The sequence below is a fragment of the Phodopus roborovskii genome, unplaced genomic scaffold (genome assembly GCF_943737965.1).
Source record: "Phodopus roborovskii unplaced genomic scaffold, PHOROB, whole genome shotgun sequence".
Taxonomy (NCBI): Eukaryota; Metazoa; Chordata; class Mammalia; order Rodentia; family Cricetidae; genus Phodopus; species Phodopus roborovskii.
Window position 1 is genome coordinate 19,903,211 of NW_026126448.1, and position 136,278 is coordinate 20,039,488.

Here is a 136,278-nt window from a genome sequence, read left to right on the forward strand (position 1 = left end):
GGAGCACCCAAGATGGATCCTGGCACCTTAAGAGGACACAAGGCACCCACCTAAGAGCATGAGACTAGTCAGGTGTGGTGGTACATGCATTTAGTCCCAGCTCTCGGGAAGCCAGGTGTACAGAGATTTACCATTTCTAAGCCACAAAGCCCTCCACCAAGGTTTCTCAATGGGCTTCCTGGGAGTCGCCAGCTTTGCTGGGGGTTTCCAACCCATCGACTGTCCTACCAGACTTAGTTACTTATACCCAACAACTACAGGAGCCCACCAGAACAGTAGCCCACAGGCTCTTTTTCAATGATAGAAGCAGAACTAATAAAGACTCGGGCTAAGCTCAGGGCCTGTGAATTAGTGTATCCTCACCCCTCACACAAAAAAGGACATGGGCTGTGTTTTGGGGGTCAAGTTTACAAAAGCCATCATGACAGAATGTCAAGAGAGGGGGCTCTGCCATTGGACACTGAGAAGGTGTCCTCAGGCAAATGTCTCTCCTGTGTGAGCCTTAGCTTCCTTGCCTGTGTAATGGGCACATTAAATTGTTTCTGATAAACAGGAGTGTTGGGACGATTAAGTGAGTTTGTATCTCGGATCTTCTAAGCCAGGAGCTGAGCAGGAAAGCATGTCTGGGATGACTTTAGTGTCATCCTTTTGCTAAGGACACACACTGGGCTTTGCTTGGGTGACCTGGGGTGACAAGCCTAAGGAAGTGGGAAGAATGCCAACACCTAGCTGCTCATCTAACAGCTCTGCTTGCCCTGCCCCAGGGAGCAACGGAAAATCACCAGACACAGGACACTGGCAGGAGAAGCATTTATAACCAAGGGAAGCAGATGTCCCCCAACAGGTCCTGCAGGGTCATCTGGCTTGGCCAGGGGCAGGAGCCTCTCTCTTGACTTAATCTTTGTCCCTGGGTCCAAAGTGCTGGCAACCAGCCCACCGGCATCACAGAACCAAGTCTGCCCTAGGAGTCAGGGCTTCATCACCACCTTCTGCCTGAAACACCCCCTTCCAGTAACACGCCTCTGCGCTCCTGCTGCATCCCCATCTCGGCCTCTCCCATGCCTGTTTTAGCTTCCTTGATTTAGTGTCCATGGATGCTGTCTGTTTAGCTCCTGACCATCCAAACCTCCACTTTCCCTGAGACTGCAACTGTGATGGCCTGGGACGGGAACCCAGGGCCTCCTAGCACACTAGGCATGCACTCTTCCAGTTGAAACTACATCCCTAGGCCTGTGTCTGGTCTTCTTCTGGCTGATTCATTGTCTATCTTTTCTCCACTAGAACAGCAGCTCCCAGAGGGCAGGGACTATATGTCTGTCACTGCTTTGGTCCCAGCATCTGGAGGTGTGCTCCAGGGAAACTCAGGGAAAGCGGCCGACGGGAGAGTCCCACCTCCTAGCAGTGCAGATATTGTACTGTGATGTCCAGTTCACAGATGAGAAAACAGGCTGAGCACAGAGACTCAGTGGGATCTGAACCCATTCACTTGCCTCTGAAGAAAGGAACTATGTTTCCTGCTGTTGGCGCTGCCCCAGGGAAATCTGGAGTTCTATATGACGGGATGATGGCATCAGCGGCCCCATGCTTTCAGCACTACTGAACCTGGCTGTGGTGGTGCACGGCTATAATCACAGAACTTCCACTTTGGAGGGTTAGGAGGAAAGTCAGGACATCCTGTACATGGGGAGTCAGAGGACTAAGAGAAATGCTGCCTCAAAAAAACCTTAAGAAGAACTCATTTCTTTTATGTTTTTAATGTTGTTGGTGTTACAATTTTAACTCAATTATTTACTTATTTTATTATTTTGTGTATAGGTGTTTTGCCTGCGTGTATGTGTGGTGATATCTTGCTTATACTCTAACAAATAAAGCTTGCCTGAAGAACAGAGGGCAGGGCTAGCCAATAGTTAAGCATTGAGGTCTGAAGGTCCGTACAGTCAGACAGGAAGTGCTATGGCTGGGCGGAGAGAGGAAGTGATGAGGCGGGAGGGAAGAGACAGGAGCTCAGTCTCTTTTCCACTGGGAAGTTAGTGAGGTAAGGTGGCTGTGGTTTGCTCCTTTATTTCTCTGATCTTCCAGCATTTTCCCCTATATCTGACTCTGGGCTTATTATTGAGACCTATTAGAACTTGTGCTACATGTACATCTGTGCATCGTGTGCATACCTGGTGCCTGTAGAGGCCAAAGAGGGCATCCAATCTCCTGGATCTAGAATTACAAACAATTGTGAGCCACCATGCAGATGCTGGGATTTGAACCGGGTCCTCTGGAAGAACAGTCAATGCTCTGAACTGCTGAGCCATCTCAAAAACCTCTTTTTCTTTCTTTTTCCTTTTTAAACGCATGCTACCCACATGCAAAAAAAAAAAAAAAAGTAATAAAAATATACTTAAATTTTATCCTAGCACTTGGGAGGCAGAGGCAGGCGCATCTCTGAGTTTGAGACCAGCCTAGTCTGCAAGAGCTAGTTCCAGAACAGGCTCCAAAGCTACACAGGGAAACCCTTTCTCGAAAAACCAAAGTGAGTGTGTGTGTATACATATATACATATGTATATATTTATATATTTTTTTTAACTTCCATGTTTGTATGTATTGTGCCTGTTTGGATTTATGCATACCATGTGTGTACAGCAGCCCATGGATGCCTGAAGAGGGAGCCAGATCTCTTGGAACTGAATGAACTTATAGGAAGTTGCCAATCCCCATGTGGGTGCTGGGGACCTGAGTCCTCTACTAGAATAGTAGGCACTCCTAATCACTGAGCCATCTCTCCATCCTCTAAATAAATGTAATTGTTAATTTCTTAAATTAACAAAGTAAATATTCTACCATAGTCCTCCATGTTTCAAAGCTTTGCGCTTGGTGGCAGAGTTGCTTCTGTGGAGGAAGGGGACATACACTTCCTTTACAGCGGTTGTTTTGGGTTCTATTGTGGTACAAGGTCTCACTGTGCAGTCCTGGCTGACCTGGAATTCACAGAGATCTCCCAATACGGGAGCAGGGGCATAAGTTCAGCTGAGGTTTTTGTGCTATTTTTAAGATTTTTAGAAAAGGGGGATATGGGTATGGGGCTAGAGAGACAGCCCAGTGTTTATAAAAACACTGGCTGCTTTTCCCGAGGGCTTGGGTTTGATTCCCAGCCCCCGCACAGTGGCTCGCAATCATCTGTGACTGCAGTTTCAGAAGGTTCGATGGTCTTCTGAGCTCTGACGGCACCAACCATGTGAGTCGTGCAGACACTGTATATACAGGGCAAAAATCCATGTGCATTAAAAATAAAATCTTTAAAAAAAATAAGAAATCGGTGTGCATGTATCTCTGTGTGTGTGCTCACACATGTGTATAGGTGCCTGCAGAGGCCAGGAGAACATGTCAGAATCCCTGGGGCTAGAGCTATAGGGTGCTGGGAGCTGCCAAATTGGGTGCTAAGAACCAATTTTGTGTCCTCTGGAAAAGCAGCAAGAGTTTTTTGTTTGTTTGTTTGTTTGTTTTTTCCTATTTTTTTTTGTTTTGTTTGTTTTAGACAGGGGTTCTCTGTGCAGCCCTGGCTGCCCTGGAACTCTCTCTCTCTGTAGATCAGGCTGCCTCAAACTCAGAGATCCACCTGCCTCAGCCTCCTCAGTAACGGAATTAAAGGCATGCGCCATCACGGCTCAGCTCAGCAAGGGTTCTTAACTACTGAGCCACCAGCAGTGGCTGAGTAGGACTTCTGACCTCCTAGGACTTTGAAGCTGAAATTCTTTCTTGTCACTCATCATAGAGTCTAGGAAGGCTGTGGGGGACAAGCTGCTTCTTCACACACCCTTCCAGGCCTGAGACAAAGCCGCTGATTTCTGCAGCTGTGCTGGAAGCTATAAATCAGTAAAACACAGGCAGCCACCCCACTCTACCCACAGCCCCCCACTGGAAATGGGGTGCAACAGCCTGCACGTTGGTAACTTGCTAATTTAAGCCAGGCTTTCTGTTCTACCCTGCGATTAGTCTCCTTCCTGTACTGTGAAGATATTCTGGGTAGCCAATTTGATTTCAAAGTCCCAGGATCCTGAGTTTAATCAGGCTTTGCCCCTGCCTCTCAAAGTCCAGACATCTGGCAGGGGTGTGTGTGTAGGGGATGAGCCCTTGGGTCACAGCTGGTAGAGACTCATTCTTGCAATCCCAGCTGGGATAGGGGAGGCCTAAATTTTTGCTTGTCTTATCTTTCTCCATCTATCTGAATCTCTGACACCACACTTGTACCCAGTGACTTTCTAGTGTTTGCTTTATCCCTTCAGTGACAGGAAGCTTCTTACAGGACAGCAGTTCATCCTTAAAGACCTCTGATGGGGTGGGAGTGGGGGATCGGTACAGAAACAGTGGGAGGGGTGTGCAACCACACCTATTCAAAATATTCATGGGCATGCCATCTATGTTGCCATGGTGGTGGGAGAAATAAGGGGTTGGAGAGATGGCTCAGTGGTTAAGAAATCCTTGTTGCTGGGTGTTGGTGGCCAAGCTTTTAATCTCAGCACTTGGGAGGCAGAGGTAGGTAGATCTCTGTGAGTTCCAGGCCAGCCTGGTCTAGAGAGTTAGTTCCAGGACAGGCTCCAAAGCAATACAGAGAAACCGTGTCTGGAAACAAAACAAACAAAAAAAGAAACCCATGTTGCTCTTCCAGGGGACCCAAATTGAGTTCCCACATTCCACCCACATCAAGCAGCTAGCTCACTGTAACTCTGGCTCCAGGGGGATCTGGCACCCTCTTTGGGCCTCTTTGGGCGCGCGCACACACACACACACACACACACACACACACACACACACACACACACCACACACACCACACCTGCATACTGCATACACACACCAGAAATTTTATATATATAAACAAGAAGAGCCCAACTGGCCCCTCTCTGGGGAACAGATAACTCAGCATTTAAGAGCACTTGTTCCTGCAGGTCCCAGGTTCAATTCTCACCATCTGTAACTGCGGTCTCAGATAATATGATGGATGCCCTCTCCTGGCCTCCATGGGCACCAGGCATGGATGTGGTACACATAGAAACATGCAAGCAAAAAACTCACATAAAATTAACTAAACAAATCTAATTTTAAAAATGAAAGAAATTATAATGATGGGACCAGAAAGATGGCTCCAAGGTTAAAAGCCTTTGCTGGTGTTGCAGAGGACCCAGGTTCGGTTCCCAGCACACACGCTCACACCCACACAGGGAGGTTCACAACCATCCATTAGCTCCAATTCCAAGAGATTTGACACCCTCTTCTGATCGCCTTGGACACCAGGCATGCACACGGTGCCTACACATTCATGAAGACAAATACTTATACCCATAATATAAAATAAATAGATCTTTAAAAAATAAAAATAATAGCTGGGTGGTGGTGCATGCCTTTAATCCCAGAAATTGAGAGGAAGAGACAGGTGGAGCTCAGTGAGTTTGAGGCCACCCTGGTCTACAGGGTGAGTTCCAGAACAGCCAGAGCTACACAGAGAAACCCTATCTCAAAAGAAAAAAAAAGAAAGAAAGAAAGAAAAGAAAAACCAAAAAACAACAAAAACAAAAAACCCCATGGACTTTTTGAAGATTTTTTTTTGTTGTTTTTATCTTTTGTGTATGAGTTTGGTTTTAGTTTGTTTGTGGGTTTTTGTTTATTTGTTTTTGTTTTTCTTTGCCAGCTAGTTTATCTGTGCACCATACTCATGCAGTGCCCCCAGACACCAGAAGATGGAGTCAATCGAATCCCTTGGAACTGGAGTTACAGACAGTTATGAGCCACCATGTGGAGGCTGGGAATTGAACCTGGGTCCTCTGTCAGAGCAGCCAGTGCTCTTAACCACTTAGCCATCTCTCCAGCTCCCACCAGCTTTTTAAAAACTGTTTTGCTAGCTTAGAAGGCCAGTGTGGGCCACAGAATAAAACCCCTCTATTACCTTCACACACAGAATCTTACAAAATCCATATACTGCCCAGAGGTGCTGTTGCATACCTTTGATCCCAGCACTTAGGAGACAGAAGCAGGTGAATATCTTTGAGTTTGAGGCCAGCCTGGTCTATAGAGGGGGTTCCAGGTCTACAGAGGGGGTTCCATGACAGCCACCCCTACACAGGTAAACCCTGTCTCGAAAAACCAAAAACAAATTAATTTTGTAAAAAACTCCACATATCTGGATCCTGATTTCTCTATGTGATTCTAATTTCACAAAGACAAGTACATGTGTTTATGTATGTGTCTTTGTGTTCATGTCTCTGTATATGTGTGGGTTTATGTGTCTGTGTGTATTCATCTGTGTGTGTGTTCATCTTTGTGTGTGTGTGTGTGTGTGTGTGTGTGTGTGTGTGTACAGAAGCAGAGATGGGAAAAATACATATAAATGACTAAGCTTTTCTCTGCAATAGGATTATGGGTAATATCAACCTCTGCTGGAACATCTCCTTAGGTCCTGAAGTAACTATCTAGTTATCTTTATTATAAGAGAAAGCTTCTAATATTGACTTGATAAACTTGCCCTGTAGCATCCACCCAGAGCTCCACTGATGCTTAATAAGGTCAACCGGGTGAATGAGAGGTGAGCCTTACCCCTCCTACACACAGCCAGACTTAACGGAAATTGCTTCTGAGACCCTTACTAAACACCTGGTGCTGGTCCATGCCCCGTGATCTCCTCACATCCATCCTTCGAGGGTCTACCATCCTCCCATTCCACAGAGCACAACACTGAGGCACAGGGAGATTGAAGTAAGTATTGTATAAGCTTACTCTCTTAGAAAATATCAGTCAGCCCTGATATTTGGGCTTGCAGCTTCTGGTATCACCCACTGAGGCCTCAGATTTGCACAACCCTAACCTCCATTCTCCATGCATCTCAAGATGCATGGCAGAGTGGATAAGGATGGTTTAGGGGCTCAGAAAGGCCTAAGTCTATGCTGGGTGTGTTTGTCTGTGACCCCAGCACTTGGTGGGGTAGAGACAGGAATATGAGAAGTTCTAGTTCATCCTCAGCGACACAGCAAGTTGGGACCAGCCTTGGCTATAGGAGACCCTGACGTAGAAAAAGGTTGAACTTGTGACTCAACTATACTCCTTTGCAGTGGGAGGCATCTGCTGCCTCTGCACCCATGTCCTGGGCTATGAATGAGAATAGAAAGTCCCACTACAGAATTGTGGTGCAGGCTGGAGAATCCCTGGAACCCAGGAGAAGGCTCAGGAGAGATTTCGGTGTCCTTGGTGACTCCTCCCACTCACTCCGCTGGGTCTATGAGTCACACACACTCCCCGGGGAAATGATCCTAAGACCTAGGAAATGGCAGATTGTGGGCAAGCCCTCGCTGCTGCTCACTCTGCCCTCTCCCTTTTTGGTTTCACCCAAAGTCATCAGTGCAGTTCCTGCCTTCCTGTCAGGTCTAGGAGGCTTGAGTTGCAGGGAAAGGCCATGGAGGCTGGAGGCAGGGGTTTTGGTTACCTGAACAGGGTCGCAAGGTCCCTCCCATTGCCTGGCACCAGCTTCTCCTTCCCCCACTCACTCTCTGCCCACCTAGTCTGCTCTGTTACCAGACATAGCCTCTTGACCACCATTCTTCACAGATGTCCCCCGCCCTAGACACCCTCTGACTTCCCAGTATGGTCGGCCTTATCATGGGGCCAAGAACCTGTCCAGACTCCGATCCCACATCCAGACTAGCAGCCAGAGGCGCAGCACACAATCAATCTGTCCCTAACACAGCCACCCTGGCCTATCTCCAAGATTCTCCTCTAGTTCTCACTCCTCCCCATCTCCCTCTACCCCCCATCAATTCCTTCTATTGCCCAGGGTCTATGAAACCCCTCCACCATCTGTACCTTCTTGGGCATTCTAGAAGGCAGAGGCTAAGTTGATAGACTCATCACTCATCACTGAGCACTACTGAAGCTCAGGACATAGCAGATGCTCCCAACAACCCAGGGAGAAGGGCACCACTGTTGAGGCTTCTTATGCCGTTGTCCTGCAGCCTCTTATCTTCTGACCACCCAGACCCCAGATGAAAGTCCCTGCCCCTTACCAGACCTCATTGTCCCTGTGCCCCAACCCGCCTCATCATAGAGCCAACTGCAGCTCCTGCTTCCCCACTCAGTCCAGGCATCATCTCCTCTGGCTAAATCAAGTCCCTGCCCTGAATCCCACAGCCCTGGGAAGCTGCATCTGATCCTGATGCAGCATCTAACATTGGCACTCGGGAGTATGAATGTTAAGAACTAGAGGCCACCTGAGGCTTGGGCTCAGAGTCTGGGCATCAAAAGCTCTGATGGCCAGGTGTGGTGGTGCACACCTTTAATTCCAGTACTTGCGAGGCCAAGGCAGGTGGGTCTTTATGAGATGACTTGAAAGCTAGCCTAGTTCTCCATAGTGGATTTCAGACCTGCCAAAGCTGTATCAAAAACAAAAACCTAAGACTGGACAGGTGTAGCAATGAGTAACAACAGCAATTTTAATTGTTGGTTGACTAAATGTGCATTCTTGCAGGGCAGGGCCCAACATGGAAACTATAGACAATTAATCCGCAGCAGCTGGCCACCTGCAGAAGCTGCTGATGCTGGCTAATCCCAGCTCCCAACACACTGAAGGTCTAGTGCACTCCAGGTGCCTGGTATTAGGCCATTCCCTGAATCACTCTGTTCAACCTTCCCAACAGCCTATTGTAATCACCATACTTTTTCAAATGAGGTAAGTGAGGCTCAGGTAAGTTGAGCCTTCTGGCCACAGCCACTTCAGTCGGGCACATTGAAGATGGTAGAAACTAGGCACCACAACACAGCCATGGCCTTTGCCTCCCCACTGCCTCATCTTTCTGGAGTGTCTTCTGGCTGGGAGTAGAAGATCTGAACCCCTGAGACAAACAGCACATGCTGAATCTCTCTAAACAAGACAGGGCTTAGTGCTCCTGTCCCAAAGGCTGAGACCTCTTCCCAGCAGCCCCGGGGATCCTTGGCAGAAGACAGAGGGGACCACTCAAACCTTTCATTTGCATACTGCGAAGCCTGCTATGAACCCTTCCTTACCTCAGTGTGAGAGAGAAGAAAAAAAAAAGCTTTACTGACATCACTGTGCCCCCAGGTACAGTGAGTTAGAGACATTTCACTGTGTTAACTTAGGCAGTATTTAGTGGTGCACGTAGGTAGGCAAGCACTCTCCCATTTAACTCTACCTCAAGCCGGTTATCCTAGACTGGCGTCCAGTTCTCTAAGCCACCAAAATTGACTTCTGGCTTCTGAGCCTTCTGCTTCCATACCCCCCGGGGGCTGCAATCGGCCATGGACCACCATGCCCAGCTTATGGTGAGTCAGGGATTGAACCCAAGGTTTCATGAATGTTACACAAGCTCTATCAACGAGCTACATCCTGTGTCTCTTTAGACTTGTTCTTCCCACTCCCCACCCCATCTTGCTAAATTCTCAAGTTGGCCTCAAACTCACTCTGTAGCCTAGACCTCAAGAAGGGTAGCCTATCCTGAATCATAGCCAGAGTTCCTGACCACTGGGGAAGGGAAGAGAACCTATGGCCAGTCCCCGGGAAACATGGGGCTCTCTATGAGCGAACACACAGTGGAAAGACAGGAGAACTAGCCATCCCGGATGTCTCCCTCACCTAGGAGCTGAGAGGTTTGACAAGAAACAATGCAAATACGGTCTCATACAGAATCACGAACTGATGGTTTGGGACAAGCCACAGCAACCACAAAAGATGACAACCAAATGTATTTGTGGCATGTTCCTGCGGCATGGAGCTGGTCCCTGCTGTATGCTCTGAAGACCCAAGGCATGGTGTAGAACACCTCAGCCCACCTCTATGAGGTTTCAGAGGACCAAACACACACACTTCTGTCAAACTGCTGGCTCTCAAAGTGTGACAGACAAAGTGCTGCCAAACTGCCTGATGCAGAAGCAGAGGAATGTCAAGGATAATTAACTGTAATGTAGTTAGGCTAGTGCAAGCACAGACACACACACACAGACAGATACACAGACACACACACACACACAGAGAGAGAGAGAGAGAGAGAGAGAGAGAGAGAGAGAGAGAGAGAGAGAGAGAGAGGAGAGAGAGAGGGAGGACTTGGCCTCTACGCGGGACATACAGGAGCTGGGAGAGTCGGGGTTAGGGATCCAGGTCTGCAAAAACGTAGTGTCCACACTGACCCTGGGACCAAACCCCGAGGCGCCCTCGGCCGACTCACCGGACGATGCCAAACATGACAAGCACGTTGCCCAGCAGCCCCACAGCGCACACAGCCGAGTAGAGCGCGGTGATGGCGATGGCCAGGGCGAGGGATGAGGCGCTCCGGGCGCCCGGCGGCCCCGACCCGTTGGCGCTCGCGCTGGGAAAGGCGCTAGGAAAGGCGTCCGAGGCGTTGGCGAGAAGCGGGGACTGCAGCTCCGCGCGGGCAGAGGGCACTGGCTCCATGGCGCCGCCGCGTCCGTCTCCACCGTGCGCCCTGGGCGCAGGGACCCAGAGAGTGGCGCGCGGACAGTGGAGGCCACGGCCCCGACGTCGCAGGCTGCAGCGCTCGCTCCCGCCTCCTCCGCCCAGCCGGCCGCACGCTGCGCTCGCCCAAGCCCCGGGAGCCCGGAGCCGCCGCGTGCACCACGTGGCTCGGAGGCGGCCGCCAGTCTGAGCCCGCGATCGGGGGCGGGCGCTGCACCACCGGTTCGGGGTTGGGCCGGAGAGGCCTCCGGTGCGCTCCCTCGCTGGGCTCCTCCAGCTCCAGGCGCCCCCAGTCCGGCCTGGCCTCCCGCCCCACCCCGGTGCCACTTTGGAGTCAGAAGAACCTGAATGCGAATCCCGCCTCCCGCCTCTGCACGGACGAGGGGAGTAACCTTGAGAGAGTCGCTTACGCGCTCTCAAGTTCATTCTGTGTATCTGCAAGATGAAGAAAATCTCCCTTCCGCCTTTATAGGGTTTGAGGAGATGAAGATGAAGGAGTAAAGAACTCAGAATTCTCTCCTGCGACTGTTCTGTGTGCTCTATTCCTTGCCATGTCTTCTCCCTCAAGTGGTTCCTGAACAAAGAGGCAAAAACAGAACTGTCCGGTTCCCCCAAAAGATCGTAATTAAATTTGGTCATAAAATCAGGGGGAGACGCTGGAAATGGAGGACCCACCTAAGTCTGTAAGGACTTGCACAGTAGATGGCAGATGTAAAGCCATCAGGGTCCCTGTCATCTCACCACATCAAGCTGAAAAGGTCACAACTATGAGGACAGTTGGGTGTGTGTTGCTAGAAACACAACTCTCCTGTCTTGGATCTGTGCTCTGAGCTAGCAGGCTGCTTCATCTGTAAGTGAGAGCTTAAGGGAGGGAACCAGAGATCTACCAACACCCATAAGCAGCCATGCTTTTCTCCATCCCATTCATTAGCTCCACAGATCCTCTGAGGGTGCCTAACGTAAGAGGCAGGCACTTGGGTGGCCACAATCAGACGAAGGCCCGGCTCCCAAGGGCTTACAGCTCAAAGGGTGAGTGGTACATCAATTCTAAAGGTCACACGTAATGTAGTCCCGGTTGAGGAAGGGGGTGGGGCTATGACCTGGAGTCTGGAAAGGTTTCCTAAGGAAATGACAGCTGAGGTGAGGTGTGAATTTAGGAGTGAGGGAGACTAATTTAGGGAAGAAATCAGGAAGTGCATTCCAGAAAAAGGAAACATATACGAAGGTCCTACAGTCAAAAGGGCCGAAGACATGGAGGGGCTACAGCAGATGGTGAGCATAAGAGGGAATGGAGCTCCGTGATGGACAGGGTATTTTTTCTTTTTCATTTCTTTTTTATGTTGCATATCGATCCCAGATGGACAGGATCTTAAAGACCCCTGTGCTCAGTTTGTTTGTTTGTTGCCCTCGATTTGGGAAGAGGGAATCTTAATTGAGAAAATGTCCCATAAGATTTGCCTGTAGACAAGTCTGTGGCCATTTTCTTTATCACTGATTGATGTGGGGGTGGCAATGCCACCCCTGAGCAGCCAGCCACTCCCGGGCTGTTAAGGAAGCAGGTTGAGACAGCCAGTGAGCAGTGTTCCCCCAGGGGCTCCTGCTCCAGTTCCTGCCTTGGGGGCCTTAGAGGATGGGCTGTGATGTGGAAGTGGAAGCCCAATGACCTCCCCACCCCCCCCCACTCCACCTCACCTCCCCACCCCCCACCCCACTCCCACAGTTGCTTTTGGTCCTGGTGTTTTATCACAGCGATCAAATCCTAAGACAAGCAACCCAGGAAGGGTTGGACAGGTGACTCAAAGGTTAAGAGCACTTGCTGCTCCTGCAGAGGACTGGAATTCAGTTCCCAGCATCCACGTGAACAGTCTGTACTCTAGTTCTAGGGTTTTGTTTGTTTGTTTAGATTTATTTATTATGATTACAGTGTTCTGCCTGCATGTCTACAGGCCAGAAGAGGGCACCAGATCTCATTATAGATGGCTGTGAGCCACCATGTGGTTGCTGGGAGTTGAACTCAGGACCTCTGGAAGAGCAACCATCTCCAGCCTGTGTTCCAGGGTTTCTGACCCTCCCCTCTTCTGGCCTCCATGGACATTCCATACACATGGTGCACATACATTCCTGCAGCAAAACTTCAACAAACAAAAAAGCTCTGCCTGTGTGGTGGCCCACGCCTTTAATCCCAGCACTCGGGAGGCAGAGGCAGGTGGATCTCTATAAACTCAAGGCCAGCCAGGTCTACATAGCCAGTTCCAGCTAGGGTTGAATAGTGAGACCCTGTCTTAAAAACAAGACCACCTTAAGGACCATTTGTGCTGTTGGAAGACCAAATGAGGGGGTGGGGTCATTTAACTGACTCTTCCCACACTCATTCTCCAGATCCTGAGCCATCCTTTTCCTCAAGGTTCCCAGCCATTCCAAAACATCCTCACTACCAAACTGTTGCATGCCTGGGAACTCTATTTCTAGTCAGATAGAGAGGACAAGGACAGACCAAAGAAATGATCTATCCAAGTATAGTTTGGTTATTTGCTTTAGCTACTTACAGGAGCTTGGGTGCCGGGTTACCTATTGAAGTGGGAAAGCCTAGGGCAGTTTCATCACCAAGAAAAGTGCCCCCACTCATGGATGACAACTTAAGGAAACCCCCTGACACAACTCTCAGGCATCTACAACATTTAAGAGTCTCCATTCCCCAGCAACACTTTGCTGTTTATTTGACCTGAGCCAAGAAGCTCAGAGTCTGTTGTAAGTTTTCTGGGCTTCCTAAATTTGTATTTCTTGTGAGTTTCATGAGCCTGCCCACACATGCCCTCCAAAGAGACATTTTTTGTTTTGTTTTTTGAGACCTGTTTCTCTGTGTAATAGTCTTGGCTGTCCTGGAACTCACTCTGTAGACCAGGCTGGTCTCAAACTCGTAGAGATCTGCCTGCCTCTGCCTCCCAAGTGCTTGGATTAAAGGTGTACACTACCATTGTCCAGCTTTTTTTTTTTAAAGATAGAGTCCCACTGTACAGCTCAGAGACTCACAGTGTAGACTATGTTAGCTTCAAACCAGTGGTAATCCTCCTGACTGTGTCTCCCAAGTGCTGGAATTACAGGTGTGTGCCACTATGCCTGGCAGTCAAGGGGATGCTTGAAAGATGAAATGGCTACACACACAACCTGTGGCGGTTTGTTGTGGACTATTATTTTAACTATGTAAAGATGTATTATATTTGTTTATGTTGCAGAATATTACTTTAACTATGTAAAGGTGTCACCGGGTGGTAGTGGCTCACACCTTTAGTCCCAGCACTAGGGAGGCAGAGGCAGTTTGATCTCTGTGAGTTTGAGGCCAGTCTGGTCTACAAAGGGAGTTCAGGACAGCCAGAGCTGCACAGTGAAACTCTGTGGTGAAACACAAAAACAAACAAACAAAAAATGGCTCAAAGAGGCTCATGAGGGAGTAGCACTACTTAGGACTAGGAGGTGTGGCCTTGTTAAAGGAAGTGTGTCAGTCTGAGGTTTAAAAACCTAAGCCAAGCACAGTAGCTCTCTCTCTTCTCACTGTCTGCAATCTCCCCTAGCACCAAATCTGCCTGCATGCCATCCTGCTCCCTGCCATGATGATAACGGACTAAACCTCGTAAATGCTTTCTTTTATAAGAGTTGCCATGGGGGCTGGAGAGATAGCTCAGAGATTAAGAGCACTTGACTGCTCTTCCAGAGGTCCTGAGTTCAATTCCCAGCAACCACATGGTGACTCACAAGCATCAGTAATGAGATTTGGTGCCCTCTTTTGGCCTGCAGGCATACATGCTCGTAGAAAACAGTATACATAATAATTAAAAAAAGAAAAAAGATTCTTTAAAAAAAAAAAAAAACCAGCACTCGGGAGGCAGAGGCAGGTGGATCTTTGTGAGTTCGAGTCCAGCCTGGTCTACAGAGCTAGTGCCAGGACAGGCTCCAAAGCAATATAGAGAAACCCTGTCTCAAAAAAACAAAAACAAAAATAATAATAATAATAATAATAAAGAGTCGCCATGGTCACAGCGTCTCTTCACAGCATAGAACAGTACTGAAACACAACACGGTCATTACTATGCTCCAAGCTCTAGGGTGAGTACCTCATCCAGGCATCACCACTTAACAATGGAAGTCTTATTATTATCCCATTTTACAGATGAACACTGAGGTTTGACACTAAATTATCTCATATGGTAGCTATTGCTATATGATATTTTCACCATCTTGACCAAGTCTGATTGATTCCCAAAACCAGGAAAGGGATGGTCCTATTGGGGCACTCAAGAAATGTCATTTGAAATGAAGATCCCCAGGTGGATTGGAGGAAGACCACATTGGAACTTCTCAGTTCTGTGCTCTTGCTTAGTAATGCCCTGGCTTCTGAGAGAAGGTTGGCAGGGAAAGTTCCCTCACTCATCCCCCCATGAGCCATTTGTCAAGGCATTTATTCCTTCCCAGTACAGAGCCAGGGGCTGGAGAGATGGCTCAACAGTCAAAAGCAGTATTGCTCTTGCAAAAGAGCCAAATTTAGTTCCAGCATCCATACTGGGAAGGCTCACAACAGCCTGTAGCTCAGCCTCAGAAAGATCAGACACTGAAGTGCTCTTTCTATATCTCATACATATATACAGAGAGAGAGAGAGAGAGAGAGAGAGAGAGAGAGAGAGAGAGAGACCTGAAAGACATTTTTTTTGTTGTTGTTTTGTTTTGGGTTTTTTGTTTTTTTTTTTTTTTTTTTTTTTTTTCCGAGACAGGGTTTCTCTGTATTGTTTTGGAGGCTGTCCTGGAATTAGCTCTGTAGACCAGGCTGGCCTCGAACTCAGAGATCCACTTGCCTCTGCCTCCCGAGTGCTGGGATTAAAGGTGTGCACCACCACCGCCTGAAAAAGAAGTATTTTTTGGCCACTCTCCTCTTCATTCTCTGCATAGGCAGCATGCTTACTTCCATACACACTCAGCATGCATACTTTCATATATATTCAGCAGCCATCTCTATCCCCACCCCCATGAGCTAAAGAACACCTCCCACCCCTTCATGAGGCACACAGATACGCACGCAGGCAAACACATAAAATTTAAAAAGTGACTGGGAGGTGGTGGTGCACGCCTTTAATCCTAGCACTCTGGAGGCAGAGGCAGGAGGGTCTCCATGAGTTCGGACAGTCAGAACTGTAAAACAGAGAAACCTTGCCTTGAAAAACAAAAATAAGACAAAACAAAGTGAAGTGGAATCTGGGGAGACGGCTCAGTAGATGACTAGATGACGTGCTTGCAAGAGAGGAAGACCTTCAAAACCCAAAAAAGACATTGGAAAAGAGCGGACTACAGGAGATGAAAGAGGGCTGGGAAGATGGGTAAGCAAGCAAGAGCGTGCACTGCTTTAGTTTCTAGCAGCTGTATTATTAGGTGGCTGAGAACCACCTGTAACCCAGTTCCAGGTGATCTGACGCCCTCTTCTGGCCTCCACCGGCACCTGCACTCATGTTCACAGACACACATGCACATCATTTCAAATGTGAAAAAAAAAATAACAATAAAGTAAAAACAAAGAGAAGTCTCATGCTTGTTGTCTGTTGGAGGCCTTGCTCCAGATGGGTTCGATGACCTGGGATGGATATGTGAAGTTGGTGCCAAGAAGGAATTGTAACTACCTATTGTCGTTCAAACATGTGGCCCTGGATGACTTGAGCTATCATTATTTACACAATATCCGTGGTTTGCATGAACAGTTTTACAACCAGTTTTTACTTCCTAAGTTTCTAAAAATGGTGAAAAAAATTACCAGTTCCTTCCTTGCCTCTTTCCCCCTCCACCTCCCAAATCTTTCACTGGTAGTCACTGCGTTCTTCATATCTCTACCATTAGAAGCCTAAGCACACTTACAGGTAGAACAATGTGCCCAGTTGTCAGCACATGTGGTTACAGCCTCATGCAGGATGAGAGACAGTTTTGTTCCTTGTGGTTAACATTTACATCTGATAGGGTCTGCGTTCTCATGGTCAACTCACCAGCCAAAGCTGGATTAATCCATTCTACATTTTGTACTAACTCTATCTCCTCTGGAGCTATACCAGGTTTTCCCATTTATCCTATAGGCAATGTAACTTGGAAGCTTACTCTTAATAGTTGGCACTGCTTGTCTCTTGTCTTTATGTCCATCTCTCTTCTTAGGGTATTGGCACAGTTATTAGAAATGAGGGAACTGTGGGTTTCTATGATTCTGCTTCATTCTCTGTTCCTTGAATGTTTCCATTAACTCCTGATATCATCTACTGAATAGCATTTCTTTAAAGCTCTAATGGTTAAAAATCATTCTTTCCAGAACAATTATGCAAATGTGTAACGTTAAACTCCCTGACCTACTGTGACTCTTTCAGACCAGCAGTATGGCTAGCAGACTAAAAGCAAGGAGAGCAGGTAGTACATACGCTCCTGGGGGTCATGCCCACTGTCCACAGGTCCTTGCCAAGTGGGTCAGGGCCTCCAAGGCCTTGCCACAAAGAGAGCCATTTATGCTATTCTCAGTCATTGTTCCCTGAAGAAGTCACAGGACTCCTTTCAGTAGTCACAAACACATACAGTCCTGGCTCCTGTGCGTGGAGAACTTGCATTAACCAAGTTCATTGTGAGTGGTGTCACTCTGCCCTCAAGCAGTCCTGTAGTCACCACCATCTGCTACTATTACTCCACTAGGCGGAGGTTATGTCTCCTTCCTGCCCAAGCCAGCTTTTTACATAGTTCTTGCTCCTGTTCAGTGACATAACACCTGCCTGGCAAGCATGAGGTCTTGAGTTCAGTCCCTTGTACCAAAAGAAGGAAAGGAAGAGTGATTCCCCACCCCACCCACCCCCACACACCATCTCCAGGTTTTCCTGAGTGGCCCTGAGGACTTTGGCATTATTAGGTTGGCTGGATTAGGAACCTTAGCTCAGGTCTTGGCAGAGGTGCCAGGTGTGAGTGACCCAACACCTAGTCTCCTGTCTCCCAGAAAACAGTCTGGAAAGTTCCCCAGATTTGCCACCTGCCAACCCTCTTTCCCCAATACACAGGAAAAATCAGGAAATCCATTTTTTTTGGGGGGGGAGGGAGAGATGTCTTGCTATGTAGCCCAGGCTGGCCTTGAACTCACAATACCACTACCTCAGTCTCCTAAATGCTGGGAATGTAGGCACGAATGCCATACCTGTCTTCATCTCCACCTTTGCTACAAACAGTACAGAGCAGACCAAGCCCTCCATATCTAACTAGAGAATTTGGTCTGGGCTTGGGCTTTAACCCTATCTCTGACTTCAGGAGCAAAAACTGGATGGGAAATCCGGGGCCACCCCGGGGCATCAGAAGGCGTCAGCCACAGAGGAGCAACAGAAATCACAGGAGGAGTCAGAACAGAAAGGAGACTCCCTAGGGAAGCTATTAGCAATTTAGTACGTGGGAATGTGGCTCCCACCTGCCAGAAAGACGATCTGCCTGATGGAAAATACAGCAGCTGGCTTGCCTCTTGGCAGCTCCCCTGGGCTGCCTTTCAGTCCGGCTCCATCTGTGAGGGAGGGAAGAGGAGCGCAAAGATAACCATAAAACAATAACCACTTTCATTTGCAAAGTACTTTTGGCTCCACAGAGCACTTGCAAATTAGCGGCTGCAGCTTCTCTTGATGCCATCCCTGACACTGAGGTCAGAACTCCTTATTTTATCTTATAGCCAGAAAGATAGACATCTCAGAACCTGGGTAAGATCCTGAGGGCATCCAACACTTGAGAGAAAGAATTAGGATCAGCACCCACCACCCGGTTGCTGATGGTAGGATTTGAGACTCGGGTATGAATATGACCAAAATCGTAGCATGCAGGTATGAAATTCTCAAGGCATTAGTTTAAAAATATATATTAAAAACAAAACTGAGACTCATCCCTTCTTTGTTGCTGTGCTGGGAATTGAATACAGCGCCCCTAGCCTAGTGCACACGCACTCTACCAACAAGTCACTTTTTTTTTCTTCTTGGTTTTTCCAGACAGGGTTTCTCTGTGTCTTTGGAGGCTGGCCTCAAACTCACAAAGGTTTGCCTGCCTCTGCCTTCTGAGTGCTGGGATTAAAGGTGTGTGCCACCACCGCCTGGCCCACGTCACTCTTTCAACCCCTAAGACCAATTCTTTTTTCTTTAAATCTTATTACTATTATTTTATGTTTAGGGATGTTTTGCCTGCATAAATTCCTGTGCACCACATGTGTGCCTAGTGCCTAATGGAGGCCAGAAGAGGTCATCAGGTCCCCTGGAGCTTGAGCAACAGACAATTGTGGCCTACTCACTATGTGGGTGCTGAGAATTGAACCCAGGTCCTTTGGGAGAATAGCCTGTGCTCTTAACCACTAAGCCATCTCTGTTCTGGCTGCATGTATGCCTGCATGCCAGAAGAAGACACCAAGATCTCATTGAGGATGGTTGTGAGCCATCATGTGGTTTCTGGGAATTGAACTCAGGACCTCTAGAAGAGCTGCCAGTGAGTGCTCTTAACCGCTGAGCCATCTCCAGCCCTTAAACATTTGTTTTAATTATATCGTGTGTGTGTGTGTGTGTGTGTGTGTGTGTGTGTGTGTGTGTTTATGTATGGTACATGTGTTTGCCAGGTCAGAGGACAACTTGTGGGAGAGTTAGTTCTCTCTTTCCACCGTGTGAGACCCAGGGTTCAAACTCAGGCTTAGTGGCCTCTACCTGTCCAGCCATCTGGCTGGGCCTGGACATCTCAGAGGCAGACACATCACTGAAAGTCACCCCAGCATGAGTGACGACAGACAGCCAGATCGCTGGACCTCTGCATGATTACAGGCAAATCATCAGGTCAGAGAGCGCCTCCCGGGCTGCTCTGCTTTCCTCAGTTTCCCCCAGCAGTCCTTCCTGCTTATAGAACCTTGGAGAAGGAAGGAGCCTATGTGTAGTGTGGCACTATGTGGAGGTGAGAAGACTTGCAAGAGGCGGTTCCTTTGTCCCTTATGTGACTCTCAGGGACCAGACCCTGATCGTTATACTTGGCAGCCAGTGCCTCTACAAGGAGCAAGCTTCCTGCTGTTGGCTCAGTTGTTTGGCGCAGAGGTTATAAGGCTTGCAAGAAAAGGACAGACTGGGAGTCGGTCACATCCAGACATGGTAGCCCTGTGACTCACGGGGCCTCTAGGGGTTGAAGCCTTGGTGCCATGAGGAGCCCTGAGCTTGAGCCCAGCGACCCAGGCTGCTCTGTGTGGGGAGAAGAGCCTTCTCTAGATTACTCCGTTGAAACGGTGTCCTATTGGGAGTCCCCCTACCAGCCTCCCGGGCTGCAGGCAAACAATCTGAGTGTGAAGGTAAACATGCTTTGAAAGCCTCCATCTGGCTCTGGCTTTTTAGCCAAGCCCTCGTTTTTCTCCTACAGAAATCAATTCTCTCCCTTTCCAGGTCCTTTCTTTGTTGATCCACATTGACTTCCCTACCCTCTCTGCCTCATTTGGAGATGCCTGCCTTCCCCTCAGGAACCCTGAGGGTGAGCCACTCCCCTTTCTTTCCTTCTATCCGGAGCATAGGATGTGGCCAACCTCTGGATGTCCACGCTCTAACACACAAGGTAGGCAGAAAGTGTGGGCTGCTGACCTTATCAGCCAGGTCATCCCCAAGACACTCTTCTTCGCTTCTTCCTCAGCCCCTCAGGGCCCGAAGCAAACACCAGGGAGCTAGATGACACCCCAAGTTAAGTGCCTGCCTTTGGTCGGTCTCTTCCAGTCCCTGCAAAGGGCCAGTCTGGCAGTGAGCCAGGTGGTGTGCCACAATAACCACAGTACTAGGGACCCTGGGATCCGAATGACAGCCTCGGAAGCAAGCTCAGGCACCATCCAGCCCCACATTCCTTCGGCCTACAGAAAAAGAGGCCGAGGGGAGGTCCACAGTGTTAGAGGGACACGGTACATTGGGAATTAGCAGAATACAGAAAGCAGATCCCCTGAGTCCAATAGCATTTTGCCTCACACGGGGTGGAGTGACCGCAGACAATTGCTGTCCTTACCAAAGTAGCAGGCAGTCTGCGAAGGGCTTGATCCTCACTCAGGGAGGAGGAACCCTAGACCCACAACTTCAGACTGCTTTTCGTTCTGCGGCATCACACAGGAGTGAAAAGCTCTCAATAAACACAAGAATGCTTGTGTGTGGGGGGGGGGAGGGGTGTCCAGCCCTTATGTGCTGCATACAATGGTTGAACTAGGGGCTTGACCCCATGTCACGTGATCCCCACACGAGCCGGATTAGAACTCAGATCTCTAGTTCCATGGATCCTCTTGGCTAAGACATAAACCATTTCGTGAAATGTTGAGTAACCCGGGCCTCAGTTTTCTCGCGTGGGGAACGACAGCATTTGGACCCCAGCTCCTGAGACCCACCTGTAAGGCCTTAGGAGGGATCCTGAGAAGAGGCTGTGCGATGCTGGGAGCCAGCATCAGTGGGAGAATTTTTGTTTTCCCTGTTTGCTTCCAAACAGCTCGCCCCCAGGTTTACGCGGAGAGGAGCCCAGGAAGGTGCCATGGCAACCGCAGCGACTCCAGGGAGCTGAAACTGCCTGACTTGGCCAGACTGACAAAGCATGTCACCCACAGCCTGCCCTCTTGTAAGAATGTCAGGATAGATACCAGGCTGGTTCAGGCGATGAGAAGCAGACTGTCAGGGAATGTTGAGCAAATTACTTTCTCTGAGCCCTGAGGATGCTCCCCACCCTCCTCACTCAGCGCAGAAAATAGGGACAAGAGAAAATACCCGATATTATGTTTACTGGAATCTAAACTCTGAACATTTAGATGACCAAACGCTAATGAGTTTGAAAATGGTTTCTGGAGTGCCACGCTCCACAGTGTGAGAGGTTCTTGCCACGTAGGAAGGATTTTTACAATCCTCAGGTGTGCAAAGCTCTTATATGCATAGAGTAACTGGCCCCAGCATTTCCTATAAAAACAGTATATTAAACACCATGGGGAGCAGAGCAGTGAACCATACATGAATCTATGTAGCCTGGAAGACACAATGGTGGCAGTCTGGTTAGGAGACCCATTGGGAAAATTGCTGGGACTTCAGAGACAGAGGCAGACCACGGACTGAGCCAAACAGTTGTGGGGAGACTTGCCTGGGGAAGAGCCAAGTGAGCAGGGATTGATTCCTATGCCACAGCTGTACCCCCACCCCCATGCAGTCGCCTCTGGGAAGGCACACACTTCCTGGATTTCAGTTATTTATGGCTATTGTCAACTGGGACTCTGGTTACACAAACCAGAAATCCGTCCAGCTAATTTAAACAAAGGGGATGTGCTTATTGTAAGGGAGCAGGGATGTTTATGAATCCCCAGCATGGATCAGACCCTGAGCCAAGAAGAATGCGAAAAATGTCCAAGGGACAGGCCCTCTGCTACCCACCTGACCAGCCTGGTCTACAGAGTGAGTTCCAGAACAGCCAGGGCTGTTACACAGAGAAACCTTGTCTTAAAAATAAAAAAAATAAGGAGATAAGTTTAGGTCTGTTAGGTCTAGGATTGAGTTACTGGTGCTTCCAGGACAAGAGTGAGCCTTGAGCCACCAGGTGGGCACCTGGGTGGGTAAAGCTGAGAGGTGGGCACTTCCTGGCCTGGGCTTCAGCACTTGGTAGGGGCTGGAGCCGGTGGGCTAGGGCAAGAACTCGGGCTTCTGGGTTCATCCTTGCTTCTGTGCGCAGCTGAGTACCAGTCACTGTGTCCTCACGGCCGGGGCTACCTGGTGCCCAGCGGAGACCTGAGCGCCCGAAGAGACGTGGATGAATGCCAGCTCTTCCAGGACCAGGTGTGCAAGAGCGGAGTATGTGTGAACACCGCCCCAGGCTACTCTTGCTATTGCAGCAACGGCTTCTACTATCATTCACAGCGTCTGGAGTGCATTGATAACGACGAATGCGCCGACGAGGAGCCAGCTTGTGAAAACGGTCGCTGCTTCAACACAGTGGGCTCCTACCACTGCACCTGCGAGCCCCCGCTGGTGCTGGACGGCTCCCGGCGCCGCTGCGTCTCCAACGAGAGCCAGAGCCTCGATGACAATCTGGGAGTGTGCTGGCAGGAAGTGGGACCTGATCTTGTTTGCAGTCGCCCGCGTCTAGACCGGCAGGCCACCTACACAGAGTGCTGCTGTCTCTACGGTGAAGCCTGGGGTATGGACTGTGCTCTCTGCCCCGCCCAGGACTCAGATGATTTCGAGGCCCTTTGCAATGTGCTGCGCCCCCCTGCATACAGGCCACCGCGCCCAGGGGGCTTTGGACTCCCCTACGAATACGGCCCAGATATAGGCCCACCTTACCAGAGTCTCCCTTATGGGCCAGACCTGTATGCACCACCTGTGCTACCCTATGACCCCTACCCACCCCCTCCTGGACCCTTTGCCCGCTGGGAGGCCCCTTATGGTGCCCCGCCCTTCGACATGCCAGACTTTGAGGATGACGGTGGCCCCTATGGTGAGCCTGAGGCTCCTGTTCCACCCAGCCGTGGCACTGGCTGGCCATATCGGTCCAGAGACACCCGTGGTTCCTTCCCTGAGCCCGAGGAGTCCTCTGAGCGTGGAGGCTATACAGGAGCCTTGGCTGAGCCTTATGAAGGCCTGGAAGCTGAAGAGTGCGGGATCCTGGACGGCTGTGCCCACGGCCGCTGTGTACGGGTTCCCGAAGGCTTCACCTGCGACTGTTTCGATGGCTACCGCCTGGACATCACCCGCATGTCCTGTGTCGACATCAACGAATGTGATGAGGCTGAGGCAACCTCCCCACTCTGTGTCAATGCATGCTGCGTCAATACCGATGGCTCCTTCCGCTGTGTCTGCCGTCCAGGATTTGCACCTATGCATCAGCCACATCACTGCGCACCTGCGCGACCTCGGGCCTGAGCACATGAACCTGGCATACCATTACGCCTGCGCACTGGGAGCTTCCAGAGCGCGCCTGTCTCCCTCTAGTCTGCAAGTGTGCAAGCATGTCAGGCAGTCTGCACTTAGGATGGGCAGACACAGAGGGGTGCCTTTCACTGCCCCTGTCATTCCCAGCCCCGCCCACCGGCGCCTCGGGCCTGGCGTGGTCCAGCCCTGGGTCCCCGTCACATTCCTTGCCCTTTTGTAAGATTGTCAATTAAAACACCTATTTTGTAAAAAATAAATAAATAAATAAATAAAAAATAAACAAACAAAACATTATTATTACTACAAATAACTGGGCTTCACTGTTACATTTTCAGACATCTCCTCACATTTCCCATTCCCTTCCTCACCCCCTCTCTCCCAAGTAGTGTCCTGCCTTCATGTCTTACTTATACTTTTTCTCTTTTCATTTATTTTAAATTTTACTTTTATGTGTGTGTGTGTGAGAGAGAGAGCATGGGTGCATGTGTGCATGCTTGTGCACTGGCAGAGGCAAGAAGAGGACATGGGATTCTCGAGTACTAGAGTACCAACCAATTTGCACCCTTGGCTCCTATTTGTGTTCTATTTTCGATCTGCAGCCATGCAAATGTAAGAGAAAATGCCCAATTTTTACCTCCTTATCTCCTTGTTCCCCTTCCTTTCTCCTAATGTCCCTCCTTCCTGACAGATAGTGGGAATCCCCACTGAGCAGGAGCAAGTGAGGAAGACAGACCTTATCACACTCTTAAGACCCAGGTCTCTCTCTCTCTCTCTCTCTCTCACACACACACACACAAATAACAAATGGAAAAAGAAAAAATATATAAATAAGACATAAGGCAGGAGGACTACTTGGAGGAGAGGGGATGAGGGAGGAAGGGGGAATGTGAGGAAAACACCATGATATGTTCTGGGAGCCCTGAGAGAATGAAATGTTGACCAGAACACCACCACTAAGCAGCAAGCAGGTTCCTTAATAAAAGCAACTGTGTGTGAAATGTTTGCTTATTTCTTTCTTTGTTTTTTGAGACAGGGTTTCTCTGTGTAGCCTTAGCTGTCCTAGAACTCACTCCATAGATCAGGCTGACCTTGGACTCAGAGATCCACCTGCCTCTGCCTCCTGAGTGCTGTGATTAACAGCTTGTGCCTCCACCGCCTGGCAGACTTGTTAACTTTTTATAATTTTATGCAACTGTCTAAATAATTTACAACGAGGAGGGGGGAGATCCAACAAAGTTCTTTTCCTCTTTTAAAGAAACAAATGCCTAAATCTTCACATGGCAGCGTCCTGTAGGAGGGCTGAGATGCAGGTCCCTGCTCACCAGGAGCAGATGGCACAGGGGCTGAGCAGAGGGGCTGGGCTGCTGTCCTTCCTGCATTTGGAAGCGTGACTCACTTCAGACTTCTCCCAAGGAGATGCACAGACTGCTCATCTCTCCCCTCTGTTTCTGCAGTGAGAGAGAAACAGACTGGCCAGTCCTCCTCCCTCCACAAGGCTAACTCCATGCTCAAGCTCAGCTGCCTGGGACTGCTCTCAAGGCCTGGCCTGGGCTCCTCTCACTGCCATCCCCCATTAGTGTTTGCTGACTCTGGCTCCTCGGTACAGGGAGGACAGAGAAGCCTCCCTCTTGGACTTGACAGCCAGACCTTGCCACTCCCCCTCACTGCGTCCACAGCCACCTCTCAGTGACATTTCTTGCACTTGCCTTGCATAACCAGAGCGCAGGTAGCTGTGTGGTCCAAGAGAGGCATTTTTCCTGCACAGGTAGCTGCTCACTGTAGAGGATGCTGGCAACTTCTCCTTTCTTCCTCCTCCTCTTCTTGTCTTCTTTTATTTATTTATTTTTATTTTATGTACATTGGTATTTTGCCTGTGTGCATGTCTGTGTGAGGGTGTCAGTTCCCCTAGGACTGGAGTTACAGTCAGTTGCAAGCAGCCATGTGCTGGGAATTGAACCCAGGTCCTCTGGAAGAACAGCCAGTGCTCTTAACTGCTGAGCCATCCCTTCATCCCAAGGTGCTTCTTTTTAAAAGTCAACTATTCATACGCTTTACCACTTCAGGCAGCTTTTTTTAAAAATAGCGCTCTTCCTATCTGCATTAGTCTGTTTTCTGTCTGTTTTCTGTTGCCAATAACACAGGAGCAGACTGGATGAGTTTTAGCAAAAATGTTTATTTTGCCTCACAGTTCTGAATGTGTGAGATTGAAAGGCTGCACTTGGTGGTGGCCTTCTTCCTCGAAGGCCTTATTAATATCATCTTTACATCTGTGCTTGCTCTCCAGTTTGAGCACATGTGCTGGCATGGAAGTCATAAGACCACCTCAGGTGTTGGTTCGAGACAAGGTCATTGGATTGTCCCCCACTGCCGATGCGATGGCTCCTCATGATGCTGCTTCGAGCTTCGGAGAGATTTTAGGGAATCAGGCAGTGCAAGGCATTATGTAAAAGGAGACAGGGTGTGTGTGTCTGTCTGCTTGTCTGTGTGTCTGATCATCAGGATCAATCACAGGCTCCACCCCCATATATAATCCCACGCATCTCCCAAAGCCGCAGCTCTAACGCCCACGTTCATATTCGATTTTTACTCCCACACAATGGGGATTAATTTTCAGCTCCTGAATCCTCAAGGGACATACTCAAACCATATCCAGACCCCAGTACATCCCAGATACAGTGTAGCCAATCAGAAATATGAAGTCGAAGCAGGACTCCAGGGCTGGGGCCAGAGTTTTCAGTGACCCAGAGGTGACAGGCGGTTCTCTCTGGTTCTTTCCCAGTTACTAATTTCTAAATTTAGTCTCCACAGGTACTTATGAATAAAGGAGAAAAACACAGTGTATGTCAGGTGTGGTACCCTGGCTTCAGGCATTGCCTGGCAGTCTGGGAATGTATCCCTGGAAGATGGTATAGGCTGTATTCACAGGATCTTCAGGAGCTAGCTACAGGCTGAGCTAGAATTCTCCTAGAGATGCAGGACCCAAGGGGACAAAAGACTGGCTCAGCATCTTTGCTTTGTGGCTCCCCAGAGCAGAGGTGTCATGTTGAGCACTGTGGTACCTTGGGGGGGGGGGTCAGGCACAGGGTCACAAAACCATTCCCCATGAGCACCTCAGGCTCCTGCCTGCTCTGTGTATCCTCCATCCCAGACCCAGAGGTTCTCCAGCAGAGTCCTACAAAAAGCTCAGGAGGAGATGCCAAAGATGCTGAAATAGGATGATGTCCTCCAAGTTGCCAGCTGAGGAATTTAAAGTCTGCCGTAAGGTGGGAGGCAATGAGCTATCACTCAGTAGTTGGGGGTACTTGCATTTCGAGGCAAAAAAAAAAAAAAAAAAAAAAAAAAAATTCAGTCAGCCAGTGAATATGAAATAGAACAGAGCATAGAACACCACTGCACTGTAAACCAACCAATAAAGGGGCTGAGTCAAGAATGGCGTCTCAGAAGAGATGTGACTCCCACAGGGTTAACTTAAAGACCCCGAGATCATAGACAGGGAACAGAGCATTACTGGCTGTAGGTCCTTGTCAAACCTTCTTCCGCCTGGAGCCTCCTCCTTCACGTTTTAAAACAGCATTTAAATTTTTTCAGTGAGGAGGTGGTGGCCCATGGCTTTAATCCCTGTATTTGGGAGGCAGAAGCAGGCAGATCTCTGAGTTTGAGACCAGCCTGGTCGACAGAGAGAGTTCCAGGACAGCCAGGTCTGTTATACAGAGAAACACTGTCTTGAAAAAGTAAATAAATAAAATAAAAATGTAATGGGGAACCTGCATAAGACTGAACTATAGGTGACAGTGGTGTGACTGGGACAATCTATGAGGTCACTGGCAGTGGGTCCAAGACCTAACACTAATTCACAAACTGACTTAGTGGAGCCCATTCTATTTGGAGATATACCTTGCCCAGCCTAGACACAGGTATGTGGGAGTGGAGAGGAGCCTTGGTCCTGCCTTAACTAGATGATGGGACAGACTTAGTAGCTTCCTATGGGAGGTCTTACCCTCTCCATGGAACAGATGGAAAGAGGGGGGGGGGGTAGGAGAGAAGGAGGGAGGGGTAACTGGGATTGGAATGTAAAAACTAAATTAATAAAAAAGAAAAGATGTTATGTGTGTGACTGTTTCATATATATGTGTGTATGTGTGTATGTATGTATGTGTGTATGTATGTATGTGTGTATGCCTGGTGCCCAGAGGCCAGAAGAGGGCATTGGAAGCCCTAGAACTGGAGTTACAAACAGTTGTGAGCTGCCATGCGGGTGCTGGGAATTGAACCAGGGTCCTCTGGAAGAGCAGCCCGTGCTCTTAATCACTGAGCCATCTCTCCAGTTTCCTCCTTCACATCTAATGTCCCTTCAGAGCTAAGCTTCGGTGTCAGGCTGAAGGACAGGCTCCAGGAGATGTCCGATGCTGAGTCCAGCTCTGAGGAAGGACGACCATGGCAGAGGCTGGGAGTCAAGGGGAAAGGGAAGTAACAAGCTACAGGGGGGACGGGGAGAGCTTGTCCTTGACACCTTGGTCTCATCCCTCTGGGACTCTGTTTTTTGTTACCCACACTTGCAAATGGACTGTAGCCAGATGATACTAACAGCTTCCTCTGTGGATGACCCAGCCACCAGAGTCATTTCTCCTTCTCTTCAGTTCCTCGGGAGCAGGTGACACTGTTGCAAAAACATCAGCTCCCAAGAAGGCACAGTACAGGGGCACACAACTATAATCCCATAACCAAGGCCTGAGACAAGAGGGTGTCAAGATTGAGGTTAGCCTGTGCTACAGAGCTCCTGGCCAGTCCCTGGAGCTCTCACAGAAACATGTCATTACTGAAGAGGGCCCAGCCCTCCCCCCTCTGGCCTGCCAGAAGCATGGAGCCACCACCCACAGCACAGGCCGCTCAACCTGCTGGGAGAGGGGAACGGTGGGCTGTGACATTGCCCAAGAGCTGCAAGTTCAAGAGTAGGGACAGGTGAGCCTCTGGGGGGCTGGAACCATGGGCAGGGAGGGGTGTGGGGGCCTGGAGCTCTTCCACATCCTGCCCTTGGACACCCTGACAAGTCACAAGATCACCCTGACTCTGGGCAACAGTAGGCCATCAGAGAGGAGTCTTGGCAACGGTCCAGTATTTATGGTGCTTTAGAAACCAGAAACCTTGAACCAGACCAATGACTTGAAATGATTATTTGCGTATAAAACTGTTTAGGCAATAATTTTGTGTGTGTGTGTGTGTGTGTGTGTGTGTGTGTGTGTGTGTGTGTGTATACTGTGTGACACACTGCAGTTTGCAATGCCACTTTGTATATTTGACTAACAAATATGCAATGGAGAGGTGGGGAAGGTGGAGGAGCGGAGTGGCGAGCGGCAGTGGGGAGGGGTACAACCAGAGATGCGACAGTGCCAGGTTTGAAGGAACTGTCATGGATGCGGGAATACGTACGTCACTGCCGAGTAGGGCTGGCAGGGTGGCGTGCCCCCAAACATGCTGCCCAGTCATACAATCATCTTGGCTCTGAGCAACAACAGGATGTCCAAGATGGAGAATGGTTCTTTTCTGGACTGGGATTCCTCTAAAGACCTCCAGGGTCCCCCAGAGGCCATGTTGGTATCTGTGATCTGTGCTACACCTGGAGGACATGCTGCCACCCAAGGCCATGTCGATGCCCATGCTGACATTAACATGGAGGCCATGTTAATGTCCATGGCCTGTACTGCTGCTGAGGGCCATGATGGTGTCTGTGGTCTGCTGTGGCCAGAGGCCATGTGGATATCCTTGATCCATGTTACCACCAAAGGTCATGTGGATATGCGTGGTCTGTGCTGCCACCAGAGACCATGTGAATGTCCATTGTCTGAGCTGCCACCTGAAGCCATGTTGCTGTCCTTGGGCCCTATTTCCGCAGGAGGCCATATTGATGTCTGTGACCTGTACTGCCACCAAGAGCCATGATGTGGTCTGTTCTGTGGCCAGGGGCCATGTGGGTGTCCATGGTCTGTGTTCCCACAGAATGCTAGGTTGTTGTCGGAGGCCATGTTGTGTCATGGCCCACGTTGCCACTGAAGGCCAAGTAGATGTCCATGACCAGTACTGCTGCCAGAAACCTCATGGAAGTTCGTGGTCCATGCTGCCACTGGCTGTAAAGAGCAAGGAAGCTTCTTTTGCAGTGGTATTGGTGACTGCAAACTCACAATTGAGAATGAGAGACACGGAAGTCTTCTGTAACACCCTCTCTCAAAAGAAACAGTCTAGATAGGAAGCCATTGAAGAGAACTCTTAGAAATTATGATAGAGATCCTGAAGTGTAGCTCTTCATGGTTGATGGCTTCTGGTGGGGGTGGGGTGGGAAGTTTTCTTTAAAGGGCTGGACATTGGGAGCTTGACCATGCTCCAGTGAGTATATGAGCAACACAGACTGGACTAGGTATTTATTTTTTTTCTCTGGAGAGATCACAAGGAAAGTGGGTGGACCTGGGAAGACTGGGAAGGGAATCCAGATGCATTATGTGAAACTCCCAAATAATCAATAAAAATATTATGATGGGAAAGAATTAGCTTAGGGGCTGGAGAAATGCTCAGAGGTTAGGAAGATGTAATGTGCTGGGTAGCGGTTGAAGGGTGGAAAAGGCAGTTCAGGAACACCTGAATAAAAAAACAGCAAGAATTTATTTAGGGAGCACTCACACACTGGTCTGTAGAGCACCGTCACAGTTTTCAGCCCTTGGAGGCACAGGATGCTGGAAGCAGGATGATCAGCCCATCACCCCAAGAGAGATCATGCTTGACCTCTCCCCTTCCTTGTAAGGGATCATCACATCTGCACAACCAACTCACTTCCTAAGACTCTCAAACTATTGGCAGAAACCAATTTCCACTACAGGTGGTGGCACATGCCTTTAATCCCAGCACATGGGAGGCAGAGGCAGGTGGATATTTGTAAATTCAAGGCCAGCTTGATCTACAGAGTGAGTTCTAGGACAGCCTAGGTTACACAGAGAAACCTAGTCTTGAAAAAACCTGGGGTGGGGGGTGGTGAACAGAACTGTGGGCACTGGAGTTTGGATTCCAGCACCCATGAAACATGCCTATGACTTCAGCCAAACTGAGTACAAACAGAAGAATCAATGGGGACTGCTGGCTTCCAGACTAGGAGAGGAAAGTTGAGCCCCAGGTTCAGGGAAACCCTTGCCTCACGGGAATAGGCAATAGTAGAAGAGGACACCTGGCACCCTCTTATGGACTCTATGTAAGTCCACATACACACAAACACATCTGCACATATACTCACATTGGCAGGAAAATAGACAGACAGACAGACAGACAGACGAAGTTTCAAGGGCTAGTTTGATGACTCAATGGCTGTTCTTCCACAGGTCCTGGGTTCAATTTCCAGCACTCACAGAACAGCTTACAACTGTCTGTAACTGCAGTCCCATGAGATCTGATGCCTTCTTCTGTTGCATGTGTGTACATGCAGACAAAACACCCATATATGTAAACAAATAAATCTAAAACAAAATCTTGATCATGCTCAAACCTAACTGTAACATGGGTAATTTGGGGGTGGGAGCAGGGCTCAGTGGTAAAGCACTTACTTAGCACACACAAGGACCCTAGGTTTCATCCCTAGTATCAGAGGAAATAAAATTAAGACTGTAGAGGTGGCTCAGTGGTTAAGAGCACTGGCTGTTCTTCCAGAGGACCCAGGTTCAAATCCTAGCATCTAGATTGTAGGATAGATGCCCTCTTCTGGTCTCTGCAGGCTTCTGCATGCACAGTACATGTACATATAAAATTCAGTAATAAAAACAAATCTTTAAAAAAATATAAAGTAAAAGCCGGGTGTTGGTGGTGCACACCTTTAATCCAGCACTCAGGAGGCAGAGGCAGGTGGATCTTTGTGAATTCAAGTCCAGCCTGGTCTACAGCGCTAGTTCCAGAACAGCCTCCAAAGCAATACAGAGAAACAAACACCCTACAGTATGGGGGGCTTAGAGAAGCCTGTTTTTCAGACCTAATTCTGATTTTCTCTTTGACTTTGTGATCTCTATGACAACCTCCCTTCTCAGCCTAAGTTCCTTAGGGGAATCTTTCCTGTTGCAGTTGGTAGCCCTGATGGATGCCTTGCTTCCCTCCGACAATGCAGTCCTGTGAGGTACTGTGATCACAGGTGCTCTGAGAGCCGCATGGCCCAGCAGAAGAGTGACTTATCACTCCACTCTACATCTCCCCGTTGGTGTCACCTCCCACAGAAAAGGTCCAGCAAAACAGCCCGCAATCACATTAGCTGAAGGGGATGAAGGACCAGGGAGCCAGCAGTAAGGCCCCAAAATAGAACACTCATGTTACACTTGATAATCACCTCACTCACCACGACTCCTGCAATTATGTAATCCCAAAGTTGTTGGCTTTTTTCTTGCATTGTAAACAGACAGCAAACTCTCTCCAAAGCGATTTACTGATAATTCCTGACTCCATGACTGGACGTTTAAATACTGTCTTTAGCTCTTTTGTCTCCAATTCTCCCCTGCAGTTCCATCACCCACTATGGGTCTGTCCTATTGCTTTTGAACTAGAAGAAATCTTCCCTTTCTAGAAGCTTCTCTAGCATTTTTTTTTCTGACATAATTTCCAAACAGTAAATTGCATACATACTGAACAAACTTTTTTTTTCTTCCAAATGGCAGGGATTGATACTGGTTAATGAATAAAGCACTGTTGGCCAATAGGAAAGTAAGATAGGCAGGACTAGGAAAAGAAGGAAAGAGGATGTAGTAAGTGGTCAGCATGGAGAGAAGGTAGAGAACAGAACCGCCAGCCCCCGCTCTCCGGTAAAACCACGTGGAAATACATAGAAATGGGTTAATAATTAAGACAGAGCTAGCTGATAAGAAACTAGTACCTGGCCAACAACATTATACCAAGTACAGAGTCTCCGTGTGATAATTGGGACTGTCGCGGCGGCGGCGGCGGGACAAGACCAGCGGCGGGTGGAAAAACCGTACTCCTTACAGGTAGATAGATACCTTTCTCATGCCTTGCATGTGCCCAGGTGTCCTCTCTCAGATCTAGACCCCAGAAAAGTCCCTCTGCCTCACCCCCCACTCAGTGTCTGGCTGGAATCACTCTTCTCCCTCATCACCATACATTGTTTTTGTCAGTTCTAGAACTTCATAAGAAACTTCATAAGAACTTCATAAGTGTACAGTGTCCCAGTGCTCAGGCACTGGGATAGGATTGCCTGTCTCAGCTTGGATCACTGGGGCCCATTGTTCCCAAGTTCTGTGAGATACTAGGTCTCCGAGAAATAAGGTGAAATAAGGTGGAAATTGATGGAGCAGGACACCCAGTGTGAACATCACTCAAGCACTCACAGAGTGCACACAACATAAGCACATACCAGTGTGCACATCACTCAAGCATGCACACACACACACACACACACACACACACACACACACAAGTGCACTAGGGCACACATAAATTCTCCACTGCAGAATTTTTCTTCACTTTTTTTTTTTTTTTTTTTTGAGACAGGTTTTCTCTTTGAAACAATCCTGGCTATCCTGGAACTCACTCTGTAGACCAGGCTGGCCTCAAACTCACAAAGATATATCTCTGCCTCCTGAGTGCTGGGATTAAAAGTGTGTGCCATGACTGCCTGGCTTTTTCTCCACTTTTATCTGCCAACAAATTCAGGCTAAAATAGGCATTCTTGCCAATTCCCCCAGTTTCTCATGAGTCTGCTCCCTCTACCTAGAAATTCCCCCAATCAGATAAAACCTCCCAATTTCCAGGCCCCTTTTAACCACTATGGTATATATCTCCAGCTTGTTTCTAAGTCCAGTTCCAAGGTCACCTCTACAAACCTTCCCCAAATGCCAATCAGAACCTTCCTTTTTTCAGCTCTTCTAGAAAGCTATCTCCCTCTGGGTTGCAGTCTTCCTGACAGATCTGGGTCTCAAATTGACCCTTGATCCTTGACTACCTGACCTCCATCCCTGAACTCCATGGTGAAAGAGAGAACCTGCCCAAAAATTGCATCTCTGCACTCACAGATACAGAGAACACACGCAGCAAGATGACAATAATAAAACAAAAATGGCTGGACAGTGGTGGCACAAGATTTTAATCTGAGCACTCGAGGCAGAGGTAGGCAGATCTCTCTGAATTTGAGGACAGCCAGAGATACACAGAGAAACCTTGTCTCTAAAAACAAGCAAAATAATAATGATGACGATGACAACAACAACAATAATGAAATAAAGAAAGCTACTGCATTTCAGGTTGCAAAGCCTGGGCTGAGAGGCCAAATCAGAAATGCTACCTTTGTGCCACCTACTGGCTTTCTGGAGTATGACAGTTTTCGGTTTCTGAGTGGTTTCAGGAAACTCAAATCTTTTCATTTTTTTTTTTTTTCTTTTCTTTCTTTTTTTCTCTTTTGTGTGTGTATGTGTTAGCTTGAGGAGCTGTCCAGCATTGTTTTTTCCTTAATTTTATTACATTAATATTGTGTGTGCATGAGAGAGATCGAAAGACAGAGATGAGGGTGGCTCATGTGCCACAGCACACAGGAGACCACCTCTGTGGAGTAAGTTCCTTCCTTGCACTTTTATGTGGATTCCGTGAATTTAACCCTGGTCATCAGGCTTGCAATGTCAGGCTGCAAGCACACTTAGCCAAACTGCTGGCCCTACTTTGATTTGTGAGACAGTCTCTCACTGGAGCCTGGGGCTCAGCAGTTTGGCTAAGCTGATCAGCAAGGTCACGCCACCTGCCTTTGCTTCCCCAACACTGGATTTCACCATGCCTGGTCTTTCACGTAGGTGCTGAAATTCCTTCCTGCTCAGAGCCTCATGCTTGCACAGTATGATGGCTAATGTTGATTGTCCACTTGATGACATTAGCATCATTTCAACTACAGACCTCTGTGCGAGCCCATGGGGGACTCCCTTGATTAGGGTGATTGAGGGGAAAACCAGCACATTGTAGATGGCACCGCTGCTGGAGCTGGGACTCAGGACTATCTATAAAAGGAGAAGCACTCATCACTCTGCTTCCTGCCTGTGCACGTGGTGCTGTAACCAGCCAGGTGTCTCAAGTTCCCACCACCCAGATCTCCCCACCAACAAGGACGGTACCATAAACCACCATAAACCCATCCTCACACTGCTTTTGTGAGGTGTTTCAGCCCAGCTGTAGGGGAAAGTAAGACTTTCACTGGAAGAGCTACCCTGGATTCCTTTCCTTGGCTTTTTGAAACAGAGTTTCTCTCATGCTGCCTGTATCAACTTTGAAAGAGATACATAACTGAGGATATCTTTGAACTCTGACCCTCAGGCCTCTACAAGTCCTGGGAGGGAGGTGGAAAAAGGGGCTGGTTTTTTTTTTTTTTTTTTTTTCTGTTTTTGTTTTTTTTGTTTTTAAAAGACAGGATTTCTCTAGCTTTGGAGCCTGTCCTGGAACTCACTTTGTAGACCAGGCTGGCCTTGAACTCACAGAGATTTGCCTGTCTCTGCCTTGCAAATGTTTGGATTAAAAGTATGTTCCACTACTGCCCAGCTAAGGGGACAAAAAGGGAGCAAATCTTTTTTATTTTTTATTTTACATGTCGATCCCAGTTCCCTTTCCCTTCCTCCCTCCTTCCCTCCCTCTTACCCTCTCTGCCCCCCTTCTATCCCCCCACCCCAATTCTATATGTAGTGCAATGCCATCCAGGTGGGGTAATGTAGATCTGTCAGGTCATTTGAAGTAGGGACTAGGACTTCTCTTCTGTCTCTAGGTTAAGGTAGTATTTCCCCATAAGGGGGCAAATCTTAAAGCTTGTGGCCACCATTTAAAGTTTGGCCTTTACTGAGATGGGGACCAGGAGGTGTGAACTAAGGGACATCCTCTAATGTCTGAATTCAAAGGAATCTTCTGCTGCTGTGTGGAGGAGGGACTACAGCAAGCAAAAAGAGCTATGGACACTTGATGTGGGATGTCCTTCTGTATGCTATGAATGTGTTGCTTTTATTGGTTAATGATTTTATTGGTCAGTGGCCAGGTAGAACAGAGCCAGTTGGAAAATCCAAAAAGAGATACGGAGAGAAAAAAGGTGCAGTCAGGGAGATGCCATGGAGCCATTGCAGAAGCAAGATATGAAATAACAAGCCTAGCTTTGTGGTAAAATATAGATTAATAAAAATGGGCTAATTCAACTATGAGATCTAGTCAGTAATATTCCCAGGCCATTGACCAAACAATTATAATTCATATTAAGCCTCTGAGTGTTTGTTAGGGAACTGAAAAATGGGAGAAAACCCTCCATTTACATATACTAGGTGAAAGGCTACTGAAAAGGCATGTTAGGGCCAGGCATTGGTGACCCATGCCTTTAATCCTAGCATTTGGGAGGCAGAGGCAGGCAGATCTCTGAGAGTTTGAGGCCAGCCTGGTCTATAGAGCTAGTTCAAGGACAGGCTCCAAAATAATAGAGAAAACCCCCCACACACAAAAAAGCATGTTTGGACTGTTTATATCCATGTACCATGTGCATGCATTATCGTCCATGGCGGCCAGAAGAGGGCATCAGATCCCCTGGAACTGGAGTTATGTAGTGGATGCTAGGAATAGAGTGTAGGTCCTCTGGAAGAACAGTCAGAGCTCTTAAACATAATCATCTCTCCAGCCCTCTCTGTAAGGCAAGTTTTTAAAAAGTCCCATCTACAGGGTCTGGAGAGATGGCTCAGAGGTTAAGAGTAGTGACTTGTTAAGAGTTGGTTTTTCCCTGCCTGTCTGGTCCCAGTGCCGCGCCAGCCACAAAGAACACAAAGATGCTGTATTAGATATAAAGCTGTTGGCCTGTTACTAGTATTTCTTATTGGCTAGCTCTGTCTTAAATATTAACCCATTTCTATTGACCTATATTTCCACGTGGTCTCATTTTACCAGAGAGGGGGCCCTGCGTTCTACTCTCTACATCCTCCATGTTGATTCTTCTCCCTGTTCTTTCTCTCTCGTCTCCTAGTCCCACCTATCTTGTTTTCCTATTGGCCAACAGTGCTTTATTCATTAACCAGTAAGAGGAACATATTTATAGAATGACATCTCCCATCAGTGACTTCTCTTCCAGAGGTCCTGAGTTCAGTTCCAGCAACCACATTGTGGCTCACAACCATCTATAATGAGATCTGGTATCCTTTCCTGGCTTTTAGATATACATGGAGGCAGAATGTTGTATTCATAATAAATAAATAAATCTTAAAAAAAAAAAAAAAAAAAAAAAGGTCCCATCCACACCTCTACAAAGCTGGAACCCAGCTTTTTACAGGTGCTGGGGACTCGAACTCAGATCCTCACACTGACACATAAAACAATTCACTAAGCAATGTCTCAGCCCTTAAAACTAATTTAAAGTTCTACAAAAAGAGCTTTCAGGAGCCATTTCCTTTTCCAATGATGAAATGTGTCCAGGACCACTTAGCACAGCGAGGATGGAGCAGAACACCGGAGGAGCTGTGAAGGATGAAAACAAGAAACCACACTGCAAATCCAACTGGTAGGCCCACCCCACCCCAAAGTACTGGGGATCCAGTCCACTGACTGAGAGGTGGGTTGTCCAGGCTGACCTTTGAACCTGTGATCTGGCTGCCTCCACCTTCCAAGCAGCTGGGGTCCAGACCTATACCGTTTTGTGATCTTTTTCAGCAGGCATCATTCTCTCCCAAACTGTAAACTCAGTGCATTTCTTACTTTTTTGCCCCATTGCCCAGCAAGAGAACCTGAGGTGCACTTTAAAATACTGACTGAATGACTCCATACAGGAAGAAAAAACAGTTGACGGCAAAATAGGGAATTTCCTGAGAGTGCTGCTTGTTAACCAGCAACTCGCTAGCAAGGTGGAGCTTTCCAACCGTCAGCATTGTTGAGAAGGCTGAAAAAGCGTTTGAGAATGCCATCTTTGTGGGCGCAAGCAAGAGACAGCTCGGCAGGTAAAGGGGTCTGTTAAGACTGATGACCTCAGGTCGATCCAGGAACCAGCATGGTAGGAACAAGAAACCAACTCCCACAGAGTAACCTATACCCCCCCCACACACACTTAATAAGTAAATAGAAGAGATAAAAGGCATCTTTGCCTTGCAAACAAGATGAGTCATTTGGCTAGGAAGAGACTGGGCAAGCGCAGATGCAGCGCAGGGACACAACTCACAGGCTAGAGGTAAAATGGACAAGAGCAGCGACAGAGTGCAGTCGACAGAGCACGAGGAAACTGGATCAGCAGGGAGGCGGGTACCAGAACACCTCGAGAGTTCCAGAATCATTCCAGAGCCGCCTGGGTGGAATCCCCACCTCCCTTAGCCTAGCCCAGGGCGCTCTAGCATCACCAGCCTTCCCATGCAGACCCAGCAGCAGTTGTTCTAAAAAGCCTCAGGATTAAGGAATTTCGTAGCGTGTGGATCGCAGCCTGTGGTGACTCAACTCTCAGTGCAGGGGAAAAACTTCGAATGGACTCATCTGATCCGAGGCCTAAGGACCTTTTATATACTGTCCTCTTCAGTACATTTCTTGCCATTTTTGAAGAACCAAAGCACGCACTCTGAGAACCAAGAAGGAACAGAAAATTGGTGCATTGCCATTTTCCATGGAAGGAACAGAAACAACTTTCCACATATGGTGCTATGGTGCTTAAGATTAAAAAAAAAAAAAAAAAAAATCAGGATGAAAACCAATCCATGCTTCCTGAACCCCATCAAGAATAAGGCCAAATAAAAGTACCCTCCAAACCAAAGACCCATTCACACAGCAAGGAAGAGCAGAAGTGAAGTGTTGTGTCTCCAATAGGTTTAGTAATTCTCTATCTAGATCAACATGTTCAAAAAGAAAAAGGACTGGAGAGATGGCTGCTCTTCCAGAGGACCTGAGTTCAATTCCCACCCACGTCGTGACTCACAACCATCTAAAGTGGGATCTGATGCCATCTTCTGGCAGAAAGGTGTACATGCAGGTAGAGCACACATACATGTAATCTAAAAAAGAAACCTTAAAAAAGGCTAGGCGGTAGTGGCTCACGCATTTAATTCCCGCACTCAGGGAAGAGGCAGGTGGATCTGAGTTTGAGGCCTATCTGATCTATAGAGAAACCCTGTCTTAAAGGTGTGTGTGTGGGGGGGGGGGGGTCATAAGCCATTGCTTTAGAAAAAAAATCCCACCAAACAAACAAACAAAAAATCTACCATGGGTAGTCTGAACAATTTCCGATAAATGGAACCGGAATTCCTGGGGGAAATGGAGCAAGGTCAGGGAAAAGGACTAGCCTGAAATGTCTTCTACTATATAAAGAAAAAGAACCACAGTCCTGGCGGTGGTGGTGCTCGCCTTTAATCCCAGCACTCAGCAGAGACAGGCAGATCTCTGAGTTCCAGGACAGCCAGAACTGTTACACAGAGAAACTCTGTCTCAAAAAACAAACAAAAAAGAAAAAGATCCACAAATATCACACAAGATACTTGGATTGGATCAACACATTCATAAACACACACACAGGTAGCTAGGAATATGGCTCAGTGGGAGAGCTACAGTAGTTTGAAGTCCTGGTTTAATCCCCAATACTGGAGTCAAAACAAATACTCTGGAGCCAACCCGTTTATGTTCATTACAGCTGGGATAGTTTTTTAAAAATAACTTTCTATTTTATGTGCATTAGTGGTTTGCCTGCATATATGTCTGTGTGAGGGTATCAGATCTTGGAGCTAGACAATTATGAGCTGCCAAGTGGGTGCTGGGAATAGAACCCAGGTCCTCTGGAACAGCAGCCAGTGCTCTTAACTGTTGAGCCATCTCTCCAGTCCCCAGCTAGGCCAATAAAGCCAACAATATAAACTAAATAGGTACTAATCCATAATGATATAACCAAATAAATAAATGACAGTCACACCACAGCCTTCTTACTGATTATAATTAATAAATGAAGGAATGGAAGTTTTGAATTAACATTTGGCCAAATTCACAGCAGTCCGATGCAGTCAGTAGCAATCCATATATGTCAAAATTAGGGTTAGAGAACATAGGCTCAAGTATCACACACCTTGCAAGTTACTCAAAAGGCAAAACAATGTACAGTACATAAGTCTGCAGACATTACTTTACCCAAGCATGATCCATGTTTCTCATTGGTCTTCCCAGTATCAGGGTAAAGATACAATGCACAGAAAGACAACATGAATATGTGACTCTCTCGAGGAATTACCTCATCTAATAATGCAAGGTAACAGGTACACAACCTAAAGGTCATTCATTCTGTAACTGGCTAGCACTCTCAAAAGTGTCAATTCTGAAAAGTGATGACTAAAGCCAGGTGTGGTGGCGCCTATCTGTGGAATCCCAGCTATTATTGGGGAAGCAAGGCAGGATTACAAATTCAGGGTCAGGCTGCACAATTGCAGCCAAATATCTCAGGATAAATAAGAAGGGCCAGAGAACTAAGGATGTGGCAGGATACTTAACACACATAAGGTACTCATTCAACTCCCAACACTGTGGAGAAAGCCAAGGACTTAAGAACATCCAAGGCTACAAAGTAACAGCAACAAAATGCATTGTGGGATTCTAGATAGCACCAGAAAAAGACAACAGGCACAATTCAAGTTAGGACTGTAGATTAGTTAATAGTGCTTTATGAAAATTAACTGGATGGGTAACTTTATTGTGGTTATGCAGAATATTAACATTTAGAGGAAAGCTGAGTAAATAAAACTTATTTTTGAAAAACTGAATTTAAAAAATGGGATATACTGGGTGTAGACAGCAATCAATTATAGATAAAATTCAATGAGTAGATTTGTAATTTGTGCATTTTACTTATATTCAAAATTTGAAATTCCCTGAACTCTTGACACTGGTATAAGATTGTTTTCCCTCATTTCTACAAAGGGAAGTAAAATAAAACAGCTATCAAAAACTGTGACAATCACAGATGACAATATAGTCAGTGAAAATCTGTCTTTAGTAAGAGAACTACTTTTTAGACCAGTCTCTTCAGACGTTGGGAAGCAGCACTGTCCCCTCCCAAGGGGCTAGTGCTAGCCTGAACTTCCTATGTAACGATCTTCCTGCCCTCACCATCAGTGCTGGGTTTACAGGTATTACCTGTGTTAGAAATCAACCCCAGGGTTCTGTGCATGTTAGACAAGTACTCCACCAACTCAGCTTCATCTCCATCCTGAGTCTAACATTTTAGATGAGAAAAAAGGTCAATGTGAGGTTTTGGGCAATTTTTTTAAATACACAAAAGTTCTAATCCTTTCAACATCCAGTAATCTTGAGCCTCTCAGTACTCAGGAAAATTATAGATGAGCCACCTTCTTGGTAGCTCCAGTTCCTTTGAGTTTGCTCCCAAAGCCAGACACTTTGTATGTGTTATGAAGAGACTGGGAAGCAACCTCTTAAACCACTGAAGGGTTTATTAAAAAAAAAAAAAAAAAAAAGCATCTTGACAAGGCCAGCCTCATCTAAAAAGCGCAAGTTCCAGGACAGTCATAGAGAAGCCATGTCTGGAAAAACAAAACAAACATATCCTGAGTAATCTCGTGACCAATTTAAATTTAAATAAAGGGAAAACACAGGTAAAACTGCTTTTCTCACAATATTTTCCCACTTGAGGCCAAATTACTAAACAAAGTGACCTATGAGAACCCTGTAACTCATGTCTCAATGGATCTGACTCCCTTACACAGGCATACATGCAGGCCAAACACCAATGTACATTAAAAACAAAAAAAGTTAAATGTGAAAAATGTATATATTCAAACTAATGAAAACACTGAGAACTCCAATTTTGGGGAAATATATTTATAATAAAGTCTGATAGGAAAAAACATTAGATTTTACTGTGCCTTTTGATACACAGTGCTGGCTACAATGTTCAACATCAACCCCGAGGGTCTAGGAAGCATCTACTAACTGAGCTATATCCCAGCATTACTGAGTTCCCTGACTTAGCAGCTGGGATGTGTGGAACAAGGCATACCAAAGTACACTATCCACAGCATTCAACTCCAGAATCCTCTTAAGAGTTTTTGCACATTTAACTCTCTAAAATTGGGACATCTTAAGGGCAAAATTTTCTAAAGCAGAGAAGTTTGTTAAACCTTAAGGAATAAACAAATTCCATTGTGGTCAAAGTATACAAAGAACAAACCATTGGAATTTCACTTTTGAGACCCAAATCCTTGGGAAATGCTGTCTAAATTAGTCATATATTGGGATTACACATTTATATCCTTGGATACTGGGTGCTACCTCTTTTTGCAGGAGTAAAGTTCCTCTGGAATTAGCATAGTACCTGGCACATAATAAAACACAAATACTATTGAGTGGTTCAGTAATGCTTGAGTTTTCTATATGAAGAACCAGAAACAATGAAGTATGAATACTGTCACAACCTGGTTTAAGTAAGGTTTCCAGTCCTTAGGTACAAACAAGTCCAAACTGTCCTTTTTAATACAAACTTTTTTGATGACAGGGTCTCATGTAGTCCAACTGGCCTCAAACTTGCAACATGGTGAGGACAAGCTGGCCTTATCCATCCTAAGCCCACCTCCTAAATGCCTGAGTACAGGAATGCACCACCACAACAGGGGCTTTATCACAAACTCTCTAAAACGAGTCACTATTTCACTCTCAAAACTCCTTACCAAATCTTTTCCCAAAATATAGCAGACAAATAATACTAAATGGTACTAAAGTGATGCTCAACAGGATCTCACGTTTATTGAGAAGTGATTAATGGTAAAAAGAAAGGCAATGCCCTTTCCTCATTGGCTGAACAAGAAACTGAAGAAACATTCACTACATGTTTTACAATATTTTCTCTTCCAAAATGCATTTCTGAAAACAAGTTTTTATCACTGTTCTTAGCTTTGAAATCAAATTAATCCTGACTTAATCAGTATAATGTACAAGAACAGAACATTTCTTAGGACTCCTAGTACTTTACTTTGAGTAACAAAGGGTCAGAGAAAATGAATCACCCTTACAGACACAACCTTGGGTAACACTGTTATTAAACTCTCCTAGACAAAAATTCTTCATAAAAATTTTCTTCCAGTTCGGAAAGGAAAAATCAAATTCCCACTTTCTGGGGTGGACACCCAAAATCTGCGCAACTCAAGTGTTCTCCAAGTGCAAATGTCAAAATGGGAAGAGGAAAGGGTTTAAAAATTAGAGAAAATTGTATGCACTTACGGACTTAAAAATCCGAAAAATATAGTAAAAAGACAAAAAAAAAAAAATGCTCTGAATCACAACCAAAGCCAAAATAAAAGGGGCATTTTTTTTTTTTTTTTTTTTTTACCTAAACTACCTAGAGGGAACTTTTGTTTAGGTTTTCCTTTTTTTTTTTTTTCCTTTTTTTTTTTTTTTTTTTTCATTTTCCAGTTTAGTCCTATGTCTTCTGTGAAATTTCAATACTTAAACTGCAAGTTTGCAATCGTCTCTGAAGTCAATGAAATTAAGAAAAAAGTCCTAATTTTCTTGAAGGTCACTGTGTCCTCTTAGGATAAGCAGATGCAACCGTTGCTGCAGTCTGTGCAGAACCGCTTTTTATTTCCCACGACCTTGACGTTCCTGGGAAGGTAAGAAAAAAGTTGAAATAGTTAGCTAAAACCTATCTAAATTAAAGTAATAATAAACAAACTCAAAACTACATTTAAAAAAAAAAAAAAAAAAAGGCCTAGCCAGCAGTAGTGGCACACAACTTTGACCCCAATACAGGGTAGGAGAATCTCTGAACTCCAGGTCAGCCTTGTCTATAGAGTGAATTCTAGAACAGGCAGGCGTATGGAGAGAGACTGTCTAAAAATACAAAAGCAACAAAAAGTACACAGGTCCCACTGACCTCATAACTATGGTCTGATGTTAGTATGAATTTTCCAAAAAGAATATCAACCCCCCCCCCACATTTGGACTTCCATGTACTATTAATAATCTCCATATTTCACTCCAAGGATTATAATTTACTTCTGAGGCTTACTTGGTTGTTGTTTTAAAATAGTCACAACCCAAGCTGGTCCCAACTTGGAATCCTGTCTTAGCCCTCAGTATATTGGTACTACAAATAGGCACACTACATCAAGCCATTATCCCCATCATAAACTAAACTTCAAAGAAGTTACTTACCTGTCCAATACTATCCACCCAAGATGAACCAATGACTATGCAGCTATCTTACCAAACCCCTTACTACAATATATCAATCTTTGAGAAAAACTAGACAATTTTAATTACCATCACTCAGGAGGCAAAGAGGGGATTCCTGGGCAAGCTGGCTAGCTGGACTAGAACTGGAAAGTTCCAGGTTTATCAAGAGATCCTACCTCAGTAAATAAAAGTGGAGATCAATTGAGGAAGAAACCATGTCACCTTTGGCCCTCTACATCTGTGTGATACCTTATGTACTTGTATGGAAATGTCACAAGGAAGACGCTATACTTACCATAGCAGTAAACCTAATTAACCCATATATTCCAATCTTTGTAACTCAGATGCTATTCAAAGGGAAAAGAAGTTTCATCCAATGTAAAAGAAACTTAAGTTTTAATATTCCTAGAACTTTTCTACTAAACTCTCCTAAAATTTCAAGATAGTCTGAATGAAAATGGCCTCCATAGGCTTATGTTTGAATACTTGATTCCCCAGTTGGTAGAACTGTTGGGAAGGATGAGAAAGGAGGTGTAGCCTCCTTCCCTAGAGGGGGAAGGTTCTGAGATTTCATTCCCAATGTCTGTCTGTCTGCTTCCAAATTCCCCTTCCCCACCCCACCCCCCAGACAAAGTTTCTCTAGCTTTGGCACTTGCTCTGTAGATCAGACTGGCCTTGAACTCAGAGAGATCTGCCTGTCTCTACCTCCCAAATGCTATGATTAAAGGCATGCACCAACCAGCTGGCCTGCCTACCTTAGGTCCTCTGAAAAAAGTCCAGCAATTTCTCTTAACTGCTGAGCCACCTCTCTAACACATGGGTTTTATGTACTCCAAGGTGACTAGAAATTACAGTCAATCCTCTTGCTTGGTCTCCCAAGTGCTGAGATCACAGGTATGCACTATCACACCTAATAAAAATAGCAAATAAAATGGAAACCCTGGCAGGGAACAGCTTACATAATGTTCCAAATAACGACATGAACCTGGGGATTCAATCTCTAGTCATCTTGGCTTGCCTGGCAAACATTTTACCCTCCACTGAGCTATTTTCCCCAGCCCTGTGCTTATCTTTTATGGTACCATTTACTCTGCTTTCTCAAAATTACCATTCAATGCACCTTCATTAACTATCACACAATGTAATAAATCTCTTTAAATTTATTCCCCTTATGTTGCAAAATACTCCTTTATACTGTTTGAAGATGTATCACTGTGATTGGTTTAATAAAAAGCTGAATAGCTAATACCTAGGCAGGAAGAGGTTAGACAGGACCTATATAGGGGCAGAGAGGACTTGGAGAGGAAGAGGTTTGTGAGCCAGCCTCAGAGAAAGCAGAATGAGCAGTTCAGAAAGACAAGGTAATGAGCCATATGACAGAATGTACAACTATAGCTAACACCTATTCATACTACTTCGGCCCCCTCCTCACTTTCAATCAGATTACAGAACTGGAGATTGGGCTGTGGTTAAGAGCTTGTATAGCACCCACAAGGCCTTGAATTCAATTCCCAGCATTGAAAAACAAAACTGGAGCCAAGCAGTGGTGGTACACAACTTTAGTACCAGCACGTGGGAGGCAGAGGCAGGCGGATCTCTGTGAGTTCAAGACCAGCATGGTCTACAGGTAAGAGTTCCAGGACAGGCTCCAAAGCTACAGAGAAACTCTTGTCTGGAAAAAACAAACAACAAAAACTGGCTACAAAATTAATAAAACTCTGCTCATAAGAATACTTGAAAGCCACTTTGTGGCAGTGTTCAATTCACTCTATGAAATCTCAAACTGGCAAAAATTTCCTTTGCCTTATCCTCCTAAAAGGCTGGGGTTAGCAGATTGGTCCACCACACTTGCTTCTAGTTTAATATCCTTTCTTTAAAATATCTGCTGGGTGGAGATGGCACATGCCTTTAATCTCAGCACTTGGAGGGAGAGGCAGGGGGATCTCTGAAATTGAGGTCAGTGTGGTCTGCAGAGACAGTTTTAGGAGAGCCAAGACTACACAAAGAAACTGTCCTAATAGATTAGATGTTTGACAGATAGACAGACAGACAGATCCTTTCCAAAGCTGTATAATGTGCTTTCTGTACAAGCAGGAAGACCTGAATCCAGATCCTAAGTCTCATGTAAAAGCCAATTAGGATAGTGAACATCAATGATTCTAGAGCAGGGAGAGGAAAATTAGGACAGAGACAAGCAAACCCCAGAGTTCTCACTAGCCAGCAGTTAAGCTCCAGGTCCAATGAGAAATGCAGTCTCAAAAACATGCTGGAGAACAAAGGAAGACACCTGACAATGTGCCACATACAAGCAAGCCCACCCGCACATACCCATACAAAATATTCTCCTTCATTTTTTTTTTTACTTATTTTTATTATATTGTGGGAATGTGCTTTCTGTATTCTATGCTATCTGTGTACTATGTGCATGTCTTGTGCCTTCAGAGACCAGAAGAAGGCATCAGGTTCCCTGAAACTGTTATTATAGATGGTTGTGAGCTGCCATGTGGGTGCTGGGAACTGAACCTGGGTCCTCTGAAGAGCAGCCAGTGCTCTTAATCTCTGAGCCATTTTTCCAGCCCCTCCTCCTCTCACCATTCAGTTTTCATTTTATTTCAAGTATGTGTGTGCACACGCTGTACACATATGCCAAGTGTCCATGGAGTTCAAGAGGACATTGGATGATCTCCCAGAATTGGAATTAACAGGCAACCAGTTGTGAACAGCCTGGCATACATGCTAGTAACCAAACTCCAGTCCTTTGCAAGAGGAGCAAGCGCTAAGCCATCTATTTAGCCCCAGTTAATTTTTAAAGATAGTGTTGGTGACACAGGCTGTGAGATTTTCAACCTCATAGACAGTATGCCACCTTGCCCAATTACATACCATTTACTTATTCTCTCTTCCTCTACTTCTACCTTTCTTTTTGTGATAGTGGAGACTTTTCACATGCTAGGTAAGTTTTACCTCTAATCTATACTCCTCAGCGTTCTCTCCACTTCTAAGTGTTCATAAAACTTAACGGAATCATACTCACATACACTGTATTAATGTTAAAAATGTGATTCTACATCCCCAAATCAATGTGACTAGTTCTGGAGTAATCAATTTGTACTCTTCAGTGCTGCTGCTAATGAATTAGCCTTAACAGTACTGGAACGGACTAGTCTATTGGAATGACCAGATTACTTCTGAGCCCCTCCTCCTTTCCAGGCTAAGGAGCACGTCTCTATCAGTTCTCCAGCTTAAAGTAGGGCTGATGAGTTTTGTGAAAAATATCCTCTATCTTCTCATACCCTCCTCAGTTTTTCTAGATGCAGAACAGTCATTCAACTGGCTGAAGTTCTGGAAACACCAGAATGAACTAAACACATTAATAATTTTTATTTATAGTATGGTGGCTCAATTTATAATCCCAGCATTCTGAGCACATGACAGGAAAAATACTATGAATTCAAGGCTAGCTTGAGCTAAAAAACATAGCCAGTACACAAACACACACAACCCCCCCCCCACTTTCCTATCTAATCTTTTCCAAAAATAGTTATTTAGTAACCTAACATTTAATTGAAGCAAGCCTAAAAGCCCAAATTCTGTTCAGGCCTTGAATTTGACAATTTCTTATGTGAGAACAAAACGTGAGATAAAGTAGGGTATTTTTAAGTAAAACTAAACTAAAAGTAAAAATTTAAATTGTTTGCCAAGATTGACTATTCTCAGAATTACTACTTGGATCTCCACTATCAAAGAGCTACATATTAAGTGCAACAATTTCACAACTAATTTCATCAGCTAAGGCATAGTAGAGCACAAGTCTATACATATAATTCCAGTAGTTGCAAAATAAAGACAGGATCATGTTCAAGGTCACCTTCAAACTATAAAGTGAATTAAAGGGCAAGCTGAGCTAGAATAAACCTATGAACATTTCACATTTTAAAGTTACAGACTAGGGAACTAGCTCAATTTTTAAGTTTAAAACTTACAACTGGGGCCAGGAGGTAGTGGCACACACCTTTAATTCTGGCACTGGGATCTCTGTTGAGTTCAAAGCCAGCCTGGTCTACTGAGCAAATTCTAGGACAGTCTCTAAAGTTACAGAGAAACCCCATCTCAAAAAGAAAAACAAAAACGTACAAATGGAGAAGAGGAACAGGACACTGGGGAGATAGATCAGCAGTTAAGATCATTTGTATTCTTCAGAGGATTCAAGTTTGGTTCTTACCCATCCCCCGATGGCTTACAACTATAATTCCATCTTCAAATAACTGCCTCAAACTCCTAAACTCAAGTCTACCTGCATCTCAACTGTGCAAGTAACAGTGACTACGGGTATGTACCACTGTACATGGCTCTTCATTTATAATTCTGTAATACCTAAAATGCGTATAGTAGAATTTAAATAACTCTGGAGGTAAAACATAAATATAGATACTGCTTTAAAACCTTTCAAATAACTCAAAATTTATATTGGGCGTATAATCCCTGCACAACTACCAAAAAAAAAAAAAAGTTTCGAAAATGAAAACCAGGGCCAGGTATGGTGGCAGGCACACCCTTAATCCCAGGGCAGGAGAGACAGAATCAGGCATGATCTGGCAGGTCTGGTCTACACAGTGAATTCCAAGACAACCAGGAATACATCATCAGAACCTGTCTCAAAAAGAAAAAGGGATAGAGATGGGGTCAGTAGACAAGAGCACTGACTACTCTTCCAGAGGACCTGGATTCAACATATGACAACTCACAACCATCTATAGCTCCAGTTCCTGCACACCCTTGCTGTACAGACACACGTTTAGGCAACACTCATACACACACACACACTCCAAGGGGACCCCATGAGATGGCTCAGCAAGTGAGGAGCCTTTCTTCAGAAACTTGAGGAATGTTGGGAGAAGTGGCACACACCTTTAACCCCAGCACGTAGGAGACAGAGGCAGGTGTACTTCTCTGAGTTTAAGTCCAGCCTTAGAGAAAAACAAAACTAAAACAAAGTCTGACAACCCAATTTAATCTCCAGAACCTATGTAAAAGTGCAGGAAGAGCCAACTTCACAAAGCTATTCTGTGACCTGGATGTGTGCCGAGGCATAATACTCCAAACATACACACTATTTTTTTAAAATAAATAAATAAATAGAAGAATGCCTTAAATCAGTATTTATAGTTATTGGGGAGGGTTTATACCATGATGCTTTCTCCACATCTACCCAGTGCCCCACCTCCCTTTGCTGGATCATAAACCTTAAGTAAAGTAACTTTTGACATAAATGACTGAATTATCCAAGAACTTATCTAGTCTCTAACTCTGCCAATGAGGTGATGTAACCTTATATTATGTGACAACTAAAAGGGAGTAGACTACAACCTTCTACTCAGTCTTATGACACCTCAGAACCATTTGCATTCTTAATCCTGATGCCTATCATTAAATCACCACCCTTGAAAGGCTCATCAAATAGACTCTAATTTAGGGGATCAGGCACCTTTTCTGACCTCAGATTCCTACATGCATGTGGTACATTCAGGCTTACATATACATAAAAATTATGTTATTTTTTATTTTATTTTTGTGTCATGTCCCCTGGAACTAGAAGTAAAAGATGACTGTGAGCCATCATATGGTTGCTGGGAACTGAACCCAGGTTATCTGCAACAAGTACTCTTAAACCTTTAAGCCATCTTTCCAGCTCCACAACTCAGAGATCCATCTGCCTCTGCCTCCAGAGTGCTGGAATCAAGGATGTACTTCACTACCACCTAGCTACAGGTGATCTCTGGGAGTTTAAAGGCAGCAATATGCAGAGAGTTCTGGGACACCAGGGCTACAGAGACCCTGTCTCCAAAATAAATTCACATCAAGTCAAATCTTATGAGTCTATCTTCATTACACAAAGGGTTGAACCAACATTTTCTATGTAGTAGGCAGTCTCTGTAAGACCCACCAGAGGACTGGATGTAACTATGCTGATAGTGCTTGTTTGCACTTGTATGTTCAAGCTCCAACACCACATAAAATCAGGTACACCCACAAAGTAGAGGCAGGATAATCACAAGTTCAAGGCCAAATAAAGTTGAAAAGAGCAGTTTCCTCAATTTCTAACGCTCAACTGCGTGAGGTAGTCTTTTTTTTTTTATTTAAATATAGATGGTCACTACAAAGCCCTACTTGCCCTAAAAGCCACTATGAAACCACTATGAAACCCAAGCAGGCCTCAGGGGTCTACCTGCTATTTTTTTCCCCCTCCTTCATCTTCCCATTATCTTTCCCTACTTGTCCGCACATGCAATTAAGTGTTCCATAAAACGTTTAGTGATGATAGTCTTAGCTGGTTTTGCTAGTCTCTCTGCCCTTGATCACATACTGTAACATCAATACTAAAAAAAGTTATGGGGGGGGGGGGCTGGAGAGATAGCTCAGAGGTTAAGAGCACTGGCTGTGCTTTCAGAGGACCTGAGTTCAACTCCTAGTAACCACATGGTGGCTCACAACCATCTATAATGAGATCTGGTATACTCTTCTGCCATGCAGACATACATACAGGCAGAACACTGAATACATAATAAACAAATCTAAAACAAGTTATTTGTGTGCATATAATGAATGTGTAGTAACACATGCATATTTTTAGTGTTTTATGAGTACAGTGTACAGCCGAGTTATTGCAGGTATACTTGTCGGTGCCAGAGGTAGACATCAAGTATCTTCCTCCAACATATGCCACCTTTTTTTATTAGTTTTGTTTTTTTAATTATGTGTATCTGTGCAAAAGTGAGTGCAGGTGCCCTCAGACACCAGAGACACCAACCTCCCCTGGAGCTGAAGTTACAGGCACTGTCAGCTACCCAGAACTGAACTCAGATCCTCTGCCAAGTGCAGTACCCGCTCTTAACTGCTGGACACTCTCTGAAGTGGTTTTTTGTTTGTTTTTTGTTCCATCTTAAAAAAAAAAATCAAATAAAAACATGAATTCTAGGGACTGAACTCAGGCTGTCAGGCTGACACAGCAAGTACTTTACCCAGTGAGCCATATTGCTGGTCCAGTGTCAGCATTTTAATATACACTGTTCTATAACATTTCAGATGCTCTTGTTCTAATTATCCACCAAGTCCCCTGGAGCTTGTTTACTCAGCAGAGTGGAAAGTAATGTGAAGAAGATACTTGCACTACCTCTGTTGGAGCTATAACTGTGTCCAGAAGGGGGCGGCAACAACTTTACTGTGAAGCTCTGGTGAAAGAGCCACCAGAACTGCTACACTCAGTACTTTTCTTCTTGGCTCATTTGCCAGTCAATAGTGAAATCAGAAAAGCAGTAAGAGATCACCTTTGCTTGCCTGCCTTCCCTGGTTTTTTCTTCTTTGAAGAGCCTCAATTGGTCAACAAGTGCTCAACAGGTAAAGTACCTGCCACCATGAGATCAGAGAACTACAGCAGACTTCCCTAAACTACACATGCACACACACAACAGTCCTTTATCACACTATCCCTTGAACTAAGTAAGACATTCAATGAGAATTCAACACAATGCTTCAAAAGTTGTAGCCACAGTTACAACATTCCAGAAATCTAGGCTTCTTAGGCTCGTATCTCTCTCCCCCCCCCCTCTCCCCCCCTCTCTCCCTCTCTCTCTCTCTCTCTCACACACACACACACACACACACACACACACACAACAGAGAAGCTGAACCTGCAGAATTTTCACCTTTAGATCAACAATACCATGTAGCCCAATCTAGCCCCAGAGGCAACATTTGAACTCCTGTTTCTCCTGCCTCTGCCCTTCAGTGCTGGGATCAGAAATATGGGCCACTCAGTTCATGCTGTGCTGGGAGAAGAAACCAAGATTTTGTGCCTGAACAAGCAATCAACCAACACAGCTAACTACATTTCCAGACAATAGAAATAAAGAACTGACTCCCAAGTTGTATTCTGACTTCCTTGCACATATTAAGTATAAAAACACACCCACATTTAGAACTGCATGTCCATTCAGTAAGTCTGAGGCGGTAACTTCAAATGTTGAAGGGGAAATAAATAGACACCAACAATAAGTATGGTTTTTTTGGTTTGTTTGTGTGTAGCTCTGACTGTCCTGGAAGTCACTATCAGGCCGGCCTCAAACTCAAGGGATGCACTTGTCTCTGCTTCCTGAGTGCTATGAGTAAAAGCAGGCATGGTTATTTCTATCCTAATCACTTAGTAAAAAAAATATAGAACCTGAGTGCAATGGCTCACATCTGTAACCCTGAGAGGCAAAGAAAGTACAGTTTGAGCCTAGTCTGTGCTACAGTCAGGCTGTCTCAAAGAATAAAATCAGTCAACAAGTTTGTAACATTACAAAGCCACTAAAGTGATGTCACAGTACCTGGTGTGGTATACAAGTAAGTAAAGCACTCTCAGTGCTAAAAAGATGTTATGAACCAGGCCAGCTCAGTGGGTGAAAGCAAGCCTGAAGACATACATGGAGGAAAGATCAACCCTGACCTCCAAAAAGTTGCTCTCACCTCCACTTTCCGGCATGGGTGTGTGCTTGTTCTCTCTTACAATTAAATGATGTTTTAGATACAAAGTTAAAAAAAAAGTTACAAACCAGGACATAGCTGGCCTGTAAGCCCAGCATTCTGGAGGCACAGGCAAGAGGATCAGGAGTTCAAGGCCAGCTGGGCTAGAGGTGGAAAGGGGCAGTGAGAAACCAAGAAGACACAAAATATCACTAAAATTTACTGTCAAGCCAGACAGATGCAATGTTTGAAGATTTCAGGGTACTAAATTATATCAGGTTAAAGAATGATTCACTAATAAAAGTTGGCAATAATGGCTGTCTCTACTTCAGTGTGGTCTGCCAGGATACATGTCTGATCATGGACCTTCAGAACAGCTATGATATCATCCTCAGAAGAAGTTTTAAGTGCTTCCTAGTTACTTCCAACTTACTGCATTACCACTCCTCCATGCCACAGTCTTCTGCCATCTTGTAATTAACACAAAGCACCTACAGCAGTACCTTGATAAACTATACATCCCATTCTCACAATGTTCTTGAAATTACAGATTATCGTCAGTTATACAAGGACAGTAGGAATTCTGAGTGAATTGGAAACAGAGCTACCATCAAGCCTTCCTGAATTCGGAGTCTCTTCCCACAGAACATTAAAATACAACGGGACACAAATATAATCAAAGTTCTAAGTTGCATCTGGTGTTTTGTTCACCAGCCTAAAAACAATAAACAATAAGGAGACTTATTCATCTAAGTCTTTATTCCTGGTTTTGGAAATGAACCATTACCTTTTTATTTAAAGGGAGATGGTGCTAGGGATAGAACCCAAGGTCTGGTGCATGTTCCCCAAACAATCTACTGCCAAAGTTACACCCTAACCCTAGACACTATTTAACAACTTTCATTATTATTCATTCTAGGAAACCAGTAAAAGACCAGTCAATTCCAAGATAAGAAGCTTACATCTAATTATACAAAGTTCATTATCAGATGTGCTGTAACTTAGTCTGCCTAAAGTCCTGGGTTCAATGCCAAGCAATGTATAAATGGGTCATGGTGACAGTAGTAGTAGCTATACCAGCAATGGAAGGTGGAGACAGGAGGATCAGAAATTCTAGCTCAAATATGTAACCCAGGAGACCTAATTTGATTCCTAGAACCCACATAAAGGTGGCAGGTGAGAACCAACTGTACATCTGTAAAGCTGATGCAGGAGGATCACAAGTTCAAGGCCAACCAAGGCTACATATTTATTGGGGCAAGAGAAATGACTCGGCAGTTAAGAACACTTGTTCTTACAGAGGATCAGGGTTCAATTCCCAGCACCTACATGGCAGATCACAACCATCCATACACTGTAGTACACAGACATACAAAAGTGCAAAACAAAGTAAATCTAAAAATTTAGGGGAAAAAAAAAAAACCTAAAATATTTTTAATTAGCTTCACCACTAACCACTAGGAGTAATGGTACATATCTTTATCTTTAATCCCAGCAGAGACAAATAGATCTCTGAGTTCAAGGCCAGCCTGATCTACACTGTAAGTTCCAGATCATGGAAACTATAGTCTCACAAAGTCAAACAACCAAAAATAAAATTAGTTTCAGAGATTCTAAGTCATGCTCAGTTAATGAATTTTGAGGCCTAAACTACCAGATCCTTTCTCCAAATTCAATTCACTCACTGAACCACTCCAGTGGGGTTCAAACACCCTTGAAGTCAATAGGGGGCTGGAAAAATAACTCAGCAGTTAAGAGCACTGACTCTTCCAGAGACACAATTCCTAGCATCCACATGGCAGCTCACAAATGTCTGTAACTCCAGTTCCAGGGACCCAACATCCATGACAAAACACCAATGCATATAAGAAGGCCAAGTCAGGGAACCGAGCTGAAGAAATATGGCACTAACCCATTAAAAAAAGAAGTCCATGTAGACTCAGGGGCTTAGATCAAAGACAGATTGATTCCCTAGCATGCTTAAGGTCCTTGTTCCTTCCAGAGCACTGCTTTAAAATAAAACAAAAATTCCAGTCCAAGGAGAGAAAGCTGGAGAGAGGTATCAGTGATGAGGAGCACTGGCTGCTCTTCCAGAGGCCTTGAGTTCAATTCTCAGCAACCACATGGTGGCTCACAACCATCAGTAGTGGGATATGATGCCCTCTTCTGGCATAAAGTTGACAGAGCACATATGCATATACATATATACATACATACATATATACATACATACATAAAATAGATAAATAAAATTTTTGGGGGGAGAGAGGGGTTTGAGACAGGGTTTCTCTATGTAGCTTTGGAGCCTGTCCTGGAATTCACTCTGTAGACCAGGCTAGCCTCAAACTCAGAGATCTGCCTGCTTCTGCTAGGATTAAAGGATAGGACGAAAGACAGGGATTAAAGACATGTAGTGCTGCTCCTGCCACCACCACCAGGCAATAAATCTTTAAAAGTAAAATATGTCCACCCCGGGTTCTATCACCAGCAGAACAAAAGTTAAGCCAACATAAATCAATAGTAAACTCCAGTTTCATGGGATCTGAAACCTCTACTGGTTTCAGTGTGTATGGGGCCTGCATGTAGAACACAAAGAGATATGCAGGCAAAACACCTGTATGCATAAAATAGAAGTTAATAAACTCTAAATAACAAACAAGGTGGAAACATGGTTCAATAGTTAAGGCCACTTGCTGCTCCTACAACCACCTGTAACTCCAACTCCAGGGTACCCAATATCCTCTTCTGGTCTCTGCAGGTATACATGTGCAAGTCTATATACATACAAATAAAAGTAAATCTTAATAAAACAAACACCTCCACTGTGGTCCTAAAATTTACATATACCTAATATCCTCAGAGCAAGCACTGTATATTTCAAATCACTCTAATTTGGATCCACTTTCTATCACATTACTCAGCTTGACACAGGAAAAAAAAAAATCACAAGAAAGTAACTAAATAATAAAATGTTAAAACCAAGCAACAGCTTTTCTAATGTTCAGTGTTTTGCTTTTTTTTAAAAGATGTTTTATATTTATAAATGCTTACACAAATGTGGTACACTTGCATGCCTGTTGGTTTCCCTGGAACAGGGGTTATGGGTGTTTGTGAGCCACCATGTAGGTAATAGAAATTGAACCCAGGTCCTCTGCAAGAACAGCAAGTACTCTTAACTGTTCAGCTGTTTCTTCAACCCCTTTAATGCTGTTTTCAGTTTTACATAACAAAGTTTTATGCATAACTTTCCTATGGCTGGGGATGTGGTGCAGTGACGGGAGGGCTTGCCTAGCATAGCCTTGGTTCAATTTCTATCATGGAAAAGAAAAAAAAAACACTACAGAGTAAAACAAAGTTGTAACAATGTCAACTGTCAGAAGCAGACAGATTTCAGGGGTGGTAACACACAGATCTTGAAAAGAACATGAAACTACCAAAGGCAAAGACAATTCCAAACACAGTTCATACTTTTCTGTATGTTACACCTTCCATCCTTTCCTTTCTCATTATAGCATCACTTCAATTATCCCTTTGGTATTTTTACAATTACCTCTATCAGTTAAGTTCAAACTGTATTGTTTCTGCTCTCCACTAATGTTCATATTCCTTCACACTAGAGTTCAAAAGACCAATTATATTCCCATAAAGCCTTAATGCTGCTAAATGACACCATTATTTACAGCGCTTTTATTAACCATTCATTCATTGCAATACTTTTCTTATCCTCTCTAATGCCTCATCCCCGAAGTCTGAATGAGCTGGTTACCTTTTTAACACTTTCTTCTTCCTCTTGGCGTTTCTCATAGTGTGAGAAGTCATCAAAAATGGAAGTGGTGTGCTTGTAGCTGGCTATGATTTTCAACACCTGCTTAGCCTTTTCCAGAGGCACTTCCTGAGTGTCCCTAGAGTTGGTCACTGGTTTATTCTCGTTGTTCTCTAGACGAATGTGTCGCAGTTGGCTATTAGGAACGTCCTTCACAAAAATCCATCTGACATCAAAACGACCCTTCCATTTGTCCTGGGACCACACACCTGCACAAGTGTTGTAGTCCACAGCAGATTTCATCTCTGCAACTCCACAGAAGTGTCCACTGCCGTTGACACTGAAAAGTAAGTAAACGGGACCTTTCCCGTTCATGGAACGATACGCAGCATCCAGTCTCTTGTTACCATGCTCTGTGCTGCACCAGATATTGTACTTAATGGAACGGTGGATATCGTCCTCAGAGTAGCTCTTAATGATGAAAACCCGGCCATGTTTCAGATTCCAGTCGAAATCTTTAGGGTTATAGTTATTAATGGACCGAAGCTTCTCCAATACTGGGTGAGGCTCTGAAGGAGTTGATCCAGAACCTGCCTGAGACTGTCCTACTCCATTACCATCCACCCCATTATGACCGAACCCACTGCCACGGTTCCGAGGTGCTACCCAGCGAGTTGGCTGAGCTGCCTGTTGCTGCACTGAGAGCTGGGCAGGCTGTGGTGGAGGCGGAGGCAATGGCTGTGTCTGTTGCCCTACTGATGTCTGAGCCACTGGTGGGCTATTATTGGCCTGCTGTCCTACAGTCTGAGGTGACCCCTGGGTTGGCTGACCTATATTTTGAACCAAAGCCTGTGAAGGAGCTTTTGCCACAGGACCCTTGTTATCCCAAGTTCCAATATCCATGTTATGCTTTATTGGGGGTGGTGGAAGACTGGATCCTGCAATGCCATTCTTGGTCTTCAGTTTCGGTTGTTGTTTTGCAGGCTTGCTAGCAATATCAGCCCAAGATGCTGGTTTTGGAGGTGCAATAGTAGCTGGAGGCAAACTGCTAGAAGCCACAATATTACTAGTGATGGACCCACTACCAACAGCGGAGCCTACAACTTTGGGAACACTGCTTGCAACTTCTGTGCTACCCAGTTTCAGTGCTGCCATCCCTTGGTCTATAGTATTCATGCCAGGAGCTTTATTGAGGGTCTCATTGGCAAAAGCTGACTGTCCATCAATCATGGCTCCACCTAAGGAGCTGGGTGCATAAGCATAACTGTTATTATATCCAGAGCTTTGAGTAGATTGTCCCTGAGAACTGTTGTTTCCCCATGCTGAGAAGTCGATCCCACTGGGAAAAAAATTAAAACCATGCTGACCAAGAAATGGAGTGCTACCTAGGGCTCCTGGTTGCCCAAACATTGCATCTGGTAGGAAGTGGGGCTCTCCGTTGCTCAGCTGTCCATAAGAAGTTAGATAGGGCATGGCTGTGTCACCTCCAGTAGACCAAGCAGCTTCACCCAAAGAATAGGAAAAGCCAATGGAGGGGCTGTAGTAACTGGGTAAGTAGGAGTCTGACATGGCAGTATATGCATTATTCTGTGGAAGAAAAGGCAAATACATCAAAACTACACATATAAAATAATATAAATAATAGGACATTTCCTTCCACAATCACAGCTCAAGTGTTTGAGCCATCCCTACAAAATGGAGTTGCCCATTCACTTTTCTATAAACTTGCTGACATTTTCAAACTATACAAAATGTTGACGTGTTTAAACTTTTTTTTGATTGCTGGTTTTTATGTGCTATGTATCCCAGCCGGCCTCAAACTTAAAGTACTCTTCCTGCCTCAGATTCCAAGTGTTGCGATCAAAGGCATGTCCCACAATACCTAAAGGTCCTGTGTAAACATGTAAAGTCAAGCTGATACAGTAAATATAGATCTTTTTGTTGGTGTTTATTTTTGAGACAGTAGCTTTGACTGTCCTAGAACTTGCTATACAGACCAATCTGGTCTAGAACTCAGTGTGCTGGGATTAAAGTTGTGTACCACTGGGGCTGGACAGATGGCTCAACAGTTAAGAGCATTTGCAGCAATTCCAAAGATCCAGGTTTGGTTCCCAGCACACACACACACAACAGCTAACAACCATCTGTTCCTCAGTCCCAAGACACCTGTGAGCAAGCAATGCACCCAAACACACACACAAAAAGGAATGTCCCATCAATCTTGGCCAGTTGTTACTTTTAGACATTTTAGACAGGTCCTCACTATGCAGCTCTGTCTGGCATAAACAAAGCTGCCCTTGAACTTCCAGAGATAGCTGCCTGTCTCCCAACTTCTAGAATTAAAGGGTCTTACTCTATATCCTATAGAGTATGTCTAACAAGAAAAAAAAAGGGGGGGGGGCTGGAAAGACAGCTCAATGGCTAAAAGCACTTAGGTTCAGTTCCTAGCACTCAAGTGGTGGTTTAAAACCATCTTTAACTCCAGTTCCAGGGGACTCTTGATGACCTCTTTGCAAGCACCAGGTACACTCTCACTTCATACACATACACACAGAAAAAACATTCAACACAGAAAATTAGTAAGTTCTAAAAAAGAAGGTCAAAAGATGGCTCAGCAGTTGTTGAGTGGTGGTGGCACACACTTTTAACCCCAGCAGGCAGATCTGTGAATTCAGGCCAGCCTGGTGTACAGAGCTAATTTCAGGACAGGCTCCAAAGTTATAGAGAAACCCTGTCTTGAAAAACCAGAAACAACTTTACAATAACCTGGAAGGAAACCAGGCTTCCAAAGGACTTAAATTACAAGGGGTGAGGGGTTACTTCCTGTTTCATTTCACTTATAAAATGGCAGTCATTTGGAATTCATACTACCTTTTGCATTAGAAGTAGAAAAATAAATAAGACATTAGCCTATAACATTGAATAATCAGAAATATGAAAACTGTATACAATTAACTCTTCATATCAAAGTATAGATTGTATTGTGAAAGTCTTAATTTTCCCCCCCTGAGATGGAGCTTCTCTGTTGTCTTAGAACTAACTCTATATACCAGGCTGGCCTGGAACTCAGAAGAGATCCACCTGCCTCTGCCTCCCACGTGATAGGATTAAAGGCGTGTCTACCACTGCCCAAATATGATTACTTAAATCCTTCTTGATCTTAGTTTGTAGTTGTTTGGTCCCCATACTTATCTAAATTCATATAGTCTGCCTTGGTTGTAAATATAAGGCACACACTATTTACTAATCCATTAGCTACCAATAAGTAGATCTGACCTGAAGAGACTTGGAAAACTTTAAGTACCTTAGGATTAGTGCTACCAAGACCAGGAAACAGTATAAACAGTATTCTTTAACCACTAAACACGTCTACATAATAAAATTTGCAATTAGTGAAGTTTAGTAAGGTCAGACATGGTGCCTTATGCCTTTAATACTAGTGCTCAGAAGACAGAGGCAGAGAGATCTCAGTGACTTTGAGGCCAGTCAAGACTATAGATGGAGACTAAAAAATAACTAACTAACTAAATAAATAAATAATAATAAAAGAAAGAAAAGGAAAAAATTACATGCATTAGCTGGGCAGTGGTGGCATACACCTTTAATACCAGCATTCGGGAGGCAGAGGCATGCTGATCTCTGAGTCTGGAGGTCAGCCTGGTCTACAAAGTAAGTTCCAGGACAGCCAAGTCTGCACAGAGAAACCATGTCTCAAAAAAAAAAAAAAAACCCACACACACAAAGCAAAAAGCCATTTAAGCTTCAGCTCACATCTCAAAAAACAAAATGCTCTTACTAGTCTTATTGGCACAGATTAGGGCAAGACATAGGTGAATGTCTACACCTGTAAAGACAAGTCCCCACAATGCCAGAAGAGCTTAAAAATCTGCATTACACAATACTTTACCTAGAATTGATCCTAAACATTGCCACTCTCTATGTTAAAGTGATTAGGAACTATTAATAGTTCATTCCTTTACTTCCTTCCCTGATTTTCTTGATTAGCTGGTTATCTTCTGTGGAAACTTTCACAAATCACTAAGTGGGGAATGACCTTTTGGAGGTCTCATTATCAGATATCCTGCATATCAGATAGTTACATTATGATTCGTAACAGTAGCAAAATTAGTTATAAAGTAGCAATAAAAATAATTTTATGATTGGGGGTCACAACATAAGGAACTGAATTAAAGGAGTTGAGAACCACTGCCCTAGATGGTTTTTGTAGTTTCAATGTAAAAATTTTTAGATAAGCTATCTCAAAAATCTTACATAAGAATCAGATTCAAATCTGAGTACACATATACATGTTGTTACTGAGAACCAACTATACTTCCTTTCCCAATTTTATATAAATGTTCCATAAACTTCTGAATCTATGTTATAGTACCTTTGATTCTTTTGATCTATAAATCTGTTGACTTATGGTAACTAAGACTTTGAGGCCATCATGAGATGGGAAACAAAATTAGTGAGTCAAAAAATTCCCACATATAATCTCATATTAGGGTATCTGAATACTTATGCAACTCATCTCTCCATCAGTCATTAAGTATACCTCAAACTTTTCTTGGTGATGATCCAGACTGAACTAGAATGACATAATGTCGTCAAAGCCCTTTATCACTAAAATAAGTTCCTGGCCCACCTGCAACTGCATTCTTGGTCTGAGCATCAACTGTGCTAAACAGTGTTTCAACTTTATCTCCATTTCATAAGTACAACAGCCAGAAGAGGTAGGTATACAAAGTTGTTCTCTACAGAGAGCAAATCAAAACAGCAAGCATCTTACTTTGAAATAGTTTTAATACATGAAGAGCTCGTTATAGACCAATGGGATGGTAGTTTTGTATCAGTGACGTTCAGGTGATTATACACTGGAATTTCCTCACTACATTAGTAACCCAACTTTCCTAAAAGACAAGGTTGTGTTTCCTTCAGTGCAGTCAGAACAATTAAACACTGGCCAATAGTCTTAATTTTTGCACCCATATATTCCTGGCCAGTATTACTGCTACGAAACGGCATCATACTATGGTCTCAGGGCACATGCTTTGTTGACCACACAGCCTTATAATATTTGTAATAAATGTTTTATAACAAGTTAGTAAGTATTAAAAGTAAACCCCCTCTAACACAAAGTTTGAGACTGACAAAACAGAAAGTCTAACAGTACACTATCCCTCAGATAATATAAAATGATCAACTACTCACGGGCCTGGCCTGTGGACTCAAGTAAGGTTCAAAATCGTCATCATTTAGTCCATCCTTTTGATGCACAGATCCGTTTTGTACTAGAGGAAAAAAGTCGTATTAGTAATGTCCTGGTCCGACGAGCTCCCTCCCAAGTTCATCAATTACCTCCTCACCACGAGATCATGCTAGTTCACAGAGCCACCAACCTCTAAGGGATAACGGTGAGCGCCAAAGCTGAAGCAAGATTCCCCAGTGAAAAAGACTCCTTCCACCCCAGGGCAAGCTGATCTTTTTAAAAGGTCAGTTTTATCGGCTCCTCCGAATTTCAATTCCCTCCGGCTTTCTCACCCCCCTCACAATGTGAGTTACTTCCAGAAAGTGATCCACGAGGAGGAAAAACAAAGGCCTCCTAAGACCTACGGGAAACTAAGGACCTGGTGCTTTTCGAAACGCATTCCGCCCCCACCCGCTCATGAATTACTCGTTGTTATCGAAAAAGCTGCTCGCCAGCTGCAGGAGCACGCCAAAAGGGTCGAACACCCCGCGCGAGGCACCTGCGAACCGAGCCGCTTCGGAAAGGTCCTTTCCCCGGGGCGCGTCCCCGAGACCCCGCCCCCACTGTCCGGCGTGCCCCTACCCCCACTCCCGGCCCGCGGCCACCGGCGGAGCCGGGCTTACCTTTGTTTCCTTGACCTTTTGGTCTCTGCGGGAGGAGGGGACGTCGCCGAGCAGCAAGTCGTCCGGGAAGAAAACGGAAAAGGAAAGACAAATGAGAGCGGGGCCCGAGCAGGGAAGAAAGGAACAGGCCTAAGGGGACGCGTGGTGAGGGGGAGGCGGGGAAGAGCACTAGGCCGGCGGGTCACCCGGGCCGCGCCAGCAGCGACACGAGGGAAGGAGAAGGAAACGAGGAAGGGAAGCCCGGGCCGCTACGGGGAGGGAGCGCGGCGCGGCAGGCAGGCAGGCAGGCGAGGACCGGGGAGGAGCGGGAAGAGCGGGCCAGACCGGGAGGCGCAGGGCGCGGCCGGCCTCAGGCCGGAATCCCAAGCCGCGAGAGGCGCCGCCGCGGCCCGGCCACAAGCGGCGGGCCCGGGCCTAGTCGGGCTCCGTCTCGACTCACACAATGGCCGAGACATGCGGGCTGGGCCTGTACCTGCTCCAAGAGGCTGCTGGCCGACATGGCTCTCGGATCCTCACTGGTGACGACGGCAGCGGACTCCTCCTCAGGACGGCGGCAGCGGCGGATGAGCCCCGGTGGCGGGAGCAGAGGGTGCGGCGGCGGCTTTTGTCCCTGACACTCGGAGCCTCGGCGGACGCAGCGGAGACACAGCGCGCGGCTCGGGCTCCGGCTCCGACTCAGCGACGCTCTAGCCAGACAGCTCAACGCCCGTCTCTATGCTTTGACGCGCGCGCCCGCCCCTCGCAGCCGGAATAAGGGCGCCGAGCCGCAGAGACGGGCGGCGCGCGCGGCGCGAGCGCTGACTCTCACATTCACTCACCCACGCGGAAGGGACCCGGCGCGGAGCACCTCGGGAAGGCAGAGCTGTGCCCGTGGCGCCCTCTGCTGGGCTGGAGGAGCGGAAGCGGCGCGCGCGGTCTCCCCGCCCCCACAGCCGCGGCTTTGGGCCTAAGAGCGCTTGGTGGACAGGGAGGCGACTGGACATTTTGGCAAACACCTAGAAATAAATGGCTTTGTCTTAAGAAAACACACAAAAGTCAGTTTCTTGATGATGCAGAGGCGTCTGCAGCATACAAGACTTGAACCCTAATTCATAACTGCATTTGACAACTCCCCCCCAATATGAAAAGGAGCATGATGAGAGGTCTTGAGAGTTCATAGGGAAAACTTCATAGAGGTTGGCTGAGGGCACATGTGCCCTTCCTTAAGAGTATTGTCATCTTCCTTCCTCAGGGACTTGCAAAGAACAACCGGGAGCGGCAGTAGCACATCTACTAAGTACTGAAAACCCTCAGTCCCCATTGCCCTCCACAAAAGACATTCACCCCTTCGGCTTTTGAGGGAGAAAAATTATATAGTCCCTTTGCAGAAAAGTCACTGACCCCGAAATACTCCAGTAAACACTGGGCCTTATTTCCAAGAAAAAAACACTTCACGCGTGTGCACACAATTTCGCATATACTTCCACAGAGTCAGGCGCACCTATAAAGAAAGTCCTGTGTAACTTTAAAAGGAAATATCCCGGACCTGAGGACAGGAAAATGACCTTTATTCTACGAACTGCTGTGTCCCGGGATTTGTCATTAAGTGCTTTCCAACACATAAAACGTAGAAGCTTTCAACAAGTTTAAAGTGGCTATCAGTCTCCCCTGCTACGGCTGGGAAAACCGAGATGAACTGTTCTGCCCAAAGTTACCAAGCTATTAAGGAAACCTGTGCTTTAGACACAAAAAAGTACAAAATATCATCCTTTGGCCACTCGAAAAGTAATCATGTATTCAGGATCCAAGAGCAGAAGAGGATCCAAAGGATGAGCAAACACGTTTTTGTTGTTTGTTATTTTGTTTGTTTGTTTGAGACAGGGTACTTCTACAAAGTCCCCTAGCTGTCCTGGAACTCACTAGGTAGACCAGGCTGACCTTGAACTCATAAGTCTACCTGCCCCTCCTTCCTGAATAGTGGTATCAAAGGCATGCACCACCACACCCAGCTAGCAAAGACAGTTTTATTTTAAAAAGGCCTCTTTCTATTGGGTTGGTGGAAGTGCATACATTTAATTCCAGCTTTCATGAGGCACATGCAGGCAGATCTCTGTAAGTTCTAAGCTGACCTGGTCTACAAAGCAAGTTCCAGAAGAGCCAAACTGCTACGTAGAGAAACCATGTATCAAAACAAAACAAACAAACAAAAAAAAAAGGAATATTGTATTTTACTTCATAAATCTGCTCAAAGTACAAAGCATTTCTTTTCTGCATATTCTCACATTTATGATTAAAGTGAGTAAAATCAGGCACCTGAGGTGAAGGACTTTTAGCAAATTGCCAAGTCTCAGGGCAGGAGATCCCACGAAGGGAATAAGAGAAGCCTAGGAAGGCTTTTTATTAAAGAAAATCAGCCAGTTAACCCCATGGCCCAGGTTTATATATAAATTGTATCAGCAGTTGCCTATACTTGGAGGCAGCAAGGTTTTGTAAAAGGAATTAGACTGGCAGTCATATCCTGAGAGCAAAAGAGTCTAAATACTAGTCTCCCTGGCCCATGTATAACACTGGGAAATTACTACACCTGTCTCAGATTCCCTCCCTTAAGACAGGCTAATGCCACCTGCCTAACAAGTCTCTCTCTCTCTCTCTCTCTCTCTCTCTCTCTCTCTCTCTCTCTCTCACACACACACACACACACACACACACACAGAGAGAGAGAGAGAGAGAGAGAGAGAGAGAGAGAGAGAGAAAGAGAGAGAGAGAGAGAGAGTTAGTTTTTAAAAATTGGAAGCTTTTAGAAAATGTCTGGTACAGCCCGAGTGGTGGTGGCGCATACCTTTAATCCCAGCACTTGGGAGGCAGAGGCAGGCAGATCTCTGTGAGTTGGAGGCCAGCCTGGTCTACAGAGCTAGTTCTAGGACAGGCTCCAAAGCTACACAGAGAAACCATGTCTTGAAAAACCAAAAAGGAAGGAAGGAAGGAAGGAAGGAAGGAAGGAAGGAAGGAAGGAAGGAAGGAAGGAAGGAAGGAAGGAAGGAAGGAAGGAAGGCAGGCAGGCAGTCTGGTAAAATGTAGGTTTCTTTCCTGTGATCTCATTAAGGGATGGGGACAGGCCTTCTAACAGTATCTTCATGGTACAGGAAGTTTGTTTATTTGTTTTTCAAAATAGAGTTTCTCGGTATAGCCTAGTCTATCCTGGAACTCTCACTGTAGATTAGGCTAGCCTGGAATTCACAGAGATTCGCCTGCTTCTGCTCCAGAGTGCTGGAAAAGGCATGCACCACCCCCTCAGGCTGGGAAGTTTTGATTAGCTCCTCTGAGATTACCTTCTCTGCAGGGGTCCCCAGTTAAATGCTAAAATCTCCTTGGGGGGGAAGAGTAATGCTAACCTTGGGTTAGTTTACCAGCCTGGCATTCACAGGCTCCTGAATAAACACAACATACCAAACTGATATGTCTAATCACTGGGAAGAAGGAAGGGAAGTCTGGAGTGGGTGATAGTAAGTTAGGGCTTGGAGAGGGGTACATTATACAGTTTAGGTTCTAGTTTCAGCTCTACCCTGGAGCTTAGCAACAGCATCTACTGAGGGCTAGGCAATGTGCAGGGGAGAAAGGCTTACAGTTCACTTTCCCTTGGAGTTTCTAGGCTAGTTAAGGAAATTGAGATCATGCAAATAGTTATTCAAAGTGATTCAGACAGAGCTGTGCAAAGTACAATGAGGAAGTACAGGCAAATGACCTCTTCAGAAGAGCTTGGAGTTGTCACTGGGAAATGAGCTTTAGCACAGACTTGAAGGACCATGAGTTATTAGCCAGACAGGGAAGGAAGCAAGCAAGAGGAGAGTATGTGCAAAGACCCTAAATGAGGAAGAAGCTGGGACTGGTAAGGACTGATAGGCTGCCGTGGCTGGCAAATAGTGAGAGAGGAGGGTACCAGGAGGGTGGTACTAGGATGAGGCTGGAGAATTAAGCAGAAAAGACATAAGGACTTCATTCTTTTGTTTTGGTTTTTTTTTCAACGCAGGATTTCCTTGTGTAGCCTTGGCTGTCCTGGAACTAACTCTCCAGACCAGGCAGGCTGGCCTCAAACTCAGAGTTATGTGACTGCCTCTGCCTTCCCAGTGCTAGGATTAAAGGGGTGTGCCACCATTGCCAGGCTAAGGACACCATCCTTTTTTGTTTGTTTGTTTGTTTGTTTTTCGAGACAGGGTTTCCCTGTGGCTTTGGAGCCTGTCCTGGAACTAGCTCTTATAGACAAGGCTGGCCTCAAACTCACAAGAGATCCTCCTTGCCTCTGCCTCCCTAGTGCTGGGACTAAAGGCATGTGCCAACACCAACTGGCCATCCCTTTTTTTTTTTTTTTTAAATATAGAAAGTTTATTGTGAGAAGGGAAAGGAATAAAGAAAAGAAGGAAGGGAAGAGAGAGGGGGTGAGGGAAAAAGACAAGGACCTCATTATTTTTTTTCTGCTACAAATTTTGATAGGTCAATAAAAGGGTAAGAACATAATAAATCCCAGTACACTGTGGGAAAAGAGAGATTAGGAATTAGGAAGATCATTTAATCTAGACAAAAAGCTGGGCAGTGGTAGCACACACCTTTAATACCAGCATTCAGGAGGCAGAGGCAGGTGGATCTATGTGAGTTTGAGGCCAGCCTGTTGTGCAGAGTGAGTGCCAAAACAGGCTCCAAAAAAGTTACACAGAGAAACCTTATCTTGAAAAATGAAAAATCTAGACAAAAAGATAATGGCAGTAAATTCAGTGGTCCTGTAATCTAACTTATAGACAGAACAGAAATCTAACCAGCCATAGTGGGCCATGCCTATGATACCAGTACTTAAGAGGTAGAAGCTGGAAGATTAAGACTCCAAGGCCAGTCTTGCCTGCATGAGAATCTCTCTAAAACCTATAGGTACTGGAGAGATTCTGGTCTCCACAGACAGCCACACACATGGTGTATACACACACAGGATTAAAAATAAAATAAATTATCTGGGTGGTGGTGGCATACCCCTTTAATCCCATCACTTGGGAGGTAGAGTCAGACAGATCTCTGAGTTCAAAGCCAGTCTGGTCTATAGAGTGAGTTCCAGGACAGCCAAGTTTACATAGTGAAATCCAGTCTCAAAAAACCAAAACCAAACAAACAAACAAATAAATATACAAAATTTTTCCAGGCATGGTGGTACATCACCATATCCTTAATGCTAGCACCCCTGAAAGAGAGACAGGAAGATCTCTGATCTCTATACTGAGTTCAAGGACAGCCAGGGTTATGTAGAGAGACCATGTCTCAAAAAGCAAAACAAAAAATAAAAATAAAATAAACCCTTAAAAAAAAAACAAAAAAAAACCTCAGTTGGAGTTCCAGGACAGCCTGGACTACACAGAGAAACCCTGTCTCAAACAAACAAACAAAAACACCTCAGTTGTGGGTAGACAGATGGATCAGCCATTGGGAGACTGGGAGACAGAGGCAGGCAGATCTCAAGAGTTCGAGGCCAGCGTGGTCTACAGATCCAAGTTCCAAGACAGCCAGGACTACAGAGAACCTGTCTTCTAAAAAAAGGAAAAAAGAAAGAAAACAATAATAAAGGGGGGAAGCCCGCACTTGTTGGTCTCTCGGAGGCCTAGGTTTGATGCCCAGTGCCACTGTGGCTCACAGGCTTCTGCAACTCTAATCCCAAGGGATCTGGTACATGCTTGTGGTCCATTTACCTACATGCAGGCAAAAACATTCATTCACATCGCTTCTTGCTTGCTTGTTTTGTTTTTTGAGAAAGGGTCTCGTTATGTAGGCCAGGCTGGCCTCAAATCCAGAGATTCACCTGCTCTGGCCGCCTCTGGAGTGCTAAGGTTATAGGCATGTGCCTCATCCACCAACAGTTTTGTTTTCTTTCAGTGATTTGGGGATAGATGACAAGACCCGGCACATGGTAGACAACACTTTACCACAGTTGTGTGCCCAGTTCTGTGTGCCCTGAAATGTAGTCATTCCTCTAAGGCCATCCCACGTAAATGTGCTGAAATATCTGTCCTACTCAGTGCAATCTACACTCCAATACCCTTGAGAGTGAAGTTTATTTCTTCTCCCATACAGAAAGGTGTTTGATTCTTTGTTAACATCTATGGGAATTTTAGGATTTAAAAATCAATTCCTGGCTGGATAGTGGTGGTGCACACCTTTAATCCCAGCACTTGAGAGACAGAGGCAGGCAGATCTCTGTGAGTTAAAGGCCAGCCTGGTCTACAGAGTGAGTTCCAGGACAGCCAGAGCTGCTACACAGAGAAACTCTGTCTCAAAACAAGTCAGCCAAACAAACAAACTAAGTAAACACAATAACTGCTGATTCCTGCTTGCCTTGAGGACCCAACTGATGTCAAGCAGTTTGGGAACCTCTTGTAACTCTAACTTCCGGCTTTCTGGGATACCTGCACAAATATGGCATATACATAAATAAATAAAAACAGCAATAATATCTGTTTTTCTTTCAAAAGTATTGGAGTCAGCCAGGCCGTGGTGATGCATACCTTTAATTCCTGCACTGGGAAGCCAGAGGCAGGCAGATCTCTGGGTTCAAGGCCAGCCTGGTCTACAGAGTGAGTTCTAGGACAGGCTCCAAAGCTACACAGAGAAATCCTGTCTCAAGCTAAAACAAAAGTATTGTAGTCACCAAAACAAACAAACAAAAACCCAAAAGCTAAATCCACCCACCCCTGCTATTAAAGGTGTGCACCATCCTGCCCTAATCAAGAATAGCCAGGGTCAGGAAGGAGGCCACATGGGAGGTAGGAGCAGGCAGACATCTGTGAGTTGAAGGCCAGCCTAGTCTATATATGGAGTTCCAGGACATCCAGAGCCATATAGAGAGGGTCTCAAAACAAAACAAAAACCAAAAACTAAACAAACAAACAAACAAAAAAATCAAAAAAGTAAACCAGAGTGAAAGAAAACAGGAACCCCGAGCAAGGGCAGGAGGAAGCTGCCATTTTTCATCAGACGGGTGGTTAGGAAAGCCCTCTCTGATAAGGTACCATGTGAACAGAGACTTGAGAGAAGTGAGGAAATGAGCCTGGCAATTATCTGTGGGATGCCTGACCTAAGGGATTGCAGAAGGAAAACAGTATGCTGCCAAAATAAGGAGCTGTTGGTTTGTCACAGGAAGTTGGTGAGGCCTATGAAGGAGCTGGGCATCAACTAAGCCATGTGTCAAAAGCTTTGTGAGGAAATACTGTCAACAGAACTTCTGGTGCTTGGTTTATTCTTGTTTGTTTTGAGGCAGAGCCCCATATAGACCAGGCGAGCCTCCAAATCAATATGTAGCCAACATTGTCTTTGAGATTCTGGTCCTTCCTGGATCTCCTGAGTACTGGGCTTACAGGCATGCAACATACTTGCTTTTTAGTTTGGATTTCTGGGGATGAATGTTTGAGATTACAGGTGTGGGCCACCATGGCCAGCTACTTTTATTGGTTTATATGTGCAAGCATATTGTTCATCCTTGTTCTCTCACTAGTGACAGATGCATATAGAGCATGCTCTAAGCTGTGGCTATCAGAAGACTAGAGACGCGTGAGAACCCAGGGGCAATTTGATAAGGCAGAGCTCAGTTACAGGTGAGCAGATTACAAGACAGAAGAGAGATTTCAGGTCATTGTGAAGCAGGAATTCAACACAGCAGAAATTATTTATCCAGAAAGTGAGGCGTGTCTTAACAGAGCAGGTGTAAAAGATAGGCTTTAGGGTGTGTGTGTGTGTGTGTCTGTGTATCTATGCAGGTATACACAGGTGTGCATATCTAGGAGGTAGAGAATGAAGCAGGTCTAAGATAGGCTTCAGGGTATGTGTGATATTCATACTTATATGCAGGTATACATGTGTATGCAGGTGTGCATGCCTGAGGAAAATATCAGGTGTCTCTCCGAGACCTTATTTGCTTGAGTTAGGGTTTTTCACGGAACCTGGAGCTAGACTCACAGCCTGCAAGCCCTGCCAACACTCCTGTTTCTACCCACACTGCAGTGGGGATATATGTGTGTACAAGGCTTTTGGCATCGATGCTGGAATTCAAACTGAAGTCCTCAAGGTTGTAGAGTAAGTACTCTTACCTTGTTAGCCATCTCCCCACCCAGATATGCTTTTGGAATCTGTTTGTTCTGGGAAACTTCATGTGTGTACACAGCACATGACAAAAGGTATTTCAAAACCAGTCCTGGTGCGGGCAGGCTGGTCACTACTGCTTCTGAGGAGGCTGGGAAAAGAAGTTTAAAGTCAGCCTGGGCAATTTAACTGAGATTCTCTCTTTAGAGGTCTGGAAGCCAGGCGGTGGTGATGGTACAAGCCTTTAATCCCAGCACTCAAGAGGCAGAGGCAGGTGGATCTCTGAGTTCCAGACCAGTCTGGTCTACAAATTGAGTCCCAGGACAGTAGGAGCTACACAGAGAAACCCCGCTTCAAACAAACCAAGACGTCTGGAGCTAGTAAGATGACTCTTCTCAGCCATAATGACCTACTTTGAATCTGAGAACCCACACTGTGGATGGAGAGAACAGACCTACATAAACTGTCCTCTGAATACACATGTGCTGTAGCACATGTACCCTTACATTCACACACACACACACACACACACACACACACACACACACACAAAGGGGGAGGTCGGACTACACAGAGAAATCCTATCTCAAAAAGCCAAGTAGTAATGATGATGATGACAATGACGTACATAGTTCAGGGGCATTAAACTGGCATATTTAGGCACTGAAGCAGGTGTGTGATGTGCATTTATATGTTGGAGTCCTGGCAATGCCTTGAGTTTGGAAAAAAGATTGTTTCAAAATGTCAAATATGCAAGCTAGAGAGATGGCTCAGTGGTTAAAAACAGTGACTACTTTTTCAGAGGTCCTAGGTTCAATTGCTATCACCTACATAGTGGCTCACAACTATTTATAAGTGAAGTTCCAGGGTCCCTTTTGGCCTCTGAGGACTCCAGGCATGCACAAAGTATACATACATGCAGACAAAACATTCATACGCACAAAATAATGTAGCTTTCTTTTTTTGTTTGTTTGTTTGGTTTTTTGTTTTTCGAGACAGGGTTCCTTTGTATTGCTTTGGAGCCTGTCCTGGCACTCACTCTGTAGACCAGGCTGGCCACAAACTCAGAGAGATCAGCGTGCCTCTGTCTCCCAAGTGCTGGGATTGAAGGCATGTGCCGCCAATGCCCTGCAAAATATGTTCTTTTTTTGGTTTGTTTTTCAAGACAGGGTTTCTCTGTGTAGTCCTGGCTATCCCGGAACTCACTCTGTAGACCAGGATGACATCAAACTCAGAGATCCACTGACCTCTCTCTGCGTCTTGAGTACTGGGATTAAAGGCCCAGCTATAAAAAAATAAATCTCTTAAAATATTTTTAAAAAAGAATGTAAAGGTGGACAAGTGGGGATGAAGTGTTGGCTCTGCAGATAAGAACACTTGTTTATATATAAGAAGACCCAGGTTCAGTTCCTGGCACCCACACTGCAGCTTATAACAGTCTTTAATTCCAGTTCCAGGGCAAAGGTGCCCAGTTTTGGCCTTTGAGGGCATCAGAAACTTGCAAAATGGGTTACACACATGCAGACAAAATATTCACACAAATAAAAATAATAACTATTCATATAGAAATATATAAAGAAGGGGCTGGAGAGATAGCTCAGAGGTTAAGAACACTGCCTGGTCATCCAGAGGTCCTGAGTTCAATTCCCAGCACCCACATGGTGGCTCACAACCATCTATAATGAGATCTGGTGCCCTGTTCCAGCATGCAGGATAAATAAACCTCAAACACACACACACACACACACACACACACACACACACTTGCTGTAAAGATGGCTTATCTGTTAAGAGCACTGGATGCTCTTGCATAGGTTCTGAGTTCTATTATCAGTCCCCACCGGCAGCAGCTCACAACCATCTATAACTGTAGCCCCATGGGAGGTGCATATACAGGCACACACATACATACATACACACATGGGTACACACACACACTCACATTCACACACACAATGTAAACTTTCAGTAAATAAAACCAGTAATCTCCATACACACTTACCTTCAGTGTCTTTCAGGAAATGGGATAAAAAAAAACATCAACATTAAAAGAACCAACTGAGGGGCTAAAGAGATAGATGGCTTAGAGGTTAAGAGCACTGTCTGCTCTTCCTGAGGACCTGAGTTCAATTCCTAGCAACCACATGGTGGCTCAGAACCATCTATAATAAAATCTGATTCCCTCTTCTGACCTGCAGGTATACATAATAAATAATTTTAAAAAAAATCACCTGAAGCCAGGTGGTGGTGGTATACACCTTTAATCCCAGCACTTGGGAGGCAGCGGCAGGTAGATCTCTTGCAAGTTTGAGGCCAGCCTGGTCTATAGAATGAGTGCCAGGACAGGTTCCAAAGATACACAGAGAAACCCTGTCTCAACAACCCTCCCCCAACTCCCCCCAAAAAAATTACCTATACACTAATTTCCAAGATATTTTCATTAATACTGGTTCCTTCTTCTACTATGGTACATACATGCCAAGTGGCTTTGAATCTTAAAGCCTATTGTCGGGGGAGGGGGCATACAAAAAAAGCAGAGTAACTTTTTATTTTGGGGTGTAGGTGCCTATATTTTTGTTTGTGAGGCAAGATCTTGAGGCTATTCTCCTGTATCTGCCCCCTAGTGCAGATTATAGGTAGGCCTGCAATACCTCTCCTTGGAAGCCTAGAAATTGAGGAGTAACAAGGGCCAGGTGTGCTGGCACATGCTTTAATCCCATGGGAAGCAGAAGCAAGCAGATCTAAGTTCAAGGCCTGCCTGGTCTACAGAGCAAGTTCTAGGTCAGCTAGGGCTACACAAAGAACCCTGTCCAGAAAAAAAAAAAAAAAAAAAAAAAAAAAAGACAGAGAAAGAGAAAGGGAAAAGAACAGGGCAACAGAGCAGGAGCCAAGCAAGAACACAGGCTAGACGAGCACACAGTAAGGCCTTTGTGAAAAACACTTGGCAGGAAAGTTTAGAAATTCACCTCTACCAAGGAAACCCATCCACGCCCTAGATCAAGCCCCAGGTCCCATCTGATGATTACCAGCTCAGGTGTGATACCACTTTATCTGTGGGTGTCTCTAGTAGACACCATGTCACTGACTGGGGGTTTGGGTCTTCCAGCAGAAGCAGCAAGCAAGCAGGACTGGTAAATTTGACTCATAAACATAGCCCAAGTATTTGAACGTAAGGTTTTTGGTTTTTTTTTTTTTTTTTTTTTGGTACACACACCTTCTCCAAGAGACTGTCTCAGATTTGTTGATCCCCATTCATACTCCAAGCTGAGTCAGGTGCTTGATCTTTTGTCCTTAACTCCAGGCCAACAGTCCATAGCTACACTCACCCCCAACACAATGATTTGATGGAGTATCTAAGGGTGGCTTCACTTATGTGATTTGACTTTGCCAGCCTGCTGAAACCTGGGAACTAAAATCTCAGGATACTTCTCAATGCTTAAGATATAGAAGAAACAAAAGACAGTGAAGTGCAATAAACTGCAGAAGAGGTCTGAGTATGAACTCCTTGAGAACTGGGATTGTCTGTAAGGTCAGTGTCTAGCACAAAACCTGCATCTTTGGTACTTACTGGGACTTCGGTGGCGCAATAGGTTAGTGTGCAGTACTTATACATAGATAGTACTTACAAATGTTTATTTAATGAATGGCTAGAGAAAAGATAGCTACCATCAAGTCAGCCTGAGGAGTAATTTCATTGCAACTGCCTATTCACACATCAGTAACTTGCATGTGCCTCACCCCTTCTGAAATAATCTAGATCAGGGCTGTGAGAAATCTCACAGTACCACAGCAGCTAGCAATGACAGCAATTGGAAGACCAGGAAAACAACAAAGCTCATGTAATCCACCTGCCAGGATGTTTAAAGTAAACAGGCTCTGTCTCAAGAGGACATCTGACTTTGGAAGCATGATGCTCACATGACCTTTTATGCTACAACAGCTCTGTGGTGAGCAAAAGAAAGGACCTGGACAAGGCTGTCTCTATTCTCTAGGGCTCCTCCCATGTCCCAAATTGGTCTTCTCATCTCTGGGAAAGAGAAATAACCTAAAGAGTACAGCATGAGATGTGGCTTTCTAGATTCAATTAATAGTTTCAGGCTTACCCTGAAATTTTAGGGCTGGCAAGATGGCTCAGCAGGTGATGGTGCTCAGCCTGGCAACCTGAGCTCAATTGCCAGGACCTACATGGTAGAAGGAGAGAACTGACTCCTGCAAGCTGTCCTCTGACCTACACACACACACACACACACACACACACACACTGAGATAAATAAATATAATAAAAATTCTTATGTACTAACAGAAAATCTAAGGAAGCCAGAAATAAATTCCAGTTCCTTCACTAAAAATGTATAAAGGAGCAAAAGCTTGTACAAAAAAGATTTTTTTGAGACAGCATTTTAGGGTGTTAGGGCACTTGGGAGGCAGAGGCAGGCAGATCTCTGTGAGTTTGAGGCCAGCCTGATCTACAGAGATAGTGCCAGGACAGAATCCAAAGCAATACAGAGAGGCTCTGTCTCGGAAAAAAAAAAGAGAGAGAGAGAGAGAGAAACAGCATTTTATGTATCCCAGGTTAGTCTTGTCTTGAACTTGTTACAGAGCTGAGAATGACCTTGAATTTCTGAGTCTCCTGTTTCTACTTCCCAAGGATCAAAGGCATGTGCCCCCATGCCCAGTTTACTTCACGGTAGAGTGAAGCCAGGGTTTCATGTATGCTAAGTAGGCACTTTACCGACTAAGCTCTGTCCTAGTCCAAGTAGTATTCTGAGAAGTTGAGTTTTAAAGCTGAAACACATCTGCATTCAGTTCAGAAATCCCATCATACGGTCTTCAGTGTGACCTGAAGGCTTAAGGCTTCCCTAGCTATACATGGCCATCTAAGAGACGGAAGGACAGTTTTCAGTTGCCCAGTTGCTTTACAGTTTCCAAACCCTGCAGGCAGGATAGGAAGACAGGTTAAGGAAGGCAGCCTCTAATTTTTTTTTTTTTTTTAAAGAAACTAAGGTCAAAATTTTACTTTTAATAATAATAATAATAATAAATGTTCCAACTCCTAAGCTGTGTGCTTTTCTGGCCTATTCTTTAAGTCATCTGTAGCATGTCTATATTTTTCCCTAGTACAGTAAACAATATAATTAAAGAAATCAATTTGTCCACTCTTCCCCAAACACTGAAGATGGTCGAAGAGAAGGGATCACAGCACAGAAACTGACCCAGGTCTAAATGTACAAACAGCATTTAGGAAGAAGCCCCCACTCCCAGACTTAATTGTCACAGACAATGTTTCTTTCCCAGGGAGTCCAGCTCACTCAGGAGACATGTAGTCCATGCCTCAGGAAAGGCTGGGGTGTTTCCAGTTTTCCCTGCCAAGCCTAAGTCTTTTTATGAGCTCAGTATCTCCCAGAAGCATCTGTGGCATAAACGGAAGAAGTGACTCTCAAAGGGAATGGAGGCAGGCAGGCACCTGTCACTGTTTTCCAAATCTGCCAAAAATGCTGCAGAGCGTGGGATCCAGGAGACTGAAGGATGAAGAGAAGGGGAAGCACCAAGTGAGTGACTGCTTTTGGTTCCAAAGCCCACACACACACACACACACACACACACACGCGCGCGCGCACGCGCACACACACACACACACACACACACACACACACACACACACACACACACACACACACACGCGCAATGCAGAGCTCCCCAAAATAGCAGCTGGTCTGCATGAAGAACTCTGCCACTCCTGGAGTCAAGAAACAAAACTGATGGCCTTGGAGCCCTACCCATGACAGCCACAGTCCGATAACTAGAGCAATGTACACATCAGTTGGCAAAGGAATGGGCTAATAATCCCGGTAAGGAGGGTGAGGGCTTTGACAAGGCTGGGGGCAAGGTGAGCTATCCCAAAAGCACAACTGTGACAATTCCTTGCTTGCTGTGTGCCCTTCTGCATATCACTGGCTTCTTCTCAAAATGGTACCCAACCCTCAAAAAGTTCGAGGGGCATCAGATGCACCTTTGGAAGATCATTCCTTGCCCTCTCCTTGTTAAAGGACTTCCCTTTTTAAGCTGATGATGGCATGCTACTTTCCGCTCTAAGCACAGTTCAACTTCCTTTTGCTTCCGAGTTTTGCACTGGCCTCTGAGGCCATATCCAGGATACAGAGGCAAGTGCCCTTCTGTATCCATGTGAGAGCTGGTCGTCTTCCGGTGTCAGATCTGTGTTCCAGAGTTTGGTCAATGCATCTTTACAAGAGTGAAACCATGCATGTGTACACGGACAGACTATTCTGGAAAGGGTTCCTGGTTATTTTGATGCCTCCCCTAAAAGCAATACCTTCCTTGGGGTAAGATGATTAGGACACTGGATGACCTGTTTCTAACTTCAGGAAAGGTAGCTTGTTCTGTCCATTTGTCTGTCAGTGAGGGGATAGAAGGAACCCAACATTGTCAGTTACAACGAGATTTTGTAGTTTGTTTTTTTTTTTTTTAAAAAAAAAGGTTCTATGTGGAAATGAGTGGGACAATGATAAAAATAAACATAATTAAAATTCCAAACCAAAACATAGCTCTTGGCCCCATCCCCAGTTAGTCCTCCAAAACCACAATCTCCACATTGTGGACCTGATGCTGGTGCTCTTCCATCTCGGCCACCACTTTCTCCTCAGTCCTCAGCTCTGTCTCCAAGATGACTGCTTTGCCCTCAGTGTCTTCGGCCTCAGGGTCTGGAGCGGGGTCAATTTCAATGATGGTCTGCCCATCCTCCGATGTGCTTTCAACAGCCTGGATTGCTGAAGTCAGGCCAGACTCCATGGCCACCAGCTCCACAGGGCTCACCATGGTGGCCATATTGCCCAGGGTACTACCATCCTGCATAGTGGTGGAGCTTAGCAGTGCCAAGCTTGATGAAGGGTGGATGGTCACTGTGTCTGGGGAGCTGCTCTTGGCAGAGGAAACCACCGTGGCATAGCGGAAGAGCTGAGGGCCAGAAGGCAGCGTGTGGACAGTCACAGGACTGGAGCCCTGGCTGAGGGTAGCCACTGGAACATTGCCCATAGAGAAGGACTGACCGACCGGGGTGATGGTAATAGGCGAGATGACAGTAAACTGAGGCTGCTGGACAGGAGAGGGGCTCAGGACAGTGGTGGAGGCTGGCCGCTGGAGCCGAGGTCTTTTAGGAGGCTTTGGGGTGCTCACAGGCATTAGTACCACATTTTGAACCGTCTGGGGTTTCAGTCTAGGATCTTGGGCTTGCTTTTTTTGCTCTTCCAACTGTCGTTCCAAGTCTATAGGGGAAAAAAGCAAAAGAAAATATCCAAACAACTAGACTTTGTGAAAAGAAATGTTATCTTGGGAACATTAACCAGGGGGTCAGGAGACAGAAGGTCCTGTCGTGATTTTGCACTGTGTAGCCTGAGGCAAGTCACACCATTGTTTCCCAAGTGACTTGCTGAGATCATTTTTTAAATCCTTCAGTAATTACACTTAAGTGTGATTATGGGCAGGGCAACAGTTCAGAGTTCTTTAAAACTGTGATCTTACTTTACTCAACCCCACATACTCCTCTGAAAATTTTTCACCTCTTGCCAAAATACAAATCAAAGAAGCTTCCCATGGTCTTTTTCCTTTTAATAAGTATGTGATTTACACCCAGGGCCATGAGGATACTAAGGACATGCTTTAACATTGAGCTACAGCTCCCAGCATACCCATACACCCCCACACACACACACATTTTTTTTAATTGCATTCTTATCTTTAATTATTTGTGCGTGTGTACATGTGAGTGCAGGTGCCAGTGGAGGCCAGAGAGGGCATCAGATACTCCAGAGCTGGAGTTACAGGTGGTTGCAAGCCAGCTGATGTAGGGTTGGGAACAGAACTAGGATTCCCTGGAAGAGGAGGAAGTACACTCTTAAATACTGAGCTGTCTTTCTAGCAACGCCTATATCTATTTTAAATTGTACAGAGTTGTGAGGCATAGTATAACATTTTTCTTTTACCTTTTGTGGTTTATGTGTTTAAGTATATATGTATGAGCATGTAATGTGGATACATGTACAAACAAGAAGACAGTCTCTCATTGGCCTACAACTTAACAATTAAGCTAGACAGGCTGGCTCACCTGGCTGACTTTACCAATTAAATCTATGATTTAAGAATATTTAAAGTGACAGGCCGGGCGTTGGTGATGCACGCCTTTAGTCCCAGCACTCTGGAGGCAGAGGCAGAAGGATCTCTGTGAGTTTCAGTCCGGCCTGGTCTACAGAGTGAGTTCCAGGACAACCTCCAAAGCAATACAAAGAAACCCCATCTTGAAAAACCAAAACCAAACCAAAACAAAACAAAAGAATATTTAAACCAGCCAGGTAGTGGTGGTGCATACTTTTGACCTCAACAGAGTTAGATCTCTATGAGTTCCAGGATAATCAAGGCTACACAGAGAAACCCGGTTTCAAAAAACAAAACAAAAAAGTTTCAAATAGAGTATCAGCCGTGGATTAGGCGTAAGTAATAGCGTTCTCCAAGGCTTCACTGTCAAGGGTGCGGTGTTCTTCAAAGGCCGCTAATCCATACTTCTACTCATTTGCACTATGAACCTGTTTCATCTTCCCCAAAAATTATTCTCATATCCTTTCTCTTTCCATCTTCCTATCTCTTGTGCAGTGGTTGGGCATTGCACATACAAGGCACATGTTCTACAATGGAGCTATACTCCAATCCCCCAAATCTCAGCTTTCTCCAGGTCTAAGGGAAAGTCCTGCTGCTTTTCTATCACACCTACAAAACTGAGAATTTTCCTGTGCTTAATTGTTTCTGTATCTGTTTTTCTTTAAGTTCCTTAAAGATCCCTGAAAAATCAGAGACTATTTTATTCCATATATTTTTTTAAAAGAATATCTTTTTATTTTTTAAAGATTTATTTATTATATATATTTATTATATATATATTTATATATACTGTGTTCTGCCTGCATGTGTCCCTGCAGGCCAGAAGAGGGCACCAGATCTCATTATAGATGGTTGTGAGCCATCATGTGGTTGCTAGGAATTGAACTCAGGGCTTAACTCAGGTGCCTAACCTCTGAGCCATCTCTCCAGCCCTATTCCATATATTTCTAACACCTTGTTTTGAAATGAACAAAGTAAACTAAGTGACCTAGGTGCTCACAGTTTCTGACTGCTTAATTTATATATTTATTGTATTTGTAGTGTGGGGATGCATGTGTGGGGGTGTGCCCATGTGTGTGGAGACCAGAGCTCAATACTGGACGTTTTCCTTGATCACATTCCACCTTATTTTTCGAGGCAGGGTATCTCAATGAACCTGGAGCTCCTCCATTTGGCTAGGCTGGCTGGCCAACAAGCGCCAGGCGCCTGTCTATCTCCTCTTCCCCAGTAGTGGGACTGCAGATGCATGCCCTGAGCCTGGATTCTTCATGTGTGTAGTGGGAATCCAAACATGAAGTCTTCATGTGTGTAGGGCCAATACTTTACCAACTCCCAGCCATCTTCACAGTCAGAATTTATGATTATGACAACAGTGGAAAATAAACAAAATCCACAGTTAGCAAAAAAAGCCATATCAATAATATAAAAAAAGGAAAGTGAATTCATGTCTCCTGCCACCAACATTCCTAGATTATTAGAATAACGTGGTGACACATCAACCCTCCAAAAAGCATTCAAGATGGGCACATGTCTCAGAAAAGAGGTTAGTCCACGTACCTGCCAGGGTATAGAGGAACTGCCCCTCTCCCTGCTCCAATTGCTTCCGTCTGTTGTCCAAAACTCTCTTGACTGTGTCCATTAGGCCAAATGTCTGTGCCACATTGTTTAAAACGGCAGCATCTATTTGAAACAAAGCACAGACCTGTAAAGTTCTCCTGTTGTACTAGTTATAGATCTGAAAGAACCAAGCAGCTCGGAGTGGCGGTGAATGCTTGTAATTCCAACTCTTGGGAGATGGAAGCAGTATAATCATTTGAGGGTAGCCTAAGCTACAGATGAGTTCTAGGCCAGCCTAAGCTATATGAGCCTCTGATTTGATCACACCTCACCTCATCCCCAACAAGGAAAAGAACAAAGATTTTATGGAACAATCTTAAATACATTTCAAAAAATTGTTGTGGTAGTTTTGAGAAAGGGTCTTGTTGCCCAGGCTGGCCTCAAACGTGCCAAAGATAACCTTGAACTCCTACTCCCACATCTTCAGTTCTGGGATGACAGGTGCTCATCACTATGCCAGGCTATCTATCTATCTATCTATCTATTTATTTATTTATTTATTTTTGTTGGTTGGTTTTGGCTGTCCTGGAACTCAATTTTGTAGACAAGATGGACCTCACAGAGATTCATCTGCCTCTGCCTCCCGGGTGCTGGGATTAAAGGCATGAGCCACCCCATCTCAAAACAAACAAAACCCCACAAAAGAATAACAATAAAATCTCCAAACCTTGTATGTGGTTATAAATTCTGACCCATGGTTTAGAAAACATGATGATAAAAGCTGGGTGTGGTGGCGACAGATTAGCCTGGGCAACACAATGAGACTCCATCTCCAAATAACCCAAGAGGCCAAGTATGATGGCTCACACCTGTAATCCTAGCATCTCATCCTAAGGTGAGATCACTGCCTTGAACTGAAGGCCAACTGGGTTACAGATTCAAACCTTGTCTCAAAAAAAACCAAATAAATGGCTGGATGTAGTGGCACACATCTTTCCCAGAACTCAGGAGGGAAAGACAACAATGAAGTTAGCCTGGTCTACATAGTAAGTTCTAGGACAGCCACAGCTATGCAGAGACCCTATCTCAAACACCACCACACACACTCACACACACTCTCACACACATACCTACGCATCTGCACCCTCAGCCTTACCACTGCCTTATCCATCAGTTACACTGGGGTTTTCTATAATTCTTCTGTTGTTGTTCTTTGAGGGTTTCTCTGTGTAATAGACCTGGCTGTCCTGGAACTCATTTTGTAGACCAGGCTGGCTTCAAACTCAGAGATCCTCCTCCTGCCTCTGCCTCCCCAGTGCTGGGATTAAAGGTGTGAGCCACCACCTAGCTACCTAAATTCTTGGTACTCACCAGACTCTGCAACTCCAAGATCTTTGTTCTCTCTGCCTCAAAGTTTCTTTTTCCCAGCTCCCAGCTCATTATATTCAGCTCCCAGCTCATTATTTTCAGCTCCCAGCTCATTATTTTCAGATTTCTGCTCAAAGTTCATGACCCATAAGGCCCTTCTTAACTACTATGAAAACAATCACTTCGGCTTTCTGTATTATTTGCTTGTGTTCATTCCACACACATATTGATTTAAACAGGGTGAAAATTCGCTCTGTAATAGAGGACTTCCTTGGTATATGCAAAGTCCTTGGTTTCATCTGCAAGGCCCACACAATAAGTAAATAGGGCCAGTGAAATGGCTCAGTAGGTAAAAGTACTTGCTGCCAAGCCCAATGACCTGAGTTTGATTCCTGGGACCCACGTGATAGAAGGAAAAAATTGCAAGTTGTCCTCTGGCCTCAACATATGCACTATAGCATTGATACTGTGCCTCCCAAATAAACAAACAAATAAGTGATAAACAAATGTAAATAAAACTGGATTTGCTGGTTCAGACCTCTAGGCACAGCACTCAGTAGGGGGAGACAGGAGGATGAGAAATTAAGGTCAACCTTAGCTATATAAGGTTTGAGAGTAGCTTGGGATACATGGGACGCTGTCACAAAAAATACACATTGAAGCTGAATGTGGTAGTTTATAACTTTAACCCTAACACTTGGGAGGCAGAAGCAGGAAGATCTTTATGAGATCAAGGCCAGCCTGGTTTATTGATAAGTGCCAACACAGGCTCCAAAGCTTCACAGACAAACCCTGTTTCAAAACACCAAACCAAAACCAAAACAAACAAAACAAACCCACAAACCAAAACAACAAAAGAAGCAAATAAATCTAAAAACAAAAAAATAACAAATATAAGAGTTCTGTGAACATACAAGGCCTCATCATAATCCTATTTGTATGAACAAAATACCCTTTATAGTACAATAGCAATAACCTTGAGAATATTTAAAATAGCTGTAAATGAACAACAACTCACAAGGTCTTAAATAGACTATGAGACTAATCTAAACCTGTGGATTTCACCTATTATGTGTGTGTGTTTCATGTGTATATGCACATATGTATATGTACATACATTACACTTACATCAAAAGAAAGGTAAAAGAGATGGGTGAGACTTTTTTAGCACAATGTAAAAGGACAAAGCAAACATTTGGGTGTGGGGTAATGACAGCATTTGATAGACTAAAGGAGGGGGAGGGGAGGAGTCAGCCTGTGATACATAGAGAGTTCAATGCCAGCCCAGGCTACATGAAATCCTGCTTCAAAACAACAGGGGTTAGGAGGACCACTCACTCAGTGGTTAAGAGTACATACTGCTTCCGGGTGGTGGTGCACACCTTTAGTGCCAGCCCTTGGGAGGGAAGGCATAGGCAGGCAGATCTCTGTGAACTGCAGGTCAGTCTGCTCTACTAAGTGAATTCCAAGACAGGCCCAAAGCTACACAGAGAAATCCTGTCTTAAAACAAACAAATGAAGAGCACATACTGTTACTTCAGAAGGCCTGAGTTAAGTTCCCAGAACCGTGTTAAGTGGTGGTGCACATTGCTATCTCCAGGAGGAGCCGATGCCTCTGCCCTCCATGGGCACTTGTATTCATGTGCACACACACATATCCCACACACACAGAGACTCGTGTGTGTGTGTGTGTGTGTGTGTGTGTGTGAGAGAGAGAGAGAGAGAGAAAGAGAGAAAGAGAGAGAGAGAGATAATTTTATGCCACCAATACAAGCTAGATTCATGTTGGAAGAGAAAACCACAATTTAGAAAATATTCCCATCAGAGTGGACTATGCACAAGCCTGTTTTTCGAGACAGGGTTTCTCTGTACAGCCCTGGCTGGCCTGGAACACAGAAATTTGCCTCCAAAATGCTCTGTGGTTAAAGGTGCGTGCCACCACCATGGCCTAGTACGAAGCATTTTCTTTATTTTGTTCTTTCTTCCTTTCCTTCTTCCTATCTCTTTCTTTCTTTAAATTTTTATTTCATGTACAATGGTGTTTTGCCCACATGTATGTCAGTGAGGGTATTGGATCCCCTGGAACAGGAGTTGCAGATAGTTGTGAGCTGCCATGTAGATGCTGGGAATTGGAGTGGGGTCTTCTGGAAGAGCAGCCAGTGTTCTTAACCTGTGAAACATTTCTCCACTCCATGAAACCTTTTTTTGATTGATAACTGATGTGAGAGAGTACAGCTTACTGTGGGCAACGTCAACCTGGGCTGGTGGTCCTGGGTGCTATAAGAAAACAGGCTCGGGGAGCCATGGGGAGCAAGCCAGTAAGCAGCACTCCTCCATGGCCTTTCTTAGGTTCCTGGCCTCTTTGAGTTCCTGCCCCGACTTCCCTCAGCGACAAGAGTGTGACCTGGAAGCACATGATAAACTAAACTCTTGCCCCCACACACCCAAGTTGCTTTTGTTATGTTGTTTTATCACAGCAATAGAAATTTTTAAAACATTTAAAAACTAAGAGTAAAATCTTCAAAACAACAAGATATGAGCAAACCAAAGTTTAAAATCCAGTTAATGAATAAAATAAAATAAGGCTGGGTATATGCCTCATTAGAAAAGAGCTTGCCTAGTATGCTGAGGCCAAGTTAAATTCCTAGGACCACATAAATGAACAAAACACAGTCATGAACCATGAAAAAACAATGACTTAACTTTTACAAGCTTTACTTTTCTTATCTGTAAAATGAAAATAATGATACCTTTGCCTTGGAGTTGTGGGCCCAATAGTAACCTGAGTACAGTTGTGAATATTCAAGAGCAAAAGCAATTACCAGGCTCAGTGCACTTACCTGTGACCTGGAAGGGGGCCTGGATGAGCCGCTGCTGAACGCCCCTGAGAAGCTCTTCTATCTCCTTCTGTATATTACAGATGACCTCATCCATCAACCCTACATCAGCTATTCCTTTCCAGAACATCAACGTGTCCTCTGGCACAAGAGGAATAAGACAGAAGGTAAACAGAGACATTACCCAGATACCTCAGCATATGTCTATACTATTAATTTCAATTCAATTCAAAAGGATTCTGTACTAAAACATGAAAGACTAGCTGCCTCCATGTGTTGGTACTTAATTATTAGCCCCTTCCATCACTAGGGGCTTGGGATAATTGCCTCAATTTGTCATGCCCTTGATTTGTTATGATTCTGGCTATAAAAACAGACATCCCACTCCAATAAAGATATCCAGTTAAATATTAAATAGGCATTCAATATTTAAGACTAAGTATTACTTGATTAAATTCAATTTTAATTTTGCTTTCAATTAGATATGACTTAATTTTATAAAGGTTAGCTAATAAAGATATTAAACTAAATATTAATTAAAGATATTCCCTCTAGTTCTACACTAAACCAAGCAGCTGGGTAGGAGGGATTGTAAGTTTCCCTAGGGTGGTGGCTAAATCTCTTCATGTATGTATCCAGCAAATAGGAACAGTGTCAAACAGGCATCAAATATTTATTAAATGAATGATTAGAGGGAGAAAGTGATGAAGGTTTTCCTGGTCCCTTCTAAGGAAATTAATAGTCACTCTACTTTAAGCCACCTGCTATTTTCCTTCTAACATCTCCAAGTTTGATTTACCCAAGAAATATACCAGAGATGGGGACAGCTGATAATAAGAAAAGCATAGACAGCGGAGTCAAATAGCCGAACAGCTCAGCTCTGACATGTATTGCAAGACTGGTCTGGAATGACCTTAAACCTCAATCCCTCCATGTGTAAACTGTGATTTTGCAGGACGATTGCAGGATGACTACAAGGAGATTATCCCAGCTATAGTCAATACTCATGTTTATTAGGAAGACCAGCAGAAGCAACAAAGAGGTCTGCTTTGTTCATAAACAAGGCCATAAACCTACAGGAGGACATGAGCTACCTCAGAAGGACATGGGCTACACAGGAAAGTACCTGAAATCTCTTCAGAGTCTTTTTTTATGCCCTCCTCTGTGGCCATGGTAACAGCAGCAGTAAGAGCTGAGTTCCACTCCAGCCCGGCCTCTTCCATGCTCTCCTCTGAGATGGCAATCTGTGTGATGTTACCTAAGCAAGTCCATCAGAAACAAAGCCAGTCAATTGTATGAAGAAAAGTCAGGGTTATCCTCTCTCCTATCAGACAGAAAGACCTCGTGATTTTAACAAGCTGCCTCTTGCCTACATGCCCATTGTTTAAAATCCAGATCTCTAGGTAAGTCAGGATGGATACTAAGTTTTCTAAAGAAAACTTGCCTGCAAAGGAAAAAGCTTTCTTTTTACTCTGATTAAAAAAAAAAAAAAAAAAAAAAAAAAAAAAAAGAAAGAAAGAAAGAAAGAAAGAAAGAAAGAAAGAAAGAAAAAATCTTCCTAAGGCAGTCTGCTTCCCAGGCAGATGTTTTTGAAAGTGACTGAGAGTAGGTATGCCTGCCAGGCTACCCACTATAGACTTACTGAAGATAAGAAAGACCTAGGATTTCTGGGCATTGGTGGCACATGCCTTTAATCCCAGCACTCAGGAGACAGAGGCAGGTAGATCTCTGTGAGTTAGAGGCCAGCCTGGTCTACAGAGCTAGTTCCAGGACAGGCTCCAAAGCAATACAGAGAAACCCTGACTTGAAAAAACAAAAACAAAAAAAAAAAGACCTAGGATCATTTAAAAGCAGTGTACTTGTCAGAAGCCTACAAACATATATGGTAGTAAGCATCTAGAATATCTGAAGCTGCCATAAGTAGTGAATCGGCCTGGAATGAGAAAGCAAGAGAAACAGACAAATAAAAAATTCAGATAAGAGATCCATGAATAATAGACACAGACATGGAACTGGAAAGAAGGCTCAGTGGTTAAGAGCACATATTGCTCTTGCAGAGGACTGGTATTCCATTCCCAGCACCCATTTCAGGCAGTCTACACTATCTGTAACTCCAGCTCCAAGAGGATCCAACTCTACTGGCTTCCATGTAAACACGCACACACCCACACAGATACATAGACACACACACACAATTCAAATAAATCTTTTTTTTAAATATTTTTAAAATCTTAGATAGTTGTGAGCCATCATGTGGTGGCTGGGAATTGAACTCAGAACCTCTGGAAGAGCAAGCAGTCAATGCTCTTAACCTCTGAACCATCTCTCCAGTCCCTTCAAATAAATCTTAAAACACACACACACACTTACTTTAACTTTCAATAGTCTCTAAAAAGCTGAACAAAAAACTGAAAAACACCAAAGTGGCTCAGTCAGCAATATAGACATGTGTGAGCTCTATACCAGAGGATAGCAGTAACCAGAGACATAGTAGGCCATGAACAATCAAGTAAAATTGACAAATAAAAAGAAATCATTTTGAAATATTCTTCATTTTCTTTCTTTCTTTTTTTTTTTTTTTTTTTTAAGACAGGGTTTCTCTGGGCTTTGGAGCCTGTCCTGGAACTAGCTCTTGTAGACCAGGCTGGCCTAGAACTCACAGAGATCCACCTGCCTCTGCCTTCTGAGTGCTGGGACTAAAGGTGTGCGCTACCACCACCTGGTTTATTCTTCACTTCCTAAGTAAAAGAACCAAATACATGAAAATTCTATGCTAGACACTTCACTGAGGAGCATTTCGGCTCCAAAAGATTTGATTTTTACTCACCTATTGGTGAGAATATGAGAGTGTACCAAAACTAAACCAAAACCAGCCCCACAAAGCCATGTGAGGTGGTTCAGGACTATATATAATCCCAGCATTTGGGAGGCTGAGACAGAAAAGTCACCATGAGTTTGAGGACAGCATGGGTGCCCCCCCCACCAAGGCTTTCTAATGGCAGCTGAGACACATTTATGCAATTGTGGTTATGTCCAGAGGCCATGACTAAATCCATCAGAATTCATATTCATTTGTATTCTCCTTCTCCTCTCTCTCCTTTCCTCCCTCCCTCTCCCCCAGATGATAAGAGGGAGCCCCAGACTCAAACCCAAAAGCACTGAAGGTCAGTTGAGCACAGATAACAGGCCTGAAACCTCAGCACTAAGGAGGCAGATGCAGGAGATGTCCTAGGCCAGCTTGGACTACATAATCAGACTATGTCTCAAAACAAGTCAGATCCAAACAAAACAACAGCAACAACAAAACAGAAGGTTGGCCCTAAATTTGACCTGGTGTACACAGTAAATTCCAGGACAGCCAAGGTTCTATAGGAAGAGCCCACCTAAACAAACAAACAAACAAACAAGCACAGAGGCTCAGTGTGTGCCCACCTCACTCAGACAGAACTTCCTGATCCAGCAGTAGTCTGCTCAGCACAGCCACTGATGCCTGCCTGGCCTCCTCACCATTTGAAGAAGTTTGTGATTCTCGTCTACCTCTCCAGTCTTATCAAGTCTCCACTCAGCCTTGACAAGCCTGGACAGTGGCATGAAAGTGAGAGCACTGAATAAGCCCTGGGGTACAGAACATCTTCCCAATGCTTGGTACATACTGTAAGAATAAGAATGCTGGGAATAAGCCAGGTGGTGACGCACACCTTTAGTGCCAGCACCCGGGAGGCAGTGGCGAGTGGATCTCTGTGAGCCTGGTCTACAGAGTGAGTTCCAGGACAGGCTCCAAAGCTAGAGAAATCCTGTCTCAAAAAAAAAAAAAAAAAAAAAAAAAAAAAGAAGAAGAAAAAGAAAAAGAAAAAACAAGGACAGAGAGTTGGCCAATAAGAATAAATCAGGATAGCCAGGCATGCTGGGTATGTGGCACATGCCTTTAATCCCAGCTCTCGGAAGGCAGAAACAAAAGGATCTCTGGGACACAGAGAAACAGTGTCTTGAAAACACTGCCCCAAAAAAAGAGAGACAGAGAGATGGAGCCAGACAAGAGTGATTCAAGCCTGAAATCCCAGCATTCTAGAGGTTGAGAGAAGAGAACAGCTATGAATTGAAAGTCAGCCTGGGCTACATAAATCTAGTCTCAAACCAAACAAAACACAAGTCATTTTAAGAAAAAAATGAATCTGTTTCCAGGGCTTAGACTCCAGCCAAGATTGCTGTAATACCTTACGACACAGCACAAAAGCACATCAATGCTAACAAGACCTGGAAATGGAGAAATACCAGGGACACCAGGCATGGTGGCTTATGTCTGTGATCCCAGCACTTGGGAAATCACAGTAAACTCAAGTGTAGTCTGAGCTACATGGTGAGACAGGGCCTCAAAAGCAAAATCAAACAACAAGCACAATGAGTTAGGAGGGACGTGCTGGTGCACACAGTGGCTTTCCAGGTGGTTTCCTACCCCCTACCATCAGCCGAGGTGGGGGTCTGCACCACACTTGTCTGCTGGCCTGGCACTGGAGCTCTTGCACTGCTGATCAGAAGGTCAAACTTGGTGCTTCTGCAGGTATTGGAGCAAACTTTGTCATGCTGGTAAAAATCGATCTGTCCAGAGTCCATCATTTTCCTGTACAGAGAGACGAGAAGCAGATCAGCATACATTGCACCTGTGAGAACTAAGGGGCAGACGGGGATAATCTGCTGAGCCCATGAGGAAGATCAGAGGAGCCTAATAATATCTGAAGCCATCACATTGCATAAATTCTAACTGGAATTATAAATGCTCATTGGTCCTGACCACACTGGCCACTATTTCTCTTCTGAGTTTCCTCAACATCAGTATTCTTCACAGCCAGTGCTACAGAGAAAACCTATCTCTGAAAAACAAACACACAAACAAACAAAAAAACTTTAAAAGAACCACAAGGCGAGAATGCTAGCTTATATCCTAGCACAACTAAGAAATAGCACTCAGAAATATTTTGTAAGACATTCTGATGAATTAGTATTCCTAGACCAGAAAGATACAGGTGGTAGGCCAGGGTGGCTTCAAATGTTACAGAGAATAGTCCTGAACCCCTGACCCCTCCCTGTCTCCATCTCTCAACTGAGATAAGAGACTGGCATCACCCATCATGCCTGGCTAGTATCCGTTTCAGAATGCCTAGTTTATTGTCACTTTTAGAGATACAACATTTCAGAAGACAGAGAGGCAGAGAGAAGAATGAAAAGTGGGGAGAAAGGAAAAAGGGAAAGAGGAAAAGGAAGGGGCTAGATTCTAGCTGCTAGAAGCTATGGCATAGCAGTAGAGTCTGTCTAGCATGTGTGAGGCAGTCAGTTCAATCTAACAGCAAAAAGTAATCCACTAAAAAGTAAACAAAGAAAAAGTAAGTTTACAAAATTAACAAGTCTTCTAGAAATACTGTACAATGTTGATGGTGTTAAACCCCTTCTGGAAAATATCCTTGTAACAAGATCCATGAGACCCTGCTATTACAGACCATGAGCAAAACCAGGAAGCATTTTAATCATAGTACACTCCATGCCATCATGTCTTGGCTTTCACTAACAGATCTCTAGGCATTTTTAGTCCTTTTAACATTTGTGGAGAACTGGCCCATGCTTTCTCCTCATCCTAGGCAGATAAAACAAGTCAAGAACAAAGCAGAAAAGGTAAAGACAGACATTCCTTTCAAATCATTCAACTATAATGAGCCCAGGGTCTAGGATCTGCTAAGAATGTGTATCCACCACTGAGAAATGCCCAATGGAAGCAGCCACTTGTTTGTGCTATTTCCTACACAGGGTCTCTTTATGTAGACCAGACTGGTTATGTAGTCCAGCTTGACCTTAAACTTGAGATCCTCCTGCCTCTGCCTTCCATGTGCTGAAATTAAAGGTTTCACTACACCTGGCTGGACACTTCTAATTATTGACCCTAAAATTTTTGTTTTTTAGGGGGCTGAAGAGATAGCTCAGAGGTTAAAAGCACTGGCTGCTCTTACAGAGGTCCTGAGTTCAATTCCCAGCAACCACGTGGTAGCTCACAACTGTCTGTGATTCCAGTTCCAGGAGACCCGACATCCACAGCAAAACACCAATGCATATAATATAAAAATAAATAAATGCTTTGCCTACATGTATGTCTGTATATTATGTACACATCTGATTTCCGTAAAGGCTATAAGAAGGTGTTGGATTCCCCTGGAACTAAAGTTACAGAGGGTTAAGAGCCACCATCTGGGTGCTGGAAACTGAACCCAGAGCCTCTGGTAGAGCAGCCAGCATTTGTAACAGCTGAGCCATCTCCCCAGCCCCATGCTTTACATTTAAATTTTCTTTCTATCAGCAGGCAAACATTTAAGGCATACTAACTAACACATTCAAGAGGGAAAACTACAATGGCAAACTTGTTGGAGGAAAATAAATGGTGGGGTAGGGGCTATTCCATACACTGACATCTGTTTTTGTTACACAATGATGGCAAAGACTGCAAACACTATGCCTGGTATTTCTCAACAGTGGTCTTCTACTTTAACAGGTTATCCCAGGATCTGTCAATCATGGCTGTTACACTTACTCAGCAACCAGCTTTGCTTTCTCAACGTGAGGATGACAGGGAGAACTATCAGCAACTTGGAGCTTCTATGCCAAGCAAGGATTCTGTCCAGCCTCCTGACATCATCACCCTAAGCCAGGCATGCTAGAGTCAGCCTTGGCTACATAGCAGGCTGTAGGCTAAATGGAACTAAATGAGACTCAAAAAACTAAAAAGAAAGAATTAAAAATCTAAGATAGATGATGGAAAAGTTAATTAGTTTGATTTAATAGTTAGAGGTTATGGGGTATAATTCAGTGGTAGACTGCTTACGTAGCACGCACAAAGCCCTGGGTTCCATCCCTAGTATCACAAAGCAAGAAAAAAAAAAGGTTAAGGACAGGTTGATGAAGGTCAAATAGTGTGGGAGATTCTACCCTGACTAAGTGCTTCTGGAGGTGCATGTGATTGTCACCAGCACTCACCTGAGCATGATGCCACCCAGACGAATGGCTCTCTTCCAGTCCTTCAGAGTGGACTTGCCAGCCAGATGAACAAAATGCTTGGGGCTGATCAGTTGATCATTGAACTAAAGTAAAAAAGAAAAATACATATTTGTCCAGTGTCAACTCAGGTAGATCAACAAGGAAACAACGAAATAATGCCACTTGCTATACACAAAAACTCCAGACAATATTACAAGCCATATCAGTGCCACCCAACCTCATGTCCTATGGTGCCAAACATTATCCCTCTCTGAGTACCTATCCTTTCCTAGGACAAAGTTACAAGGATAAGGATGAGAAATAAACATGCTACATAGCATCTACAAATCCACTTATATTCTGAAGCAGGGGGCTGGGTCCAATAACTTGAACAGGGACTGTTCAAGTAATGGAAGAAATCTACAGACTGCTTGCACTCCCAGAAATCACTTAAAAAGTGGAATCCGTGAACCGCGTTTGTAGTTCCAGCACTCTTTTTTTTCATTTTTTATTTTTCAAGACAAGGCTTCTCTGTGTAGCTTTGGAGGCTGTCCTAGAACTACCTACGTAGACCAGGCTGGCCTTGAACTTACAGAGATCTGACTGTCTCTCCCTCCTGAGTGCTGGGGCTAAAGTCATGCACCAACACTATGTGGCACTAAAGACCCTTTTAAAGATTTATTTTTATCTTATGTGCCTACAGAGGTCAGGAGAAGGTGACAGATCCCCTGGAACTGGAGTTATAAACTGGTTGTGAGCTGCCGTATAGGTGCTGGGAACTGAACCCAGGTCCTCTGGAAGAACAGCCAGTGCTTAATCACTGCACCGTTTTTTCCAGCCCCCTAATTCATTATTTTTTAAGGACTCAAGATATTAGAAAGAGTAAATATAGTAGAAACCAAGAACACTCAGAACTCTAAAACCCTTCTTAGCCTAGGCTGGCACCACTGAACTCCCATGGTGACAACATGACAATGTACAGGGTCACTACGGCTACCAAAGGAGGCAAAAACCACTATGGCCACCAACGGAAGCACAATGAACAACTATTTACACACGCTCTGAGGACATGATTTTTTTTTTTTTTTTTTTTAAGATTTTATTTGTTAGATACACAGTATTCTACCTGCATGTTTGCCTGCAGGCCAGAAAAGGCACCAGATCTTATCTTAGATGGTTGTGAGCCACCATGTGGTTGCTGAGAATTGAACTCAGAACCTCTGGAAGAGCAGCCAGTGCTCTTAACCTCTGAGCCATCTCTCCAGCCCCAAGGTTTTTTTTTTTTTTTTTTTTTTTTTTTTTCCTTGAGACTGGGTCTCACTGTGTGGCTCTGACTAGCTTGTAACTCCCTTTGTAGACCAGGCCAGCCTTGAACTCACATCAAACTGCTTGCTTCTACCTCCCAAGTGCTAGGATTAAAGGTGTATACTACTATGCCTGGCTCTCATGAGATTTTTCATTTGTTTGTTTTGTTTTTTTAGGGGGAACAGGGTTTCACCATATAGCCCTGGCTGATCTAGGACTCCATGTATGTAGACCAGATTGGCTTTGAACTCACAGAGATCCACCTGCCTCTGCCTCCAAGTTCTGAGTTCTGTCATTAAAGGCATGCACCACCATACATTGTGAATTTTTTTTTTTTTTTTTTTTTTTGGTTTTTTGAGACAGGGTTTCTCTGTGGCTTTGGAAGCTGTACTGGAACTAGCTCTTGTAGACCAGGCCTGGCCTCGAACTCACAGAGATCCGCCAGTCTCTGCCTCCTGAGTGCTGGGATTAAAGGCATGCACCACCACTACCCAGATATCTTTTGAATATTTCAAGACAGGGTCTCACACTCTATTACTTCTTGGCCTCAAACTTAAATCAATCCTATGGCCTCCATGCTGGGATTACAGGCATGACCTATTACATCCTATTTACTCTTATCAACAATTCTGAATAAAGCCTATGATGCATACCAGTTCAAGGCATGTTACATATATGATCTCATTCACTACAGCACAGTGTATGTGCTGTATAAATGAGTGTGTGTGTTTATATGTATGTATACTGATGGGAATGGTTACTGTTTTAATACATAAGGCTCCGAATTTTTTCTCTAAGATGGGGTTTCTTTGAGCAGCCCCAGCTATCCTGGAACTTACTTCATACACCAGGTGGGTCTTGAATTTAGAGATCTGTTTATCTTTGCTGGAATTAAAGGGCCAAGGTTAAAGGTATACACCACAATGGCTGGCAAGGCTCTGAAATATTAGTTACTAAATAACTTGCTCAAAATCACAGAGGTAGAAAAGAGTTCCAGCCATTTATTCATTTACTTGTTGCAAATAATTATCAAACATTATTATATATCAGATACCATACAGAGACAGCCCTTGTCATGCACAAGGTCCTGCCACCACCACCAAAGCATCATATAATGCTTTCTTGCACATGCTCCAGTGGAAGTAGAACCAGGCCCATTTTATTTCAAAATCCTTATTTTCTAGTGTGACAGCATAAGAAAAAAGTTGTGGGGACAGCAAGATGGCTCAGTAGATAAAGGTATTTGCTGCTAGTAGGAAGTGGCAAGTCCTGAGTGAGTGAAGTCCTGAGGGAATGTCTATTTTCTTTGTTATTTCAAGACAGCGTTTCACTATGTAGCCCTGGCTGTCCTAGAATTCACTCTGCAGACCAGGCTGTCCTTGCCTCTTGACTGTCAAGTCCTGGGATTAAAGGTATACACCACTATGCCTGGCTGCGGATATGTATTTTGACATGGGCATAGCCATGCTGAAAAAGCCCAAAGCCTCAGATCATGGGGCAATTAGCAAAACCTTTGCTCATACTGCCCAGGCTCACAAATCCAAGTACAAGTGCTTGATCAGTGTGTGCACAGACTAGCAAATGCAGCTTCGTCCTCCCAGATGTTTATACCTACAGAGACCTACTACCAAGATTATCTAACCTGTCTCTCTCTGCTATACCTAAAATATAACACCCTGAGATTCCAGGTAGCAGTTAGAGAACCTCCACCTGGCCCCAGGTTTACTGTACATGTGGCTGTCTTTCTTCATTCCCTTGATGCCTCTAACCAGGATTCTAGGACCCAAGCCATGTTGGAGCAGCAGCTGCCAAACCTGACAAGCAGAGTTCAATCCTCAGATGAATCCACATGGTAAAAGGAAAAAACAGGTTGCTGCAAGCATGGGTGCCACGCAAAATAACTAAAGTTTAAAAAAAAAAAAAATGTAAAGATGAAAACAGCTGCAAAGCAGAAAGCCGCTGACTGAAGCTGGGGGCACAGCTCAGGGCAGAGCACTGGCCTAGCACACCCCAGACCCTAGGTCAGAGCCCTGCCCTTGCCTGCAGAGGCGGATCTGGAGAAAGAGAGATAAGGCACTGAAGCAAAACCTCAAGACTGGAGACAATTACCTTGACGCATTTCACATTTATTCCTGGACACACAAACTTCTTCCAGAGAAGGATGGCTTTACTCTCTCCACAGGTTATAGGGTAAGCAATTTCCATATCCTCATTTGCCTCTATACTGCTTGCATCTGAAAATGGAAAAAGCAACCCACTGTTTAGTGAACAATCCTTCCCTAAACTGATATTTGGAATGTACATTTAGTGGTTGTTTTGTTTTGTTTTCTTCAAGACAGGGTTTCTCTGTGGCTTTGGAGGCTGTCCTGGAACTAGCTCTTGTAGACCAGGCTGGTTTTGAACTCACAGAGGTTCACCTGACTCTGCCTCCCTGAGTGCTGGGACTAAAGGTGTGAAGGTGTGAAGCACCACCACCCAGCTTTTTTTTTTTTTTTTTTTTTTTTTTTTTGTAGATAGGGTCTCCTGTAGCTCAGGCTGACCTTGAACTCAGTATACAGTACCAATGATTCTGTACTCTACCAACTGAGCTATATTCCCAGCACTAACAGGGCACTCTTTAAAAAAAAAACTTTTAGAAGTTGTTATTTTATGTAATGAGAGTTTTGCCTACATGTAAGTCTGTATACCAACTGTTTGCCTGATGCCTGCAGAGAACAGAAGAGAACAGTGGATGTCCTGGAACTGGAGTTATGATGGCTGTGAGGTACCCTGTGAGTGCTGGGAATCTAAGCCAGATTCTTGGAGCAAGTGCTCTTTACCACTTAGTAAATCTCTCCAGCCCGAGGAATACTTTTGAAGTTTGACATAACAGCTATCTATGTCTTACCAAGTTTCCAATATGTTAAGACATTAATGACACACACTCTCTCTCTGGTTTTTTGAGGTGAGGTTTCTCAGTGTCACTTTGGACCCTGTCATAGAACTCACTCTGTAGACCAGGCTGACCTAGAACTCACAGAGATCCACCTGTCTTTGCCTCCTGAGTGCTGGGACCAAAGGAGTATGCCGCCACTGCCCAGCCTCTCTCTCTTTTAATTTAAAAATATTATTTATTCTTATGGGGGGGCATCATGCTCTAGAGATCAGGGAACAATTCCGTAGAGTGTGTTCTCTTCTTCCACCTTTATGTGGGTTCTGGGGATTGAACTCAAGCAGCAGGCTAGCCTGCTTACATAGCAAGTAATTTTATTTGCTGAGCCATTTCTCCAGCCCTTCATATGCTCTTGTTTTGTATGTTGTTAAGGATCAAACCCAGGGCCATTATACCTGCTACTTAAGTGTTGTACCATTGAGCTATATGGTCAACCCTATCATAAACCTTTACATGTTGTGCTAATATTATAATTCTTTTGTTTTCTGAGGCAGTTTCAAATTGACATGAACTTTTTATGAAGCCAAGGATGGCCTTGAACAGCTGATCTTTTTTTTTTTAATTTATTTATTTTATTTGATCTGCATTGGTGTTTTGCCTGTATACATGTATGTGTGAGGGTGTTGGATCCCTTGGAACTGTAGTTACAGACAGAGCTGCCACATGGGTGCTGGGAATTGAACCTGGGTACTGTGGAAGAGCAGCCAGTGCTCTTAACCACTGAGTCAGCCGTCTCTCCAGTCACTGAACTCACTGTTTCCACAGTGCCAGGAATACAGGCATGAGACAACACACCCAACATTTTAGTTCTTACTAATCTTGTGAGATGGTAATCACTTCCTATGTTTTCCATTTAAATCCATGGGCTTCAAAAAGAGAAGTTAATTTCCCAAGAACACAGCAAAAAAATACAAGAAAGTCCGATTTGCTTGGCTTCTAAGCTTTCTTTCATTAACAATTTCCCATCAATACTTACTATCCCTCTTCAGTCTTAACGAAAGGGGTCAGTCTAAAACTCCCCTTTTCTTTGTGGGGCTATTTTTATAAGACCAGGACTTGCTATATAACCCAACCTTAAACATAACCTTCCTGTCTCAGCCTCCCAACTGCTGAGATTATAGGAATGCCTCATCCATGCCCAGTGTTATGAGGGAGTAGAGGTGGGGAGGATGGGTGACTAAGGATTGAATCTAAGTCTTTGCATATGCTATGTGCCAGAGTTTATATCCCTAATCCTCTGGCCTTGAACTTGCTCTGGAGTGCAGACAAGCCCTAAATCTGTGATTCCTTTGCCTCAGCTTCCCAAGAAGCTAGATTTTCAGATTCATATCACCTGCCCCATGGGTTTTTTGTTTTGTTTTTAATCCCCCCCACACACATACAATGATACTTAGAGATCCCCCACATCAACTCAAACTAAACATTTTATCCCACTCCTCTTTGTAGGATTATTATAAACAAAAAACACATTACGTGATCAAATGGCAGGTCTACCATCTTTTTGGTTGGTTGGGTTTTTTTTTTTTTTTTTTTTTTTTTTTTTTTGGTTTTTGAGACAGTTTTTCTATGTAGTTCCAGCTGTCTAGGAGCCTGGATGGAACTCAAAGATCTGTCTGCCTCTGCCTCCTGCATGCTGTGATTTAAGGCATGTGCCACATGTCTGGCAAGTCTGCCATCTTAATTGTCAGTATCAGTAGGCTACCTGCATTGGTGGGGACATAAAATAAAGCATAAAGGGCCAGAAATCATAGTCTGGGGACACTGCTCCATAATGGAACACCAGCCTGGCCTGGACAAGATTGCAGGTTCCATCCCTAGAGATTTTTTTTGTTTTGTTTTTCAAGACAGGGTTTCTCTGTGTAGCGTTGGAGCCTGTCCTGAAACTAGCTCTGTGGACCAGGCTGGCCTCAAACTCAGAGATCCACCTGCTTCTGCCTCCCGAGTGCTGGGATTAATAGTGTGAGCCACCAACACCAGGCTCGCCACCCTTAAAGATTTAAGAGCAAAAGCATACAGAGACCCCCAACCAACAAGCTGAAGTCAAAGGTGATGGATAGAATGGCAGAAAAACTCACCGATTCCTTCTTCAATTTTGTGTATCGTATGGGTTTCTACGGCTACAACTGCTGCGTTGTTCTCCGATCCAGCATCATAAATCCTGTTGTAAAAGTGTCCATCGATAAACAAACTACATAAATCATGAAAAAATTAATATTCACAGCACGGAGTTAAGACATTTGCTTTAATTTATCCCAAAAGGAGTAGAATAAGTATATTTACATCACTTCCTTAGTACCTTGACAAGTTTCCCACTGTACTTAAACTCTATGAGGTCCAGGACTACTTAGCAGTTAATGCCAGGACAATGAAACAACTCACTTCACTCTAAGTAAATTAACATTTGCTACATGTACCCCCTTTGCTACTTTTTCCTTAATAACGTTAATGATTTATGCTACTTACGTGTATAAAACCATGTGATTGTTTGTATATATATACACACACACTTGCATGTGAGTATATGCATACGTGTGTGTGTACACCTAAAAGAATAGGAGGGGAGGCAGAGGCAGGAGGATCTCTGTGAGTTCAGAGGCTAGCCTGGTCTACAAGAGCTTATTCCAGGACAAGCTCCAAAGTCACAGAGAAACCCTGTCTCGTAAAACCAAAAAAAAAAAAAAAAAGAGTTACAGGTGGTTTTAAGTTGTCTGATGTGGGTACTGGGAACTGAACTTGGGTCCTGTGAAGAGCAAAGAGTTACAGGTGGTTTTAAGTTGTCTGATGTGGGTATTGGGAACTGAACTTGGGTCCTGTGAAGAGCAACATGCTCTCTTTAACTCTAAGCCAACTCTCCAGCCCTTTCCTCAGTTTCAATCACTGGTTCTCAACCTTCCTAATGCTGAGGCCCTTTTAATACAGTTTCTCATGTTGTGCTGACCCCAACCATAACATTATTTTCATTGCTACTTCATTACTATAATTCTGCTACTGTTGCAAATCATAATGCAAATATCTGTGTTTTCTTGTGCTTTTAGGAAACCCCTGTGAAAGGGTCATACAACTCTCAAAGGGTCATGACCCAAAAACTGAGAACCACTGCTTTAAGTGCTCAAGATATAGGAGTGCTGTTTCAAGCACAAGATAGGCCTTTTCATAAAATCACCTGACAAAAAGCAGAGCCAGCAGACAGCGCAAGACAGGAAGGGGCACAATGACCCAGAAATGATGACCCTTGCTGAAATCTAGACATTTCAGCATTTAGTTATTTATTTATTTAAGTTCTTATCAGAACTAAATTACTCACATAAACCAAGTATATATAAACAAACAAACAAATATGAAACTACACTGGGTAACCAGTGATCACCAGAGCACCACTAAACAGGAGGCTATGCAATCTGTTTAAGGCCACACCACTGTGAACACACCCAAGTCATCTGATCTTAGAAGCTAATCAGGGCGGGACCTATTTGGGACCTTCATGGGCTAGGTTAGTTAGTTAGGTAAAGCAGATCTTCCTCAATGTCCACATTCACAGGCTCAGATATCCTAAGTGTTTCATTTCTGTAGTCAGGCTAAGGGTTTAATTCTGACACCTTGGTATCTGAAAGCATGGCCTGTACACTCTGCACAGATGCTGACCCATCTCCATGGTGCAGACTTCCCCTTGGAATTTCACACCACAATGCAGCTAACTGCTAAGCAAATAAGCACATTTGGACATCTCTATCTCAAATAACTTTACTGAACTCATTATGCTTGCAATAATCACTATGCTACTTTTATTCCTGAGCTGGGTGTGGTGTCCCACACCTGCAATCCTAGCACTTAAGAGATAGAGGCAGGAGGGCCAGGAGTTCTAGGTCAACCTGCCATACACATGAAACTGTTTCAATAAATTAACAATACAAAAGCTGTACTCTGGGCTGGAGAGAAGTCTCAGTGGTTTAGAGCACTGACTGCTCTTTCAGAGGTCCCCAGTTCAATTCTAGCACCCACATGGCAGTTCACAACTGTCTTTAACTCCAAATCCAACACCCTCACACACCTATAAAATACAAATAATTAAAAAACTATACTCGTCCCCCATACTCTCCAACCTTGTCAATGGTGTCACCTGGCACACTGGAGGGGACCTGGGCACTGCACTAAACCTCTTCTTCCCTTTCCTGCTTTTGGGATGGGTAGCAATTCCTTTTATTTCTTTTCCTTTCTTGATTCTTTCCTTTGGACTAGTGGAGATTAAACCTAGACCCTTATACATGCTGGATAGATACCCTGTGACAAAGCCACATGCCCAGTCTTTCTACTGGGTTTCTCCTTTTTTCTCTCAGTTCCTACGCCATTGTAAAATCTTTCCAGACACCTCTCTATTAACACCAGTTGTCCTCCCTGCCTCTAATGCCACTGCTACCACTCTGACTCTGGCGTCATTTTGTTCAGCCTAGAACAGCTCGCCCATCGCATCTCATTAATCCTATACACTCGAACCAGAGTAATCATGTGATCCTCTTTAAAACATTTAAATGTTGTGTTTCTTTGTTCTTGCAGTTCTAAGAACTGAACCCAGGACCTGTCACATGGAAGCCCAGGGTTCTATCCCTGAGCTACATTTTATTTTATTACTTTTTTTTCCCCCAAGACAAGGTTTCTCAGTGTAGTCCTTGTTGGCCTGAAACTTGTTCTATAGACCAGGCTGGCTCAAACTCAGAGATTTCCCCCTACCTTGGCCACCACCACCCAGCTTATTTTTTACTTTTTATTTTGAGACAAGGTAAGGTAAGTTGCTTAGGCATGGCCTAGAATTGAAAGTGATACTTCTGCCTCAAATGCCATAGTGTTGAAATTATAGGCGTTGCCATAATTTCCAGCTTTAGTTGTTGGGTTTTGCTTGTCGTTTTTTTTTTTTTGCATTGCTGGGAATAAAGCTCGGGACCTCATGGTCATTGGCAGCGCTAGCTAAATCACTGAGCTGTACCTCAACTCTCCACCTGTCTTAATAAACACTTTACATATAGCTTAGAGTGCCAGAAGATAGCCCAGCCCCAGGCTAGTCACTTGCAACCCCATAAGGAGAACATGATGGTGGCACTCAGTGGCTGGCAGTCAAGGCTCCACCCTGCGCTCTAACTTAATTGCTGTTTGTCTTTGTTATATTGTTCCTACTAAATGTCTTCCCAGTGTGTCTCTGACTTACAAAGAATGTCATTCTGCACTGATAATTATCTGGAGAGAAAGTAAGTCACTGAAGGAGTGCAGTGTTTCAGGCCAGGTGAAGTCAGGAGCCATGCTGTCAGCTTGTGTGGTTCAGGTGCACTTGTCACATTCACTGCACAACTGTGTCACCAATAGTTTTCAGATGTTGCCCAAGTTTACGATGATATTTAGTTTTCTGTATAAATCAGTTATTGATTCTGTGCAATCAAAAAGCAGAACCAGTTATCTTTAGGTTCGTGGCATATTTGATGTGTGGCCAAAGTCTTTGAGTTCTCAATATAATTTGTTTGTTTGTTTGTTTCGTTTAGTTTTTTGAGCAGGGTTTGCCTGTGTAACAGTTCTGGCCGGAATTCCCTTTGTAGATCAGACTGGCCTCGAATTTATAGAGATCCTCCTGCCTTTGTCTTCTAAGTGCTAGGATTAAAGGCATACACCACCACAGCTCAGCTCTTAATACAATTTCAATGATAGTTATAAAATTGTATGAAGCAGCAGCCAGGCAGTGGTGGCACACGTCTTTAATCCCAGCACTCAGAAGGCAGAGGCAGACGGATCTCTGAGTTCAAGGTCAGCTTGGTCTACAAAGGGAGTTCTAGGACAGCTTCCAAAGCCACACAGAGAAACCCTGTCTCAGAAAACTAAAACCAAAACAAACAAACAAACAAACAAACAAACAAAAAACCTATGAACCAGTCAAATAAAGGAATGCTATTTAAAAAACTGGGATTAAAGATGTTTGTCATAGGCAGGTGGTAGTGTCCCACGCCTTTAATTCCCACACTCATGAGGCAAAATCTGGTCTACAGAGTGAGTTCCAGGATAGCCAGGGCAATACAGAGAAAAAAGTGTTCATTACCATCCCCACCTGAGATCCCAGGTTTACTAACCAGAACCTAAATAGGTTATCAACCATCTCTACTCCAGGCCCTCTTCACATGGTGCTTAAAAGACATTTAGAAAAAATTATTTATTATGAATCTAAAATATCCTGGAGAGTCAAGAATGGTGACAGAATCTTGGTACTTTCATTTCTTCTGAGAACTCTAAATATGTTATAATAGATTTATTTTTTTAAAAAATTGATAATCATTTAAATGGCTTTATTTTATTTGAGATGCTGGTGATATAACTCAGGGCCTTCTGTATACTAAGGAAGTACTGGACCACTGGTGACAGTCCAGAACGTTTTTATAGTTACTAGGTCTTTTCACTGGAGTTTTGTTTGTTTTGAGATTGGGTTTCCTGAAGTCCAGGCTGTTCTCAAACTTGCTTTGCACCTAGCATAGGCTTAAGTCTCTGATTATCCTGCCACTCCCAGGTACTGGATTTACAGGCATGTGCCACCATGCCCCACTTTTCCCCAGTACTCTCTCTCAAAGAAAGTACTTGCTGAATATAATATATTCTATTATGCTATTAAGGAAAGCTCTGAGAATTATCATCTGCTGTGATAGGAGTATGAACTCAGGGCTTTGCCCATGTCAGGCAAGTACTTCATCACTGAGATATACCCTAGACATTTCCTAGAATTAGTTAACAGCCTTCTAGATATTACCCTGCATTTGGGGGAAACAAAGGTTAAGCTGTAGGCCTATTTTTTTTCTTTTCTTTTTTGTTGTTGTTTTTCGGTTCTTTGTTTTGTTTTGTTTTGTTTTGTTTTTTGAGACAGGGTTTCTCTGTATTGCTTTGGAACCTGTCCTGGAACTAGCTCTGTGGGCCAGGCTGGACTTGAACTCACAGAGATCCGCCTGCCTCTGCCTCTGGAGTGCTGGGATTAAAGGTGTGTGCCACCAACACCTGGCTTCTTTAGGCCTATTTTAAAGTCATCCTATTAATACAAAAATATCATCTCATATACTATGCCAGCTTCTCTGTGCACACATGGGAAGACGGTTCCTAATGCATTCCTGCAAGCATGTACAGAAGGAATGCCTGAAGAAGTACAAATGCAGTAAGTGTAGGGCTGTATGACTGTCATTCCAGCACTAGTTTGAGTTTTAGGCTTCATACTGAGTTCAAGAAAACCCTGAAAGCCTACTTTCAAAAAGAGAAAAAGAAGAGTGCTGTGCTGCAGGGGTGGCTCTGAGATTAATTAAGAACATTGTGTTCTTCCAGAGGACCTGACCACATCTGGTGCCTCACAGCTGCCTCTGACCCCAGCTCCAGGAGATCCGACCCCTTCTTCTGGTCTCCATATGCACCTACACTTATATGTACAATCCCATACAAAGATACACCCAAAATTTTAAAAATTAATATAAAAGTATTAAGCAAAACAAACAAACAAAAAAACTAGAGAACTCTTGTATATTCTAATACCAGCATTTGAAAAGTAGAAGAAGAGGGTCAGGAATACAGGGCAGAGTTGTGCTACTCAGCAAGACTCTGTTTCAAAAGAAATAAACAAAAAAGTATTAAGTATCAAACTCTCTTCTACCTCCTTACTCTAAGGTGGTCCTTATACCACAAGTCTCTCTCTCTTTCTTCCCTCCCTTCCTTCTTAGTCCAATTATATCTCAGCATTCCTGTTTTGTTTTTGTGATTTTTGTTTGTTTTGTTTTGTTTGGCTTTGGAGCCTGTCCTGGAACTTGCTTTGTAACCCAGGCTGCCGGGGAACTCAGAGATCAGCCTGCTTCTGCCTCTCAAGTGCTGGGATTAAAGGTGTGCACCACCACGACCTGTCTGTTTTTGTGATTTTTAAACATTTATGAGTTACATGCCCACTACCATGTGCGTGCTAGGAACTGAATCAGGGTTCCATTCAAGAGCAGTCAGTGTTAACTACTGAACCATTTATTTAGCCCCACATTTTATATATTAAAGTGTGTTTGTGTGTGTGTGTGTTTGTGTTGGGCTTTTTTGTTTCATTTTTTGGTTTTTCAAGACAGGGTTTCTCTGTATTGTTTTGGAACCTGTACTGGAACTAGCTCTGTAGACCAGGCTCGAACTCACAGAAATCCACCTGCCTCTGCCTCCTAAGTGTTGGGATTAAAGGTGTTTGCCACCAACACTCAGCTTTCTTTTTTTTTTTTTTTTTTCCTTTAGGTATGAAGTCTGCATGTATCCCTGCATGCAAACTGAGAGCATCAGATCCCATTATAGATGGTTGTGAGCCACCATGTAGTTGCCGGGAATTGAACTCAGGACCTCTAGAAGAGCAGTCAGTGCTCTTAACCAATAAGCCATCTCTCTAACTCCTTTTATTTTTCAAGACAAGATTTCTCTACACAACCCTAGTGTTTTATTTTTCAAGACAAGGTTTCTCCATATAGCCCTGGCTATCCTGGAATTCACTCTGTAAACCAGGCTGCCCTGGAACTCAGAGATTACCTGCCTCTGCCTCCCAAGGGGCTGGAATTACAGACATGTGCCTAGTCTGAAAGAAAAACATCTTAAATTTTATCTTTTAGGGCTAGTATATAGTGTAGCTCAGTGGCAGATGATCTGTGCAACGAGAGTAAACCCTCCCACCCCCCCACCCCCGGTTTGATTCTGGATATTGCAAAATCATTTTAGTCAACTTTCCTTTCTAATTCATAGTGATCCTCTGAAATCCCATGCCACTCAACACTTCTTAGTCTTAACTATGTAAGGATTCCATCCTTATATGTATGCCCCTTTGTTTTACACTAGATTGCAAGTTTCATGCTGGCGAGGACGTTTTACTCTATTTCTTCTAACACTGTCATGACGCATCATCATGGTTGTGGTAGATAGATAACTTGTGATAGTCTCAGCTTGACAATTTGCCAATACATGAGAATTTAGAGCTCATGGTAAAAATATCTTTAGAGGTGCCTTGCTTAATCTCTGAGTCAATACTGCATTTGAGAAACATGCACCTGGGCCCCTGCTAAATAGCGTGCACAGAGAAGATGAGGGAGCCATGTTAACTCATCCTCAGAGAGCTCTCATGGAAACATAGAGAGGGACACTAGGAAATAGTTGCTGTAAGTAGTGAATGACAGCTTGACATGGTTGTGTACATCTGTAATCCTGGTAATTGGGAAGAAAAGGCAGGGAGATCAGGTGTTCAAGGCTACCCTTTGCAGCATAGTAAGTTTGAGGCAAGCCTGGACTACATGAGACTGTCTCAAAAATTACAAAAATAAAAATAAATAAAAGCAAAAAGCCCTAAGATGACAGTGGGAGTATCTATGATTGAGATGAAAACTCAGCCAATTCTGACTGACGTTGAATGCTCATGGTGTACTAAACCTGTGTAGTTTGTATTTCTCCGTCCTTTTAATCCTCCAATAATATATTTTCAGGATATCCAAATCTCTAGCCACTTACCCTTGTTGCACAGGCTGTAACTGCAAGATCACTTGGGTTTTAGTGTCTTCAGGGTTCTCCCCTTCATTTCCTTCAGTGGGTACCACAACCACATCTCCCACTGGGACACTCACTTCCGCATTAGCCATCTTTCACATGAAGTCAGCTAGCTGGGGATGCTGTGAGAGACGAGAAGCATGAGTGACTTCATCTTGAAAGATGCACTGCAGGAAAGGAGTGCCAAGATAACACACAGTTCTGAGCACCCTGAAATCTCCATCCTCTGCAAAGAATGAGGGAGCTGATAGAGGCTGGCACAGGCTCTTAATATGTTTTCATAGTACATGTGATTCACCCAGTGGTTTGCCAGAGCCAACTCTGCCATCTCCTCAGACCTAATTGTGCATCTCCTCTTAAGTTTAGAGACATCCAATTGGTAGCTTAGGACCACGGCACTAGGAGTACGCATGACACTGGAATGTAAGGTTTTGTTGTTGTTTGGGTTTTGTTTTGTTTTGTTTGTTGAGACAGGGTTTCTCTGTAGCTTTGGAGGCTGTCCTGGAACTCACTTAGCAGACCAGGTTAGCCTCACACTCAAAGATCCTGCTGCTGGGATTAATGGCATGGACCGCCACCAAGAGGCCAAGAACTTTTCTTTTTGAGACTGGGTCCCATTCTGAAGCCCAGCTTACTCTGAAACTCAAAGTAATCCTTCTGCCTCAGCTTCAGTGTGCTGGAATTACAGGGAGTGAGTCATTGAGCCTGGCTTTAAGAACTTTATGTTCCTGTTTTATTTTTAGAAATGGTTGACCTGGAACTTGCTATGGAGCTGAGAATGACCTTGAACTCGTGATCTCCTGCTTCCACTGGGAGTGCTGGGACCAAGGTGTACACCTCCACGTGGGTCACAAGAACATCTCAGTTCACAGAGTGAATGGAGATGACCTTGTCTGACAGCTCCTTGGAGAGCTACTGAGGAAATCATCACCAAGTACCATGTACTCCTTCAATCTAAAGTACTAACCCAATCCTTATTATTGTTTGTGTACATGCCGAGGAATACATGTAGAGGTCAGAGGACAGCTTTCAGGAGTCAGTTCTCTCCCTCCACCATGGAATTCTGGTATCAAACTCAGGTCATCAGGCTTTCATGGCAAGCACTTTTACCTATTTCAATATCTGGCTGTCCCCAGAGGGTCTCAGGATATCCTGCAGCTGTTAGCCTTCAGAGTTCAGGAAAAATGATTTTTCAGTGCTAGAGACCCAACTCACAGCCTCATGCACAGTGGGTAAGCACTCTAACAGCTGAGCTTCCCCTAAACTACGTCTGCAATCCTTTACACCACACAGCTGGAAAGAAAGGGGACCAGGTGTTGCGACTCACACCATAATCCCAACACTTGGGAGGCTGAAGCAGGAAGGTTACAGGGCATTTGAATACAGCCTGATCTACATAAATTGAAAAGTCACTGAGAGAGTAGAAGGAAAAAAGAGTGCATTTACTAAATGAATGTATGTGAACATGAGGAGAGCAGCAGCTCTGTAAGCCTTGAAAACACACACAGCTAATGTGGTGCTCAGAGGGGATTTCCCTGGCCTCAGAATACTCCAGCTTTATCTACTGCATGACTCTCCAAGCATATCAGCCAGTCATGGTACTCTGAACACACACTAACATGCTTCCAGAGCTCTAAGCCTTTCTATTCTCTAAGCACCTTTGTCCCTAATGTTCACTCCTCCATGAAGCCATCACTGCACTTTCTTTTCAGGATTTCCCCCTAAATGTGGTGGTCACTCCCTCCTGATATTTACACACTCGCTAGCTTCATTGCAGTTACCCATGCAGACCCGGATAACCAGCACTATCCTGTCGCCTTGTTTATTTGTTCTGCTGCTTCTGGGCCATGCACATGGGAGCAAGTGTTTCACAACTGAACTATAATCCATAGCTCTTGGTTCCTTCCTTCCTTTCTTGGTTTTTCTGTGTAGCTCTGGCTGTCCTGTAATCAGTCTGTAAAACAGAACTTAAGAGATCCTCCTGCCTCTGACTCCTAAGTACTGGGATTAAAGGCGTGTGCACCACAACAGTCAGCTTGTTCTTGGTCATGGAGTTCAGGCTAGCCTCAGATTTCTGCTTCTGACTTCCAGGAGTATGCCATCAGTCTCAGGGCTTAGGCACTGTTTTACCTAAACATCTTTGTGCCTCCCTCACTCTCCTCAGCTTTGATGCTGAGAGATATGTTGATTCAACCACTTTTGCATGCATATATGACCTAGTCAAATTTCTACATATCTGACTTTTAATCCCATTCAATTTTTTAATGGATCCTATATTCGTTTATTTACTGGCCTCTACTACATTAAACCGGACCATAGTTTCTGTTCGTAGATTTCCTGTTTCCCTAAGTGATGCTATCCTCTGCCCATTTTCAAAACCAGGGAACTCAGGAGTTATTTTTGCCTCTTCTTTCTAAATCCAATCAGCCACAAAATCCTAGCCAGGTTACTGTGTGTGTGTGTGTGTGAGAGAGAGAGAGAGAGACAGAGAGAGAGAGCATGATCCTCCCATTCTCCATCTGTGCTGTCAACATTGTATGTGGGCTGCCACACTGTTACCTGGGTTTTTCCAACTACTTTCCCATAGCCTAACCTTTGATTTTGGATTCCTCCACTTCATTCCTCACATAGCAACCAAAGTGATCCTACTAAAGGCCACAGACTACTTTCCCACTTAATGTATACCTGTTGTTTATTTCACAAAGTGCAAGAACTTTAACATGGCCTACAAAAGCTTCCAAATCAGGCACCCTTCTCACAGCTGGCACTGTGTGGGCTCTGCCACTCTTCACCAGCTCTGAATTGTGCAACATTCCTTGGACTGAGCCTTTAACTTGCTCTCTGTCCCTAGGATTCTTTCCCTTCCTTTGGGCTAGTCTCTCTTAACCCTCTGAAGCATCACTTCCTTGGAAAGGTCTTCCAGTAACATAACTAGGTTTGAGCTTATGCTTGTTTCCCATCATGCATCTCTTTCATGGGGAAGTGCCCTGTTGAGGACTAAGGTGAAGCTACAAGTACAGGCTGTTTTGTTCCCACAGGTATGGCTCTGCTGTGTTGACCAGGCTGGTCCCTAACTCCTGCCACAGCCTCCAGAGTAGTTGGAATTATAGGTTACTCATTTTGGGGAGGTGACTTGGGGTGGCCTTAAAAATCACTGTCACTCCTGATCTTCCTGCCTCCCTCCACTTCCCAGATGCTATTACTAGCCAGGTGGTAGTGGCAGGTGGATCTTTGTGAGTTTGAGGCCAGCCTACAGAGTTCCAGGACAGCCAGGGATACACAGAGAAACCATCTCAAAAAATTAAAAACAAAACAAACAAACAAACAAAAAACAAATGTGGTCACTGTGCCCAGCTTTGTAGTACAATTTAAAAAGAAACCCTGAGTTTGTTACATGCTGAGATAGCAGCTTCTTGAAAGTCTGAAGTAGGGCTGGAGAGACTTATGAGGTAAGGGGCTCTTGTTGATCTTGCAGAGGACCCAGGTTGGGTCCCAGCCCACATGAGGGCTCACAACCACCTTAACTTCCAGTTCCTGGGGGTCTGATGCACTCCTGATCTTCCTAGGCACACAGATAGTGCATACATGTAGGCATAAAAAATTTTTTTGTTGTTGTTGTTGTTTTGTCTTGGTTTGTTGAGACTGGCTTTGGCTACCTTGAAACTAAATCACCCCCTACCCACCCTCAAGGTTTCTCTATGTTGTCCTGGAACTCACTATGTAGACTCGGCTGGCTTCAAAAAACTCACAGAGATCCATCTGCCTCTGCCTTTCTAGTACTGGGATTTAATGCATGTACCACTACCACACCCAACTAAGTAAGTCTTTTGTTGTTGTTGTTGTTGTTGTTTTTGAGACAGTTTCTCTGTATTGCTTTGGTGCCTGTCCTGGAAGTAACACAAAGGCATGCACCACCAATGCCCAGCCCAGAAAGTAAATCTTATGTTTTTGGTTGTGAGCCTAGCCTTTAACAGCTGAGCCATCTCTCCAGCCCCAGAAAGTAAATCTTAAAAAACAAAAATAAAAAGCTTTAACAGAGAAGAGAGTCCATGCCAACATAGTGATTCGTAATTTTTCAGTAAATTAATTTTTAGTAAACTACCTTAGAGATCACATTTCTAGTAACCCCAAACCGAGAGCAGACTACATGGCTGACTGCAAGGTCATCTCTGTAAGCTGTGTAAACAGAAAACTGCCCCTTGTTTATAACAACACAAACTCCTGAGACAAGGTGAGGGAGCTTGTCCCAGGGGTGTTTCACAGAAGAGACCTTGCAATATCCCTTGTGAAATCAGAGTGTATGCTCTGTAATTCTATGAGACCATACAAAAACATGAAAAAAAATCTTGTTAAAACTTAGTCAAGGGGAGTACAGCTCAGAGCAGAGGTTTGGCATGAACATGGGTTTAACCTGCCGCAAAGGGCTTCTCTGTAGTTTTGTTGCCCGTGCTTTGGTTTGGGTTTGGGGTTTTGAAACAGGGTTACATACAGCCTAAGCTATCCTCAAACTCACTATGTAGCACCTTGAACAAGTGATCCTCCAGCTTCTACCTCCCAAGCTCAGGATTGCATGCCAAAACCCCACTCAGTTACTTAGGGATTTTGTTTGAGTCTCACTAGATAGTTCAAGCTGGGCTTGAATTCTTCGATCTTCCTGGCTCAGCCTACAGAGAGAGTTGGGATTACAGACAGGTGCTAATGGGCTGCTGCTCTGTAGTTATTTTTAAGACATAAAAATGACTCTTGAAAGGCCCTACCCTGCAGGCCTGGTTACCAGTTACATCTGTAGACCTCATTCACACAAAGGTAAAAGGAGAGACCAAACTCCATCCACACAAACACCACAGTACACATACCCTCTCCCAACATCGTGCACACAAATTGATAAATTCAAAAATTTCAAAGTGCATATGAAGCCAGGCATAGTGACACAAGTCTGTAAACCAGCACTTTTGGAACAGAAGAGTCAGGGATTCAAGGTCACCCTAGTTACATAAGGAGGTTTAGGCTATATGAAACCTTTTTCCAAGGGAAAAAGGGAGGGGAGGTGGCCTGGTGAGATGGCTCAGCAGGTAAAAAGCCCTTTTACCAAATATGAAAACCTGAATTTGATCCTGAGTACACGTGGTGGAAGGAGAGAATAAAATCCTGTGTTGTTCTGACTTCCACAAGTATACCATGACATCCTCTCTCTCTCTCACACACATACACTTTTTTTTTTTTTTTTTTTTTTTTTTTTTATGAGCAGGGGATCACTATGTAGCTCTGTCCATCCTAGAAACTTACTTGATAGACACAAGGGAGCTGCCTGTCCTGAAATCTGTGTAGGTCAGGGTGACTTCAAACTCAGATATTTGCCTGCATCTGTCATGCTGGAAAGGCATGAGCCACCACTGCCTGGCTTGCTTTCTTTTCTTTCTTTTTCTTTTTTTTTTTTTTTTTTTCTTGAGATAGGGTCTCATTATATAGTCAAAGAAATCCACCTGCCTCTGCCTTCCTAACGATGCCAGGCTGTTGTGTATGTTTTTTGACACTGTGGCTCCCTGTATTTCACGTTAGTTCGAACTCACTATGGAGCCCAGGCTGGCTTTGAACTTATGGCAGTCCTGTCTCAGATACTCAGGTGCGAGAATCATAGGTGTGAGATCAAACCAGGTTTATGTGCTTTTTCCCCCCTCCCTTGGCATATCACCTTGTAGCCGTGGTTTGTCTGGAATTCGCTATTAAACCTTGGCTAGAAACAAACAAACAAACAAACAAAAACAGATCTGCTGGCTCTGCCTCCTGGTGTTGGGATTTAAAGTCTGCACCATCACTGCTGGATGAAAACAAAAACAGAAATCTCCAAGATGCAACTTTATTACTTAAGGAAATGAAGTTTTATATAAATCAGATCGGAGCTATCAATGGATGTTTTTTCAAGTCATCAGTCAAGAGCCTAAGGAACCAAAAATAGGGCCCAAACTAACCCAAAGAAGCGCAGGAGAATGTAGCTAACCGATGGCCTTGATCAAGTATAGATGAAAAACAAATTATATGACTGAAAAATTACAAGCAGGCCCAAGTCCTTATGAAAATGTTCCATAATACTAGGCAAGACAAGGGGCCTGGGTTGATGGGAAGTCTCCAGACATGGAGGAAACCCCTACTTCCTGGTTCTCTTTGACACCCTGACAGCTCTTCTGTTGAGAATTCAGGGTTTCCTGCTCCTAGTAAAGCCAAGTCTTCCTTCCTGATTCCTAGGTCAAGACCCTCGGGTAAGATTCTGCCCTCATTTCTCTTACCTCTCAATTAGAGGACACCTGGCCAATTCCCCTGTCATTTCTGAAAGCAAGGGGTACCCTCTTCCCAGCAATTACCTGCCCACCCCTCATAACCCTAGGTTCCCTCAAATCCTGGAGCAGAGGACCACCCTGCCCTCCACCTAGCCACCAGAGGTGGCTGCCCTCAGCGGGACCCCTCTCCTTCCTACTGCCCCTCGTCTTGGGAAGGGCGCTCCTTCCTCCCACTAGTCCTCGAAGGGGCCAGCCTCCTTCTCCCTAGGTCCGATGGCCGAGGCCTCTTGCCTCTGGCCAAGGCTGGCCCCTGTCCCCACACTCAGCACACACACCGGCCCAGCACGCCGCCCCCACTCCGGGGCGCGACCCAGGCCTGACCCAGCTCCTCCGCAGAAGGCCCGAACTCCCAGATCCCGCCTTTGGGGGGGATGCCCCCGCACCCCGGGCCCCTCGGCGAGGACTTCCGGGCTCCTCGGCCCGGGGGCGCCGAGCCTCCCCCCGCCCCCCGCCCGGCACGCGGCTCCAAGGGGCCGGAGCCCAGGCCCTGCCGGCCACGCTGGGGGCGGCCCGGCTGCTCGGGCGGACCCAGCGGCAGCGTCCCCCCACCCCCCCGCGGCGCCGCGACGTCCGCTCGCTCCCCGGCGGCGGCGGCGGCACGCACAGGGCGTGGGGAGGCGCCCGCGGAGGCAGCAGCCCCCCGCCCCCTGCGCGCCCGCCCGCCCTCGCCGGCCGCCGCGCGGCCCCCGCGCCCGCCCCCCGCCCCCAGCCCTCGCCGCGCCCGCGCCGCGCGCCCACCCCTCCCCCTCCTCACCGTCTCCGTCGGGCGGGCGGGCGGCGAGCGGCCAGGGCGGGCGGGCGACGGAGCATGCGCACAAGCCGCCACGGCTACCGCCGCCACCGCCGCCGCCAAGCCGGGCTCCAACACTTCCGGCCGCCGCCGCAGCTGAGCTGGCGCCTTAAAGGGGACGCGTCCCTATTGTGGGCCGGTCGGAGGATGCACACCTCAGCTGAGTGATTTGTGAGCTTAGGCCTTTGGCTGTAGAAAAGGCAGTGCTGGAGAGATCGCGGGAGATTCCTGGTTTGGGGGGGTGGGGGATAAGGCCTAGATGCAAAGGTCAACTTGTCTTGATTGTTTTTCCCTCCCCAAATCTTGTTTAAAGTTTATCAGGGTTTCAGGTTACCAGTGTGGAATCAAAAGATGTGACTGAACTTAGTCAGTAATCCCTTCCTGGGTTTGAACCATGGCTCTTGGCCCAAGCTTTCCTGCTTGTTCGGGTTCTGGGTTCAAGTTTGGACTTATTTGGAATGTGTATAGTTGTAGTATGATTTGACAATTCTAAACTTCTTATTTCCCAAATAATAAGATGTATTACTAACCGCCCTCCTCCACTTCCTCCTCTTCCGTCTGGTGCAGGGGTATAAAAGCCAGCCCTTGGAGCAAAATAAAAACAGCGCCTTCTTAACATCAGGTTTGAGTCCTGTGTTGTTAATCCCGACACCCTCCGCAGGTTCTCGGTCTCAGGCCATGCAGGCCTGACAATTGGAGGCCTCACCGAGACCTGAAAGTGAGGTAAGTGGACGGGGTCGTCCCTTGTGCCATATTGGGGTAAAAAGTAAAGGAGAGATGGGAAATTCACCCAGAAAGGTCGAATTACAGCTTCAGTTAAAGAAACTCAGGAAAGTCAAAAACTCTGGAAGGCTTTTTAAAATCCATTTAACAGGCTAGTCCTTGGTTCATAACTGGCAGAGGCTTAAATGTGCCTGACTAGGAAGAGGTTCAGCGCGACCTGCAAAAACTGTTGGAGAAAGAGGGACTTGACAGTCTGTTCCTCTCCACCTTTTCTTTATGGAGACTGGTAAAGGATGCACTTCTAACAAACAAGGTCCGCCCGCAACAGGTGGCACAAGCTAGTAAAGAGGTTTTAAAAGATACAAAAGACGGAGACGGCAGTCATTATGCTCTGAGTCGGAAAGTGAAGAAGACGAGCCCAAAAACATATCTAAAAGGCCCACAGGGTGCCTGTGCAGATCAGAGAAAGACCCTATCTTCAGGGGAGGACAGGGCCTTTCATAAGGACCCTGGAGTGCAGTCCAAGGAGAGGTGCTCTCCTGAAAGTCGCCTATATCCCTCCTTGTCAGATATAGAAAATGAAAGTAATTCATATGCGACTGAGTCGTCGGAGGAAGAACAATTGCTCGCCGAGATCGTGGCTCTTTAAAAAGGAATTGAGAAAGGCCAGAATCAGAGATCGTACAGAAAGGGCAGAGTCCCCCTCCATACTCAGAACAGGGAAGTCCCTCTTATCCCGTAGCCCCGGCCTCCCCGGCCCTCTCATGTCCCAAAGAAGGACCGAAAGGGGGGGATCCGATGCTGCCCGATAGTGGCTCCAGTTATGGAAATCCCAGACCCAAACAACCCTGGGCAGGTTATCCGATGTCACCATCCTCTTAGTTTCAAAGACATAAAACAACTTAAGGAGGTCACCCTGAATTACGGGTCCCAGGCTACTTTCACTGTGTCTTTGGTGGAGTCCTTTATGGTTCTCAATCTGACACCCAGCAATTGGCAACAGCTTTGCCGTGCGGCTCTTTCTGAGGAGCATTACTTGATTTGTCATGAGAGATGTTCCCAAATAGCCCAGAGAAATGCACAGGCAGGATAACCCCAGAGAAATCTTGACATGCTCACAGGGAGTGGCCAATATGCCACTATCCAGCAACAGAAACAATATGATATCGCTGTTTATGCCCAGGTAGCCACGATGGTGCTTGATGCCTGGAAGCCACTGCTCTCTAAAGATGGACCAATTGTCCAAAATTATTCAAGGGGCTTCTGAACTCTTCCATGAATTTGTAGATCATCTTACCCAGGTGGCAGAGAGGATTTTTGGAGGATTCAGTCCTGCAATGCCTGTGATCAATGCTATGAAAATGCTAACAAATATTGTAAGGAGGCCCTTCACTCTCACTGTAATAAAAGTCTAAATGATTGCATTCACATTTGCAGGGACATTGATGGCAATTTCATCCAAAGGCAAAAATACTGGCCACTGCTATTAGATCCCCAGAGGGAAAAGGAAAATCCAGCCAGGGGGTGGGAACAAAGACATGTTTTGGCTGTGGGAAGGAGGGACATTTCTGTAGGGAATGCCCTCAAAATAGTATCACCAGCCCTAAGAGACCCGGACTATTTCCCCGCTATCGGCGGGGGGCACCATTGGGCTAATGAATGTCGTTCCAAAACTGATTAGGAGGCAATCCTCTTCCCCCCAATGCCACCCATGGAAACTGGAGAAGGGCCCCAGAGCCAAAGTGTATGGGGCAATGACCCCTGCCCCGGGCAGTGGCAGGATTCGCTTTCTTCCTCAAAGCAACCCCTACACCTCTCAGACCTCCTCAGGGCCACTCCAGGGAGCACAGGATTGGACCTCAGTCCCTCCACCTGAGCGAATCTAACACCAGAGATGGGGATTCAAGCCCTCCCTACAGGGATATATGGGACTTTGCCTCAAGGCACAGTTGGATTAATCTTGGGGGTTGGATTAATCTTGGGGTGCTCTAGTACCTTCCTCCAAGGCATCCAGATACATCCTGGAGTTGTAGATCAAGATAGTGAAGGAGAGATTAAAATAACGACATCAGTGGCCCATAGAGTTGTTGCCATACCAGCCAGGGAACGAATTGCCCAACTGCTCCTCCTCCCTATGGCTCCACATGAGACTCGAAATGTCAGAGAGAAAAGGGAAAACCAAGGCTTTGGAAGCACTGGTCACGCTGTTTTTTGGGTTGCCTCTATGGCAGCCCTCCCCCAACTTATACTAAGAATAGAGGACCAAACCTTTAAAGGTGTTTTGGACACCGGGGCAAATGTTTCTGTCCTCTTGGAAAACTTCTGGCCCTTGACCTGGCCTAAGCAGAGCAGAACTGCCACCCTTCAGGGGATTGGACAAGCAATCCCTCAATAGAGCCAAAAATTTTTTTTAAATGGAGAGATACTGAGGGCCATTCAGGTTACTTCCGGCCTTATGTCCTGGCCAGCCTCCCCACTAACTTGTGGGGATGGGATCTCTTACAAGAGATGGGAGTTGTCCTTACTACCCAAGTCCCTACCCAAGTCTCTCAGCAAAAAAATAAAGCTCTCCAGATGATGTACAAAATGGGCTGGGACAAGGGACGGGGACTAGGTAAGCTGGAGCAAGAAAAAATTCGCCCTGTGGCCACTCTCCCATTAGACACCTGGGCTCCAGACAATAGAAAAGGATTTGAACATTTTTAATGAGGGTCACTGTTGCACCGCCAGCCCCCATACCATTAAATGTGTTTCTGACACATGTGGGTGGAACAGTGGCCCTTACAAGTAGAGAAGCTTCAGGCAGCTCACCAACTAGTACAAGAGCAATTGGAGGCAGGACATGTGATCCCCTCCACCTCCCCCTGTTTCACCCCTATATTTGTGATTTAAAAGGCTTCAGGGAAATGGAGATTGCTCCAGGATTTGAGGGCCATTAATGCAACAATGCAGCCTATGGGAGCCCTTCAGCCTGGCTTGCCCTCACCCGTGGCTATCCATAAAGATTGACACCTAATTGTTATTGATTTGAAGGATTGCTTCTTCTCCATTCTGCTGCACTCCTGAGATAGCCCAGGTTTGCATTTAGCCTTCCATCTATTAATTTTCGGAACCCCACCCTTCGCTTTCAATGGGTGCTGCTCCCCCAGGGAATGGCTAATAGTCCTACAATATGCCAGGCTTATGTGGTTGCCTGCCTGGATCCTATTAGGTGATCTCTACATTATCCATTATATGGATAATATTCTGCTGGCAGTGCCCGCTGAGGAGAGGTATCTTGAAGCATTTGCTAAATCACAGGTGTTGTTAAATCACAGGTGCTTCTGGAGGCTCATGGATTTATTTTGGCCCCAGAGAAGGTTCAGAAGAAACCTCCTTACACCTATCTAGGCCACCAGATCCAACAGACTGGCCTCCGGCCTCAAAGGCTCCAAATTGATTGTTCAAATTTAAAAACTCTTCATGATTGGCAAAAGTTTTTGGGAGATGTTCAGTGGATCCGTCCCTCCCTTTCCATTGCAACAGGAGAGCTTAGACCCCTTTATGATATTCTTCTGGGGGATCCAGCTCCAATCTCTCCCAGACAGACTACCCCGGAGGCCAGGGAGGCCATCCAGTTGTTGTTGAGGAGCATTGAACAAGCCCATCTTCGCTGCCTAGATTATGGACAACCCCTTGTTGTGGTTGTACTTTCCTCCAGTTTTTCACCCACTGCTGTTTTTTGACAACAAGGACCTATATATTGGATCCTTTTATCACCCTCCCCTAAGAAGGTAGTGTCTCCCTGCTATGATTTGATATTACAATTGTTATGGAAAATACATAAATTTAGCACCCAAACCTTTGGAAAGCCCCCTGATAAGATCATTCTCCATGATAAGGAAGAGGTTGAGCATTTACAGACCTCTCATGATGAATGGACACTCTTTATCACATCTACGGGAGCCAGATTTGATAACCACTACCCAAATAGTCCCCTGCTGTCCTTTTCTAGGCAGCACCCTGCAATTTTCCCCAGGATTATAAAGGAGGCTTCCCTTCAAGGGGCACGCTCAGTGTTTATAAATGGGTCCTCTAAAGGTTTTGCGATGGTGGTTTCCTCCCAAATACAAAGGAAATTATCTATGGGACAAGTATCTACACAAGCTGCTGAATTAATGGCTTGCCTAATGGCCTTTCAGTTGTTTGATAAAAAAAACCTTTTAATCTATATACTGATAGCATTTATATTGCTAATATTGTAAAGCCATTAGAGACTTCTTCATATGTTCTTTCCACCTCTCAAGTTCATTCTCTTCTAGTTAAGCTTCAACGTCTTATCTGGCAGCAGATACACCCTGCATTTGTGGGGTACATATGTGCCCATACAGGCCTCCCAGGACCCCTTGCCCAGGGCAATCAACTTGCTGATTCCTTAACTCAGCCCCCAATAGTCATTTACAGAGGAACAACGTGCTCACCAGCTTCATGAACGCTATCACCAAATGCACGCTCCCTTAAGTTTCATACCAACTGCTCCTTATCTGTTCCCACTCAGATTACTTCTTGATGCCCTGATTGCACCCCTTATCATAATTCCCCCATGAGGGGGTGAATACCCAGGGTCTAAGGGCTAACAATCTTTGGCAAATGGATGTCACCCACCTGCCTCAAGCAGGAAAATTAAAATATATGCATGTTTCTGTGAATACATATTCTAAGATGTTTTTTGCATCCCTACATTCTGGAGAAAGGATTAAAGATATCATCTCTCATTGCTTATAGGCCTTTGCCTATATAGGTGTTCCTGATAGCTTAAAAACAGATAATGGCCCCGCATATGCTAGTCATCGCTTTGTGGCCTTCTGCAAGGAACACCATATTAATCACTCCTTTGGCATCCCACACAACCCTACGGGACAAACCATTGTGGAACGCACTCATACCACCCTTAAACAATATATTTTAATAAAATAAAAAAGGGAGAGTATAGACCCTCCCCCAATTCTCAATTATCTACCATACTTTATATTTTAAATTTTTTGACTAGATAAAAATAATTTGTCTGCCATGGAGAGACATTGGAACAAACCCTCTCAAACATTGGGATGGGTCAGATGGACATAATTACAGGACAATGGCAACCCCCTCCCCATTAGCTAGGGTTTGAGGGGCTGTTTGTGTTTTCCCCCCAGGAACAGAGAAACCTATTTGGATACTAGATCGACATGTTTGCCCTGTGGTTCCTAATGGGGAATCTAGTCCTGCTTTACTGGAATCCCCAACCCACGGAGGGACAGAGGGTTTGGGCCTTAGTGAGGGAAGCCCCCACCCCCACCCCAGTCCTGATGCCAGTTGGTCAGAAGAGTACCCTGTTTTCCTCTTTCTTTTCTAGCAATCATTCCCCAGCATTACTGGATGCCAACATGCAGCTGGAAACTTCATTACTGAGGGATTTGACCTACTTGACACAGGGGAGCTTTGCTTCCAGAGGGTGCTTAATGTTTCCCAGTTGCCCAGTGGGTCATTTTCCGGGCCATGCATAGTTTTGAGTAATGCTTCCATTGCTGATTTTCACCCCAATGCCAGTATGAGCAGTCACTTGGGTCTTAGAGATATCCTATACCCTATAAACTTCCAGCAGGAACAGGGAACTGATAATATACGGCCCCCTAGACCCGGGCCCCTATGCTGGAAACTCCCCAGAATCTATGACTTGCATAGGCCCTTGCCTTGGGGACACTGTGCACCATAAGAGCCATGGCGATTAAAGGGAAAACGGTCTTTGTGGTGGTTCGGACATCGCCCTCCCCATAAGAATTCCACAGATAATGGGCTCAAGTTCCATTTTAGAAACCTGAACCAAGCAGGAGCGACCCCAACATTTTCAGTGATGTTTCTTATGGGCCACGGGCCTGTACGGATGCCTGTCTCCTTGTTCTACAACGGGGAACCGCGTTTAACGCCATGGCCTTTTGGAACCAGTCACAGGCTTTTGAGGACTCCTTGAGGGTTAACACATCTGTTGGGAGAAATTTCTCAGTGGTCAACCTGGTTTGTGTCTTGCCACCCTTTATGTGGGTGACCTTTAATGGGTCCTTGGGGGAGGGAGAATCTCTCAATTGTTCTTCCAGAGCCTGCTCCCTGAGCAACTGCTGGTCCTCGACGGACACCGGTGCCCTGGTAGTTTGGGTTCCTGCCCTCGCCCCCATGGTGGTGGAAGACTGACATGGGGGAGAAGAGATTACCCTCTACCACTCAAGAAGAGACTTTGGCATTACTGCTGCCATCATTACTGCCATTGCCGTGTAGGCAACTGCTGCCGATGTTGCAGAGTTACTGTTGCTCAGTCCGCCGCCAATGCAGAGACTGTCAATCAGCTGGCGGGCAGAGTCAGTAAAGCTCTGACTACACAAATTCCCTGAATGCTCATAATCAGTTTGGACTCCTTAACTTAAATCAGCAAACTGCCTTACTTCAGGAACAAGTTGGTGTATTGTGGTTGGTACAGCAGGCCTCCTGCTCACACTTTGTCATTCCTCTTGTGTCACCTTATTTGAAATGAAAAATGTCTCTGTAGAGGTCAACTGCCTCAATGAGTACTTGGTGGGGCTTTGGAATTCTTTTGTAAACTTTACCAATGTTTTGTCTCACCAGATAGTAGAGGTCAATAAGACTCAAGTTGCTCCTATTTCAGCAGAGGGCTGGTGGAATGCCATGGCCCAGATCAGAGGATGGATACAGCGTTGGGTGGTACATTTTCTCTAGGGGTCTAGGGACTGGTAGCACCTGGGGCAGGGATTCTTGTGCTATACAAGATCTGACAGACCTTTTCACAAAGGAACAGTTATATAGACAAGTGTTACTCAGTCTGGCCCATGGCTCTCCCAGCAGTCATGAGGTCTGGTTACAGATGCTGAAGAAATGAGGATCACCTATGATGAGCAACTTGTAGGGAAACCTCCCGCCTAAGACAGGGATGGCCAGGTCCCCCGCGGACAGGTAAGGGATGGCACACCCTACATGACCTAAGACAGGGGTCCCTCATAGAAAATAAAAAAGGGGGAATTGTGGGAATTAAGACCTTGGCTAAGAATTCACTTCCCCTTGCTGCCCTCAGGGCAGTCAGCTGTAACCGCAGAGAAAAACTCCTTTACTAAGGCAAGATGTTCCTTTGGTTTCCGGAATGCTGGGGCGGGCCCCTGAGAACACCCTGACCATTCCTTGAAACCTGAGATGACTAACTGCCCTCCTACACTTCCTCTTCTTCCATCTGGTGCAGGGGTATAAAAGCCAGCCCTCGAAGCAAAATAAAGAACCCTTCTTAACATCAGATGAGAGTCCTGTGTTGTTAATCCTGACACCCTCCACAGGTTCTCTGTCTCAGGCCATGCAGGCGCTGCAGTGTATGTGGCCCGTGTTCAATGAAATGATACTTGAAAAGTGCTTCGGAAAGTTCTTGAGGCCAGTAATATTAACTGGCAAGCTTTAAGACAATGTGGTCAGGACTCCGGGAAGATGCTTTTAGTTTGTAATCCTCACAGCCACCTTACTCTACCTTTCATTCCTGTCTTAAATATTAAACATGGTGGTGCACACATTTTGATTCCAGCACTGAGGGCCAAAGTAAGCAGAGTTCCTGACCAGCCTAGTGTACATAGTGAGTTCTAGGCCAGCCAACGCTCCCTGGTGGGACTCTGTCTCAAAAATAAATAAATAAACAAATAAACAAAAAGAACAAATGAGGGATGTGAAGAGGGAAATAGGTCAGATGGAATGCATGCCAAAGACGGGATTCCTTCTACAGTGTGTGCGTGGAGGGGGGAATGCAGCATCAGGCAGTTAAGTTTTGTTTTGTTTTGTTTTGAAGAGGAAGAATTGTTTCTCCGTCTTGTTTCCTATACGTCGTATCTGTCTTCTTTCCTTAAGAAAAACCGCAGGGGGTGAGGGGTATTTGGAGATGGTACAGGCTCCTGAAGATCTGAGTTCTATCACTCGAACCCACATAGTGCAAAGGATAATCACCACACACACACTAAATAAATGTAAAAAAAAAAAAAAAAGGTTTTTTTGACAGCCCTGGCAGTCTTAGAACTCACTCTGTAGACCAGGCTGGCTTTGAACTCACAGAAATCCACCTGCCTCTGTCTCCCAAATGCTGAGATTAATTAAAGGAATGGGAGCCACCACTATTCAGCTAGACATATCCTTTTGATCAGGCTATTTTTGTTTTTCATTTAATTCAGATCTTGAAGTGAGGAGGTACACCTTTAATCCAAGTCACACCTTCTGCTGGAAGCCTGTGTAAGGACAAAGGAATAAGGAAGGGCTCATTCATTCTTCACCTGCTTGTCCTCACCTGCCAGCACATCTGTTCCTTCATTGGCATTGAAGCCTACTTCCTCAGGATTCCAGCATACACAGGAGACGACCTGAGACACCCAGCCTCATGGAACTGGGCAACTACTAGATTATTGGACTTTCCATTCATAGCTAGCCATTATTGTACTGCAGCCTGGAAGTCATTCCACTAAATTCACACACGCACTTACGCGCAGAGAACCCTGGCTAATACAGTATGTGAGAGAGCTTTAACAGGGTTTATACAAGCAGGAAAGGATAGGAAGGAAGCATTGGGGGTTGGAGAGAGGGTGATGGCTCAGCAATTCAGGGTATATCCTGTTCTTGCAGGGGCCTGAGTTGGGTTCCCAGCACTCATGGGGGCTGGCTCATTATCACCTGAAATTCTGTCTGTAGGGGATCCAACCCCTACTATGGTTTCCAGTGACACTGTATTCACATAACAAATAGACACCCTTAAAAATAAGAACGATATAAGTCCCCCGCCCCCCTCAGGACAGGAATTAAATAGTAGAACTAGGTTTGGCAGAGGAGGGGTGAGACAACTGGCATTCCAGACTTGGTATTAACAGGTTTGGGATCATGGACAAGTGGCACCTCCCTTAACCCTGCTGTCTTCAACTATAAAACAGTTGGTTTTCCCACTGTGCTCAAGACTGTCACCAGGGCCCACTGAGAAGTCTCCATACTGTTAGGTCTGTGTTTGTGAGACCAGCACTCGGTAGTAGATGATGGTCTTGAATTCCTGCTCCTCCTTGCCCCTGCCTCCCAAGTGCCTCCCTTACAAATCAGCACCACCAAGCCCAGTTTCTGAGGTGTGAGGGCTTTGTAAATGCTAGTCAAGCATTTTATCAGTTAAGCTGCATCACCATCCCCAAGTCTTCGTTTGTTTGTTGCCAAGATTTATTTAACATGTAGGATATTCAATTGACCATACAGATGAGACCATCAAAGTCAAAATGGATGGGTTTACCCAAGAAGACTGAGCATACAGAAATAGGGTGGAAGCCAGAGGCCCACATAAAGAGAGCGCTGAGTCTTAAGGAACCCAGCTGGCCAGAGTGGTCAGAAAGATTCGGTTCCTGGGCAGAGGAGAAAGGAATGCCACAGAGTAGACAGGAAGTTTCTAGGAGGAGATGATGCCAACAATTTCAGAACTGCAGAGAACTCTGGGTGGGAAAAGGAACAGCCATTGGGTTAGATCTGAGAGCTGATCCTTCTGGGCTGGAGTCTGTTCTGAGGCTGGGAAGGAGGCTAGACGGCAGTAAATGGGGCAAGTACAGAAAACACTGAGTATTGACAACTTGAACTGTATTTATTTTGCTGGAAGGAAGAGAACAATAAAACAGGGTACTAAGATGACTGTTTAGGCTTTAAGAGGAAAGTGATGTGAAAGCCCCCCTACAACACTTAATCATTCTTCCTGTAACTAAATGTTCACTGTGGTAAGGATGGAAAAACACAGATGTATTTCTATTTATACCTGACATGGTTCCTTCCAACATTTTTCTATTAATTTCCTCATTCATCTTCATACAGAAAAACCCTGTCTCAAAAAAAGATAAGAATAAAAAATAGAATAAAGGTAGAAAGGGGCCCTTCTAGTAACATCAAACACGCAACAGAGAGGAATAAAGATACTCGAGGCCCCATCTGGTTTTGTTCTGCCCACCAGCACGTTGGGCTCTGATAGCTGATCTCGTTTAGAGGATTCTGTGTATCTGAGTGAAGAAGGACGTTGAACAACGGGACTATCACATTTTCTGAAGGAGCGACCATCAAGGTTGAGACATTTCCCTGTAGGATAGTAAAGACATCATAGACACCCTCCAACCCCCCCACCCCCGCTCAGGAGATTATGGGCATAAACTGGACATAGGCCCTCCGTAGCTGCAAGTCATTGTCAACAATGAGGACATTAGGGTTTCTACACAGGCTTGCTTCCATCTTGCTAGGTCCCAGGCTCTGCCCTCGACACTGGACCTACCCTACTTCAAGGGCTCATTACTGCTTTTGGGATGAGAAGCATCATCAATGCAACTTCCTCAAGTTCCTAGGTGTGAGAGTTGAGGAGAAGTAGCTGACCTGCGGAGCCCCTACAACTGTCCCTGACTGCTTGGGGAATCTATTGGGGAGACTGAACACACTCACCCGGGGACTCCAGATGACTTCAGGCCGTATCTTTGGGGGGAGGATTGAGACATGAATGTTTTATTTGTATCTATCTGATTTTTCTTTTGACATAGGATTTTCTCCAGCCCCTATACATCTGAGTAGGCTGAGGCAAGAAGGGTTATGAGTTTGAGACTAGCCTGGGCCACACCAGTGAGTTGTAATCCAGCTCCTGGGATACTGTCTCAAAAAGTTAATTTAAAAAACCTCACCCCTCTTCTCTGTACTCCTACTTGGTCTTGACGCCTTCACATAGCTCCCTAACAGTCAGAGAGCCCCGCTGCCTTAAGTCTTCAGTCTGCTAATGCACCCCCGAATCCTTAGAACAAAACTGGAACTTGGTATCAGTCCCCCTGACCTTGGCTTGTTTTCTTTCTGTCCCTCTGCTGCCTTTCAGTGGCTCCCCACACCCACTCTGCCAATCATCACTGAACCACACCCCAGCCCCACACTGGCCCTCTCATTCCAACACAGGAATCCCATGGCCTTTGAAGGTATGTGATTTCCCCATGCCTGGGACACCCCTCCAGATCTTCAGCTGCCTTCTTCCCAGGCTGAGGCCCTCCTGGTCCTTACTGTCCTCCTGGACACTCTCTTCCACATCTGTTTAAATGTCCTTACCCATATCCGATGGGGCTCTCTCCTGTATACTCGATCCCCCTCCACAATATGTACCCTGCAATAAACTCTCTGTGAGGACGACGGCAGGTTATATTAGTCACAGAAGACACGATGGTACAAGGAATGCTCAAAATAATTTGTTGCTTAAGGACTACTGCACTTTTGTTCCTACCTCCCCAACCCCCACAGCTTGTCTCTCCCTTCCACACTCTCAGAGATCAGAAACAGATGGGGAGTGAATCAGAAGAGGAGGGAGAGGCAGAAAGAGAGGAAGCTCTGCCAGTTGATGAAAAAAGGAAAAGGAATCTGAGACTAACGTAGATGGAGACAGGTGAGTCATGGCCTCACCCACCCACCCAACCGCTGCCCCACCATCAGGACCAAGGAAAAGACTGGCTTCTGGCTTAGGCGTCAGGGTCAGAGTCAAGGTCTCCTGGCACTGTGCTTGTGAGATCAACCTCAGCATCCTTACATGTAACTAGAGATGAAGGTTGGAGTGACATTGCAAGAGGGTCCCTGTGAGTTTGAGACCAGCCTGGTCTACATAGTAAGTTCCAAGACAGTAGAGAGACCCTGCCAAAAAAAAAAAAAGAAAGAAAGAAGAAAAGAAGAAAAGAAATCATGGGTCTGTGAGAGGATGGAAAAAGCCTCTCAGACACAGCTGTATGTATTGGGACAGGGGTTGTGAAGGGAAAATGAAGTACCACACACATGCAAAAGATCTTAGAACATGTCCAGTATGTAGTGAGCACTCAAGACATGCCAAATGGAACTGGGTGTCTTAGCACAGATCTTCAATCCCGGCAGATCTCTGTGAGTTCTAAGCCAGTCTGTTTACATAGTGAGCCTGTGTCTCAAAAAACAAAACAAAACAAACAAAAAATCCCACCCCCAACAAAAAAGGAATTCCAGACGGCATTACTATTAATATTACACAGCATTTACCACCTACTACCCACCTACATACAGTGCCTAGTGCCCAGGCAGTACTGCCTCAGCTACGCAAGGGACCTTAGTTTAGGCTGCAGTTTCTTCCAAGCAGGTATTACGTGAGCTGGTGCCACACATGTAGCTTTGTCCACTGGAGTATGAGCTCCTTGAGCCTGTGAACACCTTCCAGCCCTGTGCAGGAACATCAAAGCCCGTAAGTACTCCACATTCTTTTTCCTCCTGTTTTTCTTTTCTCTCTTTTAGTGACCATTACTATTTTTAATAATTTACTTATTTTTATTTTATATAGATTGGTGTCAGATCTTGGAATCACAGATGGTTGTGAGTTGCCATGTGGATGCTGGGAATTGAACTTGGCTCCTCTGGGAGAGCAGTCAGTGCTCTTAACCTCTAAGCCACATCTCCAGCCCCGCCCCGCTTTTCTCTTTTCTTCCCTCATTCCTACCGGGAGACAGGGTCTCATTATACAGCCCTGGCTGAGCTGGTACTCAGAGATTTTGCCTATCTCTGCCTTCTGGGTGCCAGGATTAAATATATGTATCACAACACATAGAGTGTTTATATTTTTAAATGATTTACTTATCTTTATTTTACGTGTATAGGTGTTTGCCTATGTGTATGTATGTAAACTTCATTTGTGCCTAGTACCAAGGATGCCAGAAGAGGTAGGAGTGCTGAATACTAGGACGTGAACAAGCCTCTGCCTCCCAAGTGCTGGGTACATAAGTGAGACCCTGTACCAAAACACAAAAGAAAGCAAACACTCCCACACCCCATACTCTCATACACATGCATGCACACACACAAATAGTTATTTTTTAAAAAAAAAATTTTTAAAGGTGAAAAAGTGTATATTTGGAATTAGCCAACTGGACTCAGTTTAAATGATCCCAATTTTGTTGACAACATCCAGAGCATCATAATCGGGAGCCAACAGAACACATGCCTTCTTCTCTCCTTCAGGCCTTAAGAGGGTGTTGACTTTGGCCACATCGATGTCATAGAGTTTCTTCACAGCCTGTTTGATCTGGTGCTTGTTGGCCTTGACGTCCACAATGAACACAAGTGTGTTGTTGTCTTCTGTCTTCTTCATGGCTGACTCAGTGGTCAAGGGGAATTTGATGATGGCATAGTGGTCAAGCTTGTTTCTCCGGGGCGCGCTCTTCGAGGGTGTTTTGGCTGCCTCCGGAGCCGCAGGGTCTTGGGCCTCCGGAAGGCGGGTGACGTGCGGATCTTCTTCTTTTTTGTGGCTGTGGACGCCTTTCAGCACTGCTTCTTGGCTTTCAAGATCTTCGCTTTGGCTTAGGCTTTGGGAGAGGCAGGAGCTTCCGTCTTTGTTTTTGGCGCCATCTTGGCGAAAAGGCAAACATTTTTGTTTTTTGAGACAGGGTTTTTCTCTGGGTAGCCTTGGATGTTCTGGAACCCTCTGCGTTGACCAGGCTGACCTCAAACTCTTAAAAGTTCTGCCTGCCTCTGCCTCCCCAGTTTATTTCAAAGATTTTAAAATTATATTTCTTTTTTGATTTATGGGTGGGAAGATCATAGGTGGCATATGAAGGTCAGAAGACAACTGGTAAGGCTTGATTCTTTCTATCATATGGCATACACATACATACACATAAATAAAAATAAATCTAAGCACTCAAGATCCAGAAGCAGGCAGACCTGTAAATTTTAAGACCAGGCCTGAGCAGTGGTGCTTTTAATCCCAGCACTTGGGAGGCAGAGGCAGGTGGATCTCTGTGAGCCAGCCTGGTCTACAAAGCAAGTTCCAGAAAGGCTCCAAAGTTATACAGAGAAACCCTGACTCAAAAAACAAAACAAAAAAAAAAAAAAAAAAAAAAAAAGCCTGCCTGATCTAAAAGAGAAAAAAACAAAAAACTCCAGCCATGAGGACTACATAGTGTGATCCTGCCTCATAAATAAATAAATTTTAAAAAGGTTATGAACCAACCTGATCTTCAAAGTGAATTCCAGGACATTCAGAACTATTACAGAGAAACGATGTTTCAAACAAACAAACAAACAAACAAGAAAGGGATATGGACATATATGAAATATGCACATCAAAATATATATCTATGCTGGGCTTTGTTGGTGCACACCTTTAGTCCCAGCACTCAGGAGGCAGAGACAGGCAGATCTCTGTGAGTTTGAGGTCAGCCTGGTCTACAAGTGAGTTCCAGGACAGACTCCAAAGCAATACAGAGAAACCCTGTCTCAAAAAAAAAAAAAAAAAAAAAAAAAAAAAAAATATATATATATATATATATATATACACACACACATACACACACACACATTAGTACACATATTGGACATGAAATATATATCAAAGGAAGAAATTGTATAGTTTTATAGGATTCCCTTACTCTTACAGGAAGGTATTTCAAAGTGGAGTATTCCGTTTGTCTGCATAATACAGTGTAACCTCAATTTTCTAACCTGTAGAGCCTTACCCACTCCTCTTAAAAATCAGTTAAGGTGGCTGGAGAGATGGCTCAGAGGTCAAGAGCACTCGCTGCTCTTCTAGAGGTCTTGAGTTCAATCTCAGCAACAACATGGTGGCTAACAGCCATCTATAATGAAATCTGGTTTTCTCTTTTGGCTTGCAGGCAGAACACTGTATACATTATAAATAACTCTTTTTTAAAAATAATAAATTCGCTGAGCGTTGGTAGCTCACACCTTTAATCCTAGCACTCAGGAGGTAGACGCAGGTGGATTTTTGTGAATTCAAGGCTAGCCTGGTCTATAGAGTGAGTTCCAGGACAGGCTTCAAAGCTACACAGAGAAACCCTGTCTGGAAAAAAGCCAAATTAAAAAAAAAGATAATAATAAATTCTGGGGCTGGAGAGATAGCTCAAGAGCATTGGCTGCTCTTCCAGAGGACCTGGGTTCAATTCCCAGTACCCACATGGTAGCTAACAACTATCTGTAACTCCAAGATCTGACTCTCTCACATAGACGTACATGCAGACAAAACACCAACAAAATAAAAATAAACTATTTTTTTAAATGATAAATTCTGTTAAAAAAAAAAAATCAGGCCAGTCGGTAGTGGCACGGTGGCACACACCTTTAATCCCAGCACTCAGGAGGCAGAGTCAGGTTTGGTCTACAGAGTGAGTTCCAGGAGAGGCTCCAAAACTACAGAGAAAACCTGTATTGTAAAATAAAAAATAAATAAATAGAAAAAATTCAGTTAGGGTTGGGGGGCTGGAGAGATGGTTCAGTAGTTAAAAGCACTGGCTGCTCTTCCAGGGGACCCAGATACCTACATGGTAGCTCGTACATGTCTTCAACCCCAAATCCCAGGTATGCATGTAGACAAAACACACATATAAACCAAAAACAATTTAAAAGTGAGCAAAAAGAAATCGCTAATGAGGGCTGAAGAGACAGCTCAGAGGTGAAGAACACTTGGCTGCTCTTCCAGAAGAGTTCAGTTCCCAGCACCAATATGACAGAACACAAAGAAATGTAAAGTTCAGTTTCAGAAGATCCCATCTCCTTTTTGTTCTCCATGGGCACCAAAGCATGTAAGTGAGGGCAAAACACTTACACATATCAAATATATATAATTACAAACATAGTATAATTACAAATATATACACACATATATTGTATCTCTATCTCTATCTCTACACACACACACATTTACAAGTCGAGTTGAGCCAGGTGTGTGGTGATATTATTTAAAACTTATTAAAGCTTGCCTGGGAATTCAGAAAGCAGTCAGCAGACACAACACTTTAATCCCAGGGCTCAGGTTTAAGAGGTAGACGGATCTCTGTTAGTTCAAGGTCATGCTGAACTACTAGAAACTGGTCCAGTCCTAAAAAGAAACAACTCACACTTGGGATCACACGCCTTTAATCCTAGCACTCATGAGAGGTACATAAGACAGGGTCTCAGAGCTGGCATTCACTCTCCAGCCATTTTGAGAAAAGGATAGTGTGATTTGTGAACCTGAAGAGCAGTGAAGTTGAAGCATCATAAGGATCGCCCCTTTCGTCCGAGCTGAAGGAGTTAGTGGCCAGCTATTTGTTTTTCTGATCTTCACTTTGAACCCCAATATCAACCTCTGGATCGTTTATTTGTTGCCTTACATACGTGTAGCATAGACCTGTAACTCCCACCTTCTGAAAGCTGACAAAAGTGGCACTCACAAACTTGCTATGGGTATAGAAAAAACACAAACAATGTACAATAGTTAGAGTTTTCTTCCTTTGATGATTCCTGGAAACATTCAGAACACAGTCTGCAGAGTGCTGAAGATAACACCATTGGATGCTTCTTAAGTCCTATAACAAACCAATAGTACTACACGTGCTGATCTAACCTTGGCTGCTAAACTCTGAAATTGCACATACAAAGCAGGCGCCGGGACCAACGATCACCAGCTGCCCAAATACCAAAAAATTATGCTTCCGAAATCTCTTGATGTCGATTCCGCACGCAGAGCAATCGAGTTGCCCTACGTGTGCCACTCACGACAGAAGCCCTTTTTGCCTGGGCACGCCCGGGAAAAGGGTGGCAATGTCGGCCCACCCATTTTAGGGTAAAGGTGAAAAATGAATTTCCGCCCCCAACTTTTAATTTTATACTGTCGAAGCTAGGGAGAAAACTCCGAACTCTCCCGAGGCAAGTTTTCACAAAGAGAAATGTTGGGTTTCGATTTTGAATAGAAATAAATGAAGACTGTGAGTCAATATGCAAATCGCAGCAGTGCTTGTCGGGAAGGCAGTGGCGGGCGCAGCGGGAAAGGTAGGCGCCTCTGAAGCCGGCAACTGCTTCCAGCTTGTTGTGGGAAGGTTCGCCCAGGGCAGTCTAGCTCTAGATGCCTGTGGGTAACTTACTGGGGAGCAGCGAGCCCCAACCTATCAAAACTGAAAATATGCAGTCTAGTGCCACTTGTAGCCGTCCATCCTAGACTAGCGTTGACATAGACGCACAGGCGGAGCTATAGCCTGTAAAAGCAAAAACGGAGCAACGGTTCACCCACACACCCCATTCCCCCGTTTTCAGAACAGGGTTTCTCTGTGTAGCCCTAGCTGTCATGGAACTCGCTTTGTAGACCAGGCTTGCTTCGAGCTCAGATCCTCCTGCCTCTGCCTCTTGAGTGCTGGAATTATATGCATGCACCGCCAAGCCTGGTTCAGACTTTTTTTTTTTTTTTTTTTTTAAAGAATTTCGGTATGGTGGCTAATTCCTGCATTCAGAAATCAGAATCAAGAACATCACAGAGAATTCTAGTTAGGCTGGGATAGGTAGATGTTGAGTTCCAAGCCACCCTGGGCTACATGATACCCTATCTCAAACAAAACCAAACCGTTGTATAGTGGTGCATGGCATGCCACGTGGGAGGCTACATCAGTTCCACGTAAGCCTAGGTTACATGGGGAACCTGTATCAAAAGACAAAAAGCACCCCAAAACGACCGATGGATTTTAATCAATTTATTTCTGAGACAGGGTTTTGTTCATGACTAGCCCCTAAGTCCGGCAATCACCATCTTGGGGTGTTCAGCTGAGCCCACTTGCAAAAGATCACACGAGTTAGTTGAGGTCTCCTCAAGGAGGGGGTGTTAGGTTGTCATTAAGACTCACCTGAGTATCAGCTGCTCAAGAAAGCATTGCATGTGTCTCCAGCAAAGGTCAGTGTATAGGCCAAGGAACACCTTGGGAGGAGCTCATCTCTGCACTATGAAAGTCACTGTCCCTGCTGAGTAAAGATTTTGGGGGACCAAACACCCACACCCCTGTTGCTAACCCCTCACCGACTCAATAAACTAACTGGCTGCCCAGAGTCAACTTTGATGGAATCATGCCTCAGTGTAGTTTGCTGTTGGGACTACAGGAAGAAGAGTAGACATTATGTCTCCTCATGTAGCCCTGGACTGATTTTGAGGGGCTTCTGCTTCGGCTGCCAGAGTGCTTTTTTTGTTTTGTTTTTTTTATTTTTTGTTTTTTGTTTTTCAAGACAGGGTTTCTCTATGGCTTTGGAAGCTATCCTGGAACTAGCTCTTGTAGACCAGACTGGCCTCGAACTCAGAGATATGGCTGCCCTGCCTCCAGAGTGCTGGGACTAAAGGCATGTGCCACCACCACCCCATCAGAGTGCTTTTTAAGGAAGACAGGGGAAAAAAGGCTCTCACTATTCAGCATGACTATGTCGCCCCCTAACTCTGAATGCAGGCTCCTGAGTGATAGGATTTCTGGAATAACCCAGTAATCCTTGGTTTGCCGTCTGTGTAGGGTGGAAGTCAATGTCTAATATTGTTCCTCAATCATTTCAGTTTTTAACATAGGGTCTCTCACCTAATCGTCTTCAATTCATGTAGATTGGCTAACAAGCCCCAGGAATCCTCCTGTTTTCACCTCTTCAGGGCATATAGGTACCAATGTGACCCAGCTTTTTCTGAGAATACAATGCAGGTTCTTAAGTTTGTACATCAAATACTTTACCCACTTAGTAGCCACCTCCCCACCCCTTACCATTTTTGCATTAATGTGTATGGAATGTGTATGGAAGCCAGGCACAACAGCATATGCATACTTTTGAAACAAAAAAATAGACTTTTGGACAATATATTTTAATATTGTAGAGTTTCCTGGCCTCTATGAAGTGAAATCTTCAAAGAAAGGAGATACATAAATAACAGCTCCTGCAGTGCGAAAGGAAAAGGCAGTTGAAACTGGCGGATGCTATCAAGTATCCATCAAGGGATCCTTCTATAATCCAACAGCATTCATTTGTTCCCAAACCCTTTATTTGACACATGGTCTTACTGTGTAGTCCTGGCTAGCACGGTACACCATAAGTAGACCAGGAAGACTTCAAAGTCAGAAAGATTCACCTCTCTCTGCTTCCCGAGTGCTGGGATCAAAAGTGTGAGCCAACACAACCCACCACAAGCGATATACAAATTACCGAGCCAGGCATTGGGGGCAGGCACCTTTAGTCCCAGCACTTGGGAGGCAGAGGCAAGCTGATCTCTGTGAGTTCGTGGCCTGGTCTACAATGCTAGTTCCAGGACAGGTTCCAAAGCTACACAGAGAAACCCTATCTTGAGAAGAAAAAAAAAAAAAAAAAAAAAACCAAAAAGAAATACAAATTACCATCTCACTCCTCAGTTTCCATGCCTTTCCTGTGCACACTAAATAAAATCCCAAATCACTACCATATCATACAAGGGTGTGGCCTAACATGACTCTTCCTACCTCTTCAACCTGTCTCTTGATGTCCCCTATCAAACTTCAACCATTCTGGCTGTCTTAGTCTGTAAACTCACTTAACTCAGCATTGGCTTAGGGCCCTGTTTCACTCAGATAAGTCTTAATTTGTTGATATTCTTGCCTTTTGTGCACTTGCTTATGAACTGCTAAGGACAAGGGTGTCTGGCTTACCCAATAATATGTACCTAGCACACAGTAAATTCAATGACAAAACCTGATATGCCAAACTCTAAAGACCATGACAGAAAATAAGGTTAGGGCTGGAGATGGTCTAATGGTTTGGAGCACTTGCTCCTGCAAAGGACCCAGGGTTTAATCTCAGCAGTCACATGGTGGCTCACAATCATCTGTAACTTTCGTTCTAAGGCTTCAGATACCCTCTTCTGACCTCTTTGTGTACAAGGCGTGCATATGTGTGTGTGTGTTTTGGCTACATTCACACAAATTAAATCCAATAAGAAGAAAGAAAAAGCATCTAGTACTTTGGGTGAGACCGATAGCGTGAGGATAAGATAAAAACAGGGAACCGATCGGGGAAGCTCTCTCCCATTCCCGAGGATGAATTCTATACATTTGTTTGTGGGATCTCCATTTTACTGAGAACCCTGTCAGGTGCTGAAAATGTATACATGTTGTTTACATACCTAGTATATCTGGAACAGGGTAAAATAAAGACCGAGTTGTCCCTAAGCATTTAATGGATTAAAAAGAACCTCAAAGCTCAGAGCTTAATGGTTACAGGACCACAGCAGACTTTGGAGTGAATTCTCAGTTCAAGTTGAGACCCTGCATCTCTTGGGAAGAATCTTGGCAAATTTCGCACAGGTGTCCTCCACGATTACACGATACTGCAGTGGGGGATTTAACCAGTTCCTCAGATAGCTCTCGCTCACTGTTTTAAACTGCAATTTAACGAGCACAACCAGCCTTTCTAGTCCCCAAGTTCTCGTGCTAACTCCCCTGTTGGGAGTCGCATAGTTGGTATCTATACGGAACTGCGATCCTGTCCTCATAGCACGACAAAGGCACCAACCAAAAATGGCGACTTGGGAGGCCATCCGAGGCCGGTCACGCTACTGAAAGATATGATTCGGTTAAGAAACATCTAGGGCAGGGATCCACACCGAGGTAGGGGATGCAGAGCTCGCCCACGCCAACAGCCAGAGGCATGCAGGAGAAAGCACGACCAGCTAGCTAAGCCCAGCGCCAGCCTCACAGCTCAACCACGTGTCGAAATGACGTCTGCGCCTGCGCGAGGCAGGCGCGCGCCCGGCGGCCGGAAGAGCCGCGCGTTTCCGGGTTGGAGGCGGGGAGCGGTGCCGGAAGTGCTTGGGGAGGGCCGCGCAGTCGGACCGGCTGCTGAGACGAAAGCTTCACTGGGGCAGTCTCCGCATATCATGGGGAGATAGACGCTGCTGCCTGTGAGTCTTGGGCCCTGGCAGTTGAGGACGAAGAGCGGGAGGAGGGCGTCAGGACCCAGACCCACAGCGGGTCAGTGCTGGAAGAACTAGGTTGTGGAAGAGACGGGGCTGTGAGGAGCCAGGCTCTTGGGACGGGACTTGAGGGGTTCGGGCTCGCAGAAGCAGCGGCTGTTGGGGACTAGGGCTCTGAACGAGACTTAGGGAACCAGGTTTGTGAGTTCTGCAGCAGCTGAGGGAAAGCCGTCTGAGAGGGACTGGATGGTGAGGACCCGTACTTTTTAGGAGGCGAGGGTAGGAACGAAACGGGGCGTGAAGACACGGGCTCCAGAGAGGTAAAAGTGAAGCAGCGAGAGGACTCTGGCTCCTAAGAGACAGAAGCGGGACAGCAAAGTCCCAGCTCCTGAGGATTCAGAAACAGGGCAGCAAAGACTTCGGGACCGGAGAGAGAAGCGAGCAGAGAAGACTTGTATTTGGGAGGGAATAAAACGGGCAGTTAGGACTGGGGCTTCTTTAGGGACGGAATCGGGGCTTTTGGACCAGAGTTCCTGAAGGGATAAGGCTGTGAGGACCGAGCTCTTAAAAGTGAAGGCTCTATGGGGCCGTGGTTGGGAGATATAAGCCTTTAAGAGAAAGTGGTTTGAAAAGATTTAGCAATCTGTTCTCTGTATCCAGAGGGATAAAAGATATTTGGGGGAAGACTTCTTGGCGCTGCCTATTTGGCTTTTTGCAGCTAGGCTTTTCTTGTGTCAGGTACTCAATCTAGAAAACCCACATGAAACATCTTCGTTTTTCTTCATTATTGTGAATCAGATGTGAAATTGGAAGCAGTTTGAACCCAGTTATATACTTGATTAAGTGCTTTAAGCCTCGTTTCATTCAACCCTATTGAGCACAGATCTCTGTACCGACTGTCATAGATGGAAGAGCAGCGAAAGATCACTTTGAATTCTTTTACCTTTAAGGAAAGGAGGTCCAAAGAAGGCTTAGGGTCTCGTTGAGCCAATTCTTAGGTTATTTAGTGCTTTTCTGTGTGCAGCAAATAAGAGATACTTGGTTCAAATTACTTGAATAAATGCTTTTAGAATCTCTATCCTCAAACTCAGAAGGGGCATTTTGTGCAGATTTTATACTTTGGTTACTATTATAGCATTGACATGGATACAGTAAGTGTCATAAGTGAGGAGTTGAATCTTTGATGTTCTTTTTATTTATTTCTCATTAAGCAGGAACATTTTCTAGGGCTTGCTTTTAGAAGTGTGACTTGGACCCAGCCATTTCCCTTCATAATATCCATGACTGAAACCTGCTCAGATGAATCAGGCACTTTTTGTTTTGTTTTCGAGGCAGGGTTTCTTTGTGGAGTTCTATCTGTCCTGGCACTCAATGGTGACCTCGAACTTAGAAATCATTCCTTGTCTCTGCCTCCCAAATGCTGGGATTAAAGGTGTGTGCCACCACACCCAGCAACTTAAGCACTTTCAAGCAATCCATCACCTCATTATCACAGCTCCACAGTTAGGTATTGTACATTTTAGTATGTTCAAGGAGATTAAAAACTTTGTCTAAATGGCATAGCGCTGCGTGCTTTAGCCCCAGATGTGCCCCTAAAACTTTTCTAATTCGATTCCCCTCCTTGTCTACTGTGTGTCAACAAAATAGAAAGGTTATACAAAACCTGCCCTTGAATGGAAACACCCCTCTCCTCCTTTGTCCCACCCCTCCTCCCCCAACGATTTAGCTACCCCTAGCCTGGAAATTGCTATGTAGACCAGACTGGCCTCAAACTCTAGGTCCACTTACCTCTGCCTCTGGAGTGATGGGATTAAAGGCTGCACTATTACACCCAGCCTCTTCATCTTCTTAACTTCCTTTAATGTCAAAGACTAACTTTTAGCATACTTCTATAGTGTAGTATTTGAGATCTAATTCCTGTATTTTCACAGAAGCATAAGCATTCAAGGAAAAAGGAACATTTATAGACTCTTTCCTTGCAATAGAGTAAGGTGTATGTAATCAGAGTAACTTTCCAGTTAACTGCTGGCATGCACTAGATGTTGTGGACACCGGGATAACAGCCCTGGTGTCATGATGCTTGCCTGCAATCCCATGATTTTGGAGGGGGAGGCAGGAAGATCAGGAGTTCAGTGTCAACATGAGACTATGTCTCAAGGAAAAAGTCGGGTGAGACGGCTCTTCTAGTAAAGGTGATTGCCACCAAGGTCGATGATCTCTGAGTCCTACAAGGTGGAAGGAGAGAACCAACTCCCAAAATTATCCTCTGACCACATGTGCACAGAGTTAATAAATAAAGGAACAAAGTTTTTTTTTTTTTTTTTTTTTTTTTTTTCAAGACATGGTTTTCTGTGTAGCCCTGACTGACCTGGAACTCACTCTGTAGACCAAGCTGGCCTCGGAACTCACAGAGATCTACTTGCCTCTGCCTCCCAAGTGCTGGGATTAAAGGTGTTTGCCACCAGTGAGTGATGGTTTTTTTTTTGGGTTTGGTTTGGTTTTTGTTTTTTTTTTTCCAGATGGATTCTTTGTGGCTTTGGAGCCTATCCTGGAACTCCCTGGTATTTTTCCATGGGTGAGTGGCAGGTCCCCTGGTACTGGACTTATAGATAGTAATGAACTGCCATATGGGTACTGGGAATTGAACCCAGGTCCTCTGGAAAAGCAGTCAGTGCTCTTAACCCCTGAGCCATCTATGTCTACAGTCCCTTCTTTATATGTTTCTTTATTTGTATTTATTTATGCATTCGTTATTTGGGAAATGGCATTGAGACAAGATATTTCCAAATCTTTGTTGTCCTGAAACTCTGTAGACCAGGCTGCCTCTAACTCAGACCCACCAGCCTCTTCCTCCTAAATGCTGGGATTAAAGGAATTTACCACCATACCTAGAAATTTGTTTTTTATATGTTGAGTATTTTTTGCCTCAATATATGTTTATATACATATGTGCCAGGTTCTGCCAGAGTTCTGGAAAGGGCATTGGGTCCCCTGGAACTTTGCCCATCACTCCTCCCTGCCTTAATTTCTTGAATGCTGGGATTACAGGTGTGCACTACAATGCCCAGCTTATTAGTTTAATTAGTGATAATTTATTGATAAGTTAGAATCTTACATATATTTGCAAAATACTTTGTGCGCGTGTGTAGGTGAATGCAGGTGCCTCTAGAGATCAGAGG

General features: G+C 44.9%; 4 protein-coding genes, 1 non-coding gene and 1 pseudogene across 8 annotated transcripts in view; 1 reads left to right on the plus strand and 5 right to left on the minus strand.

Annotated features, from left to right (window-relative positions):
• The window catches only part of Oprd1 (opioid receptor delta 1), a 31,069-nt gene extending 20,304 nt beyond the window's left edge, over positions 1-10,765 (minus strand). Inside the window, exon 1 of the mRNA XM_051188974.1 lies at positions 10,211-10,765. Coding sequence (XP_051044931.1) covers positions 10,211-10,437 — 227 coding nt within the window. The 5' untranslated portion in view covers positions 10,438-10,765. The remainder of the gene's footprint in view (positions 1-10,210) is intronic.
• A 31,323-nt stretch (positions 10,766-42,088) lies between these two features.
• On the minus strand, positions 42,089-62,533 carry Ythdf2 (YTH N6-methyladenosine RNA binding protein F2). Its single transcript, XM_051188975.1, has 5 exons — positions 62,153-62,533; positions 61,681-61,705; positions 61,021-61,100; positions 55,810-57,393; positions 42,089-42,968 (listed from the first exon to the last, which is right to left on the minus strand). Exons 1-5 carry the CDS (start codon positions 62,177-62,179, stop codon positions 42,945-42,947), a joined length of 1,740 nt encoding a protein of 579 aa, XP_051044932.1. The 5' UTR covers positions 62,180-62,533; the 3' UTR covers positions 42,089-42,944.
• Positions 62,534-76,224: 13,691 nt separating this feature from the next.
• Positions 76,225-111,691, minus strand: Gmeb1 (glucocorticoid modulatory element binding protein 1). 2 transcript variants are annotated; one of them, XM_051188976.1, is made up of 10 exons: positions 111,583-111,691; positions 104,458-104,615; positions 97,020-97,132; positions 94,122-94,246; positions 90,708-90,811; positions 88,154-88,311; positions 84,820-84,951; positions 83,697-83,834; positions 79,489-79,611; positions 76,225-77,045 (listed from the first exon to the last, which is right to left on the minus strand). In XM_051188976.1, exons 2-10 carry the CDS (start codon positions 104,583-104,585, stop codon positions 76,348-76,350), a joined length of 1,719 nt encoding a protein of 572 aa, XP_051044933.1. In that variant the 5' UTR covers positions 104,586-104,615; positions 111,583-111,691; the 3' UTR covers positions 76,225-76,347. The 2 variants fall into 2 exon arrangements, with proteins under 2 accessions (XP_051044933.1, XP_051044934.1); XM_051188977.1 differs by having other exon boundaries at positions 97,020-97,102; positions 111,583-111,690.
• Positions 111,692-125,305: 13,614 nt separating this feature from the next.
• LOC127225049 (60S ribosomal protein L23a-like) lies at positions 125,306-125,775 on the minus strand (annotated as a pseudogene).
• Positions 125,776-128,804: 3,029 nt separating this feature from the next.
• Positions 128,805-128,938, minus strand: LOC127225539 (U11 spliceosomal RNA). Its single transcript, XR_007834822.1, has one exon. It is a non-coding gene; the product is annotated as a U11 spliceosomal RNA (small nuclear RNA).
• Positions 128,939-132,941: 4,003 nt separating this feature from the next.
• Taf12 (TATA-box binding protein associated factor 12) overlaps positions 132,942-136,278 on the plus strand; it is a 14,068-nt gene continuing 10,731 nt past the window's right edge. Inside the window, exon 1 of one of the 3 annotated variants that reach the window (XM_051188979.1) lies at positions 132,942-133,087. The gene's annotated coding sequence lies outside the window, so the exon portion shown is untranslated. Of the gene's footprint in view, positions 133,158-136,278 lie in introns of all 3 variants that reach the window. The other 2 variants (XM_051188980.1, XM_051188978.1) reach the window with 2 other exon arrangements.

What these genes read in the sequence shown, in the direction of transcription:
- Ythdf2 (XM_051188975.1), bottom strand. Translation starts at nt 62,179, where the DNA reads ATGTCGGCCAGCAGCCTCTTGGAGCAG. An exon ending in CCAGCAGCCTCTTGGAGCAG is followed by an intron (nt 61,706 to 62,152) that starts GTACAGGCCCAG and finishes CTCCTCCCGCAG; the next exon opens with AGACCAAAAGGTCAAGGAAA. An exon ending in AAAAGGTCAAGGAAACAAAG is followed by an intron (nt 61,101 to 61,680) that starts GTAAGCCCGGCT and finishes TTTTTCCTCTAG; the next exon opens with TACAAAACGGATCTGTGCAT.
- Gmeb1 (XM_051188976.1), bottom strand. Translation starts at nt 104,585, where the DNA reads ATGGCTAATGCGGAAGTGAGTGTCCCAGTGGGAGATGTGGTTGTGGTA. An exon ending in CAAAATTGAAGAAGGAATCG is followed by an intron (nt 94,247 to 97,019) that starts GTGAGTTTTTCT and finishes TTCCATTTTCAG; the next exon opens with ATGCAAGCAGTATAGAGGCA. An exon ending in GACCCCCACCTCGGCTGATG is followed by an intron (nt 84,952 to 88,153) that starts GTAGGGGGTAGG and finishes GGACTTGCTTAG; the next exon opens with GTAACATCACACAGATTGCC.